The sequence below is a fragment of the Tasmannia lanceolata genome, unplaced genomic scaffold (assembly GCF_043159265.1).
Source record: "Tasmannia lanceolata isolate RefF3 unplaced genomic scaffold, GAP_Taslan_0.1 ptg000015l, whole genome shotgun sequence".
NCBI lineage: Eukaryota > Viridiplantae > Streptophyta > Magnoliopsida > Canellales > Winteraceae > Tasmannia > Tasmannia lanceolata.
The window spans coordinates 5,035,930-5,180,108 of record NW_027518692.1 but is presented as its reverse complement, the minus strand read 5'-3'; the positions used below and the strand labels follow the sequence as shown (position 1 = coordinate 5,180,108).

Here is a 144,179-nt window from a genome sequence, read left to right as displayed (position 1 = left end):
TCATACCAATCTGTAGAATTCGGTCATAGAATTTAGAAACCCACTATTTATGAGAAAGTTTTGGTTAATGGGATGTTCTTACAAATAGCAAGTACCTGGTAGGCAATATTACCAATTGATGGAAACTTGTATGGGAAAAGAACCTATCTAATTTTGGGCGTACAAAATGGACGGTTGGATTATTTGGTGCAACCCCGTCTTTAGAAACTACTGTGTTTCTCACCAACTTCTAGTAGTGGGACCCGCTTCTATGCCATATATATATTTCCTTGATGGGCACTATGAGAATAGGAGTCAAATTGAAAAAAAGAGAAAGAAAAAAAAAAGAAAAAACCACGCTGGGCAGACCTCTGTCTTTGGGGTTTTCTCTCTTCTCGGCTGCTCGATCCTGACAGCAGGAGCCATCTGTTTTCTTCTCATCTCCTCTACAAACAGCCCTCTCACCGGACCCTTCTAGGAAGAGCAGCCCTCCCATCTCCGTATCAACCACTCCCCTCATCTTTTTCTCTCTCTTTCTATCTCTCTCTCAACCACTCCCCTCATCTCTTTACCATCCTATCTCTCTGTCTTTCTCTCAGCCTCCCACTCACACTACATTACTCTCCTCCCTATCTCTCTCACTCCATCCGGCATTCTCACAGTGGTTTTAAAAAAAAAAAATTAACAAAAAAAAAAGGAGAAAGAAAGAGAAGAAGGCGGAGCGAATCGAGCGTCGGCAAGTTTTTTTCGAATTTTTCGGCTTTTGGATCCGGCGAGGATCTCCATCACAGGTCAGTACCCTATTCTTGGATTTTTCCCGAATCATCTGGTATTTTTTATGTATTTTGCATGGTTTTTAGCATTTAAATGATTTTAATTTAATATTAAATGTGTGTGCTTAAAATCATGATCTGCATGAGTGTTTCAATTCCGTTTCGTCTCGAAATTTAATACAATGTTCAACTTAAATGGAGTAAAATAACTATCGGATCGGATCGGACATTGGATCAACGGTTTGTTAGAATTCGAAAAAATAGCCATCTCAGGTTGATCTATTTTTTGGAATTTTAAATTTTTCTTGTGTTCATCATATCAGAACAAGGTTAGGGGACGTTTTCCGGAATCGTAATTTTTTCGAAAATCGTGTTTTAAAAATAGAAAACTCTTCAAAAATATCTTTTCGACGAAGAAAAATAAAATATATACTAAACGAATTCCAAAATCAATGAAATTTTGTGAGAAAATAATATAATACTCATACATTCTACCATTAATTTTTGAGAATTTTTGGATTTGGTTTGGTATATTATTTTATGCTTTCTTTGAAAATTATCAGATTTTGGGAGAATTTTTACAGACATCAGATCACAGATAAAATTCCCAACATTTTTACAGTAGTCCTATATTCCATATTTCTAGTTGCGGTAAAAGTTTCAAGTGATTTAGATCTTGTTTCATATGGGATGAAGTGTTAATTCATAATCTGGTCTGAAAATTGAAAAATCCGAAACTGATAGTAAATAGTTTCTAAAATTCATGAAAATCTCACAGCATGCTATATTTACTCATATCTTATTTCTGTAGAAATTTCATTGAATTTATATTTTTATTTCTATTGGTTTCTGTGTTATTTTTGCAATCTGGTCAATTAATTGTTAAATCAAAATTAAATATGAAATTAATGTAAAAATCTGTAAAAATCTTCCAGTAAGCTAAATCTCATCATATCTTGCTTCTGTAGAAGTTTCAACTCATTTCGAATTCGTTTGCAACAGTTTCACTTGCAAAATCACTCATATGGTTTAAAATTGTTAAAATCCATTAAAATACCGAAATTAATTAAAAATCATCACAAAGTTTCTAAAGAACCTTAAAATTCTGTCACACGTTCACTCATCAATCCATCGAAACAGAAATCTTAGGATCTTTAGATTTTCCTGGAAAAACGGCCATCGCATCCATAATCGTATCCCAATTGCAACCGATCTTTGACAATTTGAATATTTAAGCTATAGCATGTTATTGGCTCCGAGGTTACTGTCCACGGAAATCCTGAGATATGCCAGACAATAATGTGCTATAACCTAAGTATTAAATTGCACAAGGAAAGAGAGCACGATTCCCTCCCTTGGATGCCATTCAAGGCCGAAATTGGTGAACCCTAGAACCATTGGTATTCCTTAATTGTCCATAAACTGAAAATCCTTAAAATCTGAAATTCATTAACTTCAAGAACTGAAATCGATTCATTTCATGTCTTTCGGAACCGTTGGATCACGGTTTCCGTCGTAAGAACCATTAGAGCCCAATTTAGGAACACTGGTATCGTGTCTTGTCCTAAGTTTTAGGGAGTCTTAGGTTTTAGGGAGTCCTAGAGTTAGGAGTCCAGCCTCATCACTTACGTTTGCTATGGATAGCAACCGTGCCATAGGTCTAGTTACACTAGTCACCCAATCTTTCCCTAGGACAAGCCTAGTAAACTAGGATGTAAGCTAACCTGCATTAGTCTAAGGAACAACTTGCATTTAGGTAAGAATCATATAGCATCTTAGATGAAATCCTAGGATAATAAAATCCTCAACTTGAATTAAATAACTTCTCCTAAAACTGTTGAAACAGTCAATCCCGTCTACGTCGGTGTCTTAGTTGAGTTAGGCATAAATAGCTTAGCTTAGGTGCACCGAACTACGTCGACTCTGATCCCAGTGAGGCTTGGGTACATAGGCAGCTTGGATGTCTGATGGCATACCAACCGCGAGTCGGCACGATAACAAATTGTGGTGTTTTGTATATTAATTTTCTTGTAAATGCTTAATCAAATCACTTAGGATTTTCCATGAAATTAGAATTTTAGGAGAACTTTCACTTAGATTGAATCCAGACAAATTGAGTAATCAAGATACACATTTAGGATTCACATTGAAATTAGATCATAGGATGCATGTCCCGTAGTTAGCACATTAACAGAGAGTTGAATGAGCCATTTAAAATAAATTTAAAAGAGTTAGCTTTTGGAATCGAAGACCGATTATCAGGCAGAAATGGTGCATGTGGTGGATAACTCCCCATACCTTCCATTCTCGTAACCAGGTAGCGAGTCTAGATTTCTGGTTAATTACGAGTCCTAGATCTCACATCTAGGTGGCGACTCTGTCAGTCTCTTTTATGTGGAATTCGGATTGCCTCAGTGATCCCAAATTCACATAAAAGATGAATTAAAGTCAATATTAAAAATGCACACGCCATTCGCGTGGGTACGAGAGACCAAGAGAGCGCGTGGCGGCTCGCGCCCCACTCCCTATCGCGGGATCGGGTCCCACACGAGCAAAGCCACTTGAAGATGAAATCGATACCGTGGATAGTGGTATCGAAATCCGAAACTCGGAAAATAAGGATTGGCAAAATAAAATCTCCCGAAGAGCGCAAAGAATCGATAAACCTATTTAGAGGGTTCAAAGAAGTGTCGCTTGGTCCTATGAGGATAAACCGGAAGCGTGCCTTGGCACTGTTCAACATAAGTCACCCTCAGCTTCAGACATCAGGTCGAAAGGGCAAAAATTTTGAATGAAGAATACCAGACATCAAATGAAGTTAATGAAAAATTGAGGGAAGACTTTCGGACAACAAAGTCATGAGCATGGAACATGAACCCCAAAAAGAATACTTGGGCTATACGTTCCGATGGAATTTCAAGTCAAAGTAATCAAAGAGTAAGGGCATTCCCACATTTCAAGTGAAAAAAGAAGCAGAATGAACAAAGAAAGAAAAAGATAAAATCCAGAGAAGAAAGGAGAAGGGAGCATGCCCCACGTCAACTCCTCAAGAACGTCAGAATCGCAGGAAGCGGAGTCGATAAATAGATTGAAAATTTCAAAATCATCTTCAGCATTCAGAGAAGACCCAGAGTCGTAGAATCCCGAATATCAGTGCAAGATCCCAAAGAAAAAGTGGAAATTCAATCAGTCTAGCTTACACAGTGCAGATGAAGTCTTGCCAGGAAATGCCGCCAAACTCCTCAAAAAAAACGAAAAAGAGAAAAAGTTCAAAGCCATTGAACCTTAGCCATTCAAGAAGCTTGTATGCCAAAACATCAGAAGGCCATCCTTGGACGCCTGAGCCTTAAATGCCAAAATCCCAAGTTTAAAAAAATCCTTTTGCAAACACCTTCGAGCCTCAACAAAATCAAACATTCTTTTCAAGCACCCGCAAACCAGGGGCAAATCTGGTCCGAACTACGGCTGACCTGATCCCTTTCTACAGGGTACGTAGGCAACCTGATCAATTCAGGTTCGATCAACCTTTGGAATAAAAGTCAAATTATTCCCTTTCAACCTTTGAGCTTAAAGCCAAATCATTATGTTCTAAATCCCAGCGAACTACGCAAACCTGATCCCCCATTGTTGGGGGTACTCAGGCAACCTGGCCAATTCAGGTTCGGTCGAAACTTTGAAATCCAAAAGAAATATCCAACCATTTGAACCCAAGCCCGCCTAGAAAGTCCTTCTGGTGAACAAGCAGAGGTTCAAAGTCAAGAAAAAAAGCGATGGAGTCTGAAGACCCGCTAGGCTGAAAACCCGAGAGGGCAGTCTAGGCAAAATTTAGGATCATTCACCCGCTAAGTTGACAACTGAAAAGTCGGCTTAGGCAAAAATTAGGGTATCAAACCCGCTGGATTGAAAACCCGAAAGGGCGAACCAGGCAAAAGTTAGGGCAAGCGGTCTGTCAGATTGAAAACCTGAAAAGGCAATCTGGTCAATGGCAATGACTTCCAACAAAGAAACGAATCATTGAGATGGAGAAACAGTCTTCAACCAGGGTAAAATCTCGGAGTCCAAGTAGTGCCAGCAAGCTTACTTTAACACTCATCTAAATTAGGAGCATCGAAATCGAGCAATCCGAAGGGGATAGTAACCATGATGGAAATACCGACGGAGGAAATTAGTGTCTCTTGACACGGTCTTCGAAATACTCTAAGAGTGGCTAAGCCATACCCTTGAAAAATAACACATCAGATCCAAGAGTGAGTCGAAAGCAAGTCGAGTCCTTCGAACAATAAGAATCTTCTTTGATTGAGTCCTTGGAAATCTGTTCCTCCTTCATATTTGTGTTCCCTTTCCTTGCAAAGTCCAAACTGTCGGGTGCTGGAAGAATGGGAGTGTGTCCTCTAAAATGAGAAGAAAATTCAGAGTAGATCCTGGTTTAGGTATCAGAAGGGGCGAGAGACATCTTGTTCAAACCTACGAGAGACCTTAAGCCTCCAAAAGTGAGCAATGCGAAAGAAGGGATTCTCAGACTTAGCTATCGTGGCGATTGTCCTACTCTCTCTATACAAAAAAAAACTGTGCAACCTCAAGCCTTCATGAAGCGATGCATCTTCTCTTCAACCATCATTGTCCTGCCTCCTTAAAACTCTTGTCATGGAAACACAATATACTAGGGGCATCTTTTATGACTTGCGTCATAAAAGATGTCAAGCACACAAAGGCAATCAGTAATAATGTCTCCAGCAAGTTAAGATAAGAGGGGTACGAGCACATCTCAAGCCAAACCTCTAAACTCCTCAGTTGAGTCCACTCTCCAGAAGAGTCAATTCTCCAAGAAAATCAGTTTTTCCAGCGGAATCTAGAATTTGCTCCCACAACCTTCAATCCCCTGTAGAATTCAGTTCTCTCAGAAAAAATGGTCTACTCAAAACCTCAGCAAGTTACCTGTGTCTGGTTCTCAACAGAGATCACGTACTCCTAAAGTTCTCGGCAAGAGACGATCAATCATGTAACGGAATCGATTAAAATCTCAGTTTCTTGAATCAAAATTGTTCCTTCTTGAGTTTCGTGTTATTGATTTGTTTAATGAGAGATTATCTCAAAATTTTAGTATGTGCTTGGTGAGAGACTGTCTCACAAACTTGAGTGGTTGTATGATGAGCAACTGTCTTATCATTGCAATTTATGGTATGGTAAAAAGCAAAAAAAATCTTTCAAAGCTGTTGAAAAGAAAAAGAAAAAACTTTCAAAAAAAAATAAAATCATTGTAACCCAAATTTCATGAAAGAAAGCTTGAATCTCTTCGAGTTTTGTTAAGACTCCTGTATTGGATGCGAAATTATACTAGGGGCAACTTCTATGTCCTGATGAAAGTCGGTCCATATAAGATACCTAGCATGCGATGATAGTTGAGATAGCAGTCTTAACAAATCGAGATTTGAGAAACTTTAACGCGTTTTCCAGGTCAAATTTTCAGATTTGGGAATGATCATGATGATTGTCTAATCATTCCGCTTTGGTGGTCTGTCAAGATGCTGTCTTCTTAGATCTTAATTTAGGTTTGATCATGATAATTGTCTAATCATTCTGTTCTGTTGATCTGTCAAGATGCCGTCTTCTCAGATCCTAATTTAGGTTTGATCATGATAACTGTCTAATCATTCCGCTTTGTTGATCTGTCAAGATGCTGTCTTCTCAGATCCTAATTTAGGTTTGATCATGATGATTGTCTAATCATTCCGCTTTGTTCATCTGTCAAGATGCCGTCTTCTCAGATCCTAATTTAGGTTTGATCATGATAATTGTCTAATCATTCCGCTTTGTCGATCTGTCAAGATGCTGTCTTCTCAGATCCTAATTTAGGTTTGATCGTGATGATTGTCTAATCATTCCGCTTTGTCGATCCGTCAAGATGCTGTCTTCTCAGATCCTAATTTAGGTTTGATCATGATGACTGTCTAATCATTCCGCTTTGTCGATCTGTCAGGATGCTGTCTTCTCAGATCCTAATTTAGGAATGATCATGATAGCTGTCTAATCATTCCGCTTTGTTGATCTGTCAAGATGCTGTCTTCTCAGATCCTAATTTAGGTTTGATCATGATGACTGTCTAATCATTCCGCTTTGTCGATCTGTCAAGATGCTGTCTTCTCAGATCCTAATTTAGGTTTGATCATGATGACTGTCTAATCATTCCGCTTTGTTGATCTGTCAATATGCTGTCTTCTCAGATCCTAATTTAGGTTTGATCATGATGATTGTCTAATCATTCTACTTTGTCGATCTGTCAAGATGCTGTCTTTTCAGATCCTAATTTAGATTTGATCATGAGAATTGTCTAATCATTCCGCTTTGTCGATCTGTTAAGATGCTGTCTTCTCAGATCCTAATTTAGGTTTGATCATGATAATTGTCTAATCATTCCGCTTTGTCGATCTGTTAAGATGCTGTCTTCTCAGATCCTAATTTAGGTTTGATCATGATAACTGTCTAATCATTCCGCTTTGTCGATCTGTCAAGATGCTGTCTTCTCAGATCCTAATTTAGGTTTGATCATGATGATTGTCTAATCATTCCGCTTTGTCGATCTGTCAAGATGCTGTCTTCTCAGATCCTAATTTAGGTTTGATCATGATGATTGTCTAATCATTCCGCTTTATAATCTCCAAATCCCTGAGTGGCTTAATTAGAGGCTATCTAATCATTCAATTCTGCAATTTGTGAGAGTCTGTCTCACCATTCCATTGCGAGTCTGTCTCAATATTTCAACATCTCAGTTTTCTTTACGAGAATCCGTCTCGTCAATTCATCTTATCATTTCTTTCTTGATTGATCCGATGAGAATCTGTCTCGTCAGTCAACCTTGTTATCCCCTTGCATCCATTTTGTTTAAAGCCTTGGGCTAGTCAAAATGTGTTGTCTGTTCGGCCTTGGCTTTCGTGTGACAAGCACACTCTGCCAAAGAGGGGCATCTGTAGACACCCCATTTTGACCAAGCCATAAAAACAAAAACAAAACAAAAAAAAGCCAAACAAAATTTTTTTTTGAAAAATCCCTGGGCAGCTGGACCCGGATAAGTCCTCGAGAAAAGAAAAGAAAAAAAAAAACCTATGAATTAGCAATTTAAGGCTCCAGCGTTAATTCTTGGGTAGTTCGAGACCGTAAGTCGGCCTCGCGAGGTTTCGTCGAAAATCCGACGGAATTTATCCGTATAATAGGGTTCATTTTGAAAAATAGTGCAGAACGGGGTCGAATTAGTCAAGTCAGGGGGTGCCCTAAGCAGAGAAAAAGCAGTGAAAATAAACCAAAAGAGGGTTGTCCCTGGAAAAAAAGGAGCGAAATTCGTGCGCTCATCATGGTTGGGTTTTGGTGCGCTTAGAGGATATTGGTGTGCCAATATCCCCCCCCCCCCCAAAACCTACCTATATATGGCAAAGAGAGGGGAGAGAAGCCCTAATTTTCTTTTCACCCTCATTAGCTGCAAAAAAAAAGAGAGAGAGGGAGAAAGCTTGAGCCACTGCCTCCACCACCACCTCTCCCAACTCCGGCCAATCCACCCTCGTCCTCTTCTTCACAGCCGTTCATCTTCATCCTCTTCATCCTCTCCAAACCCAAAAATTCGCCACCGTAACCACCTCCATCTCATCCACCATCCAACAACTCAGCCATCTTCACCCAAAACCCATTTTTCTTTCCAAACCCACCTCCATTAATCAAGCCATCATCTTCTCCGGCAGATTTTGCCGGCCGCCATCCTCATCTTTGCTCCACCTCATCCGAACTCCACCTCCCCGTCAAACCCAACACAAAACCCATTTCAAAAAAAAAAGATCGAGAAAGCAAAGGAGAGAAAAAAGAAAAAAGAAGAAGAAGAAGAAGAAGCTCCACCTCCGGCCGTGCCTCCCTCTTTGCCTCCACCAGCCGCCATCCACAACCCCCCCATTTCTCCACCTCTACCTTCGGCTCCACCATCTCTGCAATTTACCCTTCGCCGGAACTCCGGCCGTGCCCTCTACCATTAACCCTCATTAAATCCGGCAACCCTCTCTCAAGGTCCTAAAACCCATTTCAACCGTCAATCTGCCATTCACCTATTTCTCAAACTCTTTGCAGATTTCCCAAAAACCCATTTCAAACCTAATTGAAACCCACCACTATCTAAACGCTCTCTTCATTTCCCCTCCATTAAATCCGGCAACAAGCTTCGGTTTTCTCCACCAAAACCCAAAATCCACCACCATTTTCAACATCAGAACAACCAAGCCCATCCCATTCCACCGCCACCAATCACCCACTTCTTCACATCCACCGGAATCCGAACCAAAACCCATTTCAATACCCAAACCGTTCATCTTCTCTGGTGGTTATCGCCGGAGTCCAGCCGGCCTTCTTCCATTCCACCGTCTTCTCCCCCTTCTGGATTCTTCATTTCTGTTTTAACACACACACACACACACACACACACACACACACACACACACACACACACACACAGAGAGAGAGGAGAGGAAAAAAAGAAATAAGAAAAGGGGTCCTTCTCCGGCGGCCTTGCCGAATTCCGGCCGAGCCTCCACCTTCTCTCTCATCTCTTCCCCTCCTCCCATCTTCCACCTCCACTACCTTCTTCTATCCCCATCTCACCTTTACCCCATCTCTGCCGTCATTTATACCCCCAAAACCCACTTACAAAAACCATTTTTCAAAACAGAGAGAGAGAGAGAGAGTAAGAGGGATCCATCATATTTTTCGGCCAGATTCTTCGGCCTCTTCTCGCCGGTGCCGAATCTCCTACCTGCAAACCCTTGGCATCATTCGGCTCCGGAGCTTCGTCCGTTCTCACCAATGGCTAAGATCTGAGGCATTATAATTGCAAGGTTCCGATCATCGTCTCTAATCATTGCCAACCGCATTTCTTCAACTCAAGTAGTCTTCTCCCTGCATTTTCTTTGTTTCTTTCTTTCATTCCTGCTTAGGGTATAAATAGAGATGGTTATGCATGCTGGTTAGGATTTTTTTAATTTGTGCCAGGTTCGTTTGGGATTGTGATGATTGATTGGGAGACCCAAATTGATAATTGGACTCAAAATTACATTTGATTTTGGGTCCAATAATTCGTTCAAGGCTTACAATCGGTAGTGGCAATCCCAAATAAACAAGACCTTAGCAAGGAAGCATGGTGGGGTCGGAGATGATTTCTAAGACAGGGCAGTACCCATGCTAGTATTCTTTTTGGGTTTAAGTGTTGATGGGTAAAATTATATATATATATATATATATATATATATATGTATATTATATATATATATATATATATATATATATATGTATATTATAATTTGATGGCTATGCAAAAAAAATTTTTTATCTTGGCTATCCTCTTTTGTTCTCGAACCTTATTTTTGGAGTATTCTTCCGTGAGAGTTACTATAACTTTTGGGTGCTAGATTAGCTTACCTCCCCATCATGTTGGGTTTCCTGTAGCACTATCTGTGATTTTCAATATTTCAATACCACTCCTTATTAGATTCATTCTCGAGACCCTCCTTGAATTTCAGATTTACATCAATCCAGGAGTATGCCCTCGTGGGCTTCGTCGGGTTCAGGCTATGACGTAACGTATCTTGAGCCAACCCCTTCCCTTCCTGCCTTAGAGTCTTCGCAGGTTAAGGGATCTCTTCCTCTTTATAGAGAGTTAGTAGTCTGTCCTATCGTCATATAGAGTATAGGAGTTTGTCCTTTCGTATATGAGTCAGTCTTCAGCATAGGAGTCAGTCCTTCAGTCTTTCAGGAGTCTGTCCTATCATCATAGGGGTTAGGATTCTGGCCATCCTCTCATCAAGTCATGTGATTTTTATCCGCTCTTGCAAGGTATAGGATGCTGTCCAACCCTTGCAGAGTCGTGATTCCATCCAATCCCCACGCAAAGCATAGGATGCCGTCCAACCTTTGCGGGATATTAGGAGTCTATCCTACGCTTATGATGATAGGATTCTGTCCTATTGAGTCAAAAAACATCAAAAACATCTGAAAAACCAAAAATCTCAAAAATCAAGAGTCATTAGGAGTAGTTAGGAAATTCTGGTCCGAACTACGGATGGCTTGATCCCTAGCTGAGGGGTACGTAGGAACCTCAGGTGTGCAGCTGGCATCCTGAGTCCAGTCACCTTTTTTTTACACCATTTTACAAATATTTCTCACCTTTTCGTCCAAACTACGTTGGCTTGATCCCTCTCCGCAGGGTACGTAGGTAGCTTGGGTCCACCCAAGTTCAGTCAAACCTTTTTAATAAATATTTTCAAACATTTCAAAACAAAAGCAAAAATGGGCAAGGATGGTGATTGCCAGGTCACTCGGAGCCCTCTTTTCATTCCATTTCCGGTTTTCATCGTGATTTTTCAGTTTCCATCAGTTTTCTGACGTTTTATCGGGTTTTGGGAGGGGCGATGAGGTAGCGTGGCCCCTTTACAGCAATTGTCCTCGCTGAGCCCAACGATAGGTCATGACGATCGCGAGACTTGTCCAATCTTCAGCAGATTAGGATCGCTGGGCTTGATTCCTTTTGAATCGCCCTCTGAGCCTATCGTGTGTTCCATCTTCTTTCCCCTGGCATTTTTGGTTCTCATATGCCGTTGATTTTCCGATTTCTTTCTTTTCTTACACCTTTTAGCTTGCTGTGTGCCTATCTTAGATTTCTCATGCATTCTAGTTTGTTTGTTCTTCTAGCGTGCGATCGATTGCCATTTTCTTAGTCTTATCTCTTGCATAGGCTCGCATGCTAGTGTGTTTACTTTACTGCTTTGATTGCTTAGCTATAGCGTTTATCCATTCGTCTTAACTTGATTATCTGTCTAAACTTAGATATTTGCTTTCCTTATGTCATTATATCTGTCATTATCTGCTTAGCTGTAGCTATGCATGCGATTGTTTATTGCTTTCTTAGATGTGATGAGTTAGGATTAGATGCGATGAGTTAGGATTTGGATGTTCACTTTCTTTGCGCATCCCCAGGTCATGCATGCTTAGATAGACGTTTTCTCGGGGATGATTGTTCCCATTTCACATGATTTTTGCCCAAAACTCTTCAAAGTTAATAATAAATGGCATAAGAGACCAGGTGCTTGCACTTGGGCGAATTGGGGGCACCTAACCCCTTCCCCATTCGTCATCAGGCACGGACCTTTTGTATCTCTGGTTATCTGTTGCGACGGAGCACAGCATGGGATCCAGGGCCTACTTCCTTGGATGGCGACTCTTTCTTTGTTTAAGGTACGCCTCGAATCTGGGCTAGTCCCCGAATCGAGAGGTATCTCACTTTACATCGCCGCTCATGCTGTGAGAGACACTCTTTCGAGAGTTCCTTGGTGGAGCTCTCCTTCACGTGGATGATCCCGAGACTCGTCTGGGGGGACGCCCCCTCGCCTCTCTCGGATCGGGGTCCACACTTATTTGATTTTTGGTTTTATTTTTTGAATGGTAATCCCGAAAAAGGTTATTTCACGATGAATAAAATCAAAAACATATTAAATCAATTCAACACAGGCTGATATTTGCTTTCCAGTGGTTTCTTAATACTTATAGATCACTCAAGAAATTTTTGAATTATTTTGGTCTTATTTTGAATTATTTTAATATTGGCTTATTTTTAATAAATATCAAACTGATTTGAAAACTAATGAAACTTTCCAGATCTTAAGTTTAGACATAAATATAATTTTTCATGGAATAAAATTTTTAAAAATATATTTTCCTTATTGTTTTCTAATGAAGGCCTCGTTTTGCATGCCATAATTCTTTTTTATACTAAACTTGATAATTTTCAAAATTTTTCTTTACAAATCAATAAAATATGTTATTAGTATTGTAGAGAAAAATTTTCAGGAGTTTTTATAAAGATTTAATATGATGTTTTAATTTTGTTTATGTTAAAACGGGTTTGGATTTCAAGAAAACAATTAAGCTTTTCCTTAAAATTTGACTTTTTGGAGAAATATTAATTTTCAGGTTCTGAAATTTTGACAGAAAATATTATGATTAATATTAGACCATCTGTGATTTTTCCATAATTTTAGGATGTCAGTAATCATGTATTTTTGGTTTTTCTTTCAAAATAGCTTGATATTGTGAGATCATTAATTGATAGCAAATCATGATAAAAATCCATGACATTTTTACTGTATTCTTTATTCATGATCCTCATATTTCTATAGAAGTTTGGATAATTGTGGAATTCATTTGCTATGGGTTGTTTTGTAATTCTTATAATCTGAACTAAATTTAGTTAAATCGGATTCAGATAGTAAATCACATTATAAATTCATGAAATATTTACAGTGACCTTCTCTAGTTATGATGAAGTTGGTATAAAAATATTAACTTAATTGGAATATGTTTGCTATGTGTTGCTTTCTAAATCACCAATCTGGCCTCAAATTGATAAAATCCTTTAAAAACCGATTTTAATTCCAAAAACCATGAAAACTTCCAGAAAATCTTAACTTTTCAGTAAGAATATAATCCTTAAATTATTTCAATAGAAACCATAGATGTTAGTAGTTTCCTTTGTAATTTAGAGTGTTAGGCTATTCTAGGTGCAAATGTTATGTTCATAATCGTTTCTTAATTGCATCCATCTTGTACAGTCTAAGCATCTAAACTATAGCATGTTGTTGGCTCCGAGGTCTTCTGTCCACGAAAATCCTGAGTGCAAGGCAGCTAGGTGTTATAATTTGTGGGCTAAATTGTATAAGAGTGGAAAGCACGATTCCCTTCCATGAAGGCAACCTAAGCATAAGAATATGTCAGCCCTTAGAGCCTTAGGTTTCCCTTAAATTTTAGACATTAGGAACCCTTAAAGAATTAAAAATCAGCAATTAAACAAATTAAGTTCATTTGATCTATGTTTTGGAACCGTTAGATAACGGTATCACCTCGTAGGAACCTTTAGAACCAATTACGAACACTTACGTCACGTTCTAGGTTTTAGGGTGTCCTAGAGCTAGGAAGTTCAGCCTCATCACGACCGATTGCTATTATTAGCAATTGAGTAATAGATCTAGTTACACTAGTTTTTCCTTTTTTCCATAGGACAAGCCTAGTTACCTAGGATGTAGGTTCACCTGCATTAGTCTAAGGGATGTCTTGCACTTAGATAGGACCATATATCATCTTAAATGGAGTCCTAGGACAATAAAATCTACTCAGCTTGAATTAAATAATCTCTTAAAAACTGTTAAAACAGTCAATCCAGTCTAGATTTGTGTCCTAGATGTCTTAAGCATGTAGCTTAGTTCAGGCACCGAACTACGATCGACTCTGATTCTAGTGGGGCTTGGATACGTAGGCAGCTTTGGAAGCTTTGAATGGCATACCGAGCACGAGTCGGCCCTCCTCATATGGTGGGTGGTTTTAGGATAGTTTACTTATTTCTTCTCTTAATTGAATTAATTAAAATACATAGGATATTCTAAAATTAGAATTTAGGAGAACTCTCACATAGATTGAATTCAAACCAATAAAAAAATCAAGAGATACATTAGGGATTATGTTGAAATTAGATTTTAGGATGCAGGCCACATAGTTCGCACATTAATATAGAGTTAAATGAGCCATTTAAAAGAAATTTAAGAGAGTTAACTTTTGGAATCGAAGACCGGCTTATCGGGCAAGAATGATGCATGTGGTGGTAATTCCGCATACCTTCCATTCTCGTAATCAGGTAGCGAATCTAGATTTCTGGTCACTTATAGGTCCTAGATTTCTCATCTAGGTGACGACTCTGTCATTCTCTTTTGTGTGAAATTCATATTGCTTTAGTGATCCCAAGTTCACAGAAAAGATGAATTAAATCAATAATAAAAAGCACACGTCATTCACGTGGGTAAGAGAAACCAAGAGATGGAGGCGGGCCGCGCCCCTCTGGCGGGATCGGGTCCCACAGTTACTCATTTTCTTGGAAGAATACACATGGATCCTAGGCCCTAACCTAGGTGATGACTCTGAGTTTCTCTATCTTACGAAGTTAGGACTACCGTCCCGACTTTGTAAGTAGCGCAGATCAAATAACAATCCCATAAAAAACTCGATGTGGTGATCCCCTGTCGTCCTACGCAGCACGGGAAAAAACAGGATACCACAGACCGGCGTCTCTGCTGGGGAATCTTTGAAAAACATGATAATCATTCTCAGCAAAACTGCTTATCAAAATAAAAATGGTTATAACCCTGTATAACTGACTTGGCATTTTTGAAGAATTCAAATCAAATAATTTAGCCTTTTCACCTTTATTAGGGTTATACTTAACCTGATGTGGCCTTCAGGGGCATTCACAAGTTGCGAACATGTCGCAATTTGCGAATGCTCCAGACGAGCGAAATAAAATAAGTGTTAGACTTACTTTCCAGTACCATACACTTGTTACACATCTTCTGCAGGGATTGCTAAGAGCCAATGCTCAAAAATTGCCGCCAAATTGCGCAAATATGCCTCGGGAGGCACCTAGGCTACCCCTTTTTTTATTTTCACGCACACACCATGGGAATTCATCATCCACTTCATTCCTATTTACCCGGGAGTGACTAGCACTTGAAACGGACATGGTACCACTTGGGATTTCATCACCCGAAGTGCAGCTGATGTCGTCTCCATTTGATGTGAAAGCACTACCTCTTTGCACGTCACGCTTGTGGTGGCGTTAAAACGATTATGATTCAACTTCCCTCCACGCTGGGCGACATCTGGCAAGGGTTGTTCCATCACATTGGCAAGAGGAACCTTCAAGCCTTCATCCCCTGCATAGCCCAGCATATTGTGGGACCCGATCCCGCGAGAGGGGTGGGGCGTGAGCCGCCACGCTCTCTCTTGGTCTCTCGTACCCACGCGATTGGCGTGTGCCTTTTAGTATTGATTTTAATTCATCTTTTATGTGAACTTGGGATCACTAAGGCAATCTGAATTCCACACAAAAGAGAGTGACAGAGTCGCCACCTAGATGTGGGATTTAGGACCCATAATTAACCAGAAATCTAGACTCGCTACCTGGTTACAAGAATGGAAGGTATGGGGAGTTATCCACCACATGCACCATTCCTGCCCGATAATCGGTCTTCGATTCCAAAAGCTAACTCTTTTAAATTTATTTTAAATTGCTCATTCAACTCTTAGTTAATGTGCTATCTACGTGACATGCATCTTATGATCTAATTTCATTGTGAATCCTAAATGTGTATCTTGATTTGTTAATTGGTTTAAATTCAATCTAAGTGAAAGTTCTCCTAAAATTCTAATTTCATGGAAAATCCTAAGTGATTTAATTAAGCATTTACAAGAAAATTAATATACAAAACCCCACAATTTGTTGTGGAGCCGACTCGCGGTTGGTATGCCATCAGACATCCAAGCTGCCTACGTACCCAAGCCTCACTGGGATCAGAGTCGACGTAGTTCGGTGCACCTAAGCTAAGCTACTTATGCCTAACTCAACTAGGACACCGATCTAGACCGATTTGACTGTTTCAACAGTTTTAAGAGGAGTTATTTAATTCAAGTTGAGGATTTTATTATCCTAGGATTTCATCTAAGATGCTATATGATTCTTATCTAAATGCAAATTGTTCCTTAGACTAATGCAGGTTAGCCTACATCCAAGTTTACTAGGCTTGTCCTAGGGAAAGATTGGGTGACTAGTGTAACTAGAACTAGGGTACGGTTGCTATCCATAGCAAACGTCCGTGATGAGGCTGGACTCCTAACTCTAGGACTCCCTAAAACTTAAGACTCCCTAAAACTTAGGACACGACACGACACCAGTGTTCCTAAATTGGGCTCTAATGGTTATTACGACGGAAACCATAATCCAATGGTTCCGAAAGACACGAGATGAATCGATTTCAGTTCTTGAAGTTAATGAATTTCAGATTTTAAGGATTTTCAGTTTCTGGCCATTTAAGGAATACCAATGGCTCTAGGGTTCACCAATTTCGGCCCAGAATGGCATCCAAGGGAGGGAATCATGCGCTCTTTCCTTGTGCAATTTAATACTTAGGTTACAGCACCTTATTGCCTGGCATATCTCAGAATTTCCGTGGAGAGTAACCTCGGAGCCAACAACATGCTATAGCTTAACTATTCAAATTGTCAAAGATCGAGTGCAATTGGGATACGATTATGGATGCACTGGCCATTTTTCCAGGGAAATCTAAAGATCCTAAAATTTTTGTTTCAATCAATTAAGGAGTGAACATGCGACAAAAATGTAAGGTTCTTTAGAAATTTTGATAATGATTTTTTATTAATTTCGAATTTTCAATGGAATTTATCAATTTTAAACATGTGAGTGATTTTACAAGTGAAATTAGTGCAAACGAATTCGAAATGAATCAAAATTTCTACAGCAGCAAGATGGAAATGCATGTAGCTTACTGGATGAATTTTGCAGATTTTTACATTAAGCTCATATTTAATTTTGATTTAACAACAATAAGACCATATTGCAAAAAATAACACAAAAACTACTAGAAATAGAAATATAAATTCAATGAAATTTCTACAGTAGTAAAATATAAGTAACAATAGCATGTTGTGAGATTTTCATGAATGTTGGAAACTATTTACTATCAGTTTCAGATTTTTCAATTTTCAGACTAGATTATGAATTAACACTACATCACATATGAAACAAGATTTAAATCACTTGAAAATTTTACAACAACTAGATAGATGGAATATAAGACCACTGTAAAAATTGTGGGAATTTTATCTGTGATATGATGTCTGTAAAAATTCTCCCAAAATCTGATAATTTTCAAAGAAAGCATAAAATAATATACCAAACCAATTCCAAAAATTCTTTAAAATTCATGGTAGAATGTACTCGTACCATATTATTTTTCCACAAAATTTCATTAATTTTCGAATCTGTTTGGTATATAATTTTTTTTTCTTCGTCGAAAAGATATTTTTAAAGAGTTTCCTATTTTTAAAACACGATTTTCGAGAAAATTACGACTCCGGAAAACGTCCTCCAACCTTGTTCTGATGTGATGAACACAAGAAAAAAATTTAATTCCAAAAAATAGATCATCCTGAGATGGCTATTTTTTCGAATTTCGTAATTTCTCAGCTATTATTTTAAATAAAATTCTACTCTTCACTCAAATTCTAAAAACCGTTGATCCAATGTCCGATCCGATCCAATAGTTATTTTACTCTATTTAGATATATCATTGTATTAAATTTTGGGACGAATCAGAATTGAAACACTCATGTAGATCGTGATTTTGAGCACACACATATAATATTGAATTAAATTCAATTAAATGCTAAAAATCGTGCAAAAATACATAAAAAAATATCAAATAATCCTGGAAAAATCTGAGAATAGTGCACCTACCTGTGATGGAGATTTTGGGTATCCTTTGAATAGGACAATATTTGAAGGCGGGGATATGGAGGATTTCTCTAGTAGTTTTCTTTGAGTCTTCTTCCTCTTTTTTTCTCCTTTTTTGAAAGAAGAGAGCATGGGTATTTATAGGTGAGGGATGAGCCAGGTTGCCATCTTTAGGGCCTAGAGGTGTAGGGTGGAGATTGAGTGATGAAAAAAGGAAAGGGAAAGAATGGCCAAGATCGGATTTTTCTAGAATATTCTCCCTCTTCTTTGGCATCTTCCATTTAAGCCATGGCTATGTTAAAAATGGCAGGCACTTATGCGGCCAGGATCAAGTACTAAAGATTTAGGAACAATTCAAGGTCCAAGATGATGCCATTTGTCCTTGGAATCTTTGTAGATTTTGGAAGCAAATTTCAAGGTAAGGGAAATGTCCAATTTGGTTGCCTTTGTAGAGAATGGCAACGATTTGGATGGTTGTGATTAACTGCAATCTCCATGTGATCAAAAGAACGGGCGAGATCGGGTCTCCAAATATCCTGAAATCTTTGCAATGATATGGAATAAGATTGGGTGGTTGAGATCAATTTCAATCGAAAGAATGGACGAGATGATGCCTCCAAATCTCCTAGAATCTTGTAAAAGATTTTTCAAATATTTTGAATGTAAAAATCGAAAAACGCGGTTTTCAGGAGATTTTGAAGTCCGATTTAGATAATTCTTTCGTCATTAAAATCGTTGATTTTTCCTCTTTCATTTAAGCCCAATGTTGCCATAGAAATATTATTTTCAGAATTTTTGACCAATACGAGCCGTCGGTTTTTAACAGCGAATCATTTTTCCAATCGTTTATCAAATTGACGATTCGATTGATCCAACCAACTTAATCAATTTTTGATGAATGATCCTAACCTTTGAAATATGAATTTTGACAATAATTAAAGTACTGAAAGCACTGTTGTTGATAATTTGGTTAAATTATTTCGACGGCTCTCGTTCACCCACATTGATCCGTGATTTTTCACTGGGTTTTTGCTCAATTAAGTGACACAATGTTTAATCTGAATTTGAGATTAACCTTGATCGATCCTATTTTGACTAAATGATCACAAATTCTTAGTAAGGAAAGACACCCAGGTTAAGATCTGCCCTTGATCTAACGATTTACGGAAATCGGGTCTCGGAATGGAATCAGGTCCCGGGCTGTGAAGTGACCCTAGCTTATTTTGTCCCAATTGATGATCCGTAAAGTCAGATCGAGATATTAATGACCTAAAACATATAAATCCATGATAGATGGGCTCTCACATGAATTTAACACACTAAATTCACCAATCAGGGTATTTTTCAATTTTTCGGATCTAATCATCTCACCAGGTACATCTCTTTATCATTTCGGTTTTCAGAAAATTTGAGGGTGCATACTTTACCAATGAAATTCCACGGATCAATATATTAGGTTATTGTTGGTTAAAGTGTAGCAAAATGAGGGTGTCTACACATATACGCATGTAGATGTTACCATGTCCACACAAGACATGCTCAGTTTAGAGTTAGGCAAGCTTACCAGTTACTCTTGAGAGATGCGATCGTCATCCAAAATTGGGATACAGTAAACCTTTGGCCCACCTCGGGCTTGTTGAACGAGTCTAGAAAGGTATCCCCGGGTTGCCTCAATTCTTGCTAGGGATGTCATTACCCTAGCCTGATGCGCAAACGGTTGCAGTTTACTACTACCCGTAATTAGAGGTTACTTTTAACCTGTAGTTTTGTCTAGAGTCATGTTTGCAAACCCATATCATCACATTCCTTGGATAAGCAACCATTATACTCTGGAGGAATGTTCGTCTTACGGTTAATGCGCTTTACCAAAAGACTCTCATTCTGGTCACATCAGTCAAAGGTTACTACAATCCCTCAAATCATCGTCTTTGTTCAGACCGTCTTGGTCTCAGCCACGTCAGGCTCTACTGCGTTTTAATCCTTCGATCCACCCTGACTATTATTATAGTCAAGGCGGCAAAGCCCTGTTCAAATAAACCTAAGTTTTCTTTAACAACCTCGGTCAATCCCCCTTTTTCAAAAGATATCTCTCCCCACAGAGATAGACCTTCCTTGACCTCTTTGACGGTCGAGAGCAGCACAACTCTTCCCAAAATCAACTCATCTTCCAGTACGAAGATTCCCCTGTCATGGCCATTGTTATGGTCACAGTACCCGAGCTCTGCTCAATCCAAGTCAATCCTTTTTGAAAAGATAGACTTGCCCCATACCTTTGTTACAGTCAGTAGCGGCGAAGCTCTGCCCAAAATCAACTCATCTTCTGGTACGAAGATACCCCTGTCATGGCCATTGTTATGGTCACAGTACCCGAGCTCTGCTCAATCCAGGTCAATCCTTTATGAAAAGATAGACTCATGGTCAATAGCGGCAGAGCTCTGCCCAAAATCAACTCATCTTCTGGTACAAAGATACCCCTGTCATGACCATTGTTATGGTCAGAGTACCCGAGCTCTGCTCAATCCAAGTCAATCCTTTCTGAAAAAATAGACTCGTCTCATACCTTTGTTATGGTCAATAGTGGCAGAGCACTGCCCAAAATCAACTCATCTTCTGGTACGAAGATACTCCTGTTATGACCATTGTTATGGTCACGGTACCCAAGCTTTGCTCCAATCCCAGTCATTCTTTTTGAAAGAACAAAATTATTAACCACCCCATTGCAATCTAAACCAGGGCAGAACTTTGCCCAATTTGTCACTATCTTCTTCCGAGGGGATATCCTTTTCTGGGTTTACCATGCGTCAGGGCTCTGTTCAAATACATCTGGTTTCTCGTGAAAATGTCTATTTAGCAACCTTTGTCATGATCAAAGTATTGAACCTCCGTCCAAATGTTAATTCAGAATCAGGGATGTCTAAACCCTAGTCAAAGTTAATTCTTCTAGGAATGTCCTCCCAATTCTTAGATCACAGGGGCAAACATTATTCTCAATCCCTCGCTTGTTCAGGATCCATCCGAAAAATTTGTAAGAATTACAAAAAATACAAAAATACAAAAACAAATGTCTTACCGGTCATTTTTACCGATTGTTTTACCAGGTTTTGTTCTCTATCTTCTGTGTATATAGATCATGGACCATCAAGAAGAATTGAACGATTGGATTCACAACTTCTATTGAGTTGAAAGTTTCAATTTCAGCCGATGGTTCACCAGTCCTTTCGAACAATTCTTTCCTTTGCTTTCCTCCATTCAGATCGATTGGACTCTCCTAAGAGCAGCGGTTCAATGTTAGGATAAAGACAACCATGTCTTTCGATTCGGATTAGAAGAAATTTGTCCCACTTATGAGGAATGTTGTACCTTACTAGGAGTACCAGAAGAAGGGTCCTCCGTCAGACCTATTGTTAGGTCAGGATATGTTCAACAAGTCAAGCTACTTTTCTGCGTCCGAGGGCAAAACCCCTCAGACTTAATGACTTTAGAAGGAGTTCTCGTTAATCAATTACTTGAGGCATTTTCTCCTGTTCGAGATATAGATGATCTCGCCTACCAAGCAGCTCGACACAAGGCTCTTTTATTCTGCATACATGCTAAATACCTCACAAAGAAGAGTTCCGACGAAGATTCTTTCTTATTCTTAGCATATTAGATCAGGTTCCTGACAAGGCCAATCTGATATCTGTCATCTTTGTTAGAGTAGGTGCCCTAAAACCCAGTATATTTCTCATGTTAATCAGTAAAAGTTCATTTTCATGACAATTAATGGGTAAATATAACTTAAATATGTGTGACATGCTACTTGTTATTGACACGTATATGTCCTTAGGTAGCAAAGTAAGAAACCCATGCTCAAGGATTCACAGATCATAGGGAGCAAGGAGATATGTGATTCTGGTTCTTTGCAGACCTTAATAGTTCCTAGTTAGGGTTGAGGTTGGATACCTCTTTCTGTATACAACTAGCATCTATCTTGCCAACATCCATGAGATGTGGAGTGACTTATCTCAATCACTCGGGTAGTGGACCCTAAGCAAGATAGAATGGGCATAACAATGAGATTGTGTCCTGAACGGGATAACATTAGAATAGCTTGTGGATAGAAGATAGTTGAGCTATTCTACCAAACAGGACCATTTACATATCCTTTGACCTGAGGGGTCATATTGGTCTGTTGACGAGGCTCTCATTCTTGGTCTATCTAACCGTGATTCTTTTGGAGTCACTAGAAGGTAGTACAGGAGTGTTGGACAAACCTTCGAGGTCAATAGTGATACCCGACATGGAATTCTCCACCTATTTCATAGGATAACATCTACGGTTTTGGTCAGAGTAATAGGCCTAGAAAAATACCTGGTCAGGTGGATTTGATAAAATGTTTATCAAAAGGATTTCACAAAATAAGTTTTGAAATGTTTTCAGCAAATGCATTTGCGGGCCAACACTGCTTGACTGAAAGGTATACCGTGAGTGAGCCCAGGGGGTAGTTGATGTCCACCCCCATAGGACTCAACTCATTAGATGTGGACTTGGAGAAAGGTTTTGCACATTTGATGTGATTAGGGGTATGATGATTTGATGATTATCTTCAGGGTTACTTCTCGAGACGCTACTGACTTAATGCGATTGTAGCATTGGCTACGGAGCAATAATCGCAGTGGGGCCCACTTGTAGGTTATGCAGGATCTACCGTTGCATCCCTGCTACGATCACACTCACTACTCGATTGACCTATTATTATCTATTAGATAAAGGTACCGCATTTATTAGGTTACTTACACGAACTAGCTTCGTGGCATTGGATGCATTGAAATGATATATACAATGTATATAGTGTATATGCACTATGGATACATTGGGAATACTAAAATGGTTAAGTATAAACTATAAGGGTATTTTGAAAATTATAGAAAAATATGGATGGAGTTTTTTATCCCATTGGATAAGAGGAAATATGTTTATCTAATTAAAAGAATTAAATAAATAATTGTAAGTTTAGCTTATAGACTGGTTTTCCTAAAATAATAATAACTTACTCATCTTTGGTAAAAAATTAATATGTATGTACTTGTTTCGAAGGATTTTGAAAGATCTACAACTTTGTAGTTTATGATGTTTTCTAATTTAGCGATTTACTTGTCCAAAAATGAGGTAGAAATTTGACCTACAAGCTTATAGTAGGAATGTTGAAAAAGGAAATAATGTGTGAGATATTTTTGGGATTGTTTTTATCCAATAAAGCAACCACAATTTTTATTTTAAAAAAAAACTCAATTTAGGGATTTCTAAAAGTCCAAGAATTTCTAAAAACACTCTGAAATTCCACTTAGCAACCCAAGAGGGGGTGAATTGGGTTTCTTTTCACTTTTTAAGGATTTTGAAAATTTTAGATTGCACTAGTTTTAGATTGAATAGGAAATCAAAAGTAGTATTTAAAGCAATAGTGAAAAGCTTACCACAAGAAAAGAGGTGAAGAGACAAAGAAGCTTTGACACAATGATTTTTATAGTGGTTCGGTCTTAGCTCAAGACCTACTCCACTCTTCTCAAGTTACTCTCCTTGAGGATTCCACTATCTTCTCCAAGGAACTTTAAATACGGCGTTCCTTCCGCCTTGTACAAATTGAGCTTCACGCTCCAAGGGTCTTCTACGGCGCCCTTCGTACCAAATACAAAGAAGATGAAATGAAAAAGCTTGCTTGCCTCTAGATAGGCTAATTTAAAGTAAAGCTCACTCACTCTCACAAGAACAAGATGAACAAATGAAGGTCCTAAGGTCTCTCGAGAATAATCTAAGGTAAATGGCACAAGAGAGAGATGGAGAGTGAAGATCTTCAAGAGAAGGAGAATAAATGTCTTTTAGTGCTCTTGAAATCTTTGTAAACTCCTTAGGTGGTGTTCCAAGAGTCCCATGGTTCCATTTATAGAGGAGAAAAAAATACACACTTTTTGAGCTCCCCAACGGTCTTCTCGGACTCCGGGCTCGGAGCTCCGAGCGTATTTTTTTAAAACCTGGAACAATTCTTGGATCTCCGAGAAGCCTACGACAGCAGATTTTTTCCTATATATTGGCTGTTTTCGTTTGGGCTTTTGGAACTTTGATTTATCAAGTGAAATGGAATGTCATGAGGGTCCAACAATGTTGGGACACCACTATGATCATTCACAAACCCATTAAGTTCAAATTAGTTTGATTTTAGATCTCTTTTGTGCCATGGACCTAGATTAAACATAAGGACCATTTACATTCTAAATTTACTTGGTCTTCGATCTTGTTGGCAGCTTGTAGAGGCCTTGACATCTCTTCACTCAACTCCACTGATGCTTGAGCCAAGCTTGAACTTTTGAGATGATTACCATTCTTGTTAGGCTTGAGTTCAACCTTGTCTTTGACTACCTTTGAGATGGTGATGCCTTCTTGATGTCTTTGATATCACTTCGAGCTTAAATGAATTGCCATTTGTCATGCACTCTTGAAGATGCTATGCTGTGAACATTATAACTTTGCCAATGGAAATCATTAGTGTATAAAGCCTTTATTTTATAACAAATTGAGTTTATTAATCATCAAAACATTTCAATGGGAGTACTTGTTGAACCCTTGGGCTAACACACTCCCACATTGTTTGGTTTCTATTTTGAAAAAGCCAACCAGCTTGTTTTCAAATTGGAGTTTCTAAATCTGGCTAGTTTCCATGTTTTGTGAGATTTTCTTAGAAGCTTTGGGTTGTGTATATGAAAATTGAGAACTCTATAAATATAAGACAAAGGAATAGAGTTTGCAAGAACTCTTCCATAATTCTTTGTGTTGAAAATTGGTAGAGACATCCCAAAGTCTTTTTCATCTTCAATTCCATCAACTAGTTTTGTCTTTTCTAAGTCAAAGATAAACATCCAACAAAGCTCCATTGATCTAAATACATATTTCCACATTATAATATGATTTAGATCAGGTTATAAAGTAAACAAAGAGTTGTTTACAAGATCCTTTGTGCAAAGAAAGGAATCCATCCGTTCAACTTGAGGTTTCGCATCGATTAGATCATTGGCGGATTTTTGAGGAATAGATCACGCAGATGTTTTTCCTCTTATTAGCAAAATAAGGTATTTATAATTATGTTTATTAAATCACATTAAAATCAATTAGTCCCTAGGAATCCTCAGTTAGAGCAAAAATTTTGTTCGACACGGATTTTTCTTCCGCAACGTATAGCGATTTTGCTCGGGGTTTTACAACTAATCTAACAAGTGGTATTCTTCTCTAACACAGAGGAACCGGGTCATGACCTCCCAGTCAACCATACTAGATAACACTCCGGGTTCCTAAATAGGACGTGTGTGTATGTGATATGCAAGGGTTTGGATGCAAGTGATGTAAGTGTGTGGAATAAGTTCTCGCAATCTATGATGCCTTCAGCTTTTGTTAGATTTAGTTTGCAGTATAGTGTGATAAGAAAATAAAACATAACATACAAACCAATCTAGCAAAGAGCAATAGAAAAATATAAGATAGAGTTTTTATGAGCCAATTAAACTAAAATCAAATGAGTTATCATTTAAAATATTAATGAAGTTACGTGGTCCCCAGCAAAGTCGCCAGTCTGTGGGACCTAATCCCGTGAGGGGGGCGCGACACGCCTCGCTCTTGGTCTCTCGTATCCACGTGACTGGTGTATGCTTTTTATTATTGATAAAAGAAATCTGAATTTCACGCAAAAGATAATAAGCAGAGTCGCCACATAGGTAAGGGACCTAGGACCCATAAGTGACACTGCAATGATTTGCGATCTCAGAAATCTAGATTCGTTACCTGATTATAAGAATGGAAGGTATGGAGGATTACCACCATATGCACCATTCTTGCCCGATAATCCGGTCTTCAATTCCAATGAATAACTCATTTAAATTTCTTTTAAAAGGCTCATTTAAACTCTTTTGATGTGCAAACTACGGGACATGTACTCTGGATGATCTAATTTCAATGTGATTCCTAGGTATGACTTTTGATTTTCTTGATTTGTTCAGATTCAATCTATGTGAAAGTCCTAAAAAAATGTAATTTAAGAAAATCCCAAGTGATTTGATCAATTTAATTCAGGGCTTGAAAATGATGAAGAAATAAATAAAATAAAACCCTAAAACCCTAGTGGAATGTGAGTAGGGTCGACTCGTGCTTAGAATGCCATCCCAGCATCCAAGTTGCTCACGTACCCAAGCCTCACTGGGATCAGAGTCAACGTAGTTCGGTGGCCTAAACTAAGCTACATGCCGAAGACATCTAGGACACCGATCTAGACTGGACTGACTGTTTCTCGTGGTGTGCTTTCTCTTCTCCTTCCTTTGCACATTTGGTGATTGGTAATCTTTAATCCTAACTTCTACTTGTGTTTTAATTTGAAAAAGGATTAGTGAATGCATGCTAAAGTAAGATCTAAACCTATCAAGATTATTAGACTAATTAATGCTTAGTTAGTAAAGTAATTTTAATAATCTACCTAATTAAGCCAAGAATTTTTAATTGACCAATTCACCCCCCCTCTTTGGTTGTCACACTTGTATTTCAGAGATCCTTGATATCTTGGTTTAACAAGAAACAGAACTCTGTTGCCCTGTCTACCACAGAAGCAGAGTACATTGCTGCAGGAACTTGTTGTGCACAAGTTTTATGGATGAAGAACACCTTGGAAGATTATGATTTAAAGTTTACATGTGCTCCAATCCACTGTAACAACACTAGTGCAATCAATCTAACCAAGAACCCAATTTAACATTCCCAAGCTAAGCATATTGATATAAGACATCACTTTTTAAGAGATCATTCCCAAAAGGAAGACATCATTATTTCTTATATCAATACGAATGATCAACTTGCAGATATTTTCACTAAACCACAAAGTGAAGAAAGATTTTGTGATCTTAGAAGTGGTTTAAATATGTGGACACTTGATCAAGTGAAAGAATTTGAATAAAAGCTTCCTCATATGATTATCTATGCCTATATGTACTTGAGTGTGTGTTTGCTATTGGATGCATGACTAGATGTCAAACCTTAATATAAAATTCACTCAATTGGTGCCCTTAGCCTTCTTAGTTCCTAAGAGGGAGACAGTACTATCATCTCTAATTAAGACATTTAAAATTTTGGCAAATGCCTACATCTAGTTCATCAACATGCGTATTTGGATGCTATTTTGCTATATGTATAGGCATATCCATAGTTAGATAGGGGGAGTTAAAAGTGAACTCCTAACACACACACACACACACACACAAAAGGAGAATCTGGTGCTATCTATGGAGACTCTCTCTCCTCACTCTTTTTTATGTAACAAAAGGGGAAGAAATAAGACATTTTGATTATGGTTAGTATGTTCATAACTATGCAATTGATTTGATTATTTGGATCATGAACCATATTTGCAATTCCTAAATGCTTGAATTGATTACCTATGCTTATCTTGTGCATTAATAGATATACAGGCAAGTATAGTAACAAATCATGATTAATCATCATTTTTGATAAGCATATAATGAGGGGAAGGCATAAATTTACATATGTATCATATTTAGGGGGAGCCTCCACCCCATAATCAATTTGAGTTTGTCATCATCAAAAAGGGGGAGAATGTAAGCCCAAGGGTGCAACCCATCCATATTTTGATGATCAACAAACCCAAATTGATGGTAGATTACTAATGGTTGCTCAAGTGTTATGACCAAGACATGAATCATTGAAGTAATCGATAGAAGCAAAGAGAAGAAGGGCTCAACTTGGAGCAAGTCAAGCATTGGTGGTCATCCTACAAGCATTGGAGACTCAAGAAAACCACATGCACAAAAGCAAGATAGAAGACTCTTCCAAGTGAACATCTCATGCAAGTGCCTAGAAGACAAAGACTCAAGAAGACTCAAGGTTCAAAGTACTAAGTAATAGAGTCCTCTTGACATGGAGTCATTTGCATGGATTTATATTTTCAAAACTCTTTAAAATACATTTTGACAAACTTATAAACATGTTTGAAAACATAGGACAAAGGCCCAAAGACCTTAGCCCACTGCCCCATAATTTTAAATTGTAAAACTAAAATTCAAAGCAGGTCCGGTCGACCGGGGTACCCCGGGCGACCGCGGAAGGGTTGCTGGAATCCAAGCAATTTCCTTTCAAAAGCGGGCTGGTCGATCGAGGACACCTCGATCGACCGCGGATATAGTCGTTTCTTCATTGCGATCGATCCTGGAATTTTCCGCATCTAAATTTGAATATAATGTTGGCTCCGAGGTTTTTGTCCATGAAAATCCTGAGAAAAAGCCAGGCAGCAGTATATCATAATTTATTTGCCGAACTATATAAGGGTAGAAAGCACAATGACATTCCATGAAGTCAACCCAAATATGGAAATAACTAACCCTTACAGCCTTGGATTTTTCCTAAATTTTAGGTATTATGAACCCTTAAAAGACTGGAAATCTTTACTTAATAACTTGGGTTGGGCAAACCCAAGTTCAAATCAAATCTGGAACCGTTGGATCACGGTCCCACCTCGTAGAAGCCTTTAGAGCCCCCTTTAGGAACACTTACGTGCCGTTGAGTTCTAGGTTTTAGGGTGTCTTAGAGTTAGGAGTCTAGTTAGCCTCATCACGACCGGTTGCTATTATTAGCAACTGAGCTATATATTAGGTTTCACTAGTTAACCCCTTTTACCTAGAAGACATGCCTCCTAGGATGTAGGACCCTCCTGCATTAGTCTAGAGAGTGTCTTGCATTTAGATAGGATCATATAGCATCTTAGATAGAGTCTTAAGATAATAAAACTTAATCAACTTAAATTAATTAATTTCTCAAAAACTGTTGAAACAGTTGAGTCCAGTCTAAATTGGTGTCCTAGATGAGTTAGGTATAAGTAACTTAGTTTAGGCGCACTGAACTACGTCGACTTTGATCCCATTGAGGCTTAGGTACGTAGGCAACTGGATGCTTGGATGGAATTCCAACCTCAAGTCGACCCTACACACACTCTAGTAGGGTTTTAGGGTTGTTTTATTTATTTCTTAATCATTTTTCAAACCCTAAATTAAATTGATCAAAACACTTAGGATTTTTCCAAAATTAGATTTTAGGAGAACTCTCATATAGATTGAACCAAACTAAATTAAGAAAATCAAAAGATACATCTAGGAACCACATTAAAATTAGATCATCTAGGATATATGTTCCGTATTTTGCACATCAAGAGAGTTTAAATGAGCATTTTAAAAGAAATTTAAATGAGTTAATCTGTGAAATTGAAGACCGGATTATCGAGCAAGAATGGTGCATATGGTGGTAATCTGCCATACCTTCAATTCTCGTAATCGAGTAACGAATCTAGACTACTGGGATCGCAAATCATTGCAGTGTCACTTATGGGTCCTAGGTCCCTTACCTAGGTGGCGACTCTGGTCATTCTCTTTTTCATGAAATTCAGATTTTCTTTGTGATCCCAAGTTCACGGAAAAGATGATTTATATCAATAATAAAAAAACACACACTATTCGCGTGGGTACGAGAGACCAAGAGAGAGACAGGTCTCGCCCCCCTCGTGGGATCGGGTCCCACACCCCAGTATCAAGAACTAGTCGTTGAGGCTTGCACAATTTACTTTTTCTTGGCCTAATATTTACAGTATTGCTCCTAAATGGTCATAAAAAAACTTGGGCTATTTAAACCTCATTCAAGACCTTCCAAAGAACTTTTTGAACATTGATTTTGCAAACCCTAGAGCTTTCTCTCTTGAAAACAAAAGGTTTCTTCTTCCTCTTCTTGAAGTATTTATTCTTGCATTTATTTCTTGTCAAGAGGCACTCCTTAGGACTTTGATTTGAAATCATTATGAGTGATTGAGAGCTATGAGTGATTTGTATTTGCCTATCTAGAGGCTTGTGAGCTTTATCTTTCCTTTTCTTTCTTGTATTTGCAAAGAGGAGTTGTACCCTTTGAGGCGGTGAGCGAAGAGGGTTGATTCCTTGGAGGTGGTGTCTGCAAAGAGGGTTTGTTCCCTTGGAGGCGGATTTTATTGTAAAGGCCCGGAGATTCGGCGTGGGGAATCTCAATATAGTGAAGAAAAATCCCAAAGAAAAGACCAAGTACTTGGATGGTGGAGTAGGTTCGTTTGTGACCGAACCACTATAAAAATCTCCGTGTGGTCTCTTTACTCTTCTCCTCCACTCCTTGGTGTTTGGTAATTTCTTTCCTTAACTTAGAATTTTATCTTGAACAAGGGTTAGCATAATCTAGGTTTAAATCTCACACTCCTTGTAGTTATTTAGAAGAAATTTTTAAATAACCCAATTCACCCCCCTCTTGGGTTGCCCTTCGGGATTTGAGTGTTTTTACCCTTTCAGCTAAATGGAACCTATAAGACCACACTCCGTGATCCAAAGCCTGGCGGAGTGTCAACACTAAAGGACAGAATTCCTAAAGCCTAAGGGTATCCTTAACAAGTGAACTAGTGTTCCGAGTAATCAAGAAATGATCCTAAGAAAGGTAAAGCTCTAACAAGATTGAGCTAGTCTCTATAAAAGGGGAGATATGCCTATGCTATAGGATAGACTCCTAACTAGAGGACAGACTCCTAACTAGAGGGCATATTCATATTCTTTACGAGAGACTCCTAGTCAATGACCCTAAAGGGAATACTAACAAGACTAAAGTAAGTCTCCTAGAAGAATAGGAGACAAACAGAGGAGCTAGTGAGACTCGGCAAGTCTACTAGACATAGAGATGGGGCTCCAAGTACCCTTATCATTGCCCCTGCAATGATAAATACGGGTAAGTATCTAAAAGAGTAAGTTAGTCTTTCACTAATAGGGGTGCTCTACTTGAGACTTGGATAGTCTCCTAGGAATGACTTGCTAGTGAGACTAAAATGGTCTCTTAAAGGAATGACTTTTCTAATGAGACAAAGCTTGTCTCCAATAAGGATGACTTGCTAAAGAGACAAAGTATGTCTCCTAAAGAGGAGGCTCCGGATAACTCCATCATTACCCTTGGAATGATAAAGGGAACATGTCTCGGGATATACAACTAAAAGACTGAGCAAGTCTCCTAAATCAAAGAGGGGATTGCTACTAGGACTAAACAAGTCCCCCAAAGGATGGGCTCTAGATGACTCCTTCATTGCCCGCTAAAATTTAAGTACTTTCATTATCATGGAGATAATCTGCCTTGCAAGTCAATTTGAATCCATCCCATTCCTTGCTCAAACAATATTTGAAAGAAAAGTGACCAAAGAAAAGAAAATTAGTTTTTCTAATATCTGAATATTGTAAAATGATAGGAAAATAATGTAGAAATTATTAAACCAAACAATGCACGCCATTAACAATATTGATTTTACCATATGCTGCTCATATATAACTTTTTCATTCTGCAACATCTAACAGCTGATGAATGAAATAAACCAATGTAATTATCAATCCCTGTTAGAACCCAATTTTTTTTTTTAAAAAAACAATATCTATAATCAATGTTCTCATGTATTAAAGCACTAGAGCAAATAAAGACACCAAGTCTCTACACATACATGTGTCAGATTTATCCCTAAATGTCTATCCATTGATATCATGGGTTAAAATGAAATAAATACTCACCAATTACTATAACCATGGAAAATTAATATAATCACAATTCCAGGACATGTAATAAAGGACAACAAGAACTCAAGAAAACTTTTAAAAACAACAAGCGTACAGGCCTCAACATGAAGCAGAGAAATAACCACTAATTAAAGATATTTACTTTCTAAAATGATTATGCTAATATCTTCCTTAATGAAACATATATAAAAAAATTGCATCATTCAAGAACATAGCAAGAATCAATTTTATCCTTACAACCTCATGAACAGATCAAGAATCAGCCTATGTATATGTTTTTGTCATAAAAACTTAGGTCATCTAAGTTAAACATCTCATTTCAAGTACAGACCCATACATAGTCAACTTTTCAACTATGCCACAACACCTTAAGATTGACAATCAAAACATCCAACTTCATCTGTATGAACATCTTAAATTTTTTTCGGAAAACAACAGATTGGTTACAACATTTTAAGCGCACTTGATACTCAACTGTTTACCAAATAACTACGGAATTTCATTGAAACAATTCCTTTTCTATTTAAATGATTTATATAGCACACATGAATTCGAAAAATTCATAAATATAGTCAAATATTACTCCATACATAAAAGAATCTTTTTTTCTATGTAAGCCAATTATTTGAGGAATTACAGGGCATTGAATGCTTATCTTAAATAACACCCCTTTATCATTATCCTGTAATATCATACTATTTTCCAAAACAAATTCCTTCAAATAAACCAATTCAACACTCTTTGACCAATAACAACTAATCTTTCTATTAATGCCATCATTACCAATGTATACACCAAGAAAATAAAAAAAAAATTTCATATTTACTAAACCACCAAGATGCATTCTTTACTTGAAAACTTATCGACACATACTACTGTTTAAGCTAACTCCAAGCAAAAGCTAGTAACATAATATGAGCTATCCTGATAACTTGATTGCAAGAGAAAATTACATTTTTGAATATTACAATCTGATAGTGCAGACAAAACATGCATATTGCAATATCCCAACAACACTTTAACTTTACTCTTTTCTTCTTTGATTACACTATCAATACTATAATCATGAGAATCCTGAAATAAATTCTGAAATGAATGAACAAAGTAACACTGATAACACCTAACTAAAGTCACTCCTTGAACATTACCCCTCCATCATCTTGTTTAAACATATCTAAGCCTCTTTTGGAATCAAGATCAACATAGTTCGGTGGCGCTATTCTAAGCTACAATGCCTATTGTGCCTAGAACCACTAAACTAGACTCGATCAACTGACTGGACTAATGATTAAAGTTTATTGAGGGTGATTGAAATAGATTGAAGTTGATTGTAGATTTTAGAATTCCCTATATGCTACTAAACTAAATACAAGTTGAACTCTGGATTAATGCAGGTGGGTCATATCCCTATGTGCGACTAGGCTTTTCTCTAAAGAAAAGATGGGTTATCTAGTGAATCATATTCTAGTCATCAGTTGAAGATGTGTACAACTGACCTGACTTAGGCACTCCTAATTCTAGGATTTTTCCAAAATGTTTCTAATGTCTTTTATCTTTTTGTTTTTGTTGTTTTTCAAAGTGTTTTTACCCTTTCAGTTAAAGGGAACCTATATGACCACACTTCGTGATCCACAGTCTGGCGGAGTGTCAACACTAAAGGACAGAATTCCTATAGCCTAAGGGTATCCCTGACAAGTGAACTAGTGTCCCGAGTAATGATGAAATGATCCCAAGAAAGGTAAAGCTCTAACAAGACTGAACTAGTCTCTATAAAAGGGGAGATATACCTATGCTAGAGGATAGACTCATAACTAGAGGACTGACTCCTAACTAGAGGATAAATTCCTATTCTATAGGACAGACTCCTAGTCTATGACCCTAAGGAAAATACTAACTAGACTAAAGCAAGTCTCCTAGAAAAAGAGGAGACAAACAGAGGTGCTAGTAAGACTGGACAAGTCTCCTAGACACAGAGATGGGCTCCAAGTAACCTTATCACTGCTCCTGCAATGATAAATAGGGGTAAGTATCTAAAAGACTAAGTTAGTCTTTCACTAATATGGGAGCTCTACTTGAGACTTGGATAGTCTCATAGGAGTTACTTGCTAGTAAGACCAAAATAGTCTCCTAAAGGAGTGACTTTCCTAATGAGACAAAGCTTGTCTCCTCGAAGGATGACTTGCTAAAGAGACAAAGCATGTTTCCTAAAGAGGGAGGCTTTGGATAGCTCCATCAATGCCCTTGTAATGATAAAGAAAACATGTCTCAAGATATACAACTAAAAGACTGAGCAAGTCTCCTAAATCAACCGAAAGAGATTTGGTGCCTTAGACACCTTCTTTTCGTTTCAAGTTGAAGGTCTTCGGCTTCAACTTGAGGGGGTTGTTGGAGCTATCGCCCTGTTGGTTGGTTGGTTGTTATTGTTCTATTGGAGACGTGTTGTTCGGCTGGTTCTCTTCGTTGTGCTTTGTCTCTTTGGTTTGCTTTCTTGTTGGTGGTTTGTTGTTGTTTCCCTGCAGGGGCGCTTCCATTATGACTCTCCTCACATTTGACTCTGTCGTGTGTTGTTGCTCAGTTTGGACGGGCTCATGGCTTATGTAGTGATTGCTCTGGTGGTAGTTCTGGTTCAGGAGGGGGTTGTTGTTCTGGTGGTCGTGGCTCTCGCCATTGTACTCATTGTAGTCGGGATGGCCACTCTGTTGCCTTCTATTATGATCTTCATCCCGAATTCCACCCCCATCGGACAGCAGGGGTAGCTTCTGCTAAGACATCTAATAGCGTTGCTCCTTCCTCCACTGCCCATACTGCGCACGCCGGTAGTGCCACCTTCACTTCGTCAGATAGCCCACCCTCTTGCTCTGTCTCTTCCTCTAGGCGGAGGCTTATTGATTCAGGTGCCTCCCATGATATGATTGGTGACTCCAGTATTCTTTCGGCCTTTCAACCTTCGTTGGCTGTTACTTCTGCTACTTTAGCTGATGGGACTACCTCTCCTGTCTCTAGAGTTAGGGCCACCTCTCTTTCCCCTAGCCTCTCTTTATCATCTGTCTTATTTGTTTCTCGTTTCCCTATTAACTTACTTTTTGTTAGCCAATTGACTAAGGATCTTCATTGTTCTGTCACGTTTTCTCCTTCTACGTGTGTTTTTCAGAATCTGGCAACTGAAAGGACGATTGGTTCGGGCCATGGGGTGAACGACCTATGTTATCCAGATCAGCGGATGCACACTGTTGCTTAAAGTGCCTCGGTTGATGTCTTTCAATGGCGCTGTCGTTTAGGGCATCCCTCTATTGATATGTTACGCCAATCTGGCCTTCTCTCGGGTCTTGTTACATCTGTCCACTGTGAGTCCTGTGAGTTATGTAAACACCATTGTGTGTTATTCACACCTCAACATCTTTGTAGAGCTTCCCATCACTTTGAGTTGGTTCACTCAAATATCTGGGGTCCCTGTAGAATCTCCTCCATATCTGGTCACCGATATTTTATCGTATTCATTGATGATCATTCCTGTCTGACTTAGTTGTTTTTGTTGAAGGATCATAGTGAGGTCTTCTCTGCTTTTCGCACCATTTACTATGAGGTGTGTACCCAATATAGTTGTTCTGCTCGCTGCTTGAGGACTGACAATGCCAAGGAGTACTTTTCCTCGACTTATGGTTTGCGCACCTTCCATGACTCTCATGGTATCTTTCATCAGTCTTCTTGGAGTGATGCAGTTCCTACGGCTTGCTTCTTTAGGATCCATCTTCAATCTTCCGTGTTGAGTGGTCGTTCTTCTTTTTCCATCCTTCACCCTTCGGGTGATCCATTTCCTTTAACACCCCAAGTTTTTTGCGGTCTGTGCTTCGCTCATCGGTTGTCTCGTGGGTTAGATAAGCTTGACCCTCGTTTTGAGTGGTGCGTCGTTCTTGGCAATTCTCGCACACAAAAAGGGTACTAGTGTTACAGTCCTACCCTTCGGCATACCTTCGTCTGTGCTGACGTTACCTTCTTTGAGGATACCCCTATTTCTTGCCTGCTGCTACTGGCTCTATTCCTACATCTATGGTACCTCTTCCCTTACCTATTCTTGTCATCACCAAGTCTAGTGTCCCTCCTTCCTTACCCATGTTACCTATCCCTGCCATCATTAAGTCTGGTGTACCTCCTACCTCACCTAGTCTAGCCGTCATCGCCCCGTCCAAACAGGTGAAGGTTTATACTCGTCGCCCTCGCGAGTTGGTGTCCACTGATACGGCTGCTCCGTCCTCTCCACCACCTCACTCTGATTCACCTCCTCAGTCTGGCAGATCTGCCACGTGTATTGATCTTCCGTCTACTTCTGGTCCATCCACTACTCCTAAGGTAATTGCTTCTTCTTCTGCACTTCATGATGCTCCTGTGTCATCTCGTACACGTTCTCGTTCTATTACTCATTCCATTTCTGACGTGATTTCTTGTGCTTGTATGTCTCCTACTTTTTGTTCATTTTGTCATCGGTATCTTCTGTTTCTATACCTCGTTCTGTTGTAAAAGCTTTGGTTCCCCATGGTTGGCTAGCAGCAATGAATGCAAAGATGGGTGCTCTGCATTCTAATCATACATGGTAGTTAGTTTCTCTTCCTCCTGGAGCTCAGGCAGTGGGTGTTCACAGTCAAATATTTACCTGCTAGCACCGTGGAAAGACTTGAGGCTAGATAGGTTGCCAAAGGATACACAGAGACATGGTATTGATTACACGGACACGTTCTCCCCAGTGGTTAAAATTCATTCAGTCATAGTTCTGATCTCCCTTGTGGTTAGCATGCCGTGCCCGCTCTATCAGTTGGATGTCAAAAATGCATTCTTGCATGTTGTTATGCAGGAAGATGTTTACATGGACCAAACTCCTAGGTATGTTGCTCAGGGGAGATGAAGAATGATGTCAGTAGGTTGAGCAAGGCAATATATGGCCTTAAGTAGTCTCCCCGTGCCTGGTTTGGGAGATTCAGTGAGGCAGTAGTACGATTTGACTTGACCTAGTGTGTTGTGGACCATTTCGTATTCAGCTCTCAGTCTAAGGATGGTTAGATCTTCCTGGTTGTTTACGTAGATGGCATCATTATTACAGGGAGTGATAGTGCGGGTCTACAAAGACTGAAGAAATTCCTTCAGAAAAAGTTTAGCACAAAAGACCTTGGTCGCCTAAGATACCTTCTAAGGATAGAGGTAGCATATTCACGTGGGGGGCTATCTCTGTCACAAAGAAAGTACACACTAGATATATTGGAAGAGACAAGCCTACTGGGAGCAAAGCCAGCAGAGACACCTATGCACCCAAACGTCAACCTTTCTTCTAATCAGGGGGAGCTTTTGGAGGACCCAGGCAAATACAGACGCTTAGTTGGGAAGCTGATCTACCTCATTGTCACACGCCCAGACATTTCTTATGCATATAGTGTGGTCAGTCAATTTATGAGTACACCATGGACGTCTCACTGGTCATCGGTCACCAAGATAGGGAGATAACTAAGAAAGCACTGGTAAAGGACTAAAGTTCAGGAAACATGGTCACATGAGGATCAAGGGGTATTCCGATTGTTAGCCCAAGGGTTCAACAAGTACTCCCATTGAAATATTTTGATGATTAACAAACTCAATTTGTTATGAAATAAATGTTTTATACACTAATGATTTCCGTTGGCAAAGTTATAATGTTCACAGCAGAGCATCCTCAAGAGTTCATGACAAACGGCAAATCATTCAAGCTCTAAGTGATATCAAAAGCATGCAGAAGGCATCACCATCTCAAAGGCATTCAAAGACAAGGTTGAACTCTAGCCTAACAAGAATGGTAATCAACTCAAAAGTTCAAGCTTGGCTCAAGCATCAATGGAGCTGAGTGAAGACATGTCAAAGCCTCTACAAGGTGCCAACAAGATTGAAGACCAAGTAAATTTAGAATGTAAATGGTCCGTCATGTTTAATCTAGGTCTATGGCACAAAGGAGAGTTAAAATCAAACTAAATAGAACTTAATGGGTTTGTGAATGTTCATAGTGGTGTCCCAACATTGTTGGACCCTCATGACATTCCATTCAACTTGATAAATTAAAGTTCCAAAAGCCCAAACAAAAGACAGCTAAAATATAAGAAAATCTACTGTCATAGGCTTCTCGGAACTCCGAGAATATTCTCGGACCTCCGAGAATGGTTCCAGGTTCAAAAAAAAATAAGGGTCGGAGCTCCGAGCCCGGAGTCCGAGAAGATCGTTGGGGAGCTTAAAAAATTGTGTATTTTTCTCCCCTCTATATATATGAACCTAGGGACTCTTGGAACATTACCTAAGGAGTTTACAAAGATTTTAAGAGCACTAAAAGGCATTCATTCTCCTTCTCCTCAAGATCTTCACTCTCAATCTCTCTCTTGTGCCATTTTTCTTAGATTATTCTTAAGAGACTTTAGGACTTTCATTTGTTCATCTTGTTCTTGTGAGAGTGAGTGAGCTTTACTTTAATTAGCCTATCTAGAGGCAAGCAAGCTTTTTCATTTCATCTTCTTTGTATTTGGCACAAAGGGGGCCGTAGAAGACCCTTGGAGCGTGAAGCTCGATTTGTACAAGACAGAAGGAACACCGTATTTAAGTTCCTTTGAGAAGATAGTGGAATCCTCAAGGAGAGTAACTTGAGAAGAGTGGAGTAGATCTTGAGCTAAGACCGAACCACTATAAAAATCATTGTGTCAAAGCTTCTTTGTCTCTTCACCTCTTCTCTTGTGGTAAGCTTTCTACTATTGTTTTAAATACTATTTTTGAGTTTCTATTCAATCTAAAACTAGTGCAATCTAAGTTTTCAAAATCCTTAAAATTTGAAAAGAAACCCAATTCACCCCCTCTTGGGTTGCTAAGTGGAATTTCACCGATGCAGACTGCGTAGGATCTCCTGCAGACAGAAGATCTATTAGTGGCTATTGTACATTTGTTGGAGGCAATTTGGTATCTTGGAAGAGCACGAAACAAGATGTTGTGTCCAAGTCGAGTGCAGAGGCAAAATATAGAGCCATGTCTTATACAGGGTGCGAGTTGATCTGGTTGAGGTCATTTATGTCAAAGATTAGGCTAACCTACTCATCACTCACTTCACTCCACTGTGATAACAAGTCCGACATTATATAGCTCAGAATCCAGTTTTTGATGAGAGGACAAAACACATAGAGGTGGACTGTCACTTTATCCGTCATGGGATTAAAAAAGCGGTGATATGCACAGTGTTCACAAGGTCAAATGATTAGATAGCAGATATGTCTACTGAACCCCTAAGCAAAGCAAGGTTGAGTAACTTATGTAACAAGCTGAGGAGGGGAGTGTTAAGAGTGGGCTTATTAAATAGACCCACTTAGTAAGTGGGGGTATTTCTGTACTTTCCATGTATCCCTATTTTACATACATATGTATAATCATTTTTTGTGTGGGAGAGAGATACACAACTCTCTCTCAACTCTTCTCCACTTCTCATCTCTCTCATGGAAGATAGGATACCTCTAACAAGGTTCATATAATTTCCTTTTTAATATCATAGGTTCATATAATTATACAAGATCATCTTTCAAAAAAATATAATTATACAAGAGAGCAATAAAAATTTACTCATATGACCTTCCATTAAGGCATTGGTCCCGAGTCCTGACAACCTTTTGAGATGTGTCTTTGAAAGCGCATTACGCAACCCAGCACATTGACTGCCTTTGTTTTTCGGTTTCAAATTAGCAATCAAGATTAGAGTAGTACAGAATCGCGCCTTTCAAACCAATTATGGAAGGGGAAATGCTATCCACAATCCCCTGCTTTAATATTGGCACTCCCCACTTTTCTGGATTGGTTGATGATAGTTTTTTGGGAATTGTAACATCCTTTACCCGCTCATTAGAAAAGTGTTGAATGAAGAGACAAGTGCTATATTAAAACAAGTACGGACATCATTTCTCTTGAAAAAATCAACAACTGTTGTAACATTGTAATTAATATTCAGAAACTTGGAATCAACTAGGAAGTATCTACGGCCAAGTTCAACTGGAGTCAGACCCAGAAGTCACCAACAATGCGCTTTCTTTATACATTTGGAATTTGGACTAAGTACTAAGGTCCTGGCCAAACAAATCCAATTTGACCAAGTTCTAAGTAGATCAAAATGTTTTTGAACATTGATTTTAATTGGCTACAGTACTTATGAATATGATTCTCCGGATAAGCTATGATTTGTGGACACGGACGCGGGTGTCGCATGTCGACACGGACACGGAGTCTCGAACACAGCAAACTCCAAAAATTTAGAAACGAGGACAGTTCTAAAATAGAAAGTACATATATGATACAACAGATTTTTGTTCATTCTCTTTTTGTTCAACAACAGTATTTTTATCATTTAAAAAGAGTATCATTTCTCATAAACATTTTCAAGATTGGTCCAAATATCTTTTACATTGGAACATGATGAAATCTTTTTAAAAACATTGGGACATAGTCCACAACATATTATAATAATAGCTTTAGAATTTATTGAAAATAATTTTGCATCATTTTTAGTGCATTTCCTTGGAATAGAAAATCCCCTTTCAATGACATCTAAGATGTCAAAGTCTACGGATTTGAGATAGGCAAGCATTCTAATCTTCCAACCTCTAAAATTTGTTCCATAAAAAAATGGAGGAATTATAGCGGATTGGCCTAACTCAAAATCCATTGGATTGTCACGGATCTTTTTCTCTTTTAGATTTTGAATTTAAAAATCTCTTTAAGAGCCTTAGCTTTTATACCAAGTGAAATACAAGGTGACAACCCAAGAGGGGGAGTGAATTGGCTACTTAGAAATTTGGGGCTTAATTAATTGAGTTACTAAAATCAATTTACACATTAAGGCTTAACAAGTTTAACCCTTGATCAATCAATAAGGATATTAATAGCTAGGGTTTGGATGTTACTTTAAATATGCATTCACTAACCCTTGTTCAATTAAAACATAGACGTAAGTTGGGTTAGAGATTACCAATCACCACAATATGCAAATGAAACGGAGAAGAAGAAAAGCATCCACAAGGCACAAGATTTATAGTGGTTCGGTCACAACTTGACCTACTCCACTCTTCCAAGTTTTCCTCCTTGGGATTCTTCACTAACCAAAAAGATTCTTCAAAGGACGAATCTCAACGCCTTACACCAACTCCTTCTTCAAAGGGATCACACCCTTTTCTGCATGAAGCCTTTCTGAGGACACCTTCCTCGTACAATTGATTTACCTTTCTTTCCGGGCCAAATCGGAGACCCTCAAACATAGAATGAAAAAATAAAAAGAAATAAACTCGCAATACCTCTTGATAGGGTGATTACAACATTTTAAAGCTCACAAACTCTCCAAGGAATATATACAAATGTAAAGCCTATAGAGATCCTCTTGATAAAATGTAAAATTACAAGTTCAAAGAGGTTTAACCTTTCATATAAAAGTTTAGGCTCAAGAAGATGGGATTTGATCTTGCAAAAGGTTGTGTAGAAAGGTTTTTGATAGTGTATATATAGCCCACAAGGAAATATGACCGTTTGGGGGTAAAACTGTAATTTACAGGGTTGAAAAAGTCAACCTGCGAAAGCCCCAACGGATCTATTTCCTAGTCGCGGCGGTCGACCAAGGCACGGCGGTCGCCCGCCCTTATCGGGCTCTTCTTTTGAAATTCAAAATTCATACCAGCGCGGTCGACCAGCCCAATGGCGGTCGACCAGCCCAATGGCGGTCGACCGACGAGGGCTTACTGTTTGAATTAAATTTTCACTCAAAACACTATCGCGGTCGACCAGACCCATGGAGGTCGATTGTCCACACCATACTAGATTGTTTCTGTTTAAAACATAAACGTATCCGCGGTCTCCCGGCTTGCCCCGGTCGACCGGCCCTATAGAATTCGAGATGGCCTGGATTTTCAGGTTCCATCCCGTGGTGGCCCGGCCTAGCTCGGTCGACCGGCCCTGAGTAAAATTCCATTTTAACTTTCAAATAAATGGGCTTTTGGGCTATGGTCTTTGAGCTTTAGTCCAATGTTTTCAAACACATTTTTGGGTGTGTTGATGGTTTTCAAAGATGTAAAATATTAAGTATAAAAATCATTTTGAAAACCTTTTGAAGGTGCATTTTATATAAAATCAAGATGACTCCAAATACATTCTAAAAATAAGAACCTTGAGTCTTCTTGGAATGTCTTGGCTCCTTTGCACTTTCTTGGACTTCTTCGGCTTGGGTGAACATCTTGACTTTGTCTTGGCTCTTGTGACATCCTCCAATCTTCACTGCATGTTGTGAGGTGCATGAGGTAACCCCAATGACTTGTTCAACACCAAGCTTCTTCTTGACACTTGCTTAGGGAACTTGTGGGATCTTCTTCATGATGAGCTTCTTTACTTGAACATCTTCAAATGAGGATGTCTTCACTATAGGTGCAAGCTCTTGGTTCCTTTGATCCTTGATCCACAAGTTATATGTTTTGAAGAGTTGTGTAATGGCGATTATGACATGAAAGCTCTGTATACAACACAACATCTCAAAGCAACACATTAGTCTGTCAATGCTAATCAATTTGTATTTGCTAGCATCAAAACAAGAAGGTAAGGTGAATGATTGAACCTATGTGCACCCTTGCGCTTTCAATATCTTTATTGATTAATCAAGGGCTAAACTTGTTAAGGCTTAATTTGTAAATTGATTTTAGTAATCAAAATAATTAAACCCCAAATTTTTAAGTAGCCAATTCACCCCCCCTCTTGGGTTGTCACCTTGTATTTCACTTACGAGTCAAATCGAGTCGCTAGGCCTGGGCTTTCTTGATTTGATGGTTGAAAACTTGAAAGTTAGAACTTAGAACTTAATTATTTTTGTGCATACAAGTTACAAGCATATAGTTATTTCCTAGTATTCAGTGCTATGCTATGCATGGGTGTAAAATGGTGGGCCCCACACCATCAGGACATGAGATGTAAAATGGTGGACTCCAGTCAAATGCATAGGTTTGCTTAGGGGTGATGGACACCACCTCGTCAATAACATTAGGGTTAAAATGGTGGGCCCCACCTTCTGCATAGGTTTGGATAGAGACGGTGGGCCCCACTCATCCTAGGCATGGTCGTTAAATATTGGGCCCCACTATGAGGTGTAAAACAGTTGGTCCCACGATATATGCATGGGCTTGGATAGAGTTGGTGTGCGCACTCACCGGATCAGTAGACCTTACCCATGCTATTCTTTGGTATAGAATATGGGCCCCACCCCATTAAAAGTTCAAAACATGGTGTCAGGGAAAATACTTTCCAGGAAAAACTTTCCCGGAAAAGGCGAATGACATTTGGAATGTTACGTGCTTAGTAAATATTATAGATAGATACATACATACATACATACATATTTTTGGCCTAGTGCTTTATCCATGTGCAATTGGGTTATATTTTTTACATGCTTCTTCTTTTGAGATATAATGATATTTTTTTCAACTAAATTTCTGTTTTTGTCAAAAACTTTACGAGTCACGAGTCGAATCGAGTCACGAGTCATTAAATTAAGAAATCGAGTCACGGGTTGACAACTATGCTTGTCGCACTTGGAGATTACTCATCTACAATGTGTGGGTAACGCTCTTCTCTTTAGTGGTACCTCTGAGGACAAAGTTAGGAAATTCAAGGCTGTGTTGAGATGTTACGAAGCAGTTTCATGTCAAAGTATAAATTTATCTTAGTCCTCAATTATGGGGGTGAGGCTAGAGACCAGTGAGGTTGAATTTTTTGCTTGGATCCTGGCTTGTAGATCTGCTTTCAGCCCTAATTCTTATTTGGCACAGTTTTATTGTGTGCGTAGGCCTCCCAAAGCTTGTAATCTCTATTTAAGAGCAGAACAAAATGACTGTCCATGCTTGCCAATATCCCTCTTTATTTCATGCCTTCGTTTCGATGCCCAATTAGCATCATTTATAATTTAGACAACTTCCAAAAGAACTTCCTTTTGAATGGTATGGGAGAGAGCAGGAAATACCACCTGGCTCGCTGGGAGTTTATCAATAAACATAAAGCATGGGGGGGGGGGGGGGGGGGGGGGGGGGCGGTTGGTATTAAAAGCTTTAGAGCAATGAAGAACGCCCAGTTTGGAAAATGGATTTGCCAATTCAGCGAGGAAGTCTCATCTATGGCATTTGATGATCGCTAAGAAGTATGACCTCAGATGGAGAGACTAGTGATTAGTTGGGAAATTTTTGCTATCGATGGCTAAAATATTGGAAAGATATTATGCACATCTCTGATTCTCTACTAGCCAGGATTAGATTCAAAGCGGGAGATCGGTGATCAAGTTCACTTGTGAAACCTATGGTAGAGCTTCTTCGGAGTGACAAATGATTATGGAGATGGGGCCAAAATGGTTCGTTCTTGGCTGTACGGATAATAGCAGAGGGAGACTCCTTAAAAGCCATTAGAAGAATGGATTGTAGCAGGTCTCATCTGTGGAGAGCAAATTGCAGATTTGATGGAGGATGGGGCCTTCCCCACGGGAGGTTAGATGTAAGATTTTGGCAGATGATACCTTGGTTTTGAGAGCAGGACCCAATGGTGAAGAAATCACTCATCTCCAGTTTGCGGATGATACCTTGGCTTTAAAAATGAGGAATCAGTGGTGACAAATGTCATGTGTATCTTCAGATGGTTCGAGTTAATCTCTGGTCTGAAAATTAATTTTGGCAAAAGCAAGTTGGCAGGAATTAATGTAGACCAGGAGACGGTGCAAAAGTATGCGCGTTTTGTAGGATGTGAAGCTGGCCAATTCCCTATCACTTACCTTGGTTTGCCTCTGGGTTTTGGGATCCCCTCAGCAGCCCAATAGGACCCAGTTATATAAAGAATAGAGTGGAAATTAGCAACATGGAAAAAGAAATACATTTCGTTGGGTGGCCGGATCACGCTGATAAAAAGCTTCCCTTGCCAATATGCCAGTCTATTTCATGTCACTCTTTAAAATCCCAAAATGAAGGTTGACTTGAGAATTGAAAAGCTACAGCGTGATTTCCTCTGGGAAGGGGATGGCAAAAGCAAGAAGTTAAAACACCTGCCGAATTGGAAAAGTGTAACCAATCTAAAAAAGAATGGAGGGCTGGGGATTGGAAAAATCAAAGGTCGTAACATGTCGCTTTTGGGCGTTATGGAGATTTGAACATGAAAAATCAGCTATGTGGCACAAAGTGGTGGGGGGCAAATATGGAATGGAATGGAGAGAATGGCAAGCGAAAGCACCAAGATCAGGAAAACGCCCAGGGGCTTGGAAGTCAATTTGCTCGGTTAAAGAGACTTTTGAGCCTTTGGTACGATTCAAAGTTGGAAAAGGCGACCAAGAAAGATTCTGGCTAGACTTATGGGTTGGGGACAAACCACTCAGAGATGCCTATATGAGACTATTTCGGGTGGCCTCGAACCCAGAAGCAACGGTGGTGGACTACCTGGAAAGACTAAACGTCATGGGTCGGGGTTTTTGGGACCTAAGATTGGGAAGGGACTTAAAAGAGGCGGAACTTTTAGAATTACAGCAGCTACTAAGTCAGTTGCAATCAACTTACTGCTCAAACCTTAAAGATGATGAGAGAGTATGGACCCAAGAGCTAGACGGGGTTTTCTCTGCAAAGTCTTTCTTCACTGCAATTAGACCTGGCAAAAGCGACCCGTGCCCGCAGGTCGACCCGCGGGTAATCCAACCCGCAAAAACACGTGTCGGGTCGGGTCGGGTCAACCCGCGGACACCCGCGGGCACCCGCATTTTTACAGTATTTTTTACTTTTTTGAGAATGTTATCACCACTACTGTTTTTTACAAGGGAACTCCTCACTTTATAAAAAGTACGGTATGGCCCGCACCATAGGATTATCCAAACCGTCCATTAGATGGGCCATAGCCTAAATAGGTTATGCCCCAAAATTATTTCCATTGGTTGATTCTAACCCTCCGATCTATAGAGGGTTAGGATCAACCCTCTAACATTCAGATTGGAGGGTTAGGATCATCCTATGGAAATGATTTTTGGAGCATAACCTATTTAGGCTATGGCCCATCTAATGGACGGTTTGGATCATCCTATGGTGTGGGCCATACCATACTTTTAATAAAGTTAGAGTGCGCTCATAAGAAACAGTAGTGTTGATAACATTTACTTCTGTTTTTTATTTTATAAGAATTTGCTACCAAACTTCTCCTTTGGCAACTTCTCGGCATGTGGCCATCGTGGTGCAAAGATACGCACATGTCAAATGTTGCTAGCAAACCAAAAAAAAGTAATCATTACACAGAAAAAGTAAAATGGCTAAAGTTATAAAGTTTTAAATGAAAAATTACGTAGAAAGGGTTATAAAGTTGTAAAATTACAAAAAAAAATACCAATAAAATATAAAAAGTGATGACAATTACGGAAAAAACAGATGCGGGCAAATATGACAATCGACATATTTGCGGGTGACCCGCGGGTTGACCCGTCCCACCCGTGGGCCGTGCAGGTCACCTAAATTTTGACCCGCAAAAATGCGGGTCATTTCCTCACCCGACCCGTGGACCCGCACCCGCATCACCTGCGGGTTGACCCGGCCCGCCCCACCCGTTTGCCAGGTCTAACTGCAATCAATCAAGGTAGAAGCTCCTCAGTCAAAAAAATTTGGAACTCTTTGCCCCCGCCGAGGGTGGTGGCTTTTGGGTGGATGGTTGCACTAAACGAATTAAACACACATGATCGGCTAAAAAAAAAAAAAAAAAAGTTCCAACTAGCCAGTAGATGTGTTCTATGCCTGGATGCTGAGGAAACATTAGACCATTTAATACGGCATTGCTCTTTTTCCTCGCAATTATGGATTAAGGACATGCAAGCTTTTGGAATGTCACGGGTTTGCCCTCGCTCTATTAGGAAAGTAATTCTACACTAGAGTAATGGTCCTTTTGGAGACATGAGAGCAATTCCCTACAGTATTGTCTGGAATATATGGAAAGAAAGGAATAGGCATATATTCGAGGAGCAAAGCAAAAATCTAAGTCGGGTATCATTGGACATCAAAGTGGAAATTATCTCCTAGGTGAAATCAAAAAAGAAAACTCCTTTCACCATAAGCGATATCCTGCAGAATTAGTGGTCACTACTATGGGATAGAGCGATCAGGCTAAGGCCTCAACCTAAATGGAAACCACCACCTCTGGGTTGGGTCAAGCTAAACTTTGATGGGAGTTCGATTGGAAACCCAGGTAAGGATGGAATTGGAGGGCTTTTAAGGGATGATAGAAGAACAATAATTATGTCTTACTCAGGCCCAGCAGGGGAATGTGATGCGAATGAAGCCAAAGTGAGAGCTCTCCTTTTTGGTCTTCGAAGGGCCCACGCGCATGTTGTGCGTCGTTTAATAGTGGAAGGAGACTCAGCCAATGTAGTAAGCTGGGCATCAAGTAAATCAAAAGGCCCATGGCGGATTCAAGGTTTAATCGCAGAAATTGTTGACTTAGTAGTGTTGTTGAATCCGAGGATAGAACATAGAAGGAGATCAGCAAACGAAGCAACAACAGACTCTTTGGCCAAAGAAGGGGTCATGCGGGATTCTATAATTATTGTATCATCCCCACCTAGCCCTGATCTGTGTCGCTTCTTTTCCACGCCTATCCAACTTCACACGCACAGAAGTATTTCTACTTTCTAACAATCCAAGCGACATGTTGGGTGGTGATTCAAGAGGCGTGACAATAGGCGATTCAAAATTCAAAGAGGGACCCACCAACGGCTCTTTGCCACTATTAGAATTACCCTCGAGATTAGCAATTCCAACCTTTTCCGGTAGGGCATCCATCACCGGCGACGCCTTGTCGGAAAACGGTATTCCGGGACCCTCAAAAAAGACAAAATTATCTTTACCACTCGATTCCCCCACCACCGACAAGGCCAAGCTCTTAATAATATCCTTAGATATTGTCTTAACTCCCACTGAATAAATGCTAGAATCTATCCTGAGATTAATAAAGGAAGGGAGAGATTTCCAAAGAGATGTAATGACCAAGGCGGAAGCATAAGCCATGCAGTGGTCATGATTACCATGTAATTGGGTCTGGAGCACCTGACCCAAATGCTGACCTAGGGCCTCCACGATTGACGTAGACCATGCATGAAGAGGGATGTCATAAAATATGATCCTTATAGTTCTAGCGCCTGTGTTAAACACAGGATACCACGACTGAAGGGAAGAAAGGTATCCTCCCAGAGTATCTCCTCCACACCTAAGAATGGAGGAGGCCTGGGAGTCCGATTCAAAACAAAACAGGATGGCCATTGAGTCAATGAAAAAAGGTTTTTTGCAGCTCAGGGAGATGCCAGCATTGTTTGGCCCATCCCCAAACTTCTTCCAAAATCCATGGACCAGTCTTCAAGTTCCCAATAAGGCAACTTTTAAGAGCCCTTTTTCTCTCCTCCACCAGGCCAGTTGGGATATCAATCACCGGATGACCATCTAAAGGTACAGAGTCCTAAAGGGGACCAATCTTAGGCCTCCAAACCATGGTTGGAGCCGACTTACTCTTTGGTCCGGAGCATTTCCTGCAGGCAGTGCGTGAACCAAAATGTTTGTAATGGCAACTCAGGCACATCCAGTCGCTGCCATTCAGGGGCATACGCTGATTAAACTCAATAGCTCTTCGACCAAGAAACTTTTTGGCCCCAAACTTCAAACTTCTCACTCTAGTCTCCCTATCTTCAATGCTTCCCAAAGATCCAGAGTGTGATCTGGGGGGGGTGCCCATTGGGATCTGACCAGACTATCTCCTTGTCCAAACAAGATTAAGGACCTTCAGCAACAAATATTGAAAACCCCAAGGGAATCGAACACTTCCAGTGCAGAGTATCCGGAGTCTATAAAGTTAAGAAAATGCCCCGCCAATCGCTCGAGATTGAAACCGCAATTACAAATGAACTTATCTGCCGAGAAGTCAGGGTCAAGAGCCACCGGAGGGATATTCCGGCGCCGTCTGAAATAATCCCTAATGGTCATTTTTATCTTTAGAGATCCTAGAATATCCTAGAATCTCCATCTTGAATGACTTCCTGTATTCATTTGAGCATAGGGAGAAAACCCATTTTATCTTTGTTTATAGGAAGAATACCAATTTTAAGAGCAAGAACTTTAGCTTCATTTGATTCATTCACCCCAACTGGCCTAGAAAGCGCCCATCAAACTCATATATCATGCCCATGTAACCGTGCACTTTTTCATGTGATCCTTCATCCAGATGACCCCACAAACTAAAATTTGAATTTTAAATTGATTGTTGGTTTTTCGCAAGTTGAATAGATTACCAATTAATTAACTAGGAGATAGAATCGTGATCCCAAACCCCTTGTCTATCCTTCAAAATTCATGCAATCTCAAATTCTCAATGTTGATCGCGTACAGTTATTCTATAGAAATTTTGAAGGTGTCAAGCCTCGTACTTCGCTTCAAACAAAATAAAAATCAACAGCTACAAATATAAGACCTGTGTTTTCTCTTAGTATCAATCCCATTATATTCCTATCTTAATCAAATACCTGAAATTCTCTATGCTATGAAAGATGGAATCAAAACCATAGAAATCTGAACAATTGTAGAGAAACATACGTACTCTCTATAAGCAAAGTGAATTGTCGACACCAAATCGACCTACATAAATGAACGAAATTCAGATTTAGTTAAGAAGAGGATAAAGGTAGGCCCTGTTTGGATGGCAAGAATTTCATGGAAAAAATTCCCATGAAAAATTTTCCATCAAAAATGTTTTTCTTGAGATGCAAACAAAGAAGAGGAAAAAAGAGTACCTGAAGAAAAGGCGATGATTTGTTTGTGTAGGTGATGATGGAGGTCTCCAACGCTCCCCTGTTTTCTTCTTTTTTCCATATGAATCTGACGAAATTCGAAATGGAATTAGGGTTCTTCTCCAGAGTCTTTTGATCTAAAAACCCTGGCTCGATCGAATGGTACTCTCCTTGAGGCAGAGAATTCGAAGCTAGGTTACGTACCAAGAAGAAAAAAGAGGCCCCGTTTTTCTTCAACATTTCATAAGAAGAAGGGTTTTTCGTGTACGAGAGGACGACCAAGTAGAATAAGCTTAGAATGACGAGATTGCCACTGATGATTCTCAGATCCCGCTGACAGGAACAATAATTAACTGAGGTGATTTGAAAATCCCAGTTTTTTCGGAAAATCCCAGTTTTTTCGGACGCAAAAAAAACGTTTCTCATGGAATTTTTTTATCGGGAGATTTTTGTCTTTACTCAATTTAGAAGGAAATAATATGAATATGATTAATTTAGAGGGATGTCAATATAAATTGAAGGTCTCTTTAAATAATAATTGAATAGGGTTGGTTCAATTTATGCCTTTTCATGTGCAAAAACAGAAGTAGGAAGTTTTAGAATATTTTTCCTTTCCCAAATTTTCCTGAAAATTCCTACAATCCAAACAGGGCTTAGCGAAGAGGAATTTGCTAGGGACCATCTCAGAAGGCATTTACTGTGCCGGCTGGTGCATGAGAGAGCAGCCACCTCAGATGAGTTAAATGAATAAGACAAAATATGTTGAAAAGTGAGCCTATGTGGCTGCTCTCATCCAACAGCCCTCACGTGAAATGCCTTCTGGGATGGTTGGTCAATAGCAAATCCCTTTTTTCTATTTAATTGCAGTTGGATTGGGCTGAGGCCAATCCAAACCCAACATTTCCAGTGTTGAGAACCCTCGAGGTAGTTGATAAGCCACAGTTACAGTGATGGTAACTCCCTTTAGGTAGCTATGATAACCCCACGTAGAGTGTTGTGTTTGAACCCCCATTCAGTGTTATGAACACTGTGATAACAGGCTGGGTGATACTTGATACCATTCCATGAGAGACTTGATCACCCCCCCTTTGTAATGTTGGTAACCCCTCTCCAGATTGTTGATAACTCTGTTTATAGAGAGTTTGGAAACCTTCTTTCTAAGGGTCGGTAAGTCACTTTCAGATTGTTGCCAATCCTCCTTTTGGATCCTTGTTCAGATACTAATTTTTTGTCTCTTTTCTGCACTTGAGAATCACTTTTTTGAGTTGTGAACCCTATTTTAAGAATCATGAGCTTAATTATGTTCTGTTTGTTTTGTCACAGTGATAAAATATATAGTTGGATTGGGGAGAAGGCAAAGTCAGTAATGAAGAAGTGTGTAAGTGTAATATTTTTTTGTTGTTTTAGATTGTTAGTCAATAGAATGCTCTTTTATTCTCTGATTCTATTAATAGGCAAAGGAGAGTCGGACTTGAAAGTCTAATAGGAAGCCCACAATGGGTTTAAAGAATGAGGAGTTGAAAATCAAAGGTGAGAAGGGGAAAATGAAAGTGAAAGGTGAGAAGGGAGAAATCAAACTGAAAGGTGAGAAGACGAAAATGAAAATGAGATGTGAGAAGGGGATAATCTAAGTGAAAGGTGAGAAGATGAAAACCAAAGTGAAAGGTGAGAAGGTCGAGAAGAGAAAAATGAAGAAGATACATGTAACTATATTTGATCTTTACCGTTTTAATCTTAGTAACTTGATAAAAGTACAAGCTCTGATTATGTATTTTGTTTTATAGGCTCCATATGTCCCTGCACGATTTCTCCATCGTGCTTTAATAAGGTGATGCAGAGTATACAGTTCCAGCTATGCCATTATGATGCTATAGGCAAGACTCCTTTCAAGGACTTCATCCGCCTTAAAGAGAATCCCCTAGAAGAGGTTGTCATGCACAAGCCTCTAATTATAGCACTACACAGTAAGTGGGTTCCGGCAACGAAGACATTCACACTAGGGGGTATCGCAGTTCTATTTAAGGCCAGTGATGTTGCATTGGCTTTAGGCCTTCCACTTAGAAGGGAAAATGAATTTGGTGAGGGTTGCGTGGAGGGACAAGAGTAAACCTACTCATTTACTACCTGGGTGGCCATTTCCCAGAGGATCTATTATGGCATCTGTACTTGCGGGGGAAATCAAGGCTTTAGTTGGACTAGAAGACCAACCCTCCGTAGAGAAGTGTGTGAAATATGTACTGCTACACATATTCGCTACTGTGTTATTTACTCAGAGTGCACATCGGGCCGACCAGTTGTTCTGGCCCTATATCAATGACTTAGAGAAGATGTGCGACTACAACTGGGGAGAAGCAGTATATGATTGGTTAGTTGAGTATTTAAACAACGTTAGTGTGGCAGGTGGTAAATATATTGGTGGTTGCACTCTCGCATTGCAGGTATCATGGCATCTACAATAGTTTGCCTCTGTTATTTATCTTACTATTAATAAACTATAAACACAGATCTTCTCTCTGTAGGTGTGGCTTTTTGAGTATATGAAGTTGTGGATACCAAAAAATCCTGATTCCCATCCACGTCTTCTGAAGTGGAACTGGAAAGGAAATGAATCGAGGAAGTACTCTGTCATTGAGCATGGGAAGATAGACAAATCTGAGGTGAGACCCTATCTACTAGATACGGTATTAGGTAAACTCTAATATCTTTTGATCTAACAACTTTCTTGAATCATTAGGTGGTGGTTACATTGACGCCACGAGAGGACGAACTGCAGTACATTCCCGATCAGGTATCGCAATAGAGCTCTTTTATATTATGTTTTATTTCACTTGGTAATGTTTACAAATTTTGTGTGTTGTATCCCTTATATTGGGAAATATATTAGGCACTGCCTGCAACAACCCCTTCTGTCGATCGGAGCATATGGTGATTACATTCATCTCCGCTGCCAATACGTACTGCCTCAACAACATAAAAAACCACCCCCAACTATCCTCGTTCTCCGTCTCAATAGCCCCAAATGCTAATGGATATAAACTGTTGTTACCATTGACCCTGATTGCAATAAAGAAGATTTCTAGATACTTCCCTCGCAGATGTGTCCCATCAACCAAAATTATAGGTCTGAGTGTTCGATGAAAAGACCGTATGTTGGGACCAAATGTTCAAAATAAGCGAACAAATCTATCATCTCCCCTTGGTCGTAAATCTCTGGCTCTGAAAACACGCATATAGGTGCTAGAATTTCTTCTCATCATCTGAACTGCAAGTGAAGGCAATAGTCGATTAGAGTCCTCCACATTCCCACACTTAATCTCAAGTATGATATTCATCGCGTTGTACGCTTTCCAATAGCTTATAGTTATACCCTAATGCATCTTGATATATTCTTGTATGATCCTCGTCCTCACATCATCTAGGCGAACGAATAAGCGTAAACATGTCTGAGGAACCCAAGCTGCTGCGACAAGAGGGTGATCATTGCCCCTTAATTGAGTTGTACATGTATGGTGGGGGACAAACGGCTTCACTAACACACAAGTAATATGATTAGTACCCGTTATATGCCATTTGCAACACTCTACCTGCATTGAACGGCATACTTCTTCGGTGTTGACTTTGACCTCACGAACATAAACCTCTATCGAATAGCATACTCTTTGACAACCTTCTTGAAGTGTTACATATTAGAAAACATTGCCCCAGCCGTTAACTGCTCAAACTGAAGATTATTAGCATCTACATCATTGCCCCCGACAAACATCCCATCTGCTTCCATTGGCTGACTACTATCAGTTGGAACCGGTTGACAACCCTCTCTAATAGGAGAACCCCCTCTTATAGGAGAATCCACAATGATAGGCTGAGCGCATGGACTAACACCGATCTTTCCATGATCGTCATCATCATCCTCCTCCTCCTCCTCATCATCATCATAATCATCATCACTACCATCGTCATTATCATCATCATTTCTTTCTTCTTCTAAATCTAAACCCCTTACACAGAAACCATCTTTAAAAACATTATTGAAGTCCACTTCAACATCTCCCACATTTTGGAAGTCATCGATACCTCCAGTAACATAGTTGGCGTGCAAATCACTTGTCAATGTTTCATTTGAGTCAATTTGAGACCTGCATAGTTCGGCAATATATAATCATGTTCAATCCATATGATTAATCCATAAATTGAAATATGGAAGTCTTGAAAGATTGCCAAAGAACTATAATGCTTTACGTCGGGTTCTGCTGGAGCACCTTCGATCTCTTCACTTACATATCTCCCATCAAATTCACTTTCGTAGTCTTTTTGCAAGTCCACTTCAAAATGCGGACATTTTTTGGACGGAATCGAAGTAGAAGGAATGCTGCGATCAAGAGAGGATCTACTAGTACGAAGATTGTTTGGGGGAAGCATTGACGAATTCAAAGAATTAATATCATTGTCAATTATACTCTTCGTTATGATATCATCACAGAATTGAACATGTATCTGTCAAACATCCTCAACATTGTTTGGAAGACATCATCATCATCAACGTCGATTAGAGTGACTATATATGGATCTACATTTTATCGATAGTAAAACCTGCCTTTCTATAACACCAATTCTTCTTTGGATTGCAGCTTGAAATTTGTCGAAATTGATTCCACGGCTGACTGATAATAATGTCTTCTACCCCCCGACATATTCCCAAGAAACATCATCCTTCAAATCTCCATCATAGTGTAAAAGAAGAGAAACCGTTGTTTCAGACATTTTTCTAAAATTGTACACAGGGGTTCTAAACAGAGTTTATCAAGTCTTTGAAAGGGGTTATCAAGTTATTGCTAAAGGGCTTTTCATCTCTCCTTAAGGGGTATTCAAGTGTACACAATGGGTTATCAAGTTCATAAATGGGGTTATGAACTCTAAAGGGGAGTTTCACTACCTCAATGGGGGTTGCAAGTCAGTACACAAGGTATTCTAAGGGATTAGCAAGTACCTAATGGGGGTTTCAAGTCCGTACAGAGGGTTCTGTAAAGGATTATCAAGTTGTAAATTAAGGGTTTTCAACTCTCTTCACAAGGGGGTTTTCAAGTACCTAAAGGGATTACCAAGTACATAAAAGGGGAATTACCAAGAATGTACAAGGGCTTTTCAACCCTCTCCAAGGGGGTTACCAAGCCTCTCCGGGGGTGTATCAAGTGTCAAAACAGGTTTATCGGGTAAATAAATGGGGGTTAGCAACAAAAGATAAGGGATTATCAAGTGCAAAAAATTGTGATTCATGTACAAAATGGTTTACATAAACCATCTATATTCGGGTCATCAAACACTAGTAGCAACTCTATTAGCAGGGTACCAACTCTAGAAGTGGTTCAACTCACTTGTAGCAACTCTATAAGAACGGTTACAGAGCTAATAGAAGCACAAGCCCTAAGTCACCATTTTAAAAGGGTTATAAGACAAGGTTATCAAACACAATAAAGACGGGGTTATCACACACAATAAAGACATGGTTCAGACACAATGACACTTATCAAACACATTAATGGAAGCACAAACCCTAAGAGAGTAGATAAGCTACTAACCTTTACTTACACTTGGTGGATTTCAGGCGTTAATGGGGAAATCTGCAGGAGATAGGCGGTAAAATTTGGTAAGTGAAAAGTAAGAGAGGAATTCCTACTTTAACTTGTTTTTTTTTCCCTGAGGGGTATTTAGGTAAAAAGCCATGTCAGAAAAAGGTGTTTTGACCTCCGTTCACAAGCTTTCAAAAAGGTGTCACCCATCTACAATTTTATCATTTTCCTGTCACGCATTGACAATTTTTTCATAAAGATAAAATTAGAGGACAGAGGTCAGGTTTGGGTTGGTTTGCCACGGCCTCAACCTTAACCCAACCCGAAATTAAATCGGGATGGCTTTTCACAACCCTAACCCAATCCAACTCGAGGAAATGCCAACCTAACCCGAGCCAAAATTGGGTTGAACCCGGTTCAGGTTAAGCCCGAACCAAGTTGCACGCCTAGTGTAACAACCCATAAAAAAATAACAGTTATTATTAACGGCTACTATTTACAAATTTCTATTTACATTTTACTATTCACAACTAGCCAGTCTCACCCAAGCGAGACCCACCACCTATGGGACCCATGTCCGACGGGACCCACCACCATAAGTGGGACCCACAATGAGGGGTCCACACCAATGGGGGGACCACTACTTTTGGGGCCTACCTATTGAATCTAATTATTGCAACAATAAATGAATCGTAAATGATTCATAAATGCAATAAGATAGGATAGAGATAAGATTCTCTTTTAGATAAAAAAAAAAAGAGAGAGAAGATGAGGATAGAGCTTTGGAAACCCAAATCTCACCCATCTCATATGCCGTATACACTCTCCCACTTGGAGAGTGCGCAAATCCAGTGGGCCATTTCCCCACTCGGTGTAATTAGAGAGAGAGTGTTGGGTTTTAAAAAAACCCATTCTCGTGAGTCTTTCCCACTTGATGCAATTAATAGAGAACAGAGTAAGATTGAGAGAGGGAGAGAGATCATGTGAAGAAGAAAGTAAAGAGAAGGAGAGAGGGATATAGCTTGACTGTGTGGTTTTCAAATATCAAGTAAGTTCCAATAAATTTCTTCTTTTTATTACATGTTTTGTTTTAGATACATCTTCCCAGACCTAGAAAATCCCCTTCAACCATATAAATACAATTTTTTTTTTCAGATTTCACAACTCAAAATCTCACCAAAGGAAACCTCAAGAAAATATATATATATATATGAGGTATATATATATATATATATATGAGGTATATATATATATATATATATATATATATATATATATATGAGGAATAAGATTGTACGCTCGACCGTACCTAAAGTTAGGTACGGTAGAGTGCCAAATCACATGGGTCCCACATTTTTGGTGAGCATCTAAACCATTCATTTGCAAGGCCCCATCATAGATAGGGTGCATACCAAAAATCAGCTCCATAGGATCATCCTAACCCATCCATTTGTGGAGGCCAAAATGGACAGACAGTGTTTGTCCACAAATCTGCCCATTTTGGCCTCCAGTTTTGGAGGGGTTAGGATGATTCAATGGTGCTGATTTTTGGTATGCACCCTATCTATGATGGGGCCTTGCAAATGAATGGTTTAGATGCCCACCAAAAATGGGGGACCCATGTGATTTGGCACTCTACCGTACCTAACTTTAGGTACGGTCGAGCGTACAATCCTTTTCCTCATATATATATATATATATATATATATATATATATATATATATATATATATATATATATATATATATATATATATATATATATATATATATATATATATATATATATATATATATAAACCCACCCTTCTTAGTTCGCATTCTGATAGAGATTATGCAACCTTCAATCGATTGATAATGACCCCCTTCACATTCTTATAGTTGATAGACACAGAGCCCTACTAATCTTTTGATATGAACACACCCCTTGTAGATTGTTAGCCACATTCGCCAAAGGCTACTTCTAGCCCATCCGTTGCAATTGCTTGTGATCAAGTGATGTTAGCCATTTCTGTTGACTTTTTAAGGGATTTGTCTTATTCTTGAAGAGGTGCAAACTGCAGAGATGGGCGGAAGTACGATTTTTGGCAAAGGTTGCTAATAAAAATAATCATGCGGGTAAAGTAAGAAGAATTATGGGAAAAGGGTGAATTTATAGAATACCTACGGAAAAAACTACGAGGAAAATACATAAAAATATGACAATTACAGAAAAAGGCCCAAAACCTTGTTTCACTTCTCTACGGGCAACCCTTTACCATAGTTATAAATACTCTTTTTAGCACCAGAAGGGGTGGCTCGAGAAATAATAGAAATAATAAGGGTAGGATATAACCTTATCTCAAATAATCTAAAGGGGAATGATATCAGGGTACTCATGTTTTACTACCTACACTCCTTGTCTTTTAGTATTCAACAAAGCATGAGTAACCCACTACCATACTATATAATATATTTTCTATAGCATGTCAGAGCCTTCAAGAAAATGTTATGGCCTTTTTAGATGGCACATTAAATATTAGAAGACAAGGGTGAGTAGTGTAAATATCAAATATGTTGTGCGGATATTATTTCCCTAAACCAAAGTAACTAACAAAGCAGTTGAAATTAAAGATCCCCTTGCATCATGTTTTCGATATTCGTACAAATTCAGTTTCTCTTCTTGATTAGTACAAAAGTGGTTGATTTTCAGCCCAATATTATTTTAATAACTGCACAAACTTGATTCGTTTTTTTCTAATTTTTTTTGTTTACAAACTAGTGTTTTCAGCCCAAATTCATTTTGGTAACTACATAAATTTAAATTGTATTTTCTGATTTTATTAGAAAAGCCACTGATTTCAGCACAATGGTGTTCTTGATAACTGCACAAAGTCGGTTTGTTTTTTCTTAAAAAGTGCAGATTTTTCATGGCGGTTAGCAAGATTTCGTAAATTTAAAATTTAAGGATTTATACATATTTCTTCTAGTTATCACTTATCAGTACCCTATTGAAAGAGTTGAATTGGTAATTTTTGCTCAAATAATTTGTAGGATATTCTTTGAAAGGGGTTTATAAAAGTGTTATTTTGTAAATCCTTTTTAGCAACACTATGGGATAATAGACCAGAGGAGTAGTGTATTTATGGAGACATGATTTCCTCCAACCACTAAAACACTCTTAAACTCTATAAAAACTAAAATCTCTGACACCATGAATCAACATGACTCAATCAATTAAATTAAAGAGATTAACGGGTTAGTTAGTGGAAAGAAAATCTGACTCTATTGTTGTGCAATTTATACAGGGAGTCTTTTCGGTTAATCCTTAGAGTTAATTTATTTTACCTCAGCACGTTCAAGAAACCATAAGGCAAGTGATAGTTGATTCATTTTATAAGACCAGTTTAATGAATTGCTACTATAATCTCGTTCATGCATCTTTTCGTTCCTTATGTTGTTTCTAGGAGATTATTTTAAAAGAAAATTAATTAAGATTGTTACCGTATGTATACACTAGTGCGTTTCAGTGTTACTTTGGTAACCCTATGGCCTATATATATATATATATATATATATATATATATATATATATATATGAGAAAACGGTTCCTACACATATGTGTAGAGAGTTCTCTACACACTAGCTTAAAATACAGTGGGGGCCCACATTGTTTGGGTGATCCAAGCCATCCATTTTAAAGGCCCTCACATAGATAGGGTGTCTACAAAAAATCAGATCCATAGGATCATCCCAACCCTACGATTTGTGGAGGTAAAATGGATGTCTTTAAACCTTTACAAATTAGTCCATTTTTTGCCTCCACAGTTCGAATGGTTAGGATGATCCTATGGATCTGATTTTTTGTGGACACCCTATCTATGTGAGGGCCTTAAAAATGAATGGTTTGGATCACCCAAATAATGTGGCCCCAACTATATTTTAAGCTAGTGTGTAGATAAGTTATCTACACATATGTGTAGGAACCGTTTTCTCTCTCTCTCTCTCTCTCTCTCTCTCTCTCTCTCTCTCTCTCTCTCTCTCTCTCTCTATATATATATATATATATATATATATATATATATATATATATATATATATATATATATATATATATATATATATATTAAACTTACCGCATGCAAAAGCATGTGAGGTTATAAAGAAAAAAAATGGAAGAATATATAATACTGTGTATACATATGATGATGTTTCTTTTCATCTATTCGATATTGTTTTACTACTACATTCCCTGGCATGATGTAGTGACCTCTTTGTTTCTTATGTTGTCCATATCATTTGGATAGTCTACATACCTCTTATTGAGATCTTTGTGTTCTTGTTTTGCTCCAATTCCTTTATAATATCTTGTATGAAACCTTATTAAAGTACAAACTCATTAAATTGACTTTTATTTTATGAGTCAGCTTTGCTCAGTTTATACTGACCCCAAATATTATACCAGATGCTGTAGGTGAAAACAGTGGAGCCGTTGCCGTTGTAGGTGAAACTTAGGATGAGAGAGAGTCCTCATAGGATTTCTTTTCGGGGCGACTTGTTATCATGGAAGCTTAGTTGTTTTTAGTAAATATTAGCAGTTACAATAAATCATGTAATAGACATTTAGTTAATGGAATAAAATTGTTTAGTTGTTTCCTTTTTAGGATAACGATTCAGATTTTTAGGATTTAAAAAAAAATTACGTCTAAAAAATTGCCCCAAATCCCGGTCGTTACACCTAGCATGCCACCTAGTGATTACACATAATCCAAGGTCATTGATTCAACTAAAAAGGTCACTTTGGATTGCGGATGGCAAGAAGGAATTACAGACATTCTGCGATCCTGCACTATCCACTTTCCAGTGGTCGCAACAGAAAAAAACTGCCTTGAGAAGCACCTAGCTTACTTGAGAACCCTACCTTGAGAAACTATCTCGGGTTGGGTTTTTTAATGGAAAGACCCAAGATTCATAAACTCGACCCGATTGCACTCATTTTACCTTGAGAATATGTGACATGAATGATGCAAGCAAGGATTCATTATAACTATTTGCATCTGCCATTCTATAAGCCTCTTCCTTTTGGCGTATGGCATCGCCACTCCTTTGGGCAGCATCTACTACTTCGGAACTTAATTTGTATGGCATCGCCACTCCTTTGGGCAGCATCTACTACTTCGGAACTTAATTTGAAAGTCATATTACGATCCGGACGTATTCTGGATGCCCCTAATAACCAACGAATGGTAAGCCCTTCTCCTTGTGTAGATCATATTTCAATGGGAACTTGATGTGTCGATCCGCGATCCGCCTACACATCTTGCCTTCACTACTATATCTAGAGTTACTCCACTTATTGCTTGACATAAATCACATAGCGGATTTGTTTCTTACTTTTGTTGAATCTTTTTCACAGCTCAATAGATAATTTGATAAGCCAAAAGGTTTTTTTCCGGGTTTTAGAATACGGTTAACCAACATGTTACCTAATCGATTATGATAAACTGGATCAGATTTTGCAGTTATTTCTGAGTCGGGGAAACATCACATTAACCACCTTCAATTTTATTCCAAAAGGAAAATAAGAAAAACCCACAACTAAACCCTTTATATCTGGCATTTTCCTTATGTTAGGCCTGCAAAAAAACCAAAAACATAAAAGAATATTCATGCATAGATACAAAAAAGGCAACAAAACCAATGGTCACCACAACCAATCACGGCACCGGGTATTTGGACCTTTTTTTTTCTCTTTAAACTCGAACCAACCCAAGACTGGAGTCAGGTTTTTTCAACCTGAAAATTAACTCAACCCAAGACTCATGATTTTTGAACTCAACCCAAGACTCATGATTTTTGAACTCAACCCAGCGTATTGTCAGTTCGGGTCAATGCATCTCGGGTAAAACCCAATCCAAGTTGCAACCTTAGCCGGAGTCATATTTCCACAGGACAACTACTCCTGGCTTCTCTATCTGCAATGCAAACAATAGGATACAGTTTAGGCATAAGAGCCGTCTTTCAAGGGATGCCACTCAAATCTTTCTCACCAAGCGAAAAAAGCATTTCGCAAAAATTAGTGATGGCAGAAAATAGAACCCCATGGAATAACATGGGTCCCAACCCATAAAATGAGCACCAATAAATTAGGAAAAGTCAAAATATTTATATACAAATAAATTTAAGAACTGTTTTCATCGCCCCATAAGAATATGAAAACTAAATATTCAACACTAACCGTCTGCCACAAACTTGCTCGAAAGGGGTGAAATCATACACCTGCCACATTCTCGGCAATTAGACCAATTTCGGAAGCAGCCCAACCAGCCCAGTTCATGACCGTATCAAAGAAGAGTTCCCAGAACCAGAGATCCAATGCAAGAACAGATGAGAAGATGAATAATGCCAAGGTTTGGTATCTGTTAAGTTGCCACCCCGAGAGTTTGGCCAATGTTCTCAGAAATGGAAAAGATCGGCTATCAAGCTCTCGGTTCCTTATCGACCAAGCAGTTACCCATTGGACCTGCGAAGGGACTAGGTCGAACTCTTCGCGTAACCTCCTGCCCAAATCGGGCATGTGCCCACCTCCATACAGTACAGCGATTCTCCTGCTCCCATTCCCAATTGCCCTTCGCAGTGTCTCCACCACAACTCTATTCCTTTCACCAATGATAACTGAGTTCTCCTCTATGGCCGCAGTAACCTGTGTGAACCTTCACAAACAGGTGTTTGATTACTTGCAAGAAAAGCAACAAATGCTGTTGCAAAAACAATAGCTACAGTAGAGGTTATTATATTAATTAGCACGACATGGGGCAAAAATAGGCAATCACAAAAGGAAGTGATGTGTCAAACATATTTGTCAGATGGGTATTTGAAAATGTCCTGGTAACACTAATTTTCTTGTCTCTAACAACATCTATTTTGCTTTTCTATATTTTATACTTAGGAACACATGTTTTAACGTGATGGTACTGATTTCACTATCATCAATTTATTGTATGGACATGTAAGCATGTAGATTTTTCAAGTTCAACTCATATCTAGTATCAAAGTCCCCGGAAATCAATGGAGGGCTAGTTATTAGTTTTTAAGTGCATCAACTGGAAGGATTTGGCGTAGGTTAGGACCAATAAGGGTACACTAGGGCCAGCCAATTACCAGCATGGAGTTACGTATCAAAGTTTTTAGGCACCAGGGATGTGATTCCAGGTTTTGTTCATAGCGTATCCAATAAGCATCAGGTCCGGTAATCACAATCACCCTTCAACCAGGCGGGCCCTGCAAGTGGTTCCAATTTGGACCCTCTCTTGTGGCAGCAGCTCAAAATCCAGCTATAGAAGAGATGAAAATCGAACCAACTAGTAACCAACAGACTGAAGTTCTCTCTGTATCTTCCCATCGGTCCAATACGTGACGATTTGGGTGTCGAAAAATGATGAAGATGAGGTTTGTAGTATTTTCTAAATTTTCTTCCATTGCAAGGCCTCGTCTCTAGAGGGATTTTGGTGACTTTTGAATTGAAAATAAAATTCGTGTATACATAGTATAAATAAATGTATAAAAAGAAAGACTTTGATCAATCTTTACTTTGGGCGTCACATAGGAATTATCTTCTCAAATCTCTGATTTGTTCCTCCATTTGAAGAATCAAAGCCTTAGACCATCCTTTTGGGTGGGTGTTTTTCGTTTTTGAGGTAAATGCATAAATATTTTCATTTCTTTACAACAAAAAAGGTTTTAGGACCCAATTAAGACTAAGAGTAGAGTATATTTGGAGTGTGTTGTTTGGCTAAATCTATGCATTAAGTATTGGTGTGTGTAGACACCAAGGTTGCCAGGGCAGGAATCGAAGGCTCCTGGGATGGTGGGAAGCGGGAATCGTGGGTTTGCTAGAGAGTCGACGGGGATTCGCCGGGGATTCGCTGAGAGTCGTGGGGAGTTGGGATTCGCTGGGGATTCGCAGGGAATCGCCTGGGAATCGGGGTTCTTATAAAGTGGGAATCGGGGTTTTCATTAATTGGGAATCGGGGTTCCCAAAATGGGGAATCGGGGTTCCCAAAATGGGGAATCGGGATTCCCCAGAATCGGGGATTCGAATCGAATCACGGTTCGGATTCGCGAATCCCCAACTCTGGGTACGAATCCTGCTTCTCTGGTAGACACCCCATTTTGACCGGATCCAAAAGAAAAAAAATCAAAGTCCTGAGACAAAATAAAATCCCGAATCCCAAGAAATTTAACCCGAGTTGCACCCCAATTCTTAATTTTTTTTATCCCAAAACCAAATCAAAAGGGGGTGAAATATCAAGACAAGGTGTGCCCATATCAATCCAATAAGGGAAAGGAAAAGAGAATTTATCCCACGCCCTTTCTTGTCCAAGACCACCCTCTTGTTTTGAAAAGCATTAGCAAAAATACACTAGATGGGGCTGTCCTGGGAAGAAGGGGGGGGGAGAGGGAGTGGATCTCTCATTCTCGAAAAAAAAACCACCGAGGGAGCCTCTTCATTTGGGGGCGAAAATTCAGAGCAAGAGGGAGAAGAGTAGAGAGGAGAGCAGCTTCTTCTCTAACCCCAAGCCACCATCAATATCCACCTGCTCTCCCTCCACTAGCATAACCCCTATCTCCTTCCCCAAACCCTTTTTGTTTTGTTCCAAAACCATAACAGATCTGACCCCATCTTTCACTTCTTCTATTGCAACCACCATAACCCTCATCTTCCTCTACTCAACCTCCATTTCTACCACTAATTTTGCCCCATTACCTACCCCACCATCGACCACCTTCTCCACCTTCTTAATCTCCTCCATCCCCCATCATTTCAAGCCCTAGCTACCATTTCTACCTTCAGCATCTGCTACCTCCAAAATCCACCTCAAACCCATTTGATTCTTCTACTTAAAGTTGCAGAGAGAAGCAAGGGGGCGGGGGGGGGGAGAGTCCCATTTTGGTTGAAAACAGAGAAGGGGATCTTGATTTTTAGAGCAAGAGAAGACAAAGAATAGAGAGATTGAGAAAGATTTGGGAGAGAGCTGAGAGAGATTGAGAGATTTGCAGAGTGAGAGAAGAGCAGAAAGAGAGAGGGAAATATGGTTTGCAAAGAGGTCTCCCGCCTCCTTCCCCGGCAATCTTGCCGGAGCTCCACTCACCTGTATACCCGATGGAACCATTCTTCATTATTACCTCAACAGCAGCTCTAAAACCCTTCTTCATTTCTTCTCAATAACCCATATCTCACCATATTCCATTACCCTTACCTCCAATTGCCACCTCCAACACCATCACCATTTCTACCCAAACCCACTTCAAAAAACCCATCTTTAACCCTCTTCTCCATGACCACCTGTGCAAACCCTCACCACCATATTCCGATTATTATCACCAACACCAACAGCCCTACCATCGAACCCATCTTCTTCCACCATCATCACCTCTACCACTAACCTAACCCCTATGCCAATCCTCTCCAGCTGACCTCTCTAAACCCATTACCCCACCCGGATCTGCCACCAACAGTTTTTTCTTCCCCCATCACTACCATAGTTCTTCGCCTCCGCCTCCACATAAACCCCAAATTTGTATTTATTTCTTCTATCTCCGGCGAATCCGTCGGAATCCGTCCAATTCAATTGATTCGTGTAGCTCTACCGGGATCCGGCAATCAATTCCCTAATCTTGCCGGTTCAACCTCCTCGCTTTTGGCCGGTGTCCGGCATTTATCTTCACGAGCTTCGTCACCATTCGCCATCGTCATCGCCTCTTTCACATCGAGCCGCAACCATCTTTACCCAGCAGCAATTTCGCCCTTGATCAAAAGATCAGGAAGACTGGCAGGGCAACATTCAGTGAGGTACATCTTACCCTTTATTCTCTGTGCTCTTATATTTTAATTCTTTGCTTTCATGGTATTTTGGCCTGCAATTTCCTCTCAATTTTGCAATTGGTTCAAGGAAGACTTTGCTAGGTCCATAGAAGGTCCATAGAAGGTTATTGTTAAGACTCATGTGGTTATTGAAATTTATGTTTTCTCGTTCATCGTTGGTTCTTTGGCAAATTTTGTGGAATTTGACGAATTTTGGGTGGGGTTATTAAGAATCTGGTCACTTTCAGTTCCATTGTTTGATCCTTGAAATTTTCTTTTGAATCCAAGCTTTGTTGCCCCAAATCCGGAATCAGTTTGGATATCTGTTCTAAGCCTTTTGAATTCAATTCCAGTAGCTGGAAAACTTGTGCTCCATGTTGAAAATTCATTTCATTGCTGCCCATACGAAGCAATTAATGGGAATTAGAGCACTTGCCATATTTGTTTGGATATTTGTCAACCTCGAATCCCTTTTGGATCTTGATGATGGTCTGTAAATGATAACTCTATGTCTTGCTTGCCTTCTATGTCACTATAAGCTAATTTCTTCAGCGTATTTGATACATGATTAAAAGTTGGTTTTATGTCTTAAATCGGTTTGCAAAAGCTTTGACAAATGGATTTAATATGGTCAATAATCTGATGCTTGGGTAATCATCTATAGTGGCTGGCTTGCTTCTTCTTGTTGTATAGAGAGGTGTTTACAGTAGAAGTCTTCTTTCCCTATTTGTCGAAGGAGTTCTCTGGTTTGACAATGTAGACTATGTTTGGATGAATTTGGCAGATGGGGTCTTTCCATCAATTTGTGATCCAAAGTGCCCATGGAAGAATATCTTTAGACTCATTGGATAATAGACATATGTCCATGCACTGAAACGGCAAAGATTACCTTGGTAGAGTACTAAAGTACTCAGGACAGCTGAGGCATGTATAGCCACTGACATGAATTAAATCAAAGCTGTGTGTGCATTCATGCAATTGCCTTTTATTCATTTTTGGTATATACTCATGGGCCCTCATCCTATCATAGCATATCAGTAAGCATTATGAGTATTTCTTTTGTTTGATCCTGTAAAAGGCAATTTTTACCCCTCCGCATATGAGAGTATATTGAATGAGAACCGATGGAAAGACTTCATTTGAGAGATTCTTTCTAGCATAGCATTCTTGTCTCTAGATTGTTAAGCTAGGAAAACCATCTGTACCACCATGTACATATCTCTTTTTGGATACGTATTCCCATGCCTATTCCAGTTTGCTAACTTTTGCCACCATGTATACACCCTTCTCTGATTCTGTGTCTAGATATTTCGGGTGCTTACGTTCAGCTTGCTAAATTGTGGGGCCATGCCTATGTTCCATATCCTTTATCTTTTGAGATTCAATTAAAAAGAAAATGAGCATCTATGATTGATGACGTAGGGAAACTAGAAGTTCAATGCCTTGTCATCTTAATTGTAAGAATCACTAGGGATGACACCCTCTTCTTTGTCTTCTACTCCTCCCTTAGGTTTTGCTTCGGTATCTAGGTCCTCGATATAGATCACCTAGCATTAGGAGTTCTCATCAGTGTTTGAAATCTTCCTTGGTTTTTTGGGTTTTCCATCGTCTTTTCGAGAATCTTCCTCTTGGGTTGTGACTATGATATAATCTTTCTTGAGCCAACCCCTTCCCTTCCTGCCTTAAAGTTTTCGCAGGTCAAGGGATTTCTTCCTGTTTAGGGTCCTTTATAGGGTTTAGGTGTCTGTCCTACCGTCATAGAGAGTTAGGAATCTATCCTACCGTCATAGAGAGTCATAGGAGTCTGTCCTACCGCCATAGAGTCATATGAGCCTGTCCTACCGTCATAGAGTTAGGAGTCTGTCCTACCGTCATAGAGAGTTGGGAGCTTGTCCTACCGTCATAGAAAGTTAGGAGTCTGTCCTACCGTCATATGTCCTACCGTCATAAAGAGTTAGGAGTTTGTCCTACCGTCATAGAGAACTGGGAGCCTGTCCTATCGTCATAGAGAGTTAGGAGTCTATCCTATCGTCATATGTCCTACCGTCATAAAGAGTTAGGAGCCTGTCCTACCGTCATAGAGAACTAGGAGTCTGTCCTACCGTCATAGAGAGTTAGGAGTCTGTCCTACCATCGTAGAGTCATAGGAATATGTTCTACCTTCATAGAGTCATAGGATTCTGTCCTACCTTCATCAGTCTAGGAAGCTGTTCAGGAATTTGTCCTCTCGAGTCAAAAATTCCTTTTTAAGCAAAAATAACAAAAATGTCTTTCGAAAAGTTGTTTCGAACTACGTTGGCTTCATCCCTTTTCACATGGTACGTAGGCAGCTTGGGTCCTCCTTAGTCCAGTCAAACTTTTTTTTCAATAATCTTTTCCAAACCTTTTTAATAAATTCTTTCAAACTTTGTAAATAATTTTTTTCAAACCTTTCAATAAATCTTTTTTCAATAATCTTTTCCAAACCTTTTAAATAAACATTCTCAAACCTTTTTAATAAATTCTTTCAAACTTTGAAAATAAATCATTTCAAACCTTTCAATAAACCTTTTTTTCAATAATCTTTTCCAAACCTTTTTAATAAACATTCTCAAACCTTTTTAATAAATTCTCTCAATTTTTTTTAAATAAAACCTTTTCAAACTTTTCAAAATGAAAAACTAAAAAATACAAAAACTAAAAATGGGCAAGGACGGTGATTGCCAGGTCACTCGGAGCCCTCTTTTCATTCCATTTCCGATTTTGATCGTGGTTTCCGGTTTTCATCGATTTTCCAACGTTTTATCGAGTTTTGGGATGGGCGACGATATAGCGTGGCCCCATCACAGGGACCGTCCTTGCTGAGCCCAACGATAGGCTATGACGATCGCGAGACTAATATTCGTCCGATCTTTAGCAGTTTCACATACTCATTCACATGCTTAGCTGTGGCATTTATTTATTCATCTTATCTTGATTATCTGCTTAGATGCAGCTCTTTCCTGCTTTTCCTGCTTATCTCATCATATCTGTCATTATCTGCTTAGTTTTAGCTGTGCATGTGGTTGTTTACTGCTTTCTTAGATGTGTTGAGTTAGGATTAGATGTGATGAGTTAGGTTTTGTTTGCTTTCTTTGCCCATTCCTGGGTCATGCATGCTTAGGCAGACATTTTCTAAGGGATGTCTGTTCCCATTTCACATGATTTTAGCCCAAAATTCTTCGAAAATAATAAAAATGGCATAAGAGAACGAGTGCGCTCGGGCGAGTTAGATGCCTAATACCTTCCCAACTCGTAACCAGGCACGGACTTTTGTTATCTTTGGTTATCCATTGCAACAGAGTATCTTATGGGTTCCAGGGCCGACTTCCCTGGATGGCGACTCTTCTTCATTTTCAGGTACGTTTTGGTTCTGGGCTTTGTCTCCGAATCAAGAGGTATCTCATAAATCGCCACTCATGGTGTGAGGGCACCATTTCGAGAGTTCCTTGGTAGAGCTCTGACATACAGGTGTGACAACCCAAGAGGGGGGGGTGAATTAGTCAATTAAAAATTTTGGGCTTAATTAAGTAGATTATTAAAATTAAATTACTAATTAAGCATTTATAGTCTAACCCTTATTCAGATATTTAAGATAGCTACGGTCTAGATGTTACTTTAAGCCTATATGCTCTAACTCTTGTTCAATAAACCATAGATGTAAATAAAGGGTAAAGATTACCAATCACCAAGTGCAAAGAGATGAGAAGAAAAAGCAACCACAAGGAACACACGATTTACAGTGGTTCGGTCTATCACAAGACCTACTCCACTCTTCCAAGTTTCACCTCCTTGGGAACTCCACTAAAGTTGAGATTCTTCAATGGGCGAATCTCCAAGCCGTACACCCAACTCCTCCAATCTCTAAAAGGGACAAACCCTTTCTGCACAAAGCCTAGTCGAGGGGGGACACCCTCTTACAACGATTCACCTTTGTTAACGGCCCGAATCGGAGACCCTCAAATACAAATGAAGCAATAAAAAAGGAAAATAACTCTCTTGCCTCTTGATAGGTGGATTACAAACAATAAAGCTCTCAAACTCTCCAAGGAATAGATACAAAATATAAAACCTATGGAGATCCTCTTGATAAAATGTGAAAATACAAGTTCAAAGAGGAACAACCTTTGATTCAAAAGTTTAAGCTCACAAAGATAGGATTTAATCTTGCAAAATGTTGTTTAGAAAGGTTTTATCAGTGTATATATAGCCCACAAGAAAATATGACCGTTTGGGGGTAAAACTGTATAAAACAGGATTGAAAAAGTCAACCTGCGCAAGCCCCAACGGCTAGTTCTCCAAGCCGCGGAGGTCGACCGAGGCACGGCGGTTACTCGCCCTTATCGGACTCTTCTTTTTAATTTCAAATTTCATACCGGCGCGGTCGACCGGCCCTATGGCGATCGCCCGGCGAGGACAATCTGTTTGAATAAAAATTCGGCTTAAAAACACTATCGCGGTCGACAGGACTCTAGCGGTCGTCCGCCCAACCCATGTTGAATTGTTTCTGTTTGAAACATAAACATATCCGCAGTCGCCCGGCTTGACCCGGTCGACCGGCCTGCTATTTTTCAACAAGTGCTGGATTTCCAGCAAGCTTGTCGCGGCGCCCGGGATACCCCGGTCGACCAGCCCTGTGTAAAATTTCATTTTTAACTTTAAAATTCAGGGGCTTTGGGCCATGGTCTTTGAGCTTTAGTCCTAGGTTTTCAAACACATTTTTTGGTGTGTGTGTGTGTGTGTATGGTTTTCAAAGGTGTAAAAAGTTAAGTATGAAAATCATTTGAAAACCTTTTGAAAGTACATTTAAACATAAAATCAAGATGACTCTAAATACATTCTAAAAATGATACCATTGAGTCTTCTTGGAATGTATCGGCTCCTTAGCACTTCCTTGGACTTCTTTGGCTTGAGTGAACATCTTCAACTTGATATGGCTCATGTGACTTCTCCTCCAATCTTCAATACATGTTGAAAAGTGCATGAGGTGTCACCATGACTTGTTCAACTCCAAGCTCCTTCTTGACACTTGCTAGGCAACTTGGGATCTTCATCTCGAGCTTCTTGACTTGAACATCTTCAATTGAGGATGTCTTCACTGTAGGTGCAAGCTCTTGATCATTCTGTGTATGGATCTGCAAGCCATGTGTTGAGATGAGTTGTGCAATGGCGATATGACATCAAATTCCTGTATATAACATAACACCTCAAAGCAACACATAAGTCCATAAATGCTAATCAATTTGGGTTTGCTATCATCAAAACAAGAAGGTAAGGTGAATGATTAACCCATGGGAACCCTTGGGCTTACAAGCTCTCCTTCAGAAGTGGAGATCCATAGGATGTAGGAGGATCCGTCCCTCGGCATTCTCGGATCGGGGTCCACAGTGTGTCAAATGTCATAGAAGTTTAATACATACAAGTAGAACAATAGAAGTGTCTTAAGTATTGACTCTTAATGGTTAATACGATGTAAATATGAAAATTATATAAAACAGATAAGTTATATTAGGATAACATGTGTCAAGAATGCCAACAAAACAAAATCTGTGTCAGTAAAACTTGTAAATTTTTTTGCTATCAGTTACATTAATCTTTAACTATTATTCTCTGATGGTGCATCTGACATACTGGCAATATGTCTTGGATTTTGATGTGTCCGATAACCGAAAAGAAGATAACATATATAATCCCTATCCTACACAAATTTATTGACTGCCCAGTGTGCGTATGGCCTTGAAAATCACAATAACACAAAGAATAGTATCAAATTCAAAAGTTTGTCTAAATGGACTCGCCGGCCGGGGGACTGGTTTTGATCATCCTGCAGTTACGATAATTTTAAATGGAGAAGTAAATGCCGATGGTGCCACGGAAAGAAAAGAGGTAAAGTAGCGGGGAAGAAAGAAGAAAGAAACAGAGTCAAAAGAAAATTGCCGTGGCGATCGAGGGAATGGTATTGCTCCTCCTACAATTACTTAAACTTTCAACGGCGGAGTCGATGTCGCTGGTGATCAGGATAAAAAGCGAAATATCATAGCCCCAGCCGATCCGAATATTGCGACCCAGGAGGGAGATAGGTTGCCGGATTCAGGACAGATTGCCCCTTTTGTTGAAGGAGGGATACCGTCCCTGTCGATTTCGGGTCTAGAGGTGAAAACAAGAGTTAATATCCTAAGCACGTGCTTGGTAGGAAAAAGAAAAGACCCGTCTGGATCCATCCAGGATCTATGGCTCTGGGCGAAAAACTGTTAGGACATCCCTACCCTTCCCTGCCCTTCCTTCCTATCAAAGGATGAAGTACTATTTATGTTCCACTCGGAGGAAATGGCCTCCGGAGTCCTAGCCAAGAAAGATGGGGCTTGTGAAAAATGTCTTACTTTCCCTCTCCATCTGGAATCAAGATTTTGTCCAGGGGTCTGACGTGCTGTGGGTTAATATTTATGGCATCCCTTTACAAGTCTGGGCTACCTCAACAGTTGAAGGCTTGGGAAATCTCTTTGGACCGGTCATGGAGATTAAAATGGAAGGTTAACATAATCATTGTATGAGTTTTGTATCGGTCAAAATCCTTGCACGAAGCTGAGTTATCCCTTCGTCAATTTATGAATCTCCAGTCACTGTTATACAGTGGGTATCCTGATTCAGGAGTCAAAGGGGCCTCACTCTGCAGTTGATCATTGGGATTCTTGTGCATTCCAATCAGTCCAAGGACCCTTCCTTTGGCTTAGCCTCTGAATCTTGGGCTGGAAATTCCGGCCGGCCCGATGGCGGCCCGGGAGGAGAATCGACCGGAACCCATTCACACAGTTCAGAACAGAAAAACCATTGGTCCGCCAGTGCGGGATCCCCTGTTTTCAAAATTCAAACCATAAGGAGTATGGGTGGGAAAAGTACAGGGTGCTCCTTCCAAAATTGGGCCTACTTTCCCTCCTCCTTCTGACCAATTGAGGCTGGCGAGGAAAAATTTTAGATTTCCAAAAGGTGTTTTTAGCCTTACATAGTATCGAGATATGACACCTAAGGCCTGTACTGCATCTGGGTGAACAACTGGGATCTCCTCTAGCTTCCTTTTGGTCGAGCTAGATGGCGTGGTTTTAGGGCTTTTTGCAGAAGAGAGGCAGAAAATTGGAAATATCTGTCAGATGGGGATCTTACTACTAACTCTATACTTCGAAAGGCGAAAAAAATTTTGTGGTAGGATGTCTTGAATGATTACTCTGCTTGTTTAAAACTTTATGGTATTTTGGAAAAGTCATGATGGTGGAAAAACTTTTCCTTGAGTAGGGCGGCAGCTCATTTAAGGCGCCTCGGGACATGGAAGGAAGTTTGTAATATATGAGGGTTCTCGCTAAGGAACAGTGCTTGATACCTACGTGAACCTAGTAAGCTTTGCCTTATTACCCCTCGCATTCGAAAAGGCAAATCTTTTGGTCAGGAAATTATGGTGCCATAACCGAGTGTATCCTTAGATTATCGCCCTCGTTCCACGTGCGTTATGGGGGTGGTCTTTTGGTCTTAGGCCTATCACTATCATGCCTGGTTTCTAAGAACCTAAGTCGGTTATCTGTGTATCTCTAGTGTAACTAGTCTGTTGGTTTTCCTCTGAAAGGGTAAGTACAATTTTTATCTAGTTTCAGGAAAATGGTTGCTTCTTCTTCTTCGGACTCTAGAACTTACAAGACTACGGAGAGAGGTTCCGGATTGTTCCGAGTGGTTTCAACATCGACGATGGGTCCGTAGTTTGAAATACAATAGGGCAAAAGCCTCGGTGGAAGCTCCCACCATCCCTGAACAAGTTAAAGGAATTATTAAACGGCAATGGAAGCAATTTCAGGAGGATTATAGGATGATTGCCGAAGATTATTTTCCTTTAACACATACTTATAATATAAAGGACATATGTATACCGGTTTACAAACTTCGTTTTTTCCAAGGTTGCTTGGAGTTCGTGAACAACTTGAGACGTTTGGAATGGGAGGCGCAGCAAACCCTTTGCATTTGAAAGAAATCTAAACTGGTAGCAATCCGGATGACTCCGGTTGAAGAGGTCCCCTACCCGCAGTTCGCTTCAGACTTTTTCTCTGAAGATATGGAATTGGAATTAGACATTGGGATTTTATTGTTGAAGTTGAGCTAGTGTGCATGATAGTTTTTGTGCCAAAGTTACTTCGGATGTTTTGTTTAAAGGGTTTTCATAGACGGTTTCTTGGGAGCTAGAAATCAGTCTCTGGCTGGATGGAGAAAATGTAAATGTGTATCGAGATTTTTTTGCGTAATAGTTTGTAGGGATGGGACTTCTTGGGAATTTTTAGTTTTGGTTTCTTTGGTAAAAGAAGTGAATGTTGGGAAGACGTGGATGGTGGTTGAAAAATGTAGACATCTGGATGCTGTTTTGCTTATCTCTTTTGGACTGGTGTCGGCATGTCGGTCCAGTCCACTTAATATTTTGTAATGTAGGATGGGACTACTGGTCCCAATTGCTATCTTAATATTAATGAAATATGTCGATTTTCAAAAAAAAAATTCAAAAGTTTGTCTGTTACTTGCCGAGCTCGTTCACGAGAGCTTGTAACCCAAGTGGGGGCTTTAGGGTGGTGTGAACTGTTAGCCTTGGTTCTGTCTCAAACGGGCTCAAGGTGCAACTTCTGACTCGCCCCGTCGCCCGTTCTAAGTTGGGCAGTTGAGTTATGTAACTCGAGCAAAGGGACACCGAGCTGGTGTGTGTCATTCCCAACACGCCTCAGAGCTGGACTCAAATCGAACCATCACCTTTTTAATAATAAAAAAAATAAAAAAAGTTGTCTACTTAAATCCTTCCCATTAAAGTGAGTGAGAAATGTTTTCACTTCATGATAATAGACGAACACCACATATGCATAAATAGATAGATACGATACAATAATTAAAAATTAGCAAAATATGCCTATGATGACCTTGCTCGACCCCCCAAACCCTGCCGACCTTTTATGCTCCGTAAAGCCTATTGGGCAGCCTAAGTCATTGAAAAACCTAGTTTTCCACACTTCAAATAAGCAAGAAAGAATAGTTCTCAAGCTAAATATGAGAATCAGCAACTATTACCTGGAATTGTATCAATGTTCAAAACCGTGGAGTCAAATAGGGAAAGATCAGTAAGTCGATTCCCAAGTTCAACTCAGCTGAGTCTCGGAAATCAGTTGTCAATGCCAAATCTATTACTTATATATAAGCTGAATGTGGTATGCTGAGGGTGTGCCACGTGGCACCCCTCTGCAAACCGCATCTTTTCCTTCTTTTTTATTTAACCCTCTTTTTTTTTAACCTTTGCAAACAGCATCTTTTCCTCTCTTTTTTAACCCTTTTTTTTTTAACGCAAAAAACCCAAACCGTTGGGGCTATTCGACGACATGTTTTAAATGAAGAGTCACGATATTATACGAAAGGCTGTTTTTTCCACACCGACTAAATGAAGACTCTTTTTACGATTCTTCCTGAAATTTTACTCATTCCTGCATATTTACCTCTCAATAAATTCAAAGAAAAACGAAATAACTTCTCACCCCTCCATCCTCCTTCGAAAATTAGGGGCTGTTACAATTTCTCATATTCCCGATTTATCTTATTTCTTCATTGAGGGTTTAAAGTGGTTTATTCTCATGCTTTTCCCAAAAGGATTCTATTCTTTCGCCTGAATCTTTCGTCAATTTTGTCTCTTGCTTTTCAAGCCCAATTAAAGGAGTGAAGCAACCCAATTTCAAGCATTCTGAAAAAAACCCATTTTGAAGAACACAGAGTCTATACACAGCATGAGAAGATTAAAACCCATTTTGAAGAATACAGAGTCTATGCACAGCATGCGAAGATTTGGTACACTGCAAGATTCAGTTACAAAACAAATTTTTTGATTGGATTTTTTTTTACTTATTTGATTTCTATATTGTCTGCTTTGGTGAGAGAATTTTATGTATGTCCTTTTATCTTCTTTTTTTTCAAAGGATTTGTTGATTGGATTTTTTATTACTTATTTGATTTATATATTGTCTGCTTTGGTGAGAGAATTTTATGTATGTCCTTTTATCTTTTTTTCAAAGGATTTGTTGATTGGATTTTTTATTACTTATTTGATTTCTATATTGTCTGCTTTGGTGAGAGAATTTTATGTATGTCCTTTTATCTTTTTTTTCAAAGGATTTGTTGATTTTTGATAATCTATTAAAAATGGGAAATTCCATTTTTTCTTTAACTGATCATTGGTGTGGGTCCTTATCTGTACACAGCACGACTGTTGATGTCGGTCTCTATTGTCTGCTCATTTTTATTTGAGAGTTGGTATTGCTACATCTATTTCTATTTCAAATCTAAAGTTTTAGTTGCATTGTGTTTGTTAGTCTGATGCCGGTTCTCAAATGTTTCTCCATAGACACTTTTATGTAGAAAAAAAAATGATTTTATCATTTATTCTTCCCCCAATTTATAAATAAAATCTTGCTGCTGCTGTTGAGGTAAAGGCCATTTTACCACAACATTGAAAATTTATTCCACACCGAAAATTCCTCCCCAATCTATATTGTACGAAAGGCTTTAGATACGGAGGTTTTACACAGAAGACCCTTACATAATCTCATCAGACTCCTGCGTGAGAGACAAAAACGTCCAAGGGGCCAAGTTTTCAGCCTCAAAAGGGGGCAGGAACGAAGGAAAAGTAAGTGATTGAGGAGAGAAATCAAAACAAGATATCTTCTTAATAAATCTACACGCATTCCAATCACCATTCATCTGTTTTTTTTTTGTTTCTTTCCTTTTATTTTCTGATAAACCGCATGCATACATCTCTATCAAGGATTTTTTTATTTTCTGTTTTTTTGGATTAGCATTAATCAAGTTTTCGTCCGTGTTGATTTTGCACGAGAATTTTCCGCACGGCAAGTTATTTTGCATTTCAGTGAGATCAAACCCCTCAACTCACAAACTTTTCGAAAGGTAATATCCCCTATAACAATTTCCGTTACGATTTTTTGATATGCTTTTGTCTATTTAGGAGTTTATCATTTTTTGATATGCTTTTGTATCCTTAGCAAGGGTTTCATATTTTTGCAGTTCCTTGAAGAACCAGATTATTTTTTAAATGTTTTTTACTCTTCCTCTTTCCAATTACGCTCGATTCATGATTATGTCAATTACGTTTCCTATTCTAAAAGAGGTTTCATCTTTTAAAGGGGCCTTCCACCCTAACGCTTCCACTTCCAAAGGAGATATTCCTTCCTGTGTCTTTTTTCCCACCCTCCCATTTCTATTGCCCCAATTGACAAATGCATGTACAATTAACGACGCAATTTCTTCCAGGCAGGGTGTTTTTCTCACGCATATAAGGCGTCAGGCATTTAGAAGGTGAAGACAAGTCAACATAGGTGACTGCTTTTTCATTTTCTTTGATGGGCTATGTGAAATACCACAAACAATATTAAGGTATCTATCCCAAATATCTTTGTTTATGAAGTTCTAATGGCGTGCAGTATATTTGTATTTGGACATATCAATTTTTTATTTTATTTCCTTTTTATGTATATAGATTTGTTCTCATGGTTTTTTTGTTCTGCTCCTACCTAATGAGTATGTATATGTCACTACTTTTTAAGTGATGATATTCCTTTGTTCGGACCCTGTTTGGATTGCAAGAATATTTTGGGAAACTTTGGAAAAGAATTTTTTTTTTCAGAATTTCCCGATTTTACATTGTTTGATTACGCATGAAAGAAAGAGTAAACCAGTTCAGGTTTTATTTAAAGGGACCTCAATTTTTAATGAAATCCCTCTAAATAAGCCATAAGAATTTCTTTTCAGAGGTTCCTGATTTGCCATTGTTTGATTGCACATGGAAAAAAGGTAAATTGAACCACCCCAGTTCAAGTTTTATTTAAAGGTACCTTCAATCTACAATGAAATCCCATTAAATAAGGCATAACCATGTCATTTCCTTATAAATTGTTGAAATGAAAAAAATTCCCTAATTTTTTTTTCATCAATCCCTTTTTCTTTCAATCCAAACAGGGCCTTTCTCACTATTTAGAAAAGTTTGGAAAAGAAATTCTATTATTTATATTCATATGCAAAACTGATTGTTTTTCATGGGGCGATTGATCTTTTAGATGTTTCTCTATCATTTTCATTTATTTTCCCTCCCAAACATGGCATCGTAGCTCTCTTTTAGCACTACTTTGCATTTTTGCAAACCATGTGCTTGAAGAAATGTCTCTATGAGATTTCCTTCTATTCCAATGAAATGAGCCTTTTACTTTTCAATGCTGCTTATCCGCATCATTTCATCTCAATTCAGGAGAAGAAGTGTATTCATGAATTTGAAGCCTTTACTGGATTTTGGTCAATTTCATGTTTTTTTTCCCTCCCTTTTAAAATGTTTTCCCTCATCTTTTTTTTGTTGGAGTGTCACGAAATTTAGTTTTTATTTTCACATAAATTCTTTTTTTTTTAAAGCAAAGTGATTGAATGCTTATTTTCTCAATCTTAGATATTGCCTTCATTCTATATTATAGGTGGATCATATACATATTTAAATATTTATTTGATTGATTGAATATACCTTCTATGATTGTAGAGCAACTTGGTTGGATTCTGGATGCAATTGTTTAAATATTCTACCCAAAGAGTGTTTGGTCTATTTTTTATGGTTGCATGTATGATTCTATAATTCTGTGGTTTATTTCTTTTTTAATTACCAATTTCTTTGTACATTTAGCTTTTCTTTGTTTTATTTTTATAGGGTTGTCAACATTTATCCTCATGTATCTCTTTAATTTTTAAATAATTTTAAAGCATATTTTTTACTCGCCCCGTGCATCGCACGGGTCTGCAACTAGTTTGTATAGAATAACAACAAACTCATTACAAGAGCATGCCCAAATTAAGTCAGCTCGAATGAGTTCCGAATTGGTAGATGAACTTCAAAACATTGATTGTAGGCACTTATTGGTCTCTAAATGAGAAGAGTTATGTTTACATACTCGGAGGTTAGCCGCTTTGCCAAGAAGACCTTCATCGCGGCTCCAAAATCAAGTCTGGACAGTGCTTCTAACTCTGGATAATCAGAAGCCTGATTTTCTTCTTGTGCACAGATGCCCCCAATGATGAGAAGGCCAACAAGTGGCATAGGTAGTACGCGGGTAGCCCATAAAAGCTTGGATCTCCAAGGTCCGAGGTCTTCTGAGATGGGAGGGGCTAGCACCATGACTTTTATGGATCTAAGAGTCATGTCTCTTGCAAATGTGAAGAAGCTCTCTCCTCTTTCAAGCTAAAAGAAATGACAGTAGCATCATGTTCTCTACTTTAGGCTTCGTTTGGTTGCAAGTAAAAAAAAATTCCATTGAATTTTTGTGGAAAAAGGGAGGAGACAAGGGAGGGGACAAGCATTTATTAGACAAGGGTGTCATTATGAGTGGAGAGAGAGGGAAGAGAGAGAAAGAGAGCACCATTCCCTAGAAAATTACATGGGAGACTTCCAAGGAATGCTGATGTCACCTTCCTTTTTCCACAAAAATCCATTAATCCAATGGATTTTTGTTTTTTACTAGCAACCAAACGAAGCATTAAGGTGATAAAATTTTCATGGAATGCAAAATGTCACACTAATATTTTTTTTCTAGCAATAAAATACCAAAGACTACTCAGAATTCCCAAGCGGCAAGAATATATAATGCTGCCTAAATAGAATTAAACAGAAAATAGAAAACTACTTTTTAAGGAAGAGAAATATAAAGCACTGTCACAATAGAATATATTATGTGTTCAGAATAATCCACAATACTTGAAAATAACTGTCCATGATCATAGCTTTTTACACCAGATGTGTAGCTATGTCAAGTTTTGAAGTGACTCAGGTATTTTTATTTCGTTTGATGATAATGAAAAGTCAGACACTAGTTAGGGAAGTTCCCATATTCCATGAATTTGAGGTAGTGGAGCATTCTGGGAACATTATTAAAAGGAACCTAAGGCATTTCAACTAGTTAATGGGTATTCATGCACAGAAACCAAAAGCACTGTAGAACTGAAAATACCTGAAGTAACTTGAAAGTCTCATAGTCAAGGTCTGCATGGTACCAATTGTCTCCTTGGTAATCAAGACAGTCTAATTGGAAATATAGCGTAAGAACTCTAGCCATTTGTCTTTGAATGCATCCGATAATATTGAAGCCACGAGAGCGTGAACCTTTGAGCTTTTTGGTAGAGGTTGGATTCCTCCTACTCGCTAAACTCTCCCTGCTGGCTACCATCTCATAAAGGACACAATCATAAGGTTCGAGTTCCTTTTGGAGGGCCACAAAGTACCTGAGTGTTGAATTCAGTGTCATTCCAAACTAAATTTTCAATAAAAAATAAAATTCATTCAGATAGGAGCAGAAGAAATAAGGGAAAAAGATTATGCTAATAGAATAGAAAAATACATATGCCACATGCAGTCATATTCAGAGAGAATTTGATCCTAATCCTAAACAAGTTCTGGCACTGACTGTAAACTTGATGGAGTACTAGAAAAACTCAGTTGAGTTTACTTGAACAAGTCTTTTTTTTTTTTTTTGAAAATTGACAATTTCATTGATACTATGAAAATTACATTGGGGACCAGGGGTCCCTACTTGCATTACATAGAATCAATTAAGGGTGGACATGAGCATACTCCTAAGCCAGAAAAACCAAAAGAAAAGATCTTCCGGGCCAACCGCTACAGGTAGGTCCACACTTCCATACGCTACCACCATGCCGAATAACTATTTCACTTCCCTTTCAAATTCTTCATCTACTAAACAAGCCGAGAGTACCTTCACCATTCCCCCTTCCTTTCCTTTACACTGCCCAATGGTCTCAATAACAAGTGCCATATTTGTGGGCCCCATCAAGTCATATGTGTGACATGCCATGTCACACAGACTTCTCCACCACTTTCTAGGGGACAAAACTAGCCCCCACACATCAAAAGACCCAGGTCCCACAAGTCTTCTCTGATAGTGAAGATATTTCCAGTCTTAAAACATCAATACCCACTCCCCATTCCTCAACTCCAGTATAAAAACCTTTGAATCGAACTTACAACTTCTTCCCAGTCAGAAGTATCTAAGAAACAAAATGAGATAAGAGTTTGGCCCTCTAAATCCTGGAAGATTCTACCAATTCCCATGCGGCCTGGAATAATCCAGGCCGATGATGATTATTCCGACCCCAAATACCGTTAATGACATTCTCGCCCACTCCATGCAGTTTTGATTCAATAATAGCAGAGTTATCCGGTTTTCTCCTACGGTAGATCTCCTTTGCCACTTATAGCTTCCTCTCCATCCCCAGCCCCCTAGTGTTCCAGAGTCTTTATTTTCGAACACAAGGGCATCGCCCAAAGAAACCTTTCGACCTCGCCCACTGCAAGGTTTTATATTTCTTTTTCCCCCTTCCCGAAATTTTCTGTTTTTGACAACCCGAACGATCCCTTTTTTCAATCTCCTTAAACAACTTACGTGTAACCCTCACATTCTCCTTATACAACATACCTAGGTCAGATACCTCCAATCTTATTCCACCCTGCTTTGGTTTATATATTGAATGCAGCAGAGGAGATTCATTTGCCTCGGCCCCCCTATCTTCCCTGAATATCAGCGCTTGATCATTAGCGAGGTGCCCATGTGCAATAGTTATATTCGCAACAATTGAGGCATGCCATGATGCTTCCAAAATTCCACCACATGCCTCTACAAGTTTGCATTCTGGTGGTTCGCCACAATTTTCAACAAATCCTCCTACGTTTCCTTCGACTTCATTCCGCTCCACCTGATGTACTTCTGCCCCCCGAGACTCCTCCTCAGACTGAATCTGTTCCTGCAACTCCGTAGCCAACTCGATGGATTTCCCTAGGACAAAGCACCTATTTTCCTCTGTATCATAGACCTCGACAAGAATCTCCTGGAAGTCCAGTGCTTCTTTGGACACATCGTAAGGGTTATAAGCCTCCAACTCCAGCTGTGTTCTGTTGCAATTGTCCCATATAGTATCGACCCTTCTACCCATAACATAGGAACTGAGACATCTCCCGGCAATTGTTCTATCCAGACCAACTGAATGGTCAGGGATCAGCGCCTTCTTTGTAATTGTGTCTCAGAGCGAGTCATCAATTCTCTGACATACAGCATCGGCTGGTATCTCTGAGGGCACGCCCTGACAACAACCACTTATAATTACCTCCGACAGAACCCCAGATGGGATTCTTCTCCGCAAATATTCCGTTGACGTACAGGGCCCAACATTGCAACCAGTAGAATTTTCCAACAATCCGACATTATTATTGACTAACTGAATCAGATGTTCTCTCAGCCCACTAAGAGGCCCACACCCATGGCCCAACGAGTCATCCATGGGTCCGTTAGCAAAAGAGTCGACTCTTGTATTCTCAATCTCACGTACACAAAGTATGCTTTCACGTGGGACTCCCCGCAATTCTTGAATACCGTCATTGGAAAATCCAAGAAATTCTCATTAAAACCTCGATAGTTGTATTCCATACGACACGAATCTCCTAAACTGACCTCCCGCCCATTATTCGCTTCTGGCCTTTCAACACGTGCCACTTGATTTTGAAATTCAAAACCATTTCTAACCTGCACCCTGAATCTAACTTGCGCCTGTAAAAGTGCGCCCTCCAGCCCTTCTCTATCGTGCGCCCCCAACGGCACATTCCTCTCCTCCGCCAGCCCGTCTGATCTCCAGGAGGAGCCATCAACACCATATTCATCATCCAAGGCCACTGAATCACTATTGTCCAATAAGCTCACCCTCTCAGCATTTTCATGGTTCGGGAAAGCTTTTGTCCATTTTGCCCACACCGTTGTCCCCTCGATACAGACCGGAATAGCTACCACCACCGAGCATTCAAAGCTAGTTACAATTTGAATCTTAGCCCTCGAGTAGCCCCTTCCTGATTTACATGAAGCGTACGATTCGATCACCCTACCAATCTTGCTACCGATTTTGAGAAAATTTTCTAAACACCAGGCATGAGAAGGTATACCATAAATGCTCCACCAATCCACCTCTTCCATACAGTCAAACTTTTTCGTCCATGAAAGCTCCACAAACGGAGAGTTTCTTGCTGCTGCCCACACCACTTGGGAATCAACCATAGATGCCTCTGACTCCAGAATAATCATCACTTCCAGGTCATCAATCTTATATGCCTTCACCGCTCCCTCCGACACCTTTCTCTTCCTAAGCCAATCTTCCAGAGCCTGAATGTTTCCCGACCAGCCCAACCTGATTTTCCCCCACGAACTCCTGTTCGTACCTTTAATAGACGCCATCGGCACAATATCTCCATTTTCAGGATCTCCCAACACAATATTCTGGCATGAGGCTTCAGGAACCTTCCAAGAGTTTCCTTCTGTTACATCATCTGGAGCCCTTCTTGCCTTCTTTTTTTTTCATAAGAAATTGGCTCAATCCTCACTCTTTCATAGTTCACATCCAGAGATGGCCATATCTTACCACATCCCCAGCACTCTACCCGCCTTCTAAAATTGTGGATTCCACATTTGCAGCATTTCCAATCCCCAAGCTTTTCACGGTCTCTTTTCTTTCATATTAGCGCTCTCTGTTCCCTAGTAGTTACAACGGCCATCTTCTCAAAATCCATCTAGACCATTTCACCTTTTAATCAAGAGGAAGTTTTGTGTCAGATTCTTTGGTATTAAGGGTCTAATAAGGAAAGGCAAGTAAGTATGTTAGACCAAGTACGGAATTTTTGTGTATTCTTCTTCTTTCCTCTTCATGATTGTTAGAAAGGGCGGAAAGATAGTTTAAAACCTATGGTACCTAATGAAGCTATCTTTTTTCTATTCTTTCCCTCATATGCCTGAACTCTGAACAGGATGCCATGCTTTAGTTCTTTATGATTGTTACGAATCCGGTAAAACTTAAGAGAAAACTACTTGTGGGATTGGTTGCTGTACGACTTAGTATTGTTTGTATTCCAGGGAAACAACTGATGCTCAAGGTAGCAGAGATGGTCCCCAGACACCATAGGAGGACCAATAAACAGGAGCCTTCAACAACCTCAACTGCAACAGGACCTTCAAAGTCGGGAAAGAGTGAAATAAATAAGAAATAATCAGTTTGCTTTTCCAAATGCCGATTTTACTTGAACAAGTCTTGAGCTTCATTAAAGGTAATGTAAGAATTTCAGACCACAAAAAGCTTGATGGTGTCTCATCAGTTCAAAAAAAAGTTTGATGGTGTATCACTTGCACTCACCTCAAGAATTAGTTTTTGCCAGTTGGAAGGTTCGGCTACTAGTGAGCTTGAGTGCCCTTTCAGAAAGGAGGAAGTTACTGTGGCCCTGCTTTCATTACAAGGCGACAAAGTCCAAAGTCTGGACAGGTTTTGCTTGGAATTTTTCCTTTTATTCTAGGAGTTTATCAAAGATGATATTGTGGTGTTCAATGATTTCTTTGAGGGCCTTCAGTTGGAGAGGAGTATTAGGGCTACATTCATTTCTCTCACCCCAAGATGGATGGTGCTGTCAGGATTGTTGATTTCCAGCCCATCAGCCTGATTGGGAGCGTATATAAGACCTTCGCTGAGGTGTTGGCGAATCGATTAAGGAGAGTTTTGGAAGGCCTGATATCAAAAAATCAAATTCAACTCATCCATAGTACGCAAATTTTAGATGGGGCCCTGATTGCTCATGAATGTTGTGGACCTCTGTCACAAGAGTTGAAGAAGAGAATTCCTCTACAAGGTTGATATAGAAAAAGCCCACGACAAAGTGGAATGGAGATGTCTTGATCATACCTGAGCAGGATGGAGTTCAGTATTAGATGGAGAACATGGATGAGAAATTGTGTTTTTCCTACTTGGTGCTCAGTTCTGGTTAATGGTTCGCCTCAAGGATTCTTCAAGACTTCAAGGAGAATTTGTCAAGTGTATATGACGGAAATGTTGAGTAGGATGTTGGAGAAATCCAAAACTTAATTTGATTGGGAGTTTTAGAAAATGGGTGGAAGTCGCAGAAATTTCCCACCTTCATTAGGGGGATGACATGCTTTATTTTGCGAGGTGGACTTGGGGAAGGTTAAAAAATATGAAGAAGGTTCCTAGATGTTATGAGGCAGTTACTGTGTGATGTATAAATTTCTCCAAGTCAGTTCTGATGGAGATCCACTTAAGTGCGGAGGAAGAATTGAGTTTTCCAACGCCCTTGGATGCAATAAAGGGCTTCCAGCATGTTTTGGTACTCTTCCTAAAAGTCTTCAGAATCAGGTAATTGAAAGAGTGGAAAGAAGACACTCTCCGGAAGAAGAGCTTGCTTTCCATTGAGGGGAAAATCACATTAATCAAGGCGGTTCTTCTAACGTTCCCTTCCTCTACGTGTCTCTGTTTTGCTACCCCATATCTGTTATTAACCATTTGGATCCATTTCAGATAAATCTCTTGTGGGATGATAAAGAGGACAAGAGAAAATTCCACTAGTCAATTGGGATGAAGTGTGCCACCCTAAAGACCATGGCGTAATTGGTATCATAATGCTTAGAGCTATTAATAAGGCATTACTTGGCAAATGGTTGTGAAAGTTGGAAAGTATGACGGCCTGATTTGGAGAGTTGTGATTGTTGAGAAATATCGCTTAATCATTGGGGGTTGGAATTCAATTGATAAATATAGATGGTTGGCCTTCACGATTTGGAGAGATATTATGAAAATCTCTTCTCAGTTCCATAGTGACATTCACTTTAGAGTTGTATGTGGGAGGAGAATTGGGCTTTGGATGTATCATTGGTCCGAGTCGAGAGCTTTTGTTGAATTCTCCAACTTGGCTAGATTGGGTACTAATCGGAACGCTTTGTGAGCAATTGTTTGATGCGTAGAATGAGAACATTTCTGTAGGAACTTTTTTCACAGAGAGCTTGCCAGAGTAGCAAATCTTAAAGTTGAACTACATTTACAACCGCAACATGGATAGGAGGGTTTGGATGTAGGAGTCGAATAGGAGGTACGCAGTTCTATCCTTCTACAGACACTTCATTCTACTACTTCCTCCCATGCTAGGAAAAGCTTGGAAGATTCATGCACCACATAGGGTTTGTGCATTTTGCTGGACTATCTTTCTTAACAAAATTCTAATGGTGAACCACCTTCTTACGCATAAACGCCAAATTGTTAATCACTGTGCTTTATGCGTTGCGGATGGTGAATCAGTTGGTCACACAGATTTGAAGTCGATTTGATCTTCCCTTTTCATATTACGGACTTGCTTGAGCAATAGTTCATTGCTCTTGAGCCAGTTAAGAGCTGTGTTCTTTAGGGGATACCCTACGCAGCAATCATCGGGAATCTTTTAAGAAAAATGAATTGCAGAGTTTAGGAAGGAGTCACGAAAAAAGGTCAGATCGATTCAGCAACAAACTTTACATTCCATCGCCCAATAGGAAGTGGTCCATCCATTTTTCCATGATTACTTGGAATCTTCCTTTCAGGGATTATGGGATGAGATCATCTTAGTCATATTAAGAAGGAAAAGCAGAACCCTAAATGGGTTCCTCCGCCTAATGGATTTTATATAAGCTGAATTTTGATGACTCCAATTTAGGTAAGTATGCCTTTTATCTAGCCCAATTGGAATCCAAGACTCTAACATGGAGACAGTGCCAGCTCTTCTAGCACATCTTTTTAATCAGGATCTTCTTAATGCCTTAATTGATGAAGTGGCTCTCTCAAGGTCATTAGATGGGTGAAGGAATGGGAGTGTTACACATGGCATTTTGCCGATGAAATTGAGGAAGTAAAAGACATAATGGTGGACCACGCGATAGTTTTTCAGCATACGTGGCGATTGGCGAATTTTGGAGCCAATAATCTTGCCCGTTCGGAGCTACCAAGATAGGTCTTGAGATCTTTGATTTTTCCCCCTTGATGTTGGGAAGGGATTATTGTAGTTTTTTTCATTGTTTGCTTGGAGCTACAAAGATAGGTCTTGAGATCTTTGATTTTTCCCCCTGGATGTCGGGAAGGGATTATTGTATTTTTTTCATTGTTTGTTTGGAGCTACCAAGATAGGTCTTGAGATCTTTGATTTTTCCCTCTTGATGTTGGAAAGGGATTATTGTATTTTTTTCATTTCTTGTTCTCTGCTTTGCTTGTTTGGACCACCTCAATCACCTTGTAGCTTCCTTTTTTATCAATGCATTTATCCATTAAAAAAAAGCTTTTAATGGTGTACTTGAAAACACAATAATCCAACTACAAGATATGGGTTTTAAAGTACAAAGAGACGTCAAGTACTCAATTGAGTTCCACTTCACTCTTGTCCAAGTCAAGTATCGAGTTTGCAAACCTTCATCAAAGGTGTTTTATAAATGACTGGTCCAAGGAGACAAGTTAAAGCTAAAAATTTAGAAAATGTGCTTTTTGAGTTGACTAAAGAGTTTTTTCCTTTTCTGTCTTTATTATTTTTATTTTTCTTTTACTTCATGGCCTGGTACTGAATTGTGTTGCACGGTTTTGCTTTTTCTTATTGAAAAACACATCCATATTCATTTTTCCACCATTTCCAACATGAGAGCCAAGCCATGATTTAGCCGACACTTTGAATTTATTGCCGACACACATGTCGTGTCGTGTCTAACAGGACACCGGTGTCTACACGTGTAGACACTCCTTTCGACACTTGTAAATGTACTGCTAGAAGTGCCGAGCTTCATGTAGGTGTGTTGACACAATTTTGTACCGCATCAAGTGTGACATTCTGTTTTATTATTGAAAAATGTGTTTACCTATTTTATCATTATATCTTCTTATATTATAAACTCTTCTTTCAGCTCTTCTTTAACTAATATTTCTTGTTATATCTCCTCTCCAAAACCTAAAACCCCAAAACAAACTCGTATTCCAATATTATAGTTAGTGTTTCGTATTGGTTTTTCTATGTTCCCGTTACTGGTTTAGTAGTGTCCCCATTTCTAATCTATCTCATTTCACGGACCTTCTTTGGTTAAAGAAATAATCTAGAGTTGGTGGTGTTTTGATCCTCTTCAGAAGACAATCAAAATGGGGGTTCATGGGGTACTTCCCTCCTCGGAAGTTGGTAGTGGATCTCTTCGGTGACTTTCGGGTGGGTCGTAAGCTGCTTGCAGTGTTTCTGAGTTGGGCGGTAGAGGAGTGGGGTTTCGCTGCCGGTGAGGTCCTCTCGAGGTGGTGGTGTTTTGATCCTCTTCTCTTGGTGTTTCTTCTAGTTCAGCCATTAACTCCTCCCACTCAGAATCGGATTCTGAAGTCTCTATTGCAGAGTCTTCAACTTCGTACACATTAGGCTCATCGAGTTCTTCTTCTATGTCTTCGGTATTTTCTTCGAACTCATTCTCTATTTCTGAGTCTTCACTGGTTTCGGTACTGGATCCTGGTGGTTCTTCCCAAAGGAGTGGCCTGCACATTTTTTTCTGGATTGGGTTTGGGTGGATATCTTTTTGCAATGAGAAGGCTGGATGATGGAAGGGCGTATGAGTTTTCGCCTGGAAAGTCTAGAGCAATCGGATGGGACTTTTCTGGTGTGGCCACCGGTGCTAATAGGATCCCCTTAGGAGGTGATCATGCCAATAGAAATTTACCTAAAAATTCTTGGGCTCTTGTTGAGAATAGGAGGTCTAAAAGAATTGATAGGATATCCAAGCGTAGAATGGAGGGAGGCTTGGGAGATTGGAGATGCTGTAAATGTGGGTTTAGAAATTTCCAAAGAAGGAAGGTTTGTTGGGATTGTAAGAAAATTTGGTCAAGCTTGGATTATAGCTTTCCACCTTACCAGAGTAGGGTTGCCCAGGAAGGAGGAAGTCAGAAAGAGGTCAATCAGGTGGAGGAGATCCAGGATGAGGCCATCCCAACCTTGAGAGCTGCAAGATTTGAGCCTCAGACATCAGAGGGAGTGAGATTCAATTTGGAAGTCGTCCCTCTGCAATCTATTAGTAATGCTGAGTTAGGTATTTGGGGTAGAGTTACTCCCAGGTGGTCAGGGGACTTAAAGGGTATGGAGAGGTGGTTGAGAAGTAGGAAGGGTATTAACTGTGAAGTTATTGTGTACAAAATTGCAGAGTCGGAGATTCTAATTTCTTCTCATATGGGTGTGGATAGATATCAACTTATAAATGTCTGGAAAAACGCAATAAATTCTCCTTTTATGGAGCTTTTACTATGGGATCAGAAGTTCAGCTCGGAGGGGTGTATATATTGGTGGAGCATAGAAGGGGTGCCACCTCAGGCATGGTGTGAGGAGAATTTCCAAAGGATTGGGGAAACAATCGGCAAAGTGGTTGAAATGGGTCCTTCATGTCAAGCTGGAAAGGGTTATTCCATTGCAAGGGTGCGAATTTCTGTAGCAGGGAGTGTAGGTAAGAAGTTGCCTCTCCAAGTATCTCTGGATGGGGCCGTCAGATGGGTGAGAGCTTGGAAGGAGGAGGAAGTAGAGAGGATGGATCTTGATGAGTTTAGCTCTGGTAGCGAGGGTTTAGAAGATGAAGAGGATGTTGTGGGGGATGTCTCGGAGGCTGTAACAAATTCTGAACGTATGTTCTCTGGGGAGGAGGAGGTGAATTTGATCGGAGAGGAGCTTTCCGGTACTGAGGCAGTCCCGGTGGAAGAGGAGGAGTATGTTAGTGCAATGGACTATCCTGCGTTGCATGAGGCGCAAGATAGACCAGGGACACATGGCGGAGTTTTTGAATTTCAAAATGGTCTATCCCTTGTAGGGTACAGATGGCGCAGCATCTGTGGAGGGAGAAATGGCAGTTCTGAATTGGTGGACCCCATCTGTCAAGTTAATAGCTTCTTTGATATTATCGAAGCTCCTTCTCTAAGACCTTCTCAAAAGGCAGATTTTATTTCCCATCGGGAATCGAGTCAAGATATCTATTCTGGAGGGGCTTGGGAAGTGGGCTTTTTGTCGCCTGTAGTGGATTCTGGCCCTCGGGTTGTGGCCCATTTATTTGAAGATGGGATGTGTGGGCCCAGTCATAAGGGGTTTGGGTTAGAGAGCAGCAATAATGAATGGTGTGATTCGGACTCTCCTGTTAGCTATTCAAGTCCGGAGAATTTTATATCAAAATCTTTCAGGTTCCGTCGTTATTTCTCAGGAGTTGGAGATGGGGATTTTTATCTCTTTCATGCTCTTCGTTCTCACCAGAGGATAGGATCTGAGATTAGAGTTTCCTTCCAAAGGTTGGAGCACGGAGGCTGGTGTTTCGAGAGTTGCTCTGGCAGAAGTGGCTTCGCATCTTAATTTCGATTCGGAACAAGAGGACGATAGCACCTTGACGATCGAAAAGAGAATCGATGGGAGCAGCTTCCAAGGGGGTCTGGGATTGTCCGTGGAAGTAGTAAAGGAGGTCTGTGATCAATTTAACCAGGTCGTTCCTAGTTTTTGTGTGCGTTACGGAGCTTGGGTTGCAGTGATAGTGGGACGCAACGGTTTTTGGACTAATTAGGAAATAGGGAAACCAGATTTGGTTATCAGAGTTGATAATCTTGTTAATCCTGAGCTGGAGAAATTAAACACGTTTTCCTCTATTAAATTGCCAGTAGAAGCGAAGCTCCGGTTGAATCTTCCCTCTGATGGTGTGGAGATGCAGGGTTTCAGGAGAGGTATCCAGAAAAAGAACCAAAGTTATTCTAGACAGCAGAAGCTCTGTCAGGTGGAAACCATTCAATCTCCTCAAGATTTGGTAAAGGGAGTAAATTATGATCTCTCTGTAAAGGGGATGGGTTCCATTAGGGATCCTTTGGAGATATCTGAAGCTTCTCCGAGTGAAACTGTAGGAGACAAATCTCATAAGGAGGAAGTTGATGGTTTTGTCAGTCATACTCTGGGGGTTAGTAAGGAACTGGGTGTGGTTTATGCCGAATCTGAGGAAGATTTTATTTCTGAAATTCAATCAGCTGAGATGAGAGATTCAGTGAATAAGGAGTCATTGAGCAAGGGGACCGAAGATTCTTCAAGAAGGAAAGTTAGAGAATTACAGAAGTTAAGGATGGATTTAAATTATGCTAGAGAAGTGGAAATGAAGGAGTCGTCTATTGATCAGAAGAGAAGAAAACCTAGTGGTAGGAGGGGGAAGCGGTCTGCAAAATCTGGTGTGTGATAAAGATTCTTTCTTGGAATGTTAATGGCCTGAATCATCAGGATAAGCGAATTCAAGTTAAGGATTTGGTTAGAAAGTTAAAACCGGATCTTATTTGCTTGCAGGAAACAAAAATGGAGGTTGTAAATAGAAGTGTTGTGAGAGGGTTGGGAGTGCAAGCGGAATGGGATTTCTCCTTTGTGGGCTCATCCGGAGCTTCTGGTGGGATTTTAGTAACTTGGAATGAAAATGTCTGGAGAAAATAGGATGAATGGAGGGGTAGGTTCTCTTCGTCGGTGGCCTTAAAAAAGGAAGAGGACAATTCGATGTGGCTGTTTTCAGGGGTTTATGGGCCGGTCCTTAGAGTTGAGAAAGGCCTGTTTTGGGAGGAATTGGAGAAGGTGCGGGAGTCTAGTTCTATACCTTGGTATATTGGGGGGGACTTCAATGAGGTTAAAGAAGTGGGAGAAAGATTGGGTTGTGTGAGATCTAACGTAAACATAAAAGCTTTTGCTGATTTTATTGCAAAATTCGAGCTAATTGATATTCCTTTAGCGGGAGCTTCATTTACATGGTCTAGGGGTCCTAGCAAGAGTCGTCTTGATAGATTCCTTATGTGTGCTGAGTGGCTGGATATGGTTCCTGAAAGCTTTAATAGAGCCCTGGTGCATTCGGTCTCGGATCATTGCCTTCTTCTTCTGGATCCGCATCTAGAGTCTTGGGGCCCTCCTCCCTTTAGATTCGAAATGGCTTGGCTTAAATATCCTAACATAGAGGACAAATTGGGAAATTAGTGGTCTTCGTGTAGTGTGGAGGGTCCAGCAGATGTGGTAATTGAGAGAAAACTCAGATTTGTCAAGATTAAATTAAAAGCTTGGTCCAAGGAACAACATCATCTGGATCAGGGTAGGAAGTTGTGGCTGGAAAGTCGATTAAAAGAATTGGTAGCTCTAGAGGAATGTGGGTTAAGTTCAGAGGTAGAATGGGAAGAGTTGGGGAAAGCAAAGCAGGAACATAACGTGTTGTTGTTGCGGGAAGAGATTTCTTGGAGACAAAAATCAAGGGTGAAATGGCTGGAGGAGGGAGATAAGAATACAGCTTACTTTCATGCAATGGCTAGTGCTAGAAGAAGGACGAATAGGATCGAGTCTATCTCAGTGAGTAGAATACTGTTGCATTCTAAGGAAGAGGTTTCCTCGGCTATTGTTGATTTTTATGCGACGTTATATGCTTCAGAAGGAAGTTTGTGCCATATCCCTGAGGGAGTGGAGTTCAATAGCCTGAATATGGAGGCAAGCGCGAAATTGGAAAAACCTTTTGAGGAAGAGGAAATTGAGAAAGGGTTGTTCTCGATTCCCAAAGATAAAGCACCTGGTCCTGATGGCTTCTGCTTAGCTTTTTTCCAAGCTTGTTGGCCGGCTGTTAAAAGTGACATCTTTCGTTACTTCAAGGAGTTCTATGATGGTATGGTTCTTGATAGGGGCACAGGGGCTACTTTTATAACTTTAATTCCCAAGGTTAAAGGGGCCTCCAAGGTGTTTGATTTCTGTCCAATCAGCCTGGTTGGATGCCTGTACAAGGTTTTGGCCAACGTGTTAGCTGACCGGATTAAAGTAGTGCTTCCTTTTGTAATTTCAGATAGTCAGAGTGCTTTTGTCAGTAAGAGGCAAATTCTGGATTGTTCTCTAATTGCGAATGAAGTCATTGAATCATATTCAAGAAGTGGATCTGAGGGCGTGTTATGTAAGCTAGACATGGAGAAAGCCTATGATAGAGTGGACTGGGACTGTCTGGACTATCTTCTGGGGAGGATGGGTTTCGGAAATCGATGGCGAGGTTAGATGGGACAATGCATCTCCTCGGCACGATTTTCTGTTCTGGTTAATGGGTCGCCAAAAGATTTTTTCAAGTCTTCCAGGGGGTTAAGGCAAGGGAATCCTCTCTCTCCCTTCTTTTTGTAATTGTTACGGAAACCCTCAATCGATTGATGGTAAAAGGAAGTAGCAAGGGGTTGTTTGAGGGCTTTATCATTGGTCGCAACAGAGTAGAAGTGTCGCTTTTGCAATTTGCTGACAACACCATTCTGTTCTGTGCTCCTGACAGGATGAAGATTTTAAACTTCAAGGCTTCGCTAAGATGCTATAAGATTAAATTTTCAGAAATCCAGCTTGTTTGCTATCAATCTTCCTCCCTCAGAAGCTCTCGGTTTTGCAAATGTGATGGGTTGCAGGTTGGAGACTCTACCTTCATCGTATCTTGGGCTCCCTTTGGGGGTTGGAAAACCGAGAAAAGAGCTTTGGACCCCTATTGTAGAAAGAATAGAAAGAAGGTTGGAAACCTGGAAAGAAAACCTTGTTTCGAAGGGTGGAAGACTGGTGTTAGTCAAGGCGGTTTTGGCTAACATACTCGTGTACTATCTGTCTTTATTTAACTGTCCGGTGAGTGTAGTTTCGAGAATTGAAAAGATTCAAAGAAGATTTTTGTGGGGTGGGTCAAATAATAAAGGAGGAATCCCTTTAGTAAAGTGGGATAAGGTTTGGGTTCCTATAAAGAATGGAGGGATGGGATCCGGAGATTGAAAGAATTCAACCGCGCTCTCTTGGGTTTGGCTATGGCGTTTTGGTGTGGAACTATCTTCGTTATTGGTAAAAGTTATTGGGAGCAAGTATGGCTTCCTACATGGTAACTGGTGTTCGGATGATAAGTATGGTAAGAAAAGAGCTACCATTTGGCGTAATATTCTGAAGTTTAAGCAAAGCTTTGAGGCGGGAATTAGGTTTAAAGTATATACAGGAGATCGTATCAAATTTTGGTTGGACTCATGGTGTTCTGCTGAGCCTTTGGCGGTGCTTTTCCCTGTGTTGTTCTCGGTGGCCTTGGACAAAGAAGTGAAGGTGTGTGATTGCTTCGAGAGAATTCAGAATAAGGTGGTTTGGAACCCCTGTTTCAGAAGAAATATCTTTGAGCGAGAATTACAGTTTATCTCTCATATGCTTCATCTCATTGAGGGGTGCTATATAAAAAGAAGTGGGTTGGACAAAAGGATATGGATATGGGATTTATCTGGCTTATTTTTCGTGAAATCCTTTTACTATCAGTTGCTGCCTGCTTTTGGATCCCCCTTCTCTGCTGATGTTTGGAAGTTTCATGGCCCCCCATCGGTAACTTTTTTCAGCTGGGCAGTGCGTAATGGGAGGATTCAGATCATTGAGTTTCTAAGAAAAAGGGGTATGTGCCTGGTGGACCATTGTTCGCTTTGTTTGGAAGATGGGGAATCAATTGACCACATTTTTATTCATTGCAAGTTAACAAGGGAGATTTGAGGTCTCATTCTGGACAGGTTTGGTATTTATTGGATCTTTCCAAAGTCTCTAGCAGAACTATTTTCGAGCTGGGATTTTGTGCCCTGGAAAAAGAAAGGTAAGGTGCTTTGGAGATTATGTTTAATAACTTTGTGGTGGGTCATTTGGAAGGAACGGAACTCGAGAGTTTTCGAAGGAGTGGCAAAGACATCGTATTAGTTATATAATAAAATCATAGCCATGGTTATTTATTGGGTAAAGAACATCCCTCTGTTCACATTCGTATCAACCTTCGATCTGTGGGAGGGGTGGCGCATTGTGTGCTCTGAAGGTATGAGGAGAGATAAGAGAAGTCAGAAATGGGAAGCCCCCCCTGAAGGTTTCCTTAACATAAATTTTGATGGGTCCTGCATGGGCAATCCGGGTCCAGCTGGGGTTGGAGGGCTATGTAGGGATTCCCGAGGCAGGTATCGTGGGCTTTTGCAGGTCCAATTGGAAGGACTGACTCATCTGAAGCGGAAGTAAGGGCTGCATATCAGGGGATTAAGCATCTGAATGATGATTCTCTCGATAGGGTAATTGTGAAAGGAGATTCTTCAAACGTAATTAGTTGGTTAACTAGGAGAGTGGCTCCTCCGTGGAGATTTTTGAGTTACTTTGAGGAAATTTCTGATCTCATTTCAGAGTCGTCTATGGGTTTTAAGCATGTTAGACGCGAAGCAAATGGTGAGGCGGATTCCCTCGCTAGATCTGGAGTTCTTAAAGAGGGGTTGGAGTGGTTCGATTTTCTTCCCCCGTGAGAAGTTTGTACTATAATTTCCATTGTATTTTGTTTGTCTTTTACGTTTTTCTTCTTTGTATCTTTGGTGGACCATCTCGGTTCCCTTTTTCAATATATTGCCATTTCAAAAAAAAAAGTGTCCCCATTTCTAAATTTGGAAGCTTTGTTGTGTCCGATACTCCGTGTACATGTCAACAAGCAACACTGGTGTCCGTGTTTACAAAACATAGCAACCAAGACAAAAAGTAAAACCGACACCCCAAACTGAAGGAAGGAAGGATAACCAATGATATATTTTCTAATAAGTAAGTTGGGCATTAATTAAGTCAGGGGATCAACTTGCACTCTAATTCGAATGTTTTCCTCAGGTTGCTAGCCAAGCTCGGAAGCCTTGCCATGACTTTATTAGCAATAGGCTTTGCCATAAATCACTCATGAAACAAATTAACCTTAGTTGAATGCCAATTTTTTCTAGTAAGTTTATATGTTGCTCATGCTAATATCTTTTCGGCTTTTCCTATTCATTATCAGAAGTAATTAAAATAAATTTGGCTTATACTAATGATGGAGACCATCCTAAGGTCTAGATTTTAATTTTTAGGCGTCTTTTAAATTCCTTAAGTTATATAATGGGGGTACCATAGTTTTTTCCCATCAAAATCACTCGAGTTTCTTGAGTTATGAGAGTTTCAAATAAGCCCCACACATGCATTACGAGAATTTTAAGCGGGGAGCAAGTTTCTATGTCATTAGAAGGTATTGTAGTCTAAAAGTGTATAAGTTTTTAGAACTTTCTAATTCTCTTCTTTTTTACATATATTGTAAGCCTCATTGCACTTTTCTATTACCTGTGGAGTATTTGTCTCCGGTCTCGGTAAGGGTATATCTTCGGAGCTTTGAAGACTAGGGAGAGGATGAAACCCACAGAGGTGGAAGAAATCTATAGATGCTTCGTGGATAGAGAAGATGCAGAGGAAATATGTAAATGTGAAGCATCCATTGAAGGTTTGAAAAGAGTTTTCCAGGATTTGATCCAAGCTGAATATCCTATAGCAACAGCTTTTGAAGCGCTTCATCTGGAAAAGGAGTGATGTAAGAGAACCGTGGAATCTTTTCCTCACCTGAAGAAGGAGGTGAACAAAGGAGGCCCGGCAGGAGAAAAAGCAGATAAGAATGATGAATGGGAAACAAAGCGAAGAAAGGTGAAAAAAATGCCAAACCCCCAATTAGCAGAGAAGAAGTGTTACCAGGTGATTGGATATGCTCAAAATGTGAATACCATAATTTCAGGAGGAGGAAAGAATGCAGATGGTGTGGAAGCTATCTAGGAAAACAAATGGACAGAGGATCAGTCAAGGAAAAATCAGATAAACAAGAAGGAAAGGCATGGCCGATTGGAAGTGTATCATGTGAAGAACAAGATAACCATCAGTAGGTGGTCGTTGTCTCAGGGAAGGAGATTGAAGAAGGATAAGCTACTTGAAATCTTGTTTGATTGGGGTTTTAAAGAAAGACATATGGCAAATAGAAGAAGTGTATAGATGGGCGTCATGATACTCGGATATCCATGATCTTCCGAAGCCTGTTACACTTAACAAGAATAAGGTCTTATTTCGTTTCAATTCGTATCAGCAAGCATCTGAAATTTGAAGGAGGGATGGTATGGCGTTCGGTGAATGGCCGTTACGAATGGAGACATGGATACTGGAGCAAAATCCATATGGATTCGTTTCTACAGGATCCCTTTGCATGCCTGGGACCGGAAAACTGTCCTTCAACTCGGAGAACTCTTCGGAACAGTTGTGGAAGTAAAAATGGACACAGCACTGGAGGGAAGCCTAGAGTTTGGTAATGCTTTGGTATTTACTTCTGAATGGGCACATCTCCGAACAACAGTGACATTGAAGGTGCTAGAGAAATTTTTCTCCATTGGGGTGGTTGGTGAAACAGATTCAGAGGTGAATCAGACAGAAATAACTGAGTCAGCCGGAGATAAAAGGAGGCAGGCTTGGAGATGTTGTGAAGGAAACTAAAGAGAAAAAAAATTTAGTCGAACAGCCCAGGAAGAAGACGACAATCCGGACCATTCGTCGATCGAAGTAAAAAGAAGGGTCGTGATTAAATCCGGGAAGCGAGTGGATGGGCAGATGCAAAAGACGGATTCTGATTGGTTCAAAATTTCAAATAAAGAGCTGGGAAAGGCAAAGAAAGAGCCGCTGATCGCGATCTCAAGAATGACTACATTGATCGAACCCTTGATTTGAATTTCAAAAGAAGGGTAGAAATGAAGGAATGTTCGAGGTCTTTGCACCTTTGTCGAGATCGGGGGGCATGTGGCACAGTAGTTGTGGATGAGAAAACTGGCAAACTACCATGCTCAAAAAGCAATCAGAATAAAGAAGGAACGCGTAGATAATATGGAGCATCAAGGGGACAGATGGAAAGGATCTGAGGGTGGGAAAATGCATGAAAGACACGTCCCCCAGCGTGGAAACAGCTGGTTATCATTAAAAAAAGAATACAAAAGGCGGACAGATAATTGATAGTGGTAACAGCTGGCCACAATCGAAAAAGAGAAGGAAACTTGTGAGGATCAATGGTCAGCATGCAAACAGGTAGCTCACATCCGGGAGGGTGGATGTGCATGGCAATTATGTGGCGGACAGGGAAGGAGGTTACCGGATTCCGGGAAAGAGCCACTCATTCAAAGCTTCTCACTGATTGAGAAAGAGAGTTAATCTGCCAAAAACCATTGGGAGAAATTCCAGAAAACAGATCGGGGCTATTCTTCGATCAAAGGCAGATTCTCAGAACTACTTGGAGAATTGTGGGAAGAAACCCTAGAGTTGGCGAAGAAGCAATCCAAGAAGCAATCTCAAGATGATGCATCTCCATCCTGTGAGGAGATTTTACAGGTGTTTCTTAATCTCAAATGGAAGCGATCAAGGAGGGAAGGACAGTGCAAATTGAAGGAGACCTCACCGTTGATCTGTAGCTCTAACAAGCTCTCCGAGAAGAGGGAAAAATCAAAATGATTTGATGAAGCAAAGCAGATTGGAAGAGGATAATAAAATGGCGGAGCTCGGTAGTGAATCCAACTCTATTATTCTTGAAACCCCATTACACTGCAAGTCACTTTCGCCGGGTGGTCAAATTTTAGCAGATGATTGTAAAAACGAGAAGGCACAAGCAGGTGTAATTGATGATCACAGTTCTTCGGCAAGGGTGGAAGTTGGTGAAGATAGACAATCTTTGCAGGATTCCCTGGAAATGGACTTGCAGGAGAAAGTTAGGGATGCGATGAAGAAGGCGGGCCCATCTGGCAACCTGGTGAGGAGGACCAGAATGTAGAATGTCCTAACCAGGAGAAGGAAAAAATGGCAAAAATGGCAACTGACATAGGCATTGCCTTTGAAGAAAATGAAAAGACTAGGGACATGCTGCAAGGAATCGAGGTCAGGGACGGATCTAGCAAGAAGAGTAGGAGGCAATCTCATAATGGTTGTCGGGAGATCCGTGGTTTGAAATAAACCAAGAGTCGGCGATTTGGGATCAATGTGTTATAATAAAGATCGGATTTTGGAACATCAGGGGGCTGGGGTCGGATAGAAAGACGCAAGTGGTTAGGGATTTGGTTCATTGTAGAAAGCCAGACCTACTTGCCATCGTCGAATCAAAAGTTATAGAGATATCAGAGGCTCTAATAAATTAATTGTGGGGTAGAAGCAACAGACAATGGCCGGAGAAGGAAGCCATCGGAACTCCCGGTGAAATTAGTGTCATCTGGAAGAATAATTACTTTCAGATGGAGGAGGTTAGTATAAAACAATTTTCCATAACCATTTCATTTTCTTCTTGTAACTGGAATGAGAAGTGGAAACTCACAACCGTATACTAGCCTGCTAAAGCAAGGGACAGGGGGGCATTTTGGGCTGAACTGAGGGAAATACGGGAGCAGTGGCAGGGACCTTGGATTGTAGGTGGGGACTTTAATACAATCAGGTTCCTGAATGAAAAAACGGGCCAGGTAGAATCACGACAAGTATGAGAAATCTGTCGAATCTCATAAAATTCCAGATGATTGATTTGCCGCTGGAGGGGGCGAGATTCACGTGGACAAACAATCAAGAGAATCTGATTATGAGTAGATTGGACCGGGTGTTGCTTTCGAAAAAATGGGATGAGGCCTTCCGACTCATCTTTCAAAGGGTGTTACCTCGTCCAATATCAGATCACAATCCTTTACTCTTGCAAGTGTAAGATTTCTCGGGCGGCCCAAGACCATTCAAGTTTGATCCGTCGCTATGTGAAGTGCTGGGATTCGAAGACATGGTTAGTAAATGGTGGGGGGAGATATCTGTTGAAGGGTGGAACGGATTTATGTTGTATAAAAAGCTGAAAACTTGAAAGGCAAAAATTAAGTAATGGCAGAGGAGGGATGAAAATCTAAAAGGGAACCAAAATTGGAGATATTGGCTTCTCTGGATATGTTGGGAAAAAAAGAGAGAAGAGGCTGCACCTTTGGAGAGTAGTGAAAAGGTGGAAAGGTTAGTACTTATGGAAGAACATGAAGAAATTCTGAGAAGAGAGGAAATTAGTTGGAGACAAAAATCTAGAGCGCTATGGCTCAAAGAAGGCGACCGAAACTCAAAATTTGTTCACAGGATGGCTAGTACTCGTAGAAGAATCAACAATATTAATTGAATCTTGGAGGGAGAGACGTTGATGGAGGATAAGCAAAGGATCAAGGATCTCATCATAGGATTCTTCTCTAATTTATACACACTGGAGTATAGTTGGCGACCAAAACTAAGGGGGCTTGATTTCAAAAGGATATCTCAATTGCAGAAGGAACAGTTGGAACGATGATGTACGGAGGAAGAAGTTGAGGCTGCAATATTGTCTATGGAAAAAGACAAGGCGCCCGGACCGGACGGTTTTTCCAATGGCGTTTTATCAAAACTATTGGGGAATTGTTAAGGAGGACGTTTTGGCATTTATCAAGGAGTTCCACAGGATGGCATTATAAATAAAGAAGCCAATACTACGTTCATTACTGTTAACAACTTCTCCAAAAGCTTATGCTGTTGGAGAAAGGTGTTATTTATCTTTTATACTTTAACACTCGGAGTATAGTTGGCGACCAAAACTAAGGGGGCTTGATTTCAAAAGGATATCTCAATTGCAAAAGGAACAGTTGGAACGATGTTGTACGGAGGAAGAAGTTGAGGCCGCAATATTGTCTATGGAAAAAGACAAGGCACCCGGACCGGACGGTTTTTCCAATGGCGTTTTATCAAAACTATTGGGGAATTGTTAAGGAGGACGTTTTGGCATTTATCAAGGAGTTCCACAAGATAGCATTATAAATAAAGAAGCCAATACTACGTTCATTACTGTTAACAACTTCTCCAAAAGCTTATGCTGTTGGAGAAAGGTGTTATTTATCTTTTATACTTTAACACTCCCCCGCAAGTGTGGCACACTTGGCAAACACGTGGCACATGTGGTCCCACTTTGGGCCAACCATCGCATGTGGACTTTTGCTATCCTGGAGGTTTGAACTCAAGACCTTTGGCTCTAATACCATGTTAACCACCACTTTACTCCAAAAGCTTAAGTTGTTGGAGGAGGCAGCATTTAATCTTTTATACTTTAACACTCCCCCTCAAGTGTGGCACCTTTTTTAGGGTTGGCCTACACGTGTCACATGTGTGGCACCTTTTTTAGGGTTGGCCTACACATGTCACATGTGGCCCCTCTTTTGGGTTTTGCGATTGCATGTGGATTTTGCTAACCAGAAGGTTTTGAACTTGGGACCTTTGGCTCTTATACCATGTTAACTTACCAACTTCTCCAAAAGCTTAAGCTGTTGGAGAAAGACGTTATTTATCTTTTATACTTTAACACTCCCCCGCACGTGTGGCCCACTTGGCAAACACATGGCACATGTGGTCCCACTTTGGGCCGACCATTGCATGTGGATTTTTGCTATCCTGGAGGTTTGAACTCGAAGCCTTTGGCTCTGATACCATGTTAACTACCACTTTACTCCAAAAGCTTAAATTACGTTGATTCCTAAGAAGGAGGGGGGTATTGTTATCAGGGGCATTAGACCAATTAGTCTTGTACATAGTATATATAAAATTGTGGGAAAAATATTGGCAAGAAAGTTGAAGGGAGTGATGGGGGACATAATATCCAAATTCCAGGGTGCATTTGTGGACCAAAGACAGATGCCAAATACTGGACGGGATATTAATTGCAAATGAAATCCTTGACACATCAAAGAGGAATGGTAGCAGAGGGTTGATCGTGAAAGTAGATATTGAAAAAGCATATGATCACGTGGACTGAAACGTGTTGGACTTCATTCAAGAAAAGATGGGATTCGGAACTAAATAGCGGACATGGATGAGATCATGTGTGACAACCGCATCCTTCCCTATACTTTTTAATGGCACGACGGGAGGCTTTTTTCAGAGCTCAAGAGGATTAAGGCAGTGGGATCCCTTGTCGCCTTATTTATACATCATGATGGCAGAGGTGCTCAGCTTAATGATTGTGAAAGTGGAGCAGAAAGGTTATATAAGGGGTCTGAAGCCAAGCAACAATTCTATCATGGTGAGCCATCTCCAATTTGCCGATGATACACTCGTTTTCATGGAGGAAGATACAAAATCTATGGAAATTTTAAAAAGCATTTTTCATTGGTTTGAAATAACTTCTGGACTGAAAATCAATTTCCCTAAGAGTGTTATGACAGGTATAAATGTGGAAAATGAGCTGGTAAGGAAATATGCAAAGAGGATTGGATGTGGGGATGCAAGATTACCGATCATTTACCTAGGGCTTCCTCTCAGCTATGGTGTACCGACAGTTGCTCAATGGGATCCTGGAGAGAATAAAAAGGAAGCTTGCTTCATGGAAGAAAAAGCACATCTCCTTAGGGGGTAGAATAACCTTAATCAAAGCAGCTCTATCAAATATGCCGGTGTATTTTATGTCTTTATATAAAGCCAACAAATGTCACACAACGTATTGAAAAATTACAAAGAGATTTCCTATGGGAAGGGGATGGGAAAGCAAGTACAGTGAAAAGCTTGATGAAGTGGAAGAAGGTATCCAAGTTGAACAAGCACGTGGTTTGGGGATTGGGAAAATAAAACTACGAAATATGGTGTTACTGGGTAAGTGGTTGTGGCATTACGGGGAAGAAAAGAATGCTCTTTGGCACTATGTGATTGGGGAAAAATATGGGAGGGATTGGGGTGATTGGAATGCGAGGAATCCGTTGGTGGGGAAAGGTTCGGCTGCATGGAAGTCAGTATGTACCGCGCGTTCACAGTTTGAGAAGCATATTAGATTCATAGTGGGCCGGGGTAATGAGATTAGATTTTGGATTGATACATGGGTGGGGGATTCTCAGTTAAAACTAATATATTCGACTCTCTTTCAACTGGCTATTGACTGTGATGCAAAAATTTCGGATTACCTATTGATGAGTGCAGAAGATAGTACAGCTTTATGGGATATTAGATTAAGGAGGAATCTAAAGGACGAGGAAATAACGTGCCTAATGTCTCTGCTCAATATTCTTAACTCTCATTATTTCTCGGCTTTCACACCAGATGAGAGAGTTTGGATCCCGGACCCGGATGGTAGTTTTTATGTCAAATCCTTTTTTGCAGCCTTAAACAACGGCAAGAAGAAAGCTTTGCGTTGGGCTCGTGTTTGGAAGTTTGTTGTGCCACCAAGGGTGGTAGCTTTCTCTGGACAATTATGCACAAAAGCATTAACACATACAAAAGGCTCAAAAGAAGAAAATTTCTGCTGGTAAGTAGGTGTGTTTTATGTAAGATGGAGGAGGAAACACTAGACCATTTACTTTTACATTGCCAGTTTTCTTATCCCCTTTGGAATAACACATTTAGATCGTTCGGTATTTCATGAGTATGTCCAAGGAGTATTAGAAGGGTTCTAATCAATTGGATAGGGGGGGTGGGCTTTTGGTGATATAGGGCAAGCAATGTGGAAATTAGTGCCATATGTCATCATATGGAAGATATGGAAGGAAAGAAATGATCAGATTTTCGCAGAAAAGGAGAAGACTTTGAACCGGATTTCATAGCAAATCAATGTCGGTTTAATATCTTGGGTTAGAGACAGGATGAGAATCGACTACAACATTGGAGCGATTTTAAGAAACTGGAAGGATGACATATGGGAAAGGAAGTTCAAGGATAAAATTACACCCGAATGGAAAGCGCCGCCTATAGGGAGGTTCAAGGTGAATTTCAATGGCAGCTCGATCGGCAATCCTGGGAGGGCGGGGATCAGGGGTGTCATTTCGAATAAAAATGAAAAGGTAATTATGTCGTACTCGGGACCGATTGGTAATTGTGACGCAAACGAAGTGGAAGTCAGAGCACTTCTATTCGGCCTAAAATGGTTCTCAAGCAACATGAGGGGACCTCTTATCATTGAGGGTGATTCATCAAATGTAATATCGTGGACCTCTAATAAATCGAATGGGCCATGGCGTCTTCACAACTGCATATCGGAGGTTCGGGATTTGGTTCGTGTGATTAATCCCATAATTGAACACAGGCGAAGATTGGCAAATGAAATGGCAGATTCACTTGCAAAGAAGGCGTTCATTGGTTTCTTTGGTTATTACACGCACGGCAGATGATGCGTGTCTAGACTCGACTAGGGTCATTTAACAAATATGTTCATTTTAGTTTTGCTTTGATTTATATCGGGTGGGTATTGTATTCTGGATGGGTGTCTTTGATTATGTCGGGGACATCTTGTCCCACAATGTAATCTTCTTTGCGCAATAAAAGTCAATTTTTTAAAAAAATGATAATAATGACAGGATGCTATGCTACGATGGAATGATGTTATAGATGCTATTGATGAGTGACTGAAAATCAGGTTTTTTCTTGCTTTCTGGCAAATCATAGATGTGAAGTATACTTTCCCAAGGTGCGAGCCGTGGCCCCTTGGTGCGAAGCCTCGGGATTGCTAGTATGATTCTAGCATAATCTTATTCATCTTTGGTGAGATGCTAAAGAAAACTCTTGATAATATCTTGTTTCTTTACTACTTGCCATCTGTATTTCTCTTATTTTCTCTCTTCTTTTTTCGTTTCCTCTACAAAAACAAAATGTCTGGGAACCATCCCGAAATATGTACGTAACTTCCTGGCATACGATTGCACCCTTCGAAAACCAAGGAAGCAGGATTCTTCCCTGGAAGCCTTCGATTCCCGCTTTCGATTCCCGTTTTGATTCCCGCTCTGGCAACCTTGAGCAGGATTCTCCCGGGAGCCTTCGATTCCTGCTTTCGATTCCTGTTTCGATTCCCGCTCCGGCAACCTTGTCGAAAACTACCTTAAACCTAGCAGAAATATTTTTTTTCAATCTAATCACATATTTTACCATCCAAAACCTTAATTTTCATACATCTTTTCACCGCTAACGTCCTTTCCATATATTCGCCCTACATCATTTTAGCATTAGAGTGAAGTATTATACCTTGGTGATTCATCCTACACCAGTTTAGGATCAGAGAGAAGTGTCAGTCCTTCCTTCGATCATCCTGCATCATGTTTGGTGTCAGAGCTACATCGGCCTTGCATCAAATTTGGCATCAGAGAGAAGCTTCAAATTTGGTATCAGAATGAATTATTAGCCCTTCCTTTGATCGACCTGCATCAACTAATTCGTGCAAGCTGCAATCTTGTTTACTTACAAGATTTAAATAAATCCATGGCGATATTGGCACCTGCCCCTATGCTTACAAATTTGATGCTCAGTTAACAGAAGTAACAGAAGCACATGCATGACTGACAGAAAACAACCTATTTTAGGAAAGTGGGAGCAACAAACTGTTGTAGAAGATGTTTGAAATTACAAGATATAGACAACAATTAGTATACAATCCATAGAATTCATGAGCAGTCAGAAGGCCTTAACCAGGGTTTAGACAAAGAAGATTCAGTGCTTATATCAATACAAAAGTATAAATGATATAACAGAAAACATAAACCCATAAAATAGTTGTGTACTTTTGTGCCTCTCTATGAGGAGACTTCCACACACATTGAGAAGTAAAAATAACCCCCATTGGCCAAAACATTGATGCCTCCATTAGCAACCTTCTAAAATCAAGTAACATGAATTATCTCTAGATGGGATTCAAAGATAAAAGTGTGCTTAGCCACGATGGGCAACAATCCATTCCAGGCTCCATCCAATGGGTGGCCTACAGGGGTACACCCTCAATCAAACATGGTTTAGGCCCTTTAAGACAAATCCCAATATTGTATGTAACGGTTGTAGCATTTGGCTTCATAATTGAGGTTTTGTGTAGCCATCAATCAAATATCAAACATTGTAATGGTTTAGAAATGTCTTGTTTCCCGCGCCACTCTCTCTTAAATAACTAGGTGTTGTTATTTTGAAATAGGTAACAAGACTTATATGTCGATATGGGGCTGTGAGGGAATGGGCCGCCACGGGAAACAGGGCAGGTCGGGTATTAAGAAAACTGACACTTCTTAATATGATATGAAACTCATTCTTCCACTTATCCGGCTCGGCCCTATCTGGATCCGAAATGGACTATGGATCTCGATCTATTGGTCTATGCGGGATTTGCCCCCCGAACATCTTTCTCCAGTCTCAGTCCTTTGCTCCTCGACAGTCCCATACTTAGTAATTCTTGAACTGGTTCTTCTGTACCAAGGATCATCGAAATAAGCAAGAATACTATTTCTATGTCACTCGTCAGAGTGCACTTGCAATTACCACTACGAACGAAGGACCAACGACTAAAAACCTTTAAGGACATACAACTCTAGGTAACACAATAAAAAATAGAGACGATTTCTCTTGGTGAAAAAAAGGGAAGAAAACAAGTGACAGTTTTGGGTTCTCTTCGGAATGAAAAAACGAGGTATACAAAGGAACTTGCGGGGTTTTCTTGGAAGGATTCTCTTGATTTCTTCAACCTTGGAAGAGGAATAGAAAGAGAAAATCGGCAACGGATTTCCCGCTTGGACGAGAGGCAAGAGAAATCTTTGTTATTCTCTTGTGGGAAATACAAGAGAGGATGGCAAGAAGGGGTTGTAGAAGGGGTTGCAAGGGAAGGGTTTGAGAAGCGTTCAAGTGTAGATCGATCGAGGAACTTATTGTAATCTTTGTTTACTTCTTGCTTAGTGAAATATTCTCTGAATCGCCTATGCACATATGCCTTTGTGCTGAACCACATAAACCAAGTGTGTTGATTATGTCCTTTGTGTGTTGCCGTTGTGGATTATTTTATCTTGTTTTTTATCGCGAGTTTTGATCAGACCTTTGTCCGTCGATTTTCTACAGTAATTAACTACAATGTGGTTATCGTTCGTACGTTCATCAACAGCTATTTCCAAGAAACTTATCAAAACATGGTACCTATGCTTCAGTAGCCTTAAATTCATGATCCTTAAGATTAATATGACCAACTTAGATTGATATGTACCATTCAAAAAAATAAAGAAAAACTTAGATTGATATGTCTGTTTGATGCATCCAACTCAGAAACCCCAAATTTGAGTACTGTTATATAAAAATAAGGGATATCATCTATCAGAAAAAATTCATGAGCAGGTCCCAAACAGTTAAATTTACTTGATGGTACCCCAATCTATTACAATACTCCTATTCGAGTTTTATCTTAGACACATAACTGCCTACACTAGAAAAAAATATGAACCAGAGAAGCTGAATAATTACTAAGCCATTTCGAACTAAATCATGTGGTTCTAAACAAAGAAAGAAAAATCAGACAGTCAAAGTTCAAATAATTCGACCTGTTTAAGGTCATTTCACATTTTAAAGAAGAAACTTATCCGTGACTAATGGTATCCATAAAAATAAATAAAAATTAAAAAAACCTTATATGAAAAAATGCCATTCAATTTCGAAGTTAATTACATAGTTAAATCCAAGCTATTAACGACGAACCTATCAACAGAAATTTAAATTTAAATATTCGTACTCTTTATCCGCAATGTGAATCGTTGACACCAAATCAACCTGCAGAGAAAAAAAAATCCTAGAAATCACCATCCCCGCTCACCAAACAGAAAAAAAAAAAGGAAACTGGAAAGAAAAAAGAAAGAAAAGAAGGGAAAGATTTACTTGAAATGGTTGGAGAAGAGACCATGGGAATTTCTTAGTGTAGCTTACGACGGCCGTCTGTAACTCGCAGTTGTTTTCTCCAATCTTTTTTCTGAATCTCATGAAATCTGCAATGGAATTGTTCTCCATAAACTTGTCGGCAGTTGAATCTTCGAACTTGAAAGCTCGAGGAGAAAAAGAGGAAGATTTAGAATTAGGGCATCGTATGTAATGATTTAAAGATCTGAATTTGCTGGTATAAGTAAATGCGGTAGAAGAGTCGGTGTTGGAAGTGGAAGGGAACGAAGATGAGGAGGATAAGATGGAGAGAGATCCACCCACCATGGCTGAGAGAGAGATAAGAGAGAGCATAACCAAATAACCAAACCTCTTCTCTTCTATTATTTTTTTTTTTGGTTTGGCCGCTGATATTACCCCCCCCCCCCCCCTGTAGGCTATTCCCCCCATCCCCTCCTGACGGCTGGCTAACGCTAAACGTTAGGATATGTCACCACCATTTGACCTCTCTCTCTCTCTCCACACACACAACAGGAACAGTTGGTGGGCCCAACAGAAACCGTTGGTGGAATGGTGGGCCCATCTTTAAACAACATAGGCCCCGCCCATACCACCGTAGGATAATCCAAACCGTCCATTTGATGGGCCATAAACGTAAATAGGTTGCATCCCAAAATATCATTTCCTTAGGCTGATCCTAGCCCTCCGATCTAAATAGAAACTACATCTTATACAGCCTCTATAGATTGTAGGGTTGTGATCATCCTATGGAAATGATTTTTGGGGCACAACCTATTTACATTGTGGCCCATCAAATGAATGGTTTGGATCATTCTATGGAGTTGGTCGTAAAGTAACATTAAGGCCCATAGGACGATCCAAGCCTTCCATGGTTTGGATAATCCTATGGAGTTGGTCGTACAGTAACATTAAGGCCCAATCGTAGGCCCCGCCGATTTTTTTCAAATTGAAGTGTACCGTCCACAACATAGGAGATCCAAGCCGTCCATGGTTTGGATCCTCCTATGGTGTGGTTCGTACAGTAACATTAAGGCCCAATTTAGGCCCCACCCATATTTTTGAAAATGAAGTGTACCGTCTAGACCATAGGATGATCCGAGCCATCCATTTGATGGGCCATAACGTAAATGGGTTGTGCCCCCAAAAGGGTTGGCCCATCAAATGAATGGTTTGGATCATCCTGTGGTCGTACAGTAACATTAAGGCCCGTCCACAACATAGGATGATCCAAGCCGTCCATGGTTTGGATAATCCTATGGAGTTGGTCGTACACTAACATTAAGGCCCAATTGTAGGCCCCACCGATATTTTTCAAATTGAAGCATACCATCCACAACATAGGATGATCCAAGCCGTCCATGGTTTGGATCATCCTATGGTGTGGTTCGTACCAATTTAGGCCCCACCCATATTTTTGAAAATGAAGTGTACCATCTAGACCATAGGATGATCCGAGCCGTCCATTTGATGGGCCACAATGTAAATAGGTTGGGCCCCAAAAATCATTTCCGTAGGATGATCACAACCCTACAATATATAGAGGTTGCATAAGATGTAGTTTCTATTTAGATCAGAGGGCTAGGATCCGCCTATGGAAAAATATTTTGGGACGCACCTATTTACGTTTATGGCCCATCAAATGGACGGTTTGGATTATCCTCTGGTGTGGTATGGGCAGGGCCTACGTTGTTCAAAGATGGGCCCACCATTCCACCAATGGTTTCTGTTGGGCCCACCAACTGTTCCTGTTGTGTGTGTGTGTGGAGAGAGAGAGAGAGAGAGAGAGAGAGAGAGAGAGAGAGAGAGAGAGAGAGAGGTCAAATGGTGGGAATACGTTAGCCAGCCGTCGGGGGGGGGGGGGGGGGAGGATATCAGCGCCCTTCTTCTTTTGGCCCTGTTTGGATTGGAAGGAAAATATTTCTGTTAGAAAATGTTTTCTCTATCAACATGACTACTTCACGATAGTCGCAATGGGCCGTTCAAATTATAGGATAGATGGTCATAGTTCATTTTTTAGTCTAACATAGGCATGAGTCGTGGGTAAACAAGACTTTTGATCTTCGAGATCATCATATGGTGTTACAGACCTAAATCGGTTCGTAACAGACTTGATTTTAGAGGGAAGATCGGCCTCTTGATCCAAGAAGGATAGGTCATTTTTTTGTGCAGAAACACAATTTCTAGAATAATTTCTCCGTTAACAATAACATATGCCTAATAAAGCACTAAATGATAAACATAGAAAGATCGAAAAAGATCTTATGATAAAAATAAAAATAAGTAAATAAATACTATCCTAATCTAAATATTAACCTAATCTAAATAAATATTTCTGGACTCATAGAGGTCTAAGCAAGATCGCTAGTAGATTTGGCAGGCCTCTTTACATGGACTCCCACACAGCTGAAGCCACTCGTTTGATGTATGCGAAGATTTGTGTTAGGTATTTGTTGAGAAGAAGCTTCCAGATTCCATTATAATCGAAACTCCAACCGGAACTCATATTCAACCTGTCGAACATGATTGGAAGCCTTCACCTTGCACCCACTGCAAAGATTTTAGTCATAGTACAGACAAATGCAACCTTCATACAGAAATTCAGAAATCCACCAGTAAGTTAGTTTGGAAACCAAAAATCAGAGACACTGTTAATGTTGATATCCAGGTCTCCAAATCTGTTGATGCCTGCAAAACATTTGAACCCCCAGCTTTGTTTGATAAAACAGTAAAACCTCCTGTAGCATCTTCTTCTCGGTCCTACCCCTATCCTTAGTTCCAAAGGAAACCAATTCGCAGTCCTAAGAGATCATGTTGTGGATTTGGATAATTTTGGCAATCTAAATGGGGAAGATCAATGGCAAACGGTCCAAAACAAGAAAGACAAGAAAGGGAAATCTCCACCCCTTCTCCTCCATCCTTCCCCCTCATGCATTCTTCCTTTCTTATCCAAGAATTGGATAGCATTGGAGGTAGGAGTGGCGGGTGTTTTTTGGATTTGGAAGTTCTTTATTTTCGCTCCGGCGGTTTGTTGGCTGGCGTTTGATTGCCTTTTGTTTTTAGCTTTGCATATGTTTTCTTTTCTTGTTGTTATTCGCCCTTCATGTTTGTGGGGTTGCTTTGAGCTTCATGTGTTCTTCTCTTTTATCTAATATATCTGGTAGGGGTCTGCCTAACCCTAGCTTACCTATAAAAAAAATCTAATATAACTACTAAATATATCAGATCTGGTAAGATTTGATCTTATTCACTAAAATATCTAATTAATTTATTCCACTCTAAGTGAGACCCATCTAGGCACCTAACATTCCACGCACCTTAAAATCAACCTTATCCTCAAGGTTGAAGATTAAGCATTGGCTGATGAAAAATTAGATCTTGAGTCTCTTTCTTCCTCCCTTCGTTTTGTAATTAGCCATCATTACGCATGTCGTAATCAAGAGTCTAGACGGCTCCATTTTAAAACTAGTCTGATCGAGCCATTCATCAAAGCTCCTTCATTGTGTTCTTTTGAACTGATTTGGTTGTTGATGTACGGATTGTTGTGGGTGAGGATCTTCACTCTGACATGTGACAGTTTGAGGTGAACGACGGATTTTTCCATATTGATGCCTTTATTTTTTGTATTTTTCCTTTGTTTTATTTGCTTTCTTTTCTCCTCCTTTTCATCGTGCAAGGCTTCTCGACCGCCATTCTGATTTTGTTCAATCCTTTCGTAATCTGTAGATGTACTTCCATCAATTCCAAAACAAGTTCTTTGATCTCTACATGTGAAGGAGAGCTCTACCAAGGAACTCTCAAAATAAGTGCTACTCTTACCGCATAGCACGAGTAGCGATACATAACGAATGAGATACATCTTGATCTGGAGCCAGGGTTCGAAACCAAGATGTACCTAAAAATAACTCAAAGTCGCCATCCGTGGATACGCCATGGAACCAAAAAAATGCTCTGTCCGCAATGGATAACCAGAGATACAAAAGGTCCGTGCCTGATTACGAATGGAGAAGGTCCGAAGAGCACCCCCAATTCGTCCGAGTGCAAGCACTTGGTCTCTTATGCCAATTATTATTAACCTTGAAGAGTTTTGGGCGAAAATCATGTAAAATGGGAACATATATCTCCGAGAAGACGTCTATCTGATCATGCATGTCTCGGAGATGAAAATAAGCGCATACGAAATAAATGGAAGAAGTGCCGCCTAATCACAGCTAGGTTATGAGTGACATGCCTAATGGGTGTCGAAGTTCTGGTGGACAAACACATACATGCTACAACTATAGGTATAAGGTCTATACAAGAATGTAAGAAAACACAACATTACATACAATACGACTCGATACCACACACAACGAAACACAACAAATCCTAAGACTCTAATGATTAAACCCGAGTCATTGGATGGTCTGATGTTCATCCAAAGAAGCCTACGTATCCCCGCCTTCCCAAGAATCAGAGTCACGTTGTTCTTCGCATCAATTCTAAACTATGATGCCTAAGACATCTAGACCTCTATCCTAGACTCGATCTAAAAGACCGGACTAGTTATTAAAGCTTCTTGTGCGATTATTTAAATTCTAATGGATTGTGAATTTTAGGACACTCTATATGCCCTAACTAAATGTAGGTTAGCCCTAAGCTAATGTAGGTGGTTCCTACAACCTATGTGTAACTAGGCTGTGTTTCCCAAGAAAAACAAAGGGCGGACTAATGCATCTTAGACCTAGTCATCAATCGGAGATGTGAATCGGCAACTGACCGGACGGAGGCGTTCCTATAACTCTAGGACAAACCCCTAACTCTAAAACAAGCACAAACAAGCACACAACAAATCAAAGACTAAACCCTAACTCTAAAACTCTCTATCTAGGACAAAGTCTTAACTCTAGAGGAAGATTTTTTTGAAAACAGGTTTATGAAATATTTTTGTATTTTTTTATGATTTATTTACAAAGTTTGGCTGGACTTGGGATATGGATCCCAAGCTGTACTACGTACCTCGTGGAAGAGGATCAAGCCAACGTAGTTTGAAAGAAAACTTCCTAACTACGCTCTTAAAACTTTAATTTTTTTTATTTCTTTTAAGGTTTTTGATGTTTTCATATGTTTTTTATGTTTTAAATTTCTAATGTTTTTGGATTTTAAAAGTTTTCAAATATTTTTTTTTACAGATTCAAACGATTTCAATGCTCTTGTGATTTTAAGATTTCAAATGCTTATGGATTTAAAAATTCAAATGCTTTCACCCATTTGGTCAAAGGCCAAAGGGAACACACAATGCAACACCCTAGGGTAAAACCCTTAGAGAAAAGGGGAAACCCCAAACCAACAAACTAGTATCCCAAAACAAGATGTAACAAACCACAAACAAGTAAACAAGTGTCCCAAGAACAGCAAAAAATGATCTAAGATCCCTAGCACTGAAGGCTCTATATGACTAAGATAGTCTCTAACAATGGGAAGTAGCAACTCTAAAGGAGAAACTCCTAACTAACAATACTAACGAGGTGATGCAGATGAGTCAGAGACTCTCTAATAACACTACAAAGTGAAAGACTCGCTCTAAAAGAAGATGTCACTCTAACATGAGGCTGGGTAAGCCTCATAAAGGGAAAACTCTATACATGAGACAAGACGTGTCTCCAAATAGGGGCTCTGTAAATGAGGCAAGGCATGCCTCCTATGGGTAAACTCTCTGCTAAAGTAAGGTAACCTCCTATGGGTAAACTCTCTGCCAAACTCATCTCCTTACAGACCCGTTTGTTTGAGGTGTGTAAGGAGATGACTTATGGTGCTTGATTTTAAATTCTTCACACATGTAACACCTCTTTCTTGAAATGTGACCCATTATCTGAAATCAACTCGTGAGGTACTCTGTATCTGCAAATTATATTGGTACGGATGAACTTCACAACTGTGTTCGAAGTAATGGAAGCGTAAGATGCAGCCTCTATCCACTTTGTGAAATAATCAATAGCCACCAGAATGTACTCATATCCGCTCAAGGATCTCGGATAAATCTTCCCAATGATGTCTATTCCCCATACTAAAAACGGCCATGGCGAAGTTAAGGAGTGCAATTCTGAAGGAGGGACATGAATAAGATTAGCATAAACTTGGCACTTGTGGCACTTCTTCATGAAAGCAAAGTAATCGGCTTCCATAGTAGGCCAATAGAACCCAAGTCTCAGGATCTTTCTAGATAGCATCTTCCCGTTCATATGAGGTCCACAAACACCTTCATGAGTCTGCTGAATGAGTTCTGCAGCTTTATCTTCATCAACGCAATGGAGTTGTATGCCATCAAATGACCTTTTGTACAGCTCTTCACCACAAATGATGAAATTAGTAGCTAACTTCTGAAGAGTCTTCCTTTGTTTGCTTGAAGCTTCTGGAGGATGCCCCTTGCCCGAAATGAGGTTTCTGGTATCTGTGTACCAAGGTTTCCCATCTGGACATCTGGCCGAAATTAATATAACATTCACATGCGCAGGGGCCCACCGTAGTCTGATAGCTAGAGGTTGAACTTCCATTGTAGCAGAAATATCTAACATCGAGGCCAAAGTAGCCAAAGCATCAGCAAAATAATTTCTGGTCCTTGACAAGTGAGTAAATGTGACGCTCTTGAATTTCTCGACTAGAGATTCCAAATACGCATTATACGGGATCAATTTATCTTCTCGAGTTTTCCATTGTCCATGTAAGCCCAATGGTTTCCACCTTGGCATTCCCATCTTATTTTGATGATTCCAATACACAAGTGATTAATGATCACTAATGTGTTTGATTGTCTAAGTAGTAGATCACATTGGTGCTAAGACAACATTGCTTGGATTGAGGCTAAGAATCACTCATTGGACCACATCATGAAGGCCAAAGACAACGAAGTCCAAGACAAATGAAGACTTGAAGAATCCATTGAAGATCAAGTTATATTAGATTGTATTAAGATCCAATCATAGTTTAGGATGTTGAAAGGCATAATTAAGTAATTAAACACACACCCTAAATATATAAGTGATTGTATTTGTGGAGTTCCAACACCTTGGAACCCTCATAGCAATCCCAACTTGGTGTTAAGTTGGAAGCCAAAAAAAACAGAAATGAAAATCTGCTCAACATAGGCTTCTCGGAACTCCGAGAGTTTTTCTCGGAACTCCGAGAATTCTCGGAACTCCGAGAAATGGTCCAGTAGACTTTTTTTCATCTTCTGTTAGTATTCCCGGAACTCCGAGATTTTTTCTCAGAACTCCAAGAACTATTCTCGGAACTCCGAGAACACTATAACGGTCATATTTTGAGCCGTTGGGAATTTTGCTGGAATTACCACAATGCCATTGAACGGTCATATTTTGGTTTTCCTATATATATGGGCATTCTAAGCTTCCAAATTATCAATCCTAACACTCTAAAAACCTACTTGAACATCCTTAGAGTGAATCAAACTTGTTTATGCCTCTCATCATCTAAGATTAGGATTCGGATCTATAGGCTATATTTGTACATCTTCTACAATTTGTAAACCCTTGTGAGGGATTTTTTGTTCTTTCTTTCTTAGTCAAGAACTTGTATCGGGCGAGTGTTCGGAGAAGCGTAGCCCACTCTCCGTGGTGAAGATTGCCACCAAGGTTAAAGGTAATCGGAATTTGTAATCGGCACCGATCTTCGCCGAAGTTAAGAAGATCACATAGTGAAGCCATCAACAGGTCTTTGTTGGTGGAGTGGAGTAGGCCTCGTGTTTTGAGGACCGAACCACTTTAAATCTCGGGTGCACTCTCTCTTGAACTCTAGCTCTTTATTTTGCATTGCACCTCTAGATTTAACTTGTGTGCTTGAATTTTATTTTGATCTCTTAATTTCCAATTTATGTTTGAGTTTTCAAAAGATTAAAACTTGTTAGAAACCTAATTAATTCTCACTCTTCATAGTTGCCGTACTAGGGACCACCCTTGGAATTTCAGTCCATTAATCTGGCAAATGATCAGAATGGAATCTCCAAACACATCGATGTCTTGAATCTGCAAAGCCAAGGCTGCTTCGAGTCCGGCAATACAAGCTTCATACTCTGCCATGTTGTTGGTGGACTCAAACTGCAACTTGATAGAGATATGAATATACTCCTTTCGAGGGGATACAAGCACAACTCCTACTCCCTGTCCTCGATTATTGACAGCCCCATTAAAGTACATAAGCCCCCTAGTACTCAGAGTTTCCTCTTCAATATCCATTATCTCTTTGTCAGGAAAATCTGCTTTCAAGAATGCATTTTCTTCTACAGGAGCATCAGCCAACTACTCAGCAATAACCCGTCCCTTTACCGATTTCTGAGTGACATAAGTGATATCAAACTCAGACAATAATAACAATCACCTTGCAGTCCTCCCTGTAAGGCCCGGTTTCTCGAACAAGTACTTTAACGAATCCATCCGTGATAGCAAAAGAACCTTGTTTGACAGCAGATAATGTTTAAGCCTCTAGGTAGCCCAAACCAATGCTAGACAAGTCTTCTCCAAAACAGTGTACTTTAATTCATACTCTAGCATCTTCTTGCTGATGTAGTAAATAGGCTTCTCCTTTTTAGTTTCTGGATCTTGCTTGGCGAGCATGCAACCCATCGCTGTATCCGTGATAGACAAGTACAACAACAACGGTTGTCCCGGAATGACAGGCGATAGAACATGGGGTAAGGATAGGCACTGCTTAACTTTTTCAAAGGCCTCCTGACATTCTGCATTTCACTTCTTCCAGGAATTCTTCTTTAGAAGCTTGAAAATGGGTTCACACATCATCGTCAGATGTGCTATGAACCGTCTCAAATACTGAACTTTTCCAAGGAAACCTCGGATCTGCTTTTCTGTCTTAGGCGGTTGCATCCCTTGGATCGCCTTGATCTTTTGTGGATCCACCTCTATTCCTCTTTCGCTGACCATAAACCCCAAGAGTTTTCCTGATCTAACGCCAAATACACATTTGCTCGGGTTCAGGCGAAGCTGATACTTCATGATCCGCTCAAAGAACTTTCTTAGGGCAACAGTGTGTTCAGGCCGAGTCTTCCCCTTTACGATCATGTCATCTACGTAAACCTCGACCTCTTTGTGAATCATATCATGAAGAAGAGTCGTAGCGGCTCTCTGATATGTAGCACCAGCATTTTTCAAGCCAAACGGCATCACCCTGTAGCAATAAGTACCCCACTGAGTAATGAACGCCGTCTTCATCATGTCTTCAGGTGCCATCTTAATTTGATTGTATCCTGAGAACCCATCTATAAAGGATAAAAGAGCATTTCCGGCAGTGTTATCCACCAGGAGATCAATGTTAGGAAGAGGAAAGTCATCTTTAGGACTTGCCATGTTCAGGTCTCGAAAATTGACACACATTCGAACTTTTTCGTCCTTTTTGGGCACCGGTACAATATTTGCAAGCCCCTCGGGATATTCGACCACTTGAATAAAATTTACTTCTAACAGTTTTTTTACTTCTTCACACACTTTCAATTCCCACTCCTTTTTGAGTTTTCAGAGTTTTTGCTTCTTTGGTTTAGCACCAGGGATTAAGGGTAAGCGATGCTGAACAATTTCCTCACTAAATCCTGGCATGTCATCATATGACCAAGCAAAAACTTCCTTGAACTCTTTAAGCAGGGTGATCAATTCATCGCGCTCATCAGGAGATAAAGTTTTGCCAATCTGAATCTCCCGAGCCGAGGTTTCATCACCGATATTCACGGTCTCAATTTCCTCTTCAAGCAGCTTTGCCCGGCGACACGCCTCCTGTTGAATCATATGTCTGATTTCAGGAGGAGTCTTGTCAGCATCCTCGTCAGAGTGGGAGTCTTGATTGTTATCCTTAAAATTATCAGATTTTAAAGCAGATTCAGTAGATGAAATGGAAACAGAGACAGGAATGTACACAGAAGAAAAATCCTTTATTTCATTAAAATTTGAATCAAATACATCAGAAGATGAATTACCCTCATCGGGGTTTACAATGAACTTTGGACTCATTTTTACAGACTCGATGGATATGTTGACATCAGTGTCAACTGACTCAGAACTATGTGAGAAAACAGCATCAGATGTTTTATTATGAACAGTCTCTAGCTCAATATCGCCAGAAAAAGATGAACCGCCACCGACCTCAGGAGAATAGTCCTCAATGGTACTTGCATCAAAAGACTCATTAGAAGAAATAGACTCTGAATCAAACTCAGAGACCGACACATACTTACAGACGACTGACTCTTTTGAAGGGATGTGATTGTACTAGAAAATAACCTGGGGTAGGACTTGAGATGTCCAGTTAGTCAGAGGTTCCTCAGCCGGGGTGATAAGGCGAGTTGGGTCTAGTACCAGCGAGCTCCTGCCAATCATGACCACAGTCTGTGACCCTTCTTGGAAAAGTGAATTCAGATGGCTTGGCTCCATGCAGTCAGCCCAATCAGTCTCAGACTCTGTCTCTACAATCTGCATACCCATCGACTCATCTTCTAGCTCAAGATCAAAGAAAATCTCGAACCCCGGAAGCCCATCTGCCTTGTGTTCTCATCCAACCAAATCTCAGTAAAGCCACAGAAAGGAAAGGCCGCGCCTTCTTTTCGAAATCGGCCGTTCATTGTCAAATCAATAGGCGTCATTGGTAATCCCAACCCACGGCGACGGTTTTTTGCCCATTTCAACATTAACTGCTTCATCTCTTTGACTTCTTTCTTTGTAGGTTTGTATCCCAGCCCGAACAAGCCATTGAATGCTTTGGACACAGGAAACTCGGTCAAACCTTGATGATATTTGCCTAACCTGGTGTAGACACCTCCATTTTGCTCAGCTTTAGCTAACAAGGATTTGATCATTTTTCTTCCATTTCTGCGTCGGTTTTCTATGTTTTCTCGATCCTCTTGGCCAACTCTCCCACTTCCATTTTTTCCAGAATATTCCAGGGCATTCAAACGGTCTTCCGTCCATCAATGTCCATCTCTTTTCCTTCCATTTCCTTCTAGCTCCTTTTAGAGGTATATTTTCCATGAAAGATTGAAGGGTTAGATTTCGGTCAATGGAGCTCACCATTGTTTTTGAAGACGGGTTACAAAAGGGGATTAGGATTCGTCCAATCTTGAGACGCGGAACATAAATTTTGAAAATTTTGAGTGCAAGAATGTTCAGTCACATTTGAGGCAGGCTCAACATTTCTGGAAAATTGTAATTAAATATAATTTTTTTGGCGAATTGGAGTAGGGGGCTGCCAGTTTATTGTTGATTTCCATGCATTTTTAGACAATTTGAGTGGGGTCTGCAATCATTGGAATGCGAATTTTGTCTAGCTTAGAGGGGCCTTCTTTTAGGAATTTACTTTTATTTAATGGGGCCCACCGTTTATCATGATCTTAAATTTGATGGGCAGTCAGCTAACTTGGATTGGGCCTACTACTGTTCAAAATGTTAATTTTGGGAGAGGGAGATACATATTCGGTCAATAGTGAATGGGCCCATTCGAAATAATATATTAAAACTTGCCGATCTCCTTCTCTTCCCATGAGCATATGTTTTGGGAGGATGAAGATTTTCTCTCCTCGATATTTTATGGAAACTGATATCCCATTGAAATTAATTTCGGGCAACTCTTCTATTTTCAACACACAGAAAAACGCGTTGGCTATATTGAGGGAAGCGTGGGTATCATTTTCACCAATCAATGCCCAATTAGCTGTGAAGAAAAGGAAACATAAGTTGCTGAAAATTAAAAAGGGACACAAAAAAAGAAAGAGAGGAACTAGTTTCCAAAATTAAAAGAGAAGAAACTTTCCAGCAAGGTGGCTCGGATGATCTTCAAAAAAAGAAAAAAAAAGAAGGAAAAAAAGAAGAAGGAAAGCAAGCTGTTGGATTCTAAAGAAGACGGTGGCTTTCATCTTCCAAAGGAGGGGAGTAGCTAGTTTCTCCAAGGGGACAGAGCTAAATCCCTCTCTAGAGATCAACCATCGATCTCTCCAAACAGCCCTCTCACTACACTATCTCCAATGCTCAAGAACAGAACACAGCCATCCCTCTGCATCTCACGCTCGATCCCTCCAAAAACAGAGTACGTATTTTGCCATCCCACTCCCTCTCTATCTTACCCTCTGTCTCTCTCAACCTTCTTTTCATTCCCACCACCCCTTTGTCTCTCTTAACTTTCTCCGTCAATCCCTCTCTGTCTCAAACTCTCTCACTCTCTAACTCCCTCTCTGTCTCTGTCTCTACCACTCTGTGTTGCTCTCTCTCACCCCTCCATAAGTTTGTTCCTGTTGTTTATTACACAAAAAAGAAAAAAAGAAAAAAAAGAGACCAAAGGAAAGAAAGAAAATTTTGGGTCTCCCACAGCTAGCGTTTTTTGGGGGGACTCATCTTTTTTTTTGACTCAAGAAACTCCATCACCTCTCCATCTCTACCATTCTCGATTACCCCCACTCGTTTTCTCTCACGCTTTCTCCCTCCCTTGATTGGTCTCTGTTTTTTGATCTATCCCAAAACTCCCTCTGTTTTTCTCTCACGCTCATTTCCTTCCCTTTTATCTCCACTCATCACCGCCCTCTCTATCTCTACTCCCCGCAGCCCACGCCCATCCCTCGGTTTTCCTTCTCCCCCATCACCCTCTGTTTCTATCTCCCTTATTCACCCTTTGTTTTTCCACTCTCCATCCACCAACAACAGCCTCCCTTACATCTTCTCCCCAACAACAAGAGAGGAGGAGGAAAAAAAAAAAAAAAAAGAAGCAAAAGAAAAAAAACAGAGCATCATATTTCACGTTTTCTTCTATACTCTATTTTTCTTCTTTTTTTCGTTCTCTCTATCCCTCTCTCTCTCTCCATCACCTCCCCTTTACTCTCCCGTTCGGCTTGGCTCCACTCTGTTTTCTTTCACCATCCGTTGCTCTGTTTCGCTCTCTTTCTTCATTCCTCTGTTTCTCAATTTTCTCATCCCTCACGCCCATTCTCCCTTCATTCCTCTGTTACTCCACTCCCATCCTCTCATGTGCACTCCCTCTCCATCTCTCTCACTCCCATCCTCTCACGTTCACCCATTCTCTACCTCACTCACCCTCTTTTTCTATCTGTCACCTCTCAGTCTCACTCCCATCCTCTCTTATTCTATCTCTCTCTCTATTTCTCTATTAATCCCACTCTCTCAATCTCTCTCTCTCTATTCCTCTATTAATCCCACTCTCTCAATCTCTCTCTCTATCCATCCCATACTCTCTGCCACTCTCACATTCCCCTTCCCTATCTCTCTCTCCCCATCAGCCAAGAATTAAAAAAAAGAAAAGAAAGAAGAAGAAAAGCGGAGCGGATTGCACTTTGGCGCGATTTTTTCGGATTTTCGGCTTTTGGATTCGGCGAGGAACTCTATCACAGGTCGGTACCCCATTCTCAGATTTTTCCCGAATCATCTGGTATTTTTTATGTATTTTGCATGGTTTTTAGCATTTAAATGATTTTAACTCAATATTAAATGTGTGTGCTTAAAATCATGATCTGCATGGCTGTTTCAATTCCGTTCCGTCCCAAAATTTAATACAATGATCTATCTTAATAGAGTAAAATAACTATCAGATCGGATCGGATATTGGATCAACGGTTTTTTAGAATTTGAGTGAAGAGTAGAATTTTATTTAAAATAATGGCTGAGTAATTACGAAATTCGAAAAAATAGCCATCTCAGGATGATCTATTTTTTGGAATTTTAAAATTTTCTTATGTTCATCACATCAGAACAAGGTTGGAGGACATTTCCCGGAGTCGTAATTTTCTCGAAAATCGTGTTTTAAAATAGAAAACTCTTCAAAAATATCTTTTTAACGAAGAAAAGTAAAATATATACTAAACGAATTCCAAAATTAATGAAATTTCGTGGGAAAATAATATGATACTGGTACATTTTACCATGAATTTTGGAGAATTTGTAGAATTTTTTTGGTATATAATTTTATGCTTTCTTTGAAAATTATCAGATTTTGGAGGAATTTTTACTGACATCAGATCATAGATAAAATTCTAAAAACTTTTACAGTAGTCTTAGCTTCCATAGTTCTTGTTTCTGTAAAATGTTCAATTGGTTTGGAGCTTGTTTCATGTGGGATGTAGTCTTAATTCATAATCTGGTTTGAAAATTGAAAAATCCGGAATTGATAGTAAATAGTTTCTTAAATTCATACAAATCTCACAACATGCTATTTTTACTTATATCTTACTACTGTGGAAATTTCATTGAATTTAGATTTCTATTTCTAGTAGTTTCTGTGTTATTTTTGCAATCTGGTTACTTAATTGTTAAATCAAAATCAAATATGAGCTTAATGTAAAAATCTGCAAAACTCTTCCAATAAGCTACATTCATTCCCATCTTGCTTCTGTAGAAGTTTCAATTCATTTTGAATTCGTTTGCAACAATTTCACTTGTAAAATCACTCTTATGGTATAAAACTGATAAAATTCATTGAAAATTCGAAATTAATTAAAAATCTTCACAAAGCTCCTAAGGAACCTTAAAATTCTGTCACATATTAATTCCTTAATCCATCGAAAGAGAAATTTTAGGATTTTTAGATTTCCCTGGAAAAATGGCCAGCGCATCCATAATCGTATCCCAATTGCAACCGATCTTTGACAATTTGAATATTTAAGCTATAGCACGTTGTTGGCTCCGAGGTTACTGTCGACGGAAATCCTGAGATATGCCAGGCAATAAGGTGCTATAACCTAAGTATTAAATTGCACATGGAAAGAGCGCATGATTCCTTTCCTTGGATGCTATTCTGGGCCGAAATTTGTGAACCCTAGAGCCATTGGTAATCCTTAAATGTCCAGAAACTAAAAATCCTTGAAATCTGAAATTCATTAACTTCAAGAACTTGAATCGATTTGTCTCGAGTCTTTCGGAGCCATTGGATTATGGTTTCCGATATAAGAACCATTAGAGCCCAATTTAGGAATACTGGTGTCGGGTCGTGTCCTAGGTTTTAGGGAGTCTTAGGTTTTAGGGAGTCAAAGAGTTAGGAGTCCAGCCTCATCACGGACGTTTGCTATGTATAGCAACCGTGCCATAGGTCTAGTCACACTAGTCACACCATCTTTCCCTAGGACAAGCCTAGTAAACTAGGATGTAGGCTAACCTGCATTAGTCTAAGGAATAACTGGCATTTAGATAAGAATCATATAGCATCTTAGATGAAATCCTAGGATAATAAAATCCTCAACTTGAATTAAATAACTTCTCCTAAAACTGTTGAAACAGTCAATCCCGTCTAGGTCGGTGTCTTAGTTGAGTTAGGCATAAGTAGCTTAGCTTAGGTGCACCGAACTACGTCGACTCTGATACCAGTGAGGCTTGGGTACGTAGGCAGGTTGGATGTCTGATGGCATACCAACCGCGAGTCGGCTCCACAACAAATGTGGGGTTTTGTATATTTATTTTATTATGAATTCTTAATTAAAATATGTAGGATTTCCATGAAATTAGAATTTTAGGAGAACATTCACTTAGATTGAATTCAAATAAATTAAGAAATCAAGATACACATTTAGGATCTACATTGAAATTAGATCATAGGATGCATGTCACATAGTTTGCACATCAACAGAGAGTTGAATGAGCCATTTAAAATAAATTTAAAAGAGTTAGCTTTTGGAATCGAAGACCGATTATCGGGCAGGAATGGTGCATGTGGTGGATAACTTCCCATACCTTTCATTCTTGTAACCAGGTAGCGAGTCTAGATTTCTGGTTAATTATGGGTCCTAGATCCCACATCTAGGTGGCGACTCTGTCAGTCTCTTTTGTGTGGAATTCGGATTGCCTTAGTGATCCCAAGTTCACATAAAAGATGAATTAAAATCAATACTAAGAAGCACACGCCAATCGCGTGGGTACGAGAGACTAAGAGAGAGCGTGGCGGCTCGCACCCCACCCCTCTCGCGGGATCGGGTCCCACAGTTTGGCAACTCTGCTGGGGACCACCTAACTTCATTCAAATTTCAAAAGATAATTCATTTGAATTTAATTTAACTGGCTCATAAAAACTCTATCTTTTTTTTTATGCTTGTTAGATTAGTTTGTATGCTTTATTTTCTCATCACATTTACTCAAACTTAATCTAACAAAACCTGAAGGCATCATAGATTGCGCGAACTTATTGCACACACTTACATCACTTGCATCTAAACCCTTGCATCTCACATGCACACACGTCCTATTTTAGGAACCCGGAGTGTTATCTAGCATGGTTGACTGGGATTTCATCACCTGGTGCCTCTGTGCTAGAGAAGCATTACACCCTTAGCCTAGCACCTTATGGTGCGTAAACGGATCTCTTGTTCACGTACTGATACGCCGGACACTGGTACAATATATCGAACATGGATTCGCGCTAAGGGAACTCTTGGCCTTACCCCTAGATTAACCCACACATGCATGTAGAATACGAACACATGTGCATCACGTGTGTGAGCCTAGTTTAGGATATCTTACCCACTTGTGTCTAGATTAGGCCGTAGTCCATCTTCCAATGGCTGCGATCGGTCCTAGGTACACAAACAAAGTCATGAGTCGAGATCCTCTCTCCACTCCGCTAGATTAGGATTAGGGTTTGATGCCTTCAGGTAACACTGTTAAAATGTGCGACGATTAAAAAACTTTCCATTTGGGGTTAGGATATAAATCCCATCATTTCCAAAGATCTCATAGGATTAGTCATTCATGATCTATCCGTTAAAAGCAATCTTATGCTATCTCATCTCATCTCTTGATCGTACGTCTGTCAATTTTCCATCATGTAATTCGATCATGTATTCATACTTTCTTTTACTGGCAGGAACTTATCCCAATCTCGTGTTCATGTAATCTTGATCATTCTTGTATCCCTTCTCTTGGATTATAGGCACCATGTCTACTCGTACAATTCTTGATTGGATCCGTGGTACATTAAGAGAATCACATATCTATGCCATAAGTGAGCAAGAGAAAAATCTCTTCGGCTACGTGGCAACAATTAAGCTCGATTGGGGATTACTTCATGCCGCATCAGAATGTTGGGATCCCGATCATCATGTCTTTCGTTTTGGCAACCAAGAAATGTGTCCCACCTTTGAAGAATGGTGTGCCTTATTGGAATATCCTGTGGATGGCCCTCTAGTGAAGCCATCCTGTGTTCCAGATTATCGTCCTTTGTTCCTTCGCTTAATGAATAATCCAGATGAATCCATGAACTCTTTCATGAAAGGCCAAGAAGTGTCCATGCAACAACTGATTGACATTTACCCTCCTATTGGACACATTGGTGCTGTTAATATTCAAAAAGCCCAACGGCGCGCTTTGAGATTCTGCTCCTTTGCTAGGTTCCTCACTGTCCAGCCTTCTCGCTTTGCGTCAGCTGTTCTTTTGGACCTCGTTGATCAAATGGATCATGGTGCCAATCCAGTTCCTACTATACTTGCAGAAACCTTCAATGGATTGGATGATATGGCTCGTCTTCGTGCCAGCTCAGGTCCAGGCTCTTATGTTCGCTCCTTCGTTGGTTCTTTTTCGGGATGTCCTGCGTTACTCCAGGTGTGGTTGTGCCACAAGCTAAAAATTACAGCTCCTGTCCATTTTGATCATACGTTGTACACCTTCAGCGAATGGCGTCATGATGTTTCTTTCGATCATAAAAGCGATTGGGTTGAATGGTTAAATTCTCGCCAACAAGATCAGATTTATTGGCAAATTCCTGGAATCCAAGAAGCTGTCTTCAACACCGGAGAAGCTAACTACGTTCGCCTTCTTGGTCTCAAAAAGACTTCCTTTTATGTTCCTGCCAGGATTCTGCGTCAGTATGGAGGGGAGCAATCTATTGCACCTCCCCTTCGTCATTTTTATCCTCCTGAGAATCTTAAGCCCAAGATTGTCAGAGCCATTTCATCTGCTTGGGATGTCAAAATCATCAAACCTTTAAAATAGTCAGCTGAGGAAGATTGTCGTCCGAAGAAGAAGTCTAAAAAGAATGCTTAGTTCCATGTTTAATCTTATCTGTTTATCTTTGAAAGATTGAACCCTGTACTCAAGCTTTAATGATTGATCAATAAAGTTCATCTTTCTCTCTCATTATCTTGGTCTATGCGTGCATCATTGTCTACTTCTTTCTGATTTTAAAATATGTCTTTCAAATATTTCAGGGCAGTAAACACCATAGCTAACCCCATTGCTCCTTGGGTTCGGGTCTCTTCACGATTGGAGAGGAATTCTGTCTCTCCACCACCCTCTCTGAGAACCCCAGCATCTCCTTCTTTCTCATCCTCACCAATGGCAGATAACCAAGATGGCCTTCCATCTGCTGCTATTACCGATACTCTTACCTTGATTCTCCAGCAGCTTCAAGAACTCAAAGAGGAGAACCGAGTTATCAAGGCTCAGCTTTCTGAAAAGTTGGGACCGTCGTTGTCCAAGGATAAAGGGCCTATGCACCCAGCAGCTACTTCAGCAGCACCTGCCCAACCAGTGTTCATCAATATCCCTGATAAAGCCGAAGAAGACTTAGAAAAAGAGCAGTACAGTGAGGATCGCAGTAGGCCTTCTCAGTTCATGGTTGATAAGTCTGTTATGGAGAAATTAGAGACTCTTACCAGGAAAGTTCAAGACATTCAGTTTCAAGACCAGGGTGGTTTCAATCCCAGTGATCTTACTTTATTTCCCGAAATCCGCCTTCCTGCTATTTTTCAAATGCCCGATTTCGACAAATATGATGGTGTGGGTTGTCCAATCACACATTTGCAAATGTTCACCATCATGTGTCAGCCTCAAGGCTTATCTCCTGAGCAAATGGCTCAATTGTTCCCAGTTTCCCTAACTAAGGTTGCTAGGAGATGGTTCATGGTCTTGGACAAGACTCGTTATAGAACATGGAAGGATATCGGCGAACAATTCATCAGGCAGTTCAAATATGATGATGGGACAGAAATCACCAGAAAGGATTTAGAGAGAACAAAGCAAGACTCGAGGGAATCCTTTCTGATTTTTGTGAAAAGATGGAGGAGAATAGCAGCTCAGATGATGGAGCCCCCGTCTGAGGAGGAGCAGGTTCAAATAATCATGAAAAATATTTTCCCCCAACTCCAGTATCACATGTCATTACAATATTATCCAGACTTCAAGCACTTAATTGTGGCAGGCACCCAGATAGAGGAGGCTATGGCTCAAGGTGTATTTAACCGTAGCAACCCAAACCCCAGAGACTTCAAAAATTCCCCTCCAGCCCAAGTCAGTAGCATCTCTCGTTCCAATGCTCACCCTCTAAATCCCAAGAACCTTTAGTGATGGACTATGCTCAACCCGCGACCGCACCTCGGCAACAAACCCGGGTAGAATTTACCCCTCTTCCTATTCCATCTTCAGATGTGCTTAAGCAGTGTCTTGCTTCAGGTCGCATAACCCTACCTACCATCCGGCCTCCCCCCAATCCTCTACCTGCAAATTGGCGCGCTGACCTACACTGTGAGTACCACAGAGGTCCTGGTCATCTTACTGACAACTGCATTGCCTTGAAATATAGAATCCAGAAACTCATTGATGAGAAAGTCATTGCATTCCAGCCAAGACCCAATGTCACCCAAAACCCGCTACCTGGTCATGCTAACCCTCCTGCTGCCGTTAATGCCATAACCATAGGAGATTCTGAGTTTGACCCTATCACCCTCATATGCGCTTTAGAACCCGTTTCTGAACCCCAAATCATCTTCTGTGATGAATCATACCCAAGAGAGTCAGTACCTCCCTTGGTAATCACCTACGAGCCACAAGTCCCTCAAATTATCACTTATGATGAGCCTGAATTGGATGAAGTCAGACATGTGACAAGGGGCGGAAGAATTTTCAAACCTGCTGAATTGAGAGTCGAAAATCCAGGGGCATTGGCTCGAGGAGAGGAGCCGCAATATGTGAAAGATCCAGATGATGAAGTTGTGCAGCAGTTGAAGAAAACTCAGGCTGTTATATCTGTATGGGGATTATTGATAGCATCAAAGAAACACAGAGAGGCTATGTTGAAAGAGTTGAATACCACACAGGTATCCTCAGAGATATCTCCGGAGCAACTGGCTGAAGTTGTTGCTCTAACCCAGGCCACCAGGGCCATTAGTTTCTCAGATCAGGAGCTGCCTCCTCAAGGTCGGAATCATGCTAGAGCTCTTCATGTCACTATTGTCTGTGGAGGCAAGAAAGTATCATCTGTGTTGGTAGATAACGGATCCGCCTTGAATGTGTGTCCATTGAGAACTGCCATTACCTTGGGTTTCGGTCCCACTGATTTTGCCGAATCAACCCTTGGTATCCTCGCATATGACAACACCCGCAGAAATGTGGTCGGAGTCCTCACCACCAGGATCGTTATAGGCGGTCAAGAATTTGAGGTTGAGTTTCAAGTTATTGATATCAAAGCCTCGTTCAATATGCTTCTAGGACGTCCCTGGTTGCATAAGAAAGGTGCTGTTGCTTCAACCCTTCATCAAAAACTGAAGTTCATCAAAGATTGGAAGTTGTTCACCGTCAGAGGTGACGAAGAGCTAGAAATAAGGCAGATAACAGGAGAAACCTTGATCCTTCCAGTTGCAAAAGCAGATGACTACAACTTGAATGGTTTCACATTCGACGTTGCTGCTATTTCTTATGAGGATGCCTCTCGGGAGGAGTTGTATTTGCCGTTTGCCATCAGTCCTGTGGTGGCCAAGATGATGAGAAAAATGAACTACTTCTCTGGTATGAATTTGGGCCGTGATCCAAGCAAGGCATCTCACTGGCGCCCAATCAAAGCAAACCATGGAATTTTCTGTCTTGGATATGTACCTACTGAGGAGGAGGAGGAAGCCATGGAAGAATTGTTGAAATTGAAGGAAGAAGTCCGCCGCACCGGAAGGGTACTCCCAATTCCATATTCCTTATCGATGAATGGTCATTTTATCAAAGAAGGTGAGACCTCTACATACTATGGGTTTTCTGAACCATGGTATGACTCAGTGACAGGGATCATGATACCCGGTTTTGAAATATTCAGTGGCCTTGCTCTCCCAGAAACAGAACCGCCGATATATTATGTTGAGAAAGATGTTGAGGACTGGTTAGTCTACCTTGAGTCAGATGTACTGGGATCTTTGTTTGAAGAAAATGTGCCTGATGTTGATTACTATTCTGAAGAACAAGAAGAGATAGATTGTGAAGATGTGTTGGTGACAGTTATTCAGAGTAATGGTACCTTTACTGAACCTCAGTCAGATTGCACCTGCAACAGAAAATCTTTCAAACTGGAGTTCTGTTGTTTTTCCATCTTATTTTATTGCTAAGTCAAGTCTAGTCAAGTCGATTGAATCAGTGTCAGTGCCTAGTCCGGGCGAGTCATTTTCTGAGTTTATTTACTATGTGAATCCTGAGCCTGTTCAGGATGAGTCCAATGATAATGATGTAATTTCTTTCAATTCAATGAAATCTGATTCTCAGTATGTCTCTGTGTTTGCTTCTGACTTTAATATGATAACACTCCCTCCTCAGACGAGGAAGAAGGGATCGACGAAACTCCCCTTGAATTGCAGCATATGCTCAAACAAGAGGAGGAGCGCCGAACCCAGCCTCTTAAAGATGAAATCGAAATTATAAACATCGGAACAGAAGATTTAATACAGGAAATACGAATTGGAAATACTCTATCCTCTGAAGAGCGCAATGAATTAATAAACCTACTTAAGGAATATAAAGAAGTTTTTGCCTGGTCCTACAAAGATATGCCCGGGTTGAGCGAAGACATTGTTCAGCACAAGCTACCTTTGTTGCCAGGAATTAAACCTAAAAAGCAGAAGCTAAGGAGAATGAAGCCCGAGTGGGTCTTGAAAGTAGAGGAAGAGGTTACTAAGCAGTTGAATGCTGGATTTCTGCAAGTGGTGGAATATCCAGAATGGCTCGCAAATATAGTACCTGTATCGAAGAAAGATGGAAAGGTGAGAATGTGTGTAGATTTCAGGGATTTGAACAAGGCAAGTCCAAAAGATGATTTCCCTCTACCACATATCGATATCCTGGTAGACAATACGGCCGGGCATGAATTACTATCATTCATGGATGGTTTCTCGGGCTACAATCAAATTAAGATGGCACCCGAGGACATAGCTAAGACCTCGTTCATTACACAATGGGGGACATATTGCTATCGGGTAATGCCATTTGGTCTTAAGAATGCTGGTGCGACATATCAAAGAGCAGCTACAGCTCTACTCCATGACATGATACATAGAGAAGTCGAAGTTTATGTAGATGATATGATTGTAAAAGCCAAGGAAAGGAGAGATCATATCCCGAATCTTAAGAAGTTCTTTGAAAGAATTCTCAAATACCAGCTTCGCCTGAATCCTAGCAAGTGTGTATTCGGGGATACCTCTGGTAAGTTGCTTGGATTTATGGTGAGTCAAAGGGGGATAGAGGTGGATCCTCAGAAGATTAAGGCTATCCAGGAGATGCCGCCGCCTAAAACCGAAAAGGAAATTCGGGGATTCCTAGGAAGGATACAGTTCCTAAGACGATTCATTGCCCATCTTACATCAACTTGTGAACCTATCTTTAAGCTCTTAAAGAAAAACTCTTCCAAAGAATGGACGAAAGAATGTCAACAGGCCTTTGAGAAGATAAAACAAAGTTTGGCTGAACCACCGATAGTAGCACCAGTAATACCGGGGCATCCTTTGCTGCTTTACTTATCAATAACAGAAACCACAATGGGTTGTATGTTAGCACAACAAGATCCAGAAACCAAGCATGAAAAGGCTGTGTATTATCTCAGTAAGAAAATGTTGGAGTATGAACAGAAGTACATTGTCCTAGAAAAAACCTGCTTAGCTCTGGTTTGGGCTACTCAGCGACTCAGGCATTACCTTTTATCACATAAGGTCTTGCTCCTGTCAAGGATGGATCCTCTGAAATATCTATTTGAAAAACCAGCCTTGACAGGCAGGACTGCCAGATGGTTATTGTTGTTGTCTGAGTTTGACATCACCCATGTAACCCAAAAATCAGTAAAGGGCCGAGTCATTGCTGAGCAATTGGCAAAAGCACCCCGAGAAGAAAATCAGCCTTTCAAACCAATGTTCCCAGATGAAGAGATCATGATGGTAGAAGATGAATATCCAGAAACTGGTTGGACCCTCTATTTTGATGGAGCAGCAAATCAAACAGGACAAGGAGTAGGGGCGTTGCTGGTGTCACCTCGAAATGAGCATGTTCCCCTTGCCGTTAAGTTACAATTTAATTGCACCAACAATATGGCAGAGTATGAAGCATGCATCGTTTGGCTTGAGGCTGCATTGGCCTTAGGCATAGAGAATCTTGACGTATATGGAGATTCGAAGCTAATCATTTGCCAAACTCAAGGAGAGTGGAGAACCAAAGAAGAAAAGCTATTGCCATATCATGAATACTTGGATGCTCTTGCTAAACAATTCCAGTGCATCACTTTCAGTTATCTGCCAAGGTTGAAGAATAGATTCGCCGATGCCTTAGCGACATTAGGTTCTATGATTGACATACCTCACAATATGAAGATGAGGCCCATCACGGTCCAAGAGCAATGGGCTCCTGCATATGTTGATGCTATAGAAATAGCTGCAAGATGTCCCGATGGAAAACCATAGTATACGGACATAAGGAACTACATCTCAGGCCAGGGGCATCCCAATGAGGCGTCGAATAAAGAAATAAGGACTTTGCAGAGATTGACAACTAATTTTGTCATTTGTGGAGGGGAGTTGTATCGACGGTCTTTCGACGGAATTCAACTCTTATGTGTCACTGAAGATCAGGCAGAAGAAATTCTCGCAGATATTCATGAAGGGGTGTGTGGGCCTCATATGAATGGAAAGATGTTGTGAAAGAAGATCCTACGTCTGGGATACTATTGGCCCACATTGGAAGCAGATTGTCACACATTTGTGAAGAAATGCTATAAATGTCAAATACATGCGAATCTCATCCATGTACCACCCACCGAATTGCATTCTCTTACCTCTCCTTGGCCGTTTTCGGTATGGGAAATTGACATCATTGGCAAGATTTCTCCTAGGTCATCTAATGGTCACGAGTACATACTTGTTGCAATTGACTACTTCACCAAGTGGGTCGAGGCCGCTTCTTATGCAAAGCTTACATCCGCATCAGTTGCTAAATTCGTACGCACCAACATCATTTGCAGATATGGAATTCCCCATGAACTTATCTCAGATAATGGATCTCATTTCAAGAAAGAAGTAATCACTCTTTGCGAAGAGTTCAAGATTAAGCATCATAAATCCTCACCTTATCGGCCACAGACAAATGGAGCGGTAGAAGCTGCAAACAAAAATGTCAAGACTATCATTAGCAAAATGTTAGAAACTTATAAGAATTGGTCGAATAAGTTGCCGTACGCCTTGTGGGCTTACAGAACATCAATTAGAGCTTCAACTAGGGCAACCCCTTACTCTCTTGTTTACGGGATGGAAGAAGTGCTACCTGTTGAGATCCGTGTACCTTCGCTTCGAGTATTGACTGAGGCTAAGTTGCCAGAAAATGAATGGGCAGATGCCAGATATAAAGAGCTGAACATGCTAGATGAGAAGAGGTTAAAGACGCTTTACCATATGTAGGGTTATCAGCGCAGAATAGCCAGGGCTTTTAAAAAAAAGGTTAGAGTCAGAGATCTAGAAGAAGGCAATCTTGTTTTGAAAGAGAACCGAGCACCAATGTTTGACCCAAGAGGCAAGTTCAAACCAAATTGGTCAGGACCATACATTGTGGACCAAATCTTACCCGGAAAAGCCATCAAGCTCCGTAATTTAAATGGAGAAATATTACCAGAACCAACAAACCTTGATCAACTCAAGAGGTTCTATGCTTGAACACCGGAAGGCCGTCTTTTGGCCAAATAAATCCCAAATTCATAACCCAAAATTAAAAAATATATAACCTTTTGCAAACCCTTTTGAGCCTAAATAAAATTCTCCTTCAAAACCCAATATACTAAGGGCATTCGCCCTGAACTACGCATGACCTGATTCCTATACTGGGATACGTAGGCAACCTGTTCACAGGTTCGGTCGAAACTCTTGCAAAACCTTAAGCCATTCTTTGAAAAGCCCTACCTCACCTATAAAGTCCTTTTTGTGTTCAAGTAAAAAGAAAAAGAAAATGAAAAAAAAAGAAAAAAAAAAGAAATGGAGCTTGAAGATCCGCTAGATTGAAAACCTGAAAAGGCGATCTAGGCAAAATTTAGGATCATTTCCCTGCTAAGTTGAAAACCTGAAAAGGCGACTTAGGCAAAAGTTAAGGGTGTGGCCTGCTGAGTCAAAAACCTGAAAAGGCGATTCAGGCAAAAGTTAAGGCCGAGCGGTCCGCCAAGTTGAAAATCCAAAAAAGGAAGACTTGGTCGTGGTAAGATTAGGTTCACGCCAGAAGAATTCTACCGATCTCTGAGCTCACAGTAGGTCAGGCAAAGCTAATAACAACAATTCATGAAACTATGGACATTAATTCCAAAGCAATCTGAAAGTTGATAGAAAGATATATGAAGTATCACTGTCTTAAAAGTAAGTGAAGATTTTTATCAATGGAGAAACATTGTTTAAAAATAGGCTAGCCTAACCCAAAAGAAAATGCTGATAAGTTAGAAGCATCACGAAATTACTGGAGTAATCTTTCTTATTTTGTCCTTTTATTACAAATGTTTGTGGTTCTATTTTTTAGAAAAATTTTTATGAACTCTATTTTTAGAATTGTTGTAGGGTGCAATCACTCTGAAGGCAGGTTCATTAACAGGTTCTGAGAAACTTGAAAAAAGGGGACTCTGTCACGAATGGCGAAGATCTTTGAAAGAATAATCTCTGGTCAATGAATAGAAGAAGGTTAGAATGCCTCAAACTGGGGCAGGTTGCTAATGAAGTGGCATCACATATTTAAGCCTTGAAAGTCCTTTGCTGCATGGTGTTATTAAATCATTTTGCTTCTAAAGTTGTTAATGGGAAATTTCGATTTCTCTCAAAGCTCAAATCATCATATCTCTCTGAATCCATTTGAAAATGATATTTTCTCTCTAAACATCATATGAATATGATGTCTCATTTTCTTAGAATTCGTATAAATGCGATATTCCATTATCTCTGAGTTATCTCTGAGCATCATATAAATATGATGTTTCATTTTCTTTGAAATCCGTATAAATACGGTATTTCATTTTCTCCGAGTCCATACAACTATGGTCTCTTATTCTCTTTGAGCATCACACAAATGTGATATCTCATTTCCTTGGAATCCGTATAAATACGGTATTTCATTTCCTCCGAGTCCATACAACTATGGTCTCTTATTCTCTTTGAGCATCATACAACTATGATGTCTCATTTCCTTGGAATCCGTATAAGTACGGTATTTCATTTTCTCCGATTCCATACAACTATGGTCTCTTATTCTCTTTGAGCATCATACAACTATGATGTCTCATTTCCTTGGAATCCGTATAAATACGGTATTTCATTTTCTCCGAGTCCATACACTATGGTCTCTTATTCTCTTTGAGCATCACACAAATGTGATATCTCATTTCCTTAGAATCCGTATAAATACGGTATTTTATTTTCTCCGAGTCCTTACAACTATGGTCTCTTATTCTCTTTGAGCATCATACAACTATGATGTCTCATTTCCTTGGAATCCGTATAAATACGGTATTTCATTTTCTCCGAGTCCATACAACTATGGTCTCTTATTCTCTTTGAGCATCATACAACTATGATGTCTCATTTCCTTGGAATCAGTATAAATAGGGTATTTCATTTTCTCCGAGTCCATATAACTATGGTCTCTTATTCTCTTTGAGCATCATACAACTATGATGTCTCATTTCCTTGGAATCCGTATAAATACGGTATTTCATTTTCTCCGAGTCCATTCAACTATGGTCTCTTATTCTCTTTGAGCATCATACAACTATGATGTTTCATTTCCTTGGAATCCGTATAAATATGGTATTTCATTTTCTCCGATTCCATACAACTAGGGTCTCTTATTCTCTTTGAGCATCATACAACTATGATGTCTCATTTCCTTGGAATCCGTATAAATACGGTATTTCATTTTCTCCAAGTCTATACAACTATGGTCTCTTATTATCTTTGGGCATCATATAAATGCGATACCTCATTCCTTGGAGTCCGTATAAATATGGTATTTCATTCCCTTCGAGTCCATACAACTATGGTCTCTTATCCTCTTGAAGCATCATATAAATGTGATGTCTCATTTTCCCTCCGAATATCCATTCGAAAATGATACCCCATTCCGTCATTGCCCGTTTGAAAACGGCGCCGCATCATAATCATCTTTTGTTCTGGATTGCAAGATTTTTGCGCCCAGAATAAATCCAATTCCCCGTTATTCTAAACTACCATCTCATGGTGTTTAGGGTAAATGATTTTGATAGATGTTCAAATTCTACGATTTCATCTAGGGTCTTGCATTATGTTGTGTTGCATTGCGTCTAGAGAGTCCTTGTCGATTAAAGCTACGCAAAATGGCCCTGTCACTTTTGCTTTGGTATTCAATAACTACGCATCTCTACCAAAGAGGGGCATCTGTACACACCTCCATTTTGCCCAGCTTTAGCTAACAAGGATTTGATCATTTTTCTTCCATTTCTGCGTCGGTTTTCTATGTTTTCTCGATCCTCTTGGCCAACTCTCCCACTTCCATTTTTTCCAGAATATTCCAGGGCATTCAAACGGTCTTCCATCCATCAATGTCCATCTCTTTTCCTTCCATTTCCTTCTAGCTCCTTTTAGAGGTATATTTTCCATGAAAGATTGATGGGTTAGATTTCGGTCAATGGAGCTCACCATTGTTTTTGAAGACGGGTTACAAAAGGGGATTAGGATTCGTCCAATCTTGAGACGCGGAACATAAATTTTGAAAATTTTGAGTGCAAGAATGTTCAGTCACATTTGAGGCAGGCTCAACATTTCTGGAAAATTGTAATTAAATATAATTTTTTTGGCGAATTGGAGTAGGGGGCTGCCAGTTTATTGTTGATTTCCATGCATTTTTAGACAATTTGAGTAGGGTCTGCAATCATTGGAATGCGAATTTTGTCTAGCTTAGAGGGGCCTTCTTTTAGGAATTTACTTTTATTTAATGGGACCCACCGTTTATCATGATCTTAAATTTGATGAGCAGTCAGCTAACTTGGATTGGGCCTACTACTGTTCAAAATGTTAATTTTGGGAGAGGGAGATACATATTCGGTCAATAGTGAATGGGCCCATTCGAAATAATATATTAAAACTTGCCGATCTCCTTCTCTTCCCATGAGCATATGTTTTGGGAGGATGAAGATTTTCTCTCCTCGATATTTTATGGAAACTGATATCCCATTGAAATTAATTTCGGGCAACTCTTCTATTTTCAACACACAGAAAAACGCGTTGGCTATATTGAGGGAAGCGTGGGTATCATTTTCACCAATCAAAGCCCAATTAGCTGTGAAGAAAAGGAAACATAAGTTGCTGAAAATTAAAAAGGGACACAAAAAAAGAAAGAGAGGAACTAGTTTCCAAAATTAAAAGAGAAGAAACTTTCCAGCAAGGTGGCTCGGATGATCTTCAAAAAAAGAAAAAAAAAGAAGGAAAAAAAGAAGAAGGAAAGCAAGCTGTTGGATTCTAAAGAAGATGGTGGCTCTCATCTTCCAAAGGAGGGGAGTAGCTAGTTTCTCCGAGGGGACAGAGCTAAATCCCTCTCTAGAGATCAACCATCGATCTCTCCAAACAGCCCTCTCACTACACTCTATCTCCCATGCTCAAGAACAGAACACAGCCATCCCTCTGCATCTCACGCTCGATCCCTCCAAAAACAGAGTACGTATTTTGCCATCCCACTCCCTCTCTATCTTACCCTCTGTCTCTCTCAACCTTCTTTTCATTCCCACCACCCCTTTGTCTCTCTTAACTTTCTCCATCAATCCCTCTCTGTCTCAAACTCTCTCACTCTCTAACTCCCTCTCTGTCTCTGTCTCTACCACTCTGTGTTGCTCTCTCTCACCCCTCCATAAGTTTGTTCCTGTTGTTTATTTCACAAAAAAGAAAAAAAGAAAAAAAAGAGACCAAAGGAAAGAAAGAAAATTTTGGGTCTCCCACAGCTAACGTTTTTTGGGGGGACTCATCTTTTTTTTGACTCAAGAAACTCCATCACCTCTCCATCTCTCCCATTCTCGATTACTCCCACTCGTTTTCTCTCACGCTTTCTCCCTCCCTTGATTGGTCTCTGTTTTTTGATCTATCCCAAAACTCCCTCTGTTTTTCTCTCACGCTCATTTCCTTCTCTTTTATCTCCACTCATCACCGCCCTCTCTATCTCTACACCCCGCACCCCGCAGCCCACGCCCATCCCTCGGTTTTCCTTCTCCCCCATCACCCTCTGTTTCTATCTCCCTTATTCACCCTTTGTTTTTCCACTCTCCATCCACCAACAACAGCCTCCCTTACATCTTCTCCCCAACAGCAAGAGAGGAGGAGGAAAAAAAAAAAAAAAAGAAGCAAAAGAAAAAAAACAGAGCATCATATTTTACGTTTTCTTCTATACTCTGTTTTTCTTCTTTTTTTCGTTCTCTCTATCTCTCTCTCTCTCTCTCTCTCTCCATCACCTCCCCTTTACTCTCCCATTCGGCTTGGCTCCACTCTGTTTTCTTTCACCATCTGTTGCTCTGTTTCGCTCTCTTTCTTCATTCCTCTGTTTCTCAATTTTCTCATCCCTCACGCCCATTCTCCCTTCATTCCTCTGTTACTCCACTCCCATCCTCTCATGTGCACTCCCTCTCCATCTCTCTCACTCCCATCCTCTCACGTTCACCCATTCTCTACCTCACTCACCCTCTTTTTCTATCTGTCACCTCTCAGTCTCACTCCCATCCTCTCTTATTCTATCTCTCTCTCTATTTCTCTATTAATCCCACTCTCTCAATCTCTCTCTCTATTCCTCTATTAATCCCACTCTCTCAATCTCTCTCTCTATCCATCCCATACTCTCTGCCACTCTCACATTCCCCTTCCCTATCTCTCTCTCCCCATCAGCTAAGAATAAAAAGAAAAGAAAAGAAAGAAGAAGAAAAGCGGAGCGGATTGCACTTCGGCTCGATTTTTTCGGAATTTTCGGCTTTTAGATTCGGCGAGGAACTCTATCACAGGTCGGTACCCCATTCTCGGATTTTTCCCGAATCATCTGGTATTTTTTTATGTATTTTGCATGGTTTTTAGCATTTAAATGATTTTAACTCAATATTAAATGTGTGTGCTTAAAATCATGATCTGCATGAGTGTTTCAATTCCGTTCCGTCCCAAAATTTAATACAATGATATATCTAAGTAGAGTAAAATAACTATCGGATCGGATCGGACATTGGATCAACGGTTTTTTAGAATTTGAGTGAAGAGTAGAATTTTATTTAAAATAATGGCTGAGTAATTACGAAATTCGAAAAAATAGCCATCTCAGGATGATCTATTTTTTGGAACTTTAAAATTTTCTTGTGTTCATCACATCAGAACAAGGTTGGAGGACGTTTCTCGGAGTCGTAATTTTCTCAAAAATCGTGTTTTAAAAATAGAAAACTCTTCAAAAATATCTTTTTGACGAAGAAAAATAAAATATATACTAAACAAATTCCAAAATTAATGAAATTTCCTGGGAACATAATATGATACAGATATATTCTACCATGAATTTTTTAGAATTTTTAGAATTTCTTTGGTATATTATTTTTTGCTTTCTTTGAAAATTATCAGATTTTGGGGGAATTTTTAATGACATCATATCACCGATAAAATTCGCAAAACTTTTACAATAGTCTTAGATTCCATATTTCTTGTTGATGTAAAATTTTCAATTGGTTTGGAGCTTGTTTCATGTGGGATGTAGTGTTAATTCATAATCTGGTTTGAAAATTGAAAAATCCGAACTTGATAGTAAATAGTTTCTAAAATTCGTAAAAATTGCACAGCATGCTATTTTTACTTATATCTTACTACTGTGGAAATTTCATTGAATTTAGATTTCTATTTCTAGTAGTTTCTGTGTTATTTTTGCAATCTTGTCACTTAATTGTTAAATCAAAATTAAATATGAGCTTAATGTAAAAATATGCAAAACTCTTCCAATAAGCTATATGCATTCCCATCTTGCTGATGTAGAATTTTCAATTCATTTTGAATTCTTTTACAACAATTTCACTTGTAAAATCACTCTTATGGTATAAAACTGATAAAATTCATTGAAAATTCGAAATTAATTAAAAATCTTCACAAAGCTCCTAAGGAACCTTAAAATTCTGTCACATATTAATTCCTTAATCCATCGAAAGAGAAATTTTAGGATTTTTAGATTTCCCTGGAAAAATGGCCAGTGCATCCATAATTGTATCCCAATTGCAACCGATCTTTGACAATTTGAATATTTAAGCTATAGCACGTTGTTGGCTCCGAGGTTACTGTCCACGAAAATCCTAGGATATGCCACGCAATAAGGTGCTATAACCTAAGTATTAAATTGCACAAGGAAAGAGCGCACGATTCCTTTCCTTAGATGCTATTCTGGGCCGAAATTGGTGAACCCTAGAGCCATTGGTAATCCTTAAATGTCCAGAAACTGAAAATCCTTGAAATCTGAAATTCATTAACTTCAAGAACTTGAATCGATTTGTCTCGAGTCTTTCGGAGCCATTGGATTATGATTTCCGATATAAGAACCATTAGAGCCCAATTTAGGAATACTGGTGTCGGGTCGTGTCCTAGGTTTTAGGGAGTCTTAGGTTTTAGGGAGTCTTAGAGTTAGGAGTCCAGCCTCATCACGGACGTTTGCTATGTATAGCAACCGTGTCATAGGTCTAGTCACACTAGTCACCCCATCTTTCCCTAGGACAAGCCTAGTAAACTAGGATGTAGGCTAACCTGCATTAGTCTAAGGAATAACTGGCATTTAGATAGGAATCATATAGCATCTTAGATGAAATCCTAGGATAATAAAATCCTCAACTTGAATTAAATAACTTCTCCTAAAACTGTTGAAACAGGCAATCCCGTCTAGGTCGGTGTCTTAGTTGAGTTAGGCATAAGTAGCTTAGCTTAGGTGCACCGTTCCTAACCCTCAATCAACAAATGATTATAACCTCCAACATTTATTTGATAGTGCTACTATCAATTACAATTTGAAATGCTATTATCAGTGACAAGCTTTTAGAAATGTACTATGAACATTGGTGATAATTCACAACCAATAGCAATTAACAATGCTAAGTATTTGTGAATCTCCAAAACTAACAATGCATATCAAAGGATTAATATATGAAAACACCAGCAACATGTATGGATGGGGGTTGGTATTTTAATCATTATACAACTCCTCTGTTATACTCAGCCAACTCAAGTATACATCGTCATCATTTTTTTGAAAACACACCATGCACAATGAAGGAATTAATTCTACTCACATTAGGTTGAAATGATATCCCAAGGTATAAATAAAAAAAACTAACGTGAACTCCTTTCAAAACAACAACAGTAGATTGAATTTAAGCAATTGAAGCAAATGACTAATATTCCTCCTTTTTAACAAAACTCAAACTAAAAGAAAATAGAGAGAGTACTGACCCATCTCACACTAATCAATTGTTGTTCCCATCACCTAAGCATTTTTCAATGAAAATCAAATCCTGTTTATTCCACCACGCCCAGAAAAAGCTATCAAGTAGTCTTATGTTCCAAAATGCACACTTCTCACACGAAATAATTATAAAACTACTAGAATACAACATTATGTGAGCATGGACTGAACTTTTGTAACCTGTAGTGCCAAAAGTGAAGTGAAAGACCAATTTGGTGAAACCTGTAATGCCACAGGTGAAGTGAAAAAATGCTTTTGGACAACTTATAGTGCCGCAAATGAAGTGAAAAACTGATTTTTGACAACTTGTAATGCCACAAATGAAGTGAAAAATTGATTTTGAGCAATTTGTAATGCCACAGGTGATGTGAGAAAGTGCCCAAGTGATATGAAAAACTGATTTTTAGCAACTTGTAATGCCACAGGTGATGTGAGAAAGTGCCCCAAGTGATGTGAAAAACTGATTTTGAGCAATTTGTAATGCCACAGGTGATGTGAGAAAGTGCCCCAAGTGACGTGAAAAACTGATTTTGAGCAATTTGTAATGCCACAGGTGATGTGAGAAAGTGCCCAAGTGATGTGAAAAACTGATTTTGAGCAATTTGTAATGCCACAGGTGATGTGAGAAAGTGCCCCAAGTGACGTGAAAAACTGATTTTGAGCAATTTGTAATGCCACAGGTGATGTGAGAAAGTTCCCAAGTGATATGAAAAACTGATTTTTAGCAACTTGTAATGCCACAAATGAAGTGAAAAATTGGCAACTTGCAATGCCAAATATGAAGTAGAAACACTAAATTTATGCAATTTGTAGCATCACATATGAATTGGAAAACTCAACTTGTGACAACATGAGTCAAAGCTCTTCTCTTCTAGAACCTGATGGAAATGAACTTCTCACTTGCAAATTATGGTTGTAATACAAAGTGAGTCAATACAGATTACACTTCAGCACATTATGACTGTTACAACGCAAGTACTATCAATATAGCGGAATGATTATCCACAGTCATGCTAGTTATGTATCTCAAACCCATCAGGACAATATTCCGCAAAGTCCTGGTGATAGAATTGGATTTTAAGCTGTGAGAGGCATTATGAGATCTGGGTCTGATCAGTGAAGATAAACAAAACCAATCAAAATTGCATGGCTCAAGCTGTTATTCAAGACAAGTCCAAGCAACAGACCAACATAGGACTAAAGCTTAGCCAATAATAACCAAGAGAGCTATGCATTTCAATCCTTTATTCTAACTCTTGAAATGAGTAATTCAGAATGGAAATAAAGCATGATTGATGAAGATGGATACAGTAAACATAACCGTCTGACCTGAACCTCTATTTTCCAAGAAAACATGAATACAAATGATAGATCTAATAGGGAAATAACCATCAAAATGACAAAACTTCATATCATCTGATAATTCAAACGCTAATACCCTCAACATGGGGTAAAGAAACGAGATCAAATAAGGCACACAATCAAACCCCCGACATGGGGACTCCTGTGAAATCAGATGGTACTCATTACCACGACATGGAGTAGAGTAATAATCTGATTTCCTACATTAATTAAGCACACATCCCTCCACCATCCATTCATCACATCAAAAAGAAAAAGAAAAAGAAAAATTGCCATCTCACATTCAAGAGCCAAATTAGCACCCAATTCATGAATTGCTGCTACAATACCAGAAAAAAAGACGTAGATATCTTGCAAAATTTCAGCCATACAAAGGTTTAGAAGAGTTACCTTGTGCTGGGTTCAGAATAGTACTGCGAATTACCAAAATTGTTAGAGACCCTTAACGAAGATGACCGTCATGATCATAAATGCCGACGAAGCCAACAAAGCAGATTTCAATGTTATGGACGACGATCTGAGTTCCGATTTACCAGAGCAAGGACACTTGGCCGAGAAAAATGGCTGGAATTGGATCTCTACCAAAATCGACAAAGAGAAAAAGCTGAAGCCTCTCTTTGTCTGCTTGGATCTTTATATTCTTCTCAATCCTTCTCCCTCTCACGATTTCAGATCTGGAAAATCTCAGATCTAAGAAATGAATGAAAGGAAATGGAGATTTGATTAATGGAGTGGAGTGGCTGTAGATGGTTTTTTTTATGGAAGAAAGAGGAATATGGGTTTTGGGGTATAGGTAGTGAGGGCTGATGGAGATGTAGAAGAGATGGGAGGAAGCTATGGTAATGGGGGTTTTGTAGGGAAGAAGATGAAATTGGTTTGGGTAATCGAAGGATAAGCAAGGTTATAAATGGGAATGGGTTTTGATTTCTAAAATTTATAATAAATGAGCTTAGGATTTGTGGAATTGGTGGAGTAGCCGAGAGGGTTTGCTGAGATTATAGATGTCGGATTCCGGCGGGACGATCGACAGGGGTGACCGGAGAAGATAAAGGGGTGGAAGCAATGGTGGCTCAGTGGTGGCAATGGAGAGGGGCGGATGGTTGGGCTGTTGGGAATGGGTTTCAAAGGTTTGTGATGTTGGGATAATAATAGAGGTGGCGATGGAACTGGGTTTGGGGAAGAGTGACCGATCGGAATTAGTAGAGATGGGCGTAGGAATGAAGTGGGTTTGGTCGGATTGCAGAAATGAGTGGAGATGGTCGGATTCTGATTGAAGGTTGATCGGAGGAGATGGAGTTGCACCGGAGAATGGGTTTTGATGTTTGAAAAGAGAATGAGTTTTGAGATGGGTTTGCAGAGAAATGGAAGAGGGTTTGGTGGAGATAAATGGTGGAGTGGATTGGAAGAAGGAGATAGTGACGGTGGTGGAGATGGTAGGGATGGTGGTTGAAGAGGGCTTGGGGAGCTCGGCCGGATTCTGATGGGATTTCTGCTGGAGAAGATGAAGTTAGGAGAAGTAGGAAATGGGGGTGGAGATGGTAGGGATGGTGGTTGAAGAGGGTTTGGGTTTTTGAAGGACAGGGAGGAGGGACGGCCGAATTTCGGCCGAGACTGGGGCCAGAGAAAAAGGGTTTTTATTTTTCTTCTTCCTTTGCTTCTCTCTCTCTCTCTCTCTCTCTCTCTCTCTCTCTCTCTGTGTGTGTGTGTGTGTGTGTGTGTGTGTAATTCTCGGCCTTCCTCAAATGAGAAAAAAAATCATTTTAAAACCCTAACCGATTTGGGTTTTACAATGGGAGATGATAAATTCGCCCCCCTATTTCCCTCCTTGGATAGCCCTCTATAGTGTATTTGAAGCAATTTTTTACAATAGCAGGGGAGCGGCTAGGTAAAGAAAACCCAAAGGAAAATGATATATTTGACCCCCTGCTATCCCACTTGGACAGCCTCCCCATAGTATTTTAACAACTCTTTTTATGCTAACAGGGGGCTAAGTAGAAAAAACCAAAAGGGGAAATTTTATGAAAATATCTCATTTAGACATGATCTCAACCCTCCAAATCCCCTTTTTTATTCAAGGGTTAAGATCAAAGAAATCTTAACCACCTAGGAAGCTTCCTAATATTCCATCTCAACTAATCCGAGCCTTAAACATCATTAGCTCATGATTAGGCCTAATTGAGACTTGAAAAGGAAGAAAAGAATCTTTCTTATTTACCAAACTGCCCTGCTCTCGAATAATGCACCCGCTAATTATATTACACATTAATCTGCACACCCATATTTCTTCCTGGACAGCCCAATACAGCAAATTTGAACTGGCTTTTCAGGTTCCAGCGCACCCCCTTTTCTGGCTAAATCACCATCCTCATTCCTACGCTACACTACAAACCTCATCCGTTTACCAGGCAAATCACGACGGATTCAGATGAAATTTCACGGGGACCTACCTGGGATCTAAACCTACCTTGGGGTAAAATTTGGGACTCTAAAATGCTGATTTAGCAGGATTTCTAATCTAATGATGCTATTAGGGTTCGGTCAAAATGGGGTGTCTACAGGTAAGATCGGAAAGATATTATTATTATAATATCTTGTTCAAATATCCTTTGAGAGAAAATAGGGAAACAAATAGTTGCACAAAGAAAGAAAGAAAAAGCTTGTGTGAATGGAAAGAGAGAGAAAGGGAATCTTTAACCAAAAGTTTTGGAAACAAAAATTAATCTAACATGGAAACCCAAGAGAGTTGGAAACTAAGCCACGTTCTTTTTGGATAGCCATATATTTAGCTTATATGTTTCTGTTGAGAAAATCCACCAGAAAAATTCGATCCCACCGTGCACAAATTAAAAGGAAAAGTAAAATAAACAAATTAAGCCACAAAATGAACACCAAGATTTTACGTGGTTCGGCCAAGCCTACTCCACGGGCGAGAAACACGATCCTCCACTATGAGAAAAACAAAATACAAGGATTACAATGGATTAAAACCAAAACCCACAACCCGCAACCCTTTCCTTACTTCCCAACCAAAAACTGTACACACAAGAGAACCCTGAGAAAATATCCAAGAGAAAACCCAAGAAGATACCCGAAGAGGAACCCGAGAAGAAAAGCCGAAGAAGAAATCCCATTAGTCTTTCTCCTCTCTCTCTCTTTCCTTCTTTTTCTCTCTCTTTTTTCTCACTTCTAGGGGCAGTCGACACACCCCAACCCTCCTTTGTAGCCTCACAAGAGAAAACCCTCTCTTTGTCTTTTATACCTTAGGTTTCCCACAAGATAAAAGGCTTGTTCCTAATTTTGTCTTTTGCCTTCCCACCCAAGCAAGCTACGGTGGGTGGGAAATAAGGCAACTTTCCTAACAATCTCCACCTTGGCTTATTTCCCAGCCACCTGAAGATTTTTTGTTGATGTCACCATTAGTCCGCTGTTACCGCGAGACCACCATTGGCCTTCTGAAGTACCAGCTACACACCCTCAAATCACCTTGGTTTTGACTCCTTCTGATTCGATTAACACAGCCAATGTACACGTGTAGCTGCTAACCCGTTGACTCACCTAGGCAACCTTGGAGAGGGATATCGATCCATCCTCCCCAACACAGGTACTGCCATCCTCTCACCATCGTCTGCAACCTGAAAACATGTCTCTGCACCAACTACGAAATAGACCC

At 39.9% G+C, this 144,179-nt stretch overlaps 1 protein-coding gene and 2 long non-coding RNA genes across 4 annotated transcripts; 1 reads left to right on the top strand and 2 right to left on the bottom strand.

The window, feature by feature from the left end:
- Positions 1-49,122: 49,122 nt before the first annotated feature.
- LOC143847434 (uncharacterized) lies at positions 49,123-50,036 on the bottom strand. The gene is made up of 2 exons (XR_013235045.1): positions 49,594-50,036; positions 49,123-49,438 (listed from the first exon to the last, which is right to left on the bottom strand). It is a non-coding gene; the product is annotated as an uncharacterized LOC143847434 (long non-coding RNA).
- Positions 50,037-55,891: 5,855 nt separating this feature from the next.
- Positions 55,892-59,793, top strand: LOC143893042 (uncharacterized). Its single transcript, XR_013255689.1, has 2 exons — positions 55,892-56,205; positions 59,603-59,793. It is a non-coding gene; the product is annotated as an uncharacterized LOC143893042 (long non-coding RNA).
- An 888-nt stretch (positions 59,794-60,681) lies between these two features.
- Positions 60,682-106,838, bottom strand: LOC143845386 (thermosome subunit gamma). 2 transcript variants are annotated; one of them, XM_077353704.1, is made up of 6 exons: positions 106,428-106,838; positions 106,285-106,322; positions 79,075-79,345; positions 78,022-78,308; positions 61,376-61,850; positions 60,682-61,112 (listed from the first exon to the last, which is right to left on the bottom strand). In XM_077353704.1, the coding sequence occupies exons 1-5, from the start codon at positions 106,776-106,778 to the stop codon at positions 61,409-61,411; spliced, it is 1,389 nt and encodes a 462-aa protein (XP_077209819.1). In that variant the 5' UTR covers positions 106,779-106,838; the 3' UTR covers positions 60,682-61,112; positions 61,376-61,408. The 2 variants fall into 2 exon arrangements, with proteins under 2 accessions (XP_077209819.1, XP_077209818.1); XM_077353703.1 differs by lacking the exon at positions 60,682-61,112 and having other exon boundaries at positions 61,221-61,850.
- Between the last annotated feature and the right edge of the window lie 37,341 nt (positions 106,839-144,179).

Bases quoted from the DNA above. Each gene is read 5' to 3' on its own strand.
- LOC143845386 (XM_077353704.1), bottom strand. From the start codon at position 106,778: ATGCTCTCTCTTATCTCTCTCTCAGCCATGGTGGGTGGATCTCTCTCC. The intron at 106,323-106,427 runs GTAAATCTTTCC...TTTTCTCTGCAG, and splicing joins CTCTTCTCCAACCATTTCAA to GTTGATTTGGTGTCAACGAT. The intron at 61,851-78,021 runs GTATGTAAACAT...CTGTTTGTGAAG, and splicing joins GCAAAGCGGCTAACCTCCGA to GTTCACACAGGTTACTGCGG.